This window comes from Chaetodon auriga, chromosome 9 (genome assembly GCF_051107435.1).
Source record: "Chaetodon auriga isolate fChaAug3 chromosome 9, fChaAug3.hap1, whole genome shotgun sequence".
NCBI classification, from domain to species: Eukaryota; Metazoa; Chordata; class Actinopteri; order Chaetodontiformes; family Chaetodontidae; genus Chaetodon; species Chaetodon auriga.
In genome coordinates, this window is record NC_135082.1 from 8,012,046 (window position 1) to 8,120,002 (window position 107,957).

Sequence of the window (107,957 nt, forward strand, 5' to 3'; positions counted from 1 at the left end):
AGGAGAATTTGATCCATTCAGTCCACCGACATTTGAATAGTCTCAGAAAGTAGGACTGTAATTTGTCTAATGCCATTCAAGTGTTCTCGGAACAACTCGGCAGCACAGAAGCTCCACCTGTACTTTCCTGCTATGGCAGGGTCTTTGGCTGTTAGTTTGCACCACTTCAGATGTATTAATTGACTTAGTTAACATTTTCAGAAGCGGATACAGTGACATTACACTCAAAATATGAATATTTTATTTGACGTGTTGAATTGAGGTCATCTTCGAGGCAGAACAACAGCTCCTCGGGGGACAGTCCTGTAAGTCAAATGAGCCTTTAGAATGAAGAATGATAAATGAGGGGGGGTGTAATGGTTGATGTTGGCGCTGCAGGGAGGGCTGCTGCGTGTCAGCTGGTTTAATATTTCCATGTAACTCAGAGAGTGCGCTGTGAATACAGTCGCTGCAATTTGACAAAGGCCTTTTGAGGGCGACCTATCACTTTAAGAGTGTCAGAGCCCCTCGATGGGCTCCTCATCTTTTTTCCCCTCACAACATCTTTCTTCTGCCATGCATGGCTTGTTGCCGAGGTAACAGGCCTGAGAATAGTTTAGCATTTCCAGCATTGCCTGGTGAATCAACTCATGCTGACATGCAACAGACAGCAACATGCTGCATGACTGGCTCAGGTATTTTCTCCCCCAAAATGTCAGCAGAATCAACAACCCACCTGGCGTTACTCTTATATCAGGATCATATCAGAGGTACCATAAATGAGGTGACCTGCGTGATGACAGACTGAGCAAACTGAGCCCTGTGTGATGACGCTGCTGTAAGTCATGAAGCAGAAAATCAAACCTGCTGCTGGAAAAGACCTTTTTGGCTGATACAGTCACTTTTTCACACCTGTTTCCAAATCGACATGGCGTGAGTTACTGTGTTTCTCCAGCAGAGGACACTGTTTATGTGCATGTGCGTGTGTCTCTGTGTGTAAATGTTTGCATGGATATTTGTGCATGCATATGAGTCAGGTCACCCCATATGGTTATTACGCATTTTATTCAAGCGTATTTAATTCTCTTCTGCAACAAGAAAGCATTTTTGCTCAGACAGCAGCTATGAGTTATTGACTATATTCAGATGCATTGTGATAGGGAAAATAATTAAATCTGCTTGTCTAACAGCAGCAGCAGCAGCAGCAGCAGCAGCAGCAGCAGCAGCAGCAGCAGCACACTTACCTTGTTATCCATTTTTTTGACTGACCAGGTCATTGCTGAGCTGCTCCCCCACTGACTCAAAGCACATCAATCAATTCCTGCCCGTCAGAATCTGCATTTGTATTGCTCCCTTGGTATTCTTGCTGTTTACAGATAACCCGTCTCTTGGAAGCTAGTGTAAAGACAAAGTGTTAACAGACAGGCCTGTGACCAACAAAAGGACAGATTGGAGTTACTCAGCCTTTCATTAATCATACTAATGATGAATTACTTTGCATATTTGGATTTATTCAGATTCGGTAGGTGACTTTAAACAAAAGTGACTTAAATCACTCTCTGGTCGATCATGTAAACTCAGATCTTTCCCTTCCGCATATCACCTTCCCACATGAACTACGCCACTGATCCTAAAACACATAAAATGGGGGGCGACAGTGACGTGAAAGGGCAAAATTTCTGTTTTAATCAAAAATTTACAGCTACCTTTCAACCTGGAATTATTTGCTTACCTTCATCTACATACACCTGATCAACGTACACTGTCACTCATTGTGCCCCACTGGGACACAACTGGGCCTGGCAGAAGGCTGAGTATGATGCAACATCTTGCAATAAACAATGTGCTGTAAGAGTATGCAACAGAGAGGCTAGCAGCACAAGTAGAAGCGGAGTTTAGAGACAAACCAAACATGCTCACACACGCAAACACAGAATGAAAGAGGAGATTTCGCTTCTTTTGTCCTCGATGCCCTTGCTTTTCCTCAGCTGGCTATTTCCTACCTGCCTGCTTTGTTGGGCTTGATGACGGGCCCGAGGGTCACCGTTATTGAGATGACCTGCCTCATCGATCACCTGTCTCAGCTATGGATTAGAGCAGAGATCAATGGGACAGCCTTCTAGTCTGAAGTACCGCAAAGGGAGGCAGAGGCTGCTTGATAGCGGTCCGACCCCTTAGGTCCTGTGGTCTGTTTTGATCTCTGCATGTGTGTGTGTGTGTGTGTGTGTATGTCTGAGAGAGAGAGAGAGAGAGAGTGTGAGTATTTATTTCCTTTGCTGCTCCTTAAATGGACGTATGCGCTGGGCTATCAGTCTGCACTCTCTTTCATGCTCTTTTATTCCTTTTCAACCTGTTTGAGTATCGGCCACTATTACCTCTTAAACACAGACTGTACATTGATGCAGCTCAAACATAAACTTTTCATTTCCATGTCCTTGATATGGTGCTTTCAAACACATTATAATCCATTCAAAGGATTCATGGCCATCATCAGGAGGCTTTAGGTAAAAAAAAAAAAAAACTTCTGTTGGCCCTGATCCTCCCTGACACAAATTATTTAGAAATACACACCACCTGAGCACAATGTCAACTAAAACACGACCCTTCGACAAATAACAACAAATTACCTCCCAAACAAGTGACATGTGTTGAATACCTGGGTTTTGGGGTCCCTGGGAGTCTGGGGAAGCAGTTGTCCTTTTTGCCCAGCTGGAAATCCAGCCATGGAGGGAGTCACCATCAATTTCCCTTCAACCTCATGACCTCAAATTCATGGATAAAAGATATTCTGATGACACACGACAAATAGACACACTTCTCTTCAAGAATCCATCTACATTTCTCCTGTTAAGCTGAGCTCTTCACTGCATTAATCCAGACAAATCAAGCACCACAGACTGACATCTGTCTTATAAGGAATACCTTATGGATGTTATAGGTAATAAAGCCTGGAACTATCTCATTTTTGTGTCTACTTTTTTCTTTCTCACTGGTTTGCTGTGTATTGGTCAATTTAACTGAAAATAACCCCAAAATACATACACATTGTTTCAGTCCTTTGTGTATCTTACACAGAAGAAGTAACTACATATTAGACAGAGTTACATTTGTACAATAAAAGGCCCACATGTCTTTCTCCAGTATGTGGTGCTGAAAGAACAGCTCCCAGACGTTGATATACAGTAGAAGATGTGGCACAATTCAGTAACCAAGCAGTACCGTGGAAACAATTTGAAATATTATGGTGGTTTCTCTTTTGATTGATTTTATGTGCCAGTTTGTGATTTGAGGCAATCCACAGAAATAAGCCTTCATGCTGTACACACTGTTGCTACAATACAGCAAATGTTTGGAAAGGTTGCAACGGCAACTAGCAACGGCACACACACACACACACACACACACACACACACACACACACACATGAATGCGCAGTCACGCACTCACAGTCATGTCTCCATCACTCATGAGGACATTACATAGACGTACGTTCATTTCCTGGAGATTTATCCTTACCCTAACCTTAACCCAAGTCTTCACCCTAAAATTGAATCATTTACATTATGGGGACCTGCATTTTATCCCCATAAGGAAGGCCAGTCCCCACAATGTGACTGTGTAAACTGTGTGACTGTGAGTTATGTCCACACAACATGAGGAACAGACGTCTACACAGTTGCACACACACAATTTATTTTCAAATTCAGATGTAGGAAAGGGTGTGTGCAGAGTGACCACTGATATATACAACAAGTTAACCAAGAATATGCATTTTTGTTTAATGACTCAGTCAATCAGTCCCTAATTTTAACCATGTGTGTCCCAGAGTTTGACTTAACATTAAAGATGTTGTTTTAAAGTGCTGCTCATACGCTTAACAAGGTCATTAATCAGTATTTCAGTGGACAGTGTTTGTGCTCCATGGTCTTACTGATGTGTTAAATGCTTTCCTGGAAACACACAGGTCCTTACTAAATGATAAATATTTCTTTTTTTAGTGTATAGCCTGAAAATTAATGAATTAATTAAAGAAAGTCAGTCCTCTGCTGAGTATTGACTCACACATCAAAGCACATCTGTCCCACCCAAAATGGTTGAAGCCATACACTCCATTTCCAATGTCCCATGTCACCTCCATCACAACAATGCAACGGAGCCTGGCTGTTTTGCATGATCAATGCTCCCTCCTATATTGACTGCGAGTGGAAACAGCATTCATTAACATCCTCACGTCTAAGTGTCGGCTGGAGGCTGCAGGAAGGAGGCTCAGTGCATACCAAACTATCTTTAGGACCCAGTGTGTCTCCTCCTCAGCCTTTGTAGTTTTTGTGTAGAGACCAGGGAGACTGAGATGTGCTTCTTGCTTATCACGATTCACATCGTGCTTTTTACAAGCTGAGGGGGGGTGCTGCACGGGGCAATTTGAAGCCAGGATCGGCACCCACAACTGCTTGTTTTTATTTTTATTTTTTAAAGCTTTTACTTCATTTCATTTCCCTCTCATTTCTAGAGACATATTTTAAATTTGGGACACTATGAAAGCCAATGCATTTCGGGTGCATTCCTGCTGCTGGCTGGGACTATGATTTATCAGCTTTGTTCTCATGACAGACTTGCACTCATTCAGTCTCATCAGAACAGGAGAGAGCGGTGATTCGTCTTTAACTTTCTTGCATCTTCGACGATTCCAGCTGCAGCAGGTACTTTCTGCACTTGAGGTGAGTCTGCTTTTTTGCCCCCTCAGACAAAGGGGACGTTTATTTTCTAACTGCATTTATTATGTGAGGAGCTGCTGGAACGCGTGGGAGAGCAGCTTGGTCTCATTTCTCCCATCTCTCCTCTCATATTCCTTTGCCTATTTTCTGCATTAAAGATTTTTTTCTCTTATCAATTTTCTTTTTTTGTTTTTTTGTTTTTTTTTTTTTGGATAAAGCTTCAAATCCAGAGTAGATGGTAACAGTAATGTTCACTGAGTGGAGGCGTGGGACGTGTCAGTGAATACTAATTGCTGTCAGTTGCTGCCTCTGCTGACGCTTCATCGTCATTTTTTATTATTATTTATTTATTTATTTATTTATTTGTAATCGTGTGTTAAAGGGAATCCCCAGAAATAGGTGATGGATGTCATGACAGTAGCTATAGGTCATATTTAAATCCACGAGCATGTCAAACCGGTTAATTGAGCCTCCATTCATTCCAGCGGCTGTCCTGCTGTGTGTAGGTGTTGAAGCAGCCATGTGGAGCAGAGAGAGCGCTTCTCCACTTGCCATCTGCCTGCTGGCGCTCACAGCTCTCTGGAAAACCAGGTGAGTCTTTTGAATGGGAGCCGCCTTAAAGCGGTGATACGAGCTGTAGGCCGAGGATCACTCACTGCGTCTCTGGGGACGGACTGAAGGTCTCTATTTATCAAGTTTTTATCACGCAGGACTCATTATCAGTGGGCCCTCAATGCGCAGGAGGGGAGGCAGTTTAGCGCCCTCAGTCTGACCATAAAAATGACCCTGGGGCCATGAAGGTAATTATCTGCCTGGGAAGAAGCCTTCCACTGCCTTGTTGAAAATGTAGCTTATTGCAGGTGAGGTGTAATTTCTAATGGAGGTCCAAATAGTTCATACTGGTGTCCAAGGCTATTTGATATTGACTACAAATTCCACAAATCAACTTGGGTTTAGTTGTTCCAGATGGAAAAAACGCGCGCGCACACACACACACACACACACACACAGACACGCACACACACACACACACAAAAAAAAAACCGAAATAGATACATGAATAAAAATGGACATTATAACAGTATATTAGCCTAATGGTTGCTTTAATGGCCTATTCTAATTTAGAGTAACAGCTATAGCCAGAATCAACCTGGAAATGCAATTTTGTGACCAAATGGCCTCAAGGAGAACACAATTAGCAATAAATCAGGTTTGTTTGCCATGTAGGATTTCACACGTAAGGAATTTGCCTTGGTGTTTCAGGGCATAACAATAACATGATAAGAGAAAAGAAGAAAGAAAAAGTCCTGCGTCGAGAACCATAAATGTAAAAAAATCCAAATTTGCAATGAAATATGAAAAAATACAAAAAACAGTCTTCCAAAAACATCTCTCAGGCTTAATGCTTTGAACTGATGTGTCTGAATGTGTCCTGCTCTGCACCTCTCAGCTTACATTATCACGTCAGGTGTAAAGGTGTCTTTTGGTATTGAGAGTAACGGTCGCACGGGAGAGCTCACACTAGAGGACAGTTGAGAGAGAAAGAAACAGCCAGTGTCAGAAGCATGAGAGGCGATTTAAATAAGGCCACTGAATCCCCTCCAGGATCCATTATGTCCCTGCTGACGTACGGACTCTGAAAACTTGTCTGGGATGGCCCAAGCATCCATGTCATGGTCTGATGCTAAGCTTTATGCCGTTTTCATGGCCGGACATTTCATCATGTCACAGCAGGAAAAACATAGGCATAAAAATAAAGATGCTTATGGCTCAATTTCATTTGGTGCCTTCACTAATTATTAATTAAAAAATCCTGGCCATGTTGGCAGAATGGGAAGAACAGGAAAACCATGGTGTTAATGTGTTATTCCTGGCCTCGTCACACCACACAATACTTGTAGCATACGCAAAACCAGATACAAACACAGTATGTTGTAATTATTGTCTTAAATAGTTTTTTGATTCAGAAAATCATAGCCGTGGAAACTGCTAATGTTATTAGCTTTCTAACAACCATGCAAGCCTATTAGCTTGCTGGTTAGACAGCTGATGTTAGCAGGCTAATGTTAACAAGAAACAGAAACTAGAGGAGTGCGCTCAGTAGAGTGCAGATCTCCAGCAGGTGTGTCTGGGGACGTGTGGGTGGGGACCAGGGAGTGCAGGGCAGGCTGTGTGACGTCAGTGGAACGAGAGGGAGAAAACATGCAGCTTCCAAAACACGAGCGACGTAAAATATCAATTTCAAAGTGAAAATGGTAGCAAAAGAATCCAACGTGACGGCCACATATGCTGTCAGTAGCCCCGAACGCAACAAGACTCCAAACTGAAGCAGTTGTTGATCCCTTCCGGCCCCGACCGGCCAGTTAAGAGGAGTGAGGAGGCAGCAGTCAATAAAACAGGTTTTTTGAAATATTGTGAATCACCACCACCACGAGAGGTGCTTGAGCATACAGTCATAACTTTGCACAGAAAATATTTGGCTGAAGGGTCCAGCAGTGTGCGAGATTAGCTGTGGACAGAGCCACACACACACACACACACACACACACACACACACACACACACAGTCCAACCTATTATCCCCTCCAGGCTTAATTAGCTGAACAGATGTGAATTAATCTAGGTTTATGGATAAATGCGAAAGTTTAAGTTATCATTTCCTCCATCTAAGATTTCTTATACTGTCCATGTGAACAGAGCTTTGATGAGGATTTAATTTATGCTCTTTCTATTGCAATGCTAACACAGCCTAAAAATATGTTGGCTGTTCTGATGTGGGTGTGATTTAAAATGTGGCAAAGTACCGTTGCTACACTGGAAACAATACTTGACAATAAGACTGAACATATTCCTAGTCTATTAGGATATAACGGCAGTAAGTAGGCTACATGAATCCAACACTTCCTCTGATGGTCGGCTTAATTAGAGGAATACGTTCCAAACTCTTGAAAAATGATTAATGTTGTATATATATTCCACTCCCTGCTTAAAGTAAAATATGCCCATACCCTGAGGCTGTTACACCAGAGCTGTTGACAGTGGTGATTTTGTTGAGCTTTAATGTCGGACCTTATCTGAATTTATTTACCATGAATCTCTAGCTCTGATTGCATTTGCATATTCAGTTGTGTTTTGGCTCCAAGATCAGATGGCTCACAAATGCTCTGCCTTGAAGTGGGTCATCCATGTGGATGAGAGACAATGTGTATGTGTGTGTCTGTGTGGGCATGTATGAAGTCTGCCAGATAATAACGACCCCCTTCTTTTTTTTTTTTTTTTTTTTCATAAATCAGGCCTCTGGAAAATAGAGTTATGAGTCTAAATACATTTCAAATGTGATCAGATTCCTGTTAGTTGAAGTGTCCCTTAGCTGGTTGGGTTGTTATTGTGTGTCCGGCGACTAGGTCAGTGAATGCTGATGCTACATCTGATGCCTTTAAAACCAACATCACCCTGTTCACACGGATCCTTGACAGCCTGCTGGATGGATATGACAACCGTCTGCGGCCTGGTCTTGGGGGTAAGGAAACAATCTACCATCACTGGATGTACAGAGCTTTATCATTCAAATCTGTACATTTTAGACGATGCTATCCTACTTCCTCTGAATGTTCTGTGTTCCCATTTATTATGAAACAGCACACGTCTGTTGTTTAAATGGTTGATGGCTCATTTGGAGTGAGAACACTTCATTTAACATCAGCTTTTGTAGCACAGATAACCTTTGGCAGCAGTCCCCTCAAGAATAAACTGACAAACACACTCTGTGCACAAAACATTTAGCTTATGTAACGCTCACTTCACTTCCTGGAAAGTAACAGCAGCCAAACTGGCCACGTTTCACCCCATAGAGGGCTACAATCTTGCTTGAGCTTCTCCGGAAAATGAAATAAACTGGGTGCACGACCACACTGCACTCACGACTTATGTTGTTTGAATTTCAGTTTCTTCCTGCTGTATGGTTGTAATGATAGTTTGACTGAACGGGTGTCTCAGACTCTCAGGCTATTTCTTCTTGGATTATATATATTATGAGGGAGCAGTTTGAGTAAAATGTCACATTGAAAGTTGTGTCATTGACCAGATATAACTAGGCCAGAAGGTCCTGGAAGGTTTTGCACTTTCAGGTGAAAACCTTTCTGTCATTATAGGCACAACGGGCACAAATGATGATTCAGTGGAAATCTGCCAAACCACCTAAATTGTAGGAGAATGTTCTGGCATATCACAAGCATGAAAAACTTAAATACTAATAAAGAAGTCAACTGGGAACATTTTTAAAGGCCACAAGCGTTTCCTCTCCCGCTTTGAATTAATGCTGGCACTAAAACATGAAGCACACGTTCTCTGAACCCCTCTCCCACCCCCAAACTGCACTGTATCTGATAGCTTTGTGTGTATATACAGTATATAGAAGAGTATATTGTGCATAATCCTTCATGTTGAAAACAGCAGAATTATTCCCAAATAAAATATTCATAATCATACAGGGTATAATATCAAATATAGTATAGTATAATTCATTTTACATCTAGGTTAAATTTAGCCATTAAAAAGTGAGTTTCCTGAAGGAGCTTCTGAGAGTTTTGATGCATTTCACTTCACTTCAGAAGACATTCTGTGTGTCGATGAAAATCTACTCCTGTAACCTCCATGTGCTACAGTGCTTCCCTCTCCACCCTCACGTCTCCCATCATCCTCTATGGTTGGCATCTCATTTCCAGCTGGCCCCTCACCCCAAAGCTGAGCTCCTCCCTCAGGATTTGGTGCCATTTGAAATTCAAATTCCTGGGGCCATCAGCCCAGCCGAGGAGCTGCCATATGGGGAACAGACTTCCCTTAGCTTGGCATCGTTCAGCCTGTACAACTGGACCTACAGAAATAGCGATGCTTGCTTATTTATAGTGTCAGAAACACAAAAACATTTGGCCTGTTCCGACACCGTAGTTCAGATACGTACCTTACTTTAAGGAGCTTAATGATCATATTTCATGGCCTGTTTCCACCAGATATGGTTTATGCACCAAAATGAATTCTTCATGCATCCCTTGGAAATATGAACATGTGTCTCAACATTTTTTTAAATTTGGCCCTGGCATTTTGGCAGTACTTGGAGATTTATAGGATTGACTCTATAAAACTAGATTGATTTTGATGGATGATTCTCCTCCAAGCTCTGATGAAGCGATTGTGTGACTTAGGGGAGATCAGCGATCTGAAATAAAACATTTAAATAAAACATTCAAACATAAATTAGACACTTTCATCTGAAGTGTCTGAGAGCACCGTGAGAACACACATTTTTATCAGAATGTGGCCCCAGTGGGAGCCAAACCCCCCACGCTCATGATGTAGAACCAAAGAATACCCATTCATGTACGCAGGGGCTACATCAGGGTGCAGACAAACTGAAAAGTGACATCAGATGGAATTTTCCACATTGTAGACACATTAGATCTGTATGTCTCATCTGTGGGGAAAAACATGTTAACGCCTCACTTCATCCTGGTTTATAACACATTTATAACGGCTAAAAAAGAGCCTCATCACAGCTGCGCAAGCGTGTTCACTCATACATACAGTATATTCAGGGACAGAGTCTGTCGCTTTGACAGTTTTGATGCTTCAAGGAGTGTGCCACCGAAAAGAGAGCCCGAATCCCACTGCATCTAATACTGTATGTAATCTCCCTCTGCATGAATCTTCAAATATTCAATCCTTTATTTACAGCATAAATAGATAGTATCTACATACGTACTGATTGCATTACAAATAAAGCTCCCTCATAGACTTAGTTTTCATTTCTCTCCATAGAAATCAGCAATTAAAGACAGTAATGACCATGGACAAAATCATAGTAACACCTGTGTAATTTCATGCAATAAATCCACTATAACAAGATCACAAACTACCAATCAAACTAAGCACAAAGCTTTCAGACACAGTTCCAGCACAGCTTCATACAGGTAGAATCAGTTGCAGGGGTTATTCCCATTTGGATTGTACACCAAAAGCTAAGAACCCATATGGAGGTTGAACACTGAGTCAGTGTTCAGATGTTGTGAGATCTAAATCTATCCCGATGAGCACTCTCCTGTGTGTTATTTCAGCGAACACAAGACGTGACTTGAAATGTTTCGCAGCTTGCACTGATAATCAAATGATAACGATGGAAAAGATGAATCTAGGGCAGAGGTTTTCAAGATGAACCCACGTGTCCCCTTGGGGCTACTGGAAGGTTTCAGGAGGGAAAAAAACAAAACAACTGTAATCATGTCAACAATGAATGAATTACTGTGTGTTTAGGCTGCACATTTCTCTTGAATTTATTTATAAAAAATACAATATAAGCACAGCTATTTGCTGGCTAAACAGGTCTATGGCTTTCAGAAGCAAAGGCGGCTATTTTTATCTAATATACAGCCCATAATGTAACGACCGTGGGCCAAATTATAAGTCGAACTGGTTGAATCCAGCCTTTGTTTTTCATACTTGTGGTCTCTTTCAAGCAAAATGCAGCAATTGGTTTCTGTCACTTTCCCTGAAATCAAGCTGGGCTGCAGAGAGTGGATGCAGAAAACACAGTTGCTCCCACATCATCATTTGTGTGACTGCAAGGCCGCTCACTTCTGTTCATATTCACACTTCTGCCATGAATTTGTTTTCCACCCAAAAAAATTTGTCATCTATCTACGACTTCACGCTTACAACTATACATTATGTTCCAGCTTTAAAAGCTACACCAAGCAAGATGCTTTTTTTGTCATAATCCAACTGATGCTGTCGATTCGTTGGTTCTCTCCTCACGTGTTTGGCAAACATCATCCTGAACTATTTGGTTACTAACTACTAACTGAACATCCATCCTCACTCAAATAAGAGGTCAAAATTGTATTCAACTCTAACAAGAAACGTTAAAGCTCTAATCAATATTTTCATATAAATATTGGTCAAACGTGACTATGTGTACTGTGAAAGCTGTTGCTTGTTCTAACATGCCCACAGATATTGTTAGTAATCACTTTACCATCTTTCGGCTCGTTGTTTTGGTTTCACAGCCCATAACGTGCTGTTCTGGTCCAGTCTCACAGCTCTCCATGTTTTCCATTAAAACAGAGCAGAGAGGAGACTGAATATTGGACTTACATTTGTCATGTTGCCAGAAATCCAAATGAGCACTTATGTTGATTCAGTTGCGGCGGCATCACAACACCAAAACTTAAAATCCAACTTTGCCATTGTATGAAGCTTGAAATGATTGTTACTCACCTCTAATATTCACTGTGGTTATATTTCCTTTATTTTAATGGATCCTGTTGAACCTTTTTGTCTTTGCGCTGTGGTGCTCTTTTGGTTGGATTCTGGTTTAGATTCTGTAAGTGATGATCTTGCTACCAAGGTGACTTTTGCTGCTCATGCAACGAGAAGAACAACAATGTCTGCTTAGTCATTTTTAACAGCTCTCAGTGCAGTGACATGAAACACGACGCTTCAGCTACAGTGCAAGTCATCCACTGTTGAGACATTTCATTGAAAAGCTGTAATGAACGTTCTTTAATCACTGCTGTGTTGGAGTAATCGTCGGCAGGGAGAAGAAGGCGGCAGTTTTGCAAATTGTTAGTTTAAGTGCTGCCATTAAATCTTATGACAGTTTGATGAACACAGTCGAATCGGGCTCAGCTTGTAAAGTTTCCCTCTCTCTGGACTGATGTCATTCGCTCCCACTGACTCATCCTGCAGTCCAGAACTGGGTTTTTGCTGATGCTCTTTATCTCTCTCCAAACTGGCAAGAGTTAAGTTGACATTTGGATAGCTTCACAGCAGGATGCTCTGTCCCCTAACACAGGCAGGTTTGGTCTGACCAATTAAACATGGTTCAGCAGGCCCATCTGTACCATATGATTCAGATTATATGAAACACATATTTATGACTGATCTTGCTGAATAAATGAACTTTAGGTATTGTCCTTGTTCCTATAAATAAGTGTCCTAATGTCCTCGGGCATTAAATGCACTCTGGATATTTTTAAATAGGAAACACGTTTTTTTCCTCAGGCCTGTGCTTTTCTAGGTTTGCTACTGCAAGGCTGCGTCAGTTGTGCAAATACAGTTAGTTTTGCTTGTGAATGTGCTCCACTCATGCAGAGCAAATGCACTGGTGCTATCATTTGTTGGTGGATTTGGTTTTCCACAAAGCTCAGTTTCTTGTTTATTCTTGTGGTTTTTTTTATGCTGTGATATAACAAAAATCATTTACTAATGGTAAATTGATAGAGGTATTCAAGTGAATCCCTTATCACAGTCCTTTAAAAATGTAAAGATAACTGTCTGAGTAAAGTCAACAAACCCCAAAGAAGCACAAATTATGATCAACAATATTAGTAAAATATCCAAAGACAGCAAATTTTGCTTAAAGAGATCAATTCTCATTTGAGTATATTCACTATATGCACATGGAATTCTATACAGAATACTAAATAGTATGTCAGGTGGCAAAATAAATCAAAAATCAGATAGTATCTATATCATTACTCTGATCTTGCAGTGATCTAAATGCACCTTTTATTCTGTCTTAACGGTGTGTGATGGTAGTTAGTTCTTGGACAGTGACTGTAGATTTTATTCTACTTTTTATGTTGCACTGTGGGATCATTATATAAGTTGTGACATTCAGACAACAAAACAAAACGGCTATCACACAATATAGGGGCAGTGATAGTGAAGGAGCTCAGATAGAGCCACTGAGAAGTTAACTGTAATTTTGCCTTAAATGCTCCGTATTGTGTCTTTTTACAAGAAAAAGCAGCGCAGCGTGACTGCAATTAGTGTCAAACATGGTTTTCACTGAGGTGCTGTTTCTCTTATAATAATAAACTAATGATAAACTAAAGGGGGCCTCTGTGAGCCACAGCACAAACCCGACCATTGTAAATCAGCCTGATTCACATACAAAGGTGCGGTTTGCATAAATAAATGCTCCTTGCTAAATGGATTGCACGTATTACCCAGCAACATGCCGCTTCCTCTCGATTTACATAACCTTATAAATAAGAAAGCATTTTCATAATATGTCTTGTTAGAGGGACGTGAATGGCGGCTCGCCTTGCCATGCATGAGAGCGCTTCACTGAGGAGCAATGATCTCTTTAGATTGCATGTGACATGCTGTTTGCTGTGTAGTACAGAGTGAAACGTGAAAGCTTTTTGAATTGACCGAGCATGAGAGATGGAGCTTCAGTAATTATTGAAAGGGACAGAGTGTAGAGAAAGCAAATGGACCTGACGCAGCAGCGCTGATGCAGTAGCGCATTACCACTTGAATAGGAAGCATGCAAGGCTTTGCTCTTCCTATCTGTCACATCAGTGTGGACATTTAGGACAAATTGTATACACTTAAAATCATAGCTTCCTTGCTGTCGTGGCACTTAATTTAATCTTACAAGAGGTGCCTATAAATTGGTTTGCGCAGGTCACATACAGGTGAAATGAGTTTGTAATTCATCTAGTTGGAAAACAAATGACATTGGAAACAAATAAGAGGGATTTGTGAAGATCAGTAACACTTAAATGTGGCATTCTTCGGCATTGTTGGAAGTTGAACAGCTTCAAGATGACATTACCTGACAGTGAACGCACTAAACTGTTCGTGCATATTCAGAATATGACGTACATTTGTACTCATGTATAAATTATATTAAATTTGGAGAAATTCCTTTCAATTTTTAATTTAATTTCTTTCAGTAGTTGATTTTGCTTACTGATGGTAGCAGTGTCAGGGACTTCAGTACCATAGCAATCACTTGTTGAGCTGCTGCTTTGTCAGAAATGCAAAAGAAGATCAACTGCTGTCTCTGTTAACAGTGCCGCCAAACAAACGTCTTATTTTGAAATTGAAGTCAGTTGATAGTTGGTTTTCCATCATGCCATGAGGCATGAGCAACTGCGATCTGCTAGCAAATAGTTTTCAACAGAGCACCATAAGAGGTTATCTTGTTGAGGAGTTGGAGGTGTGCAGCCTGTCTGCTGCAGCTCTTCGTCTTGTTCCGTTTCTCCCTGCAGTACTGAACTGATCTCGAAAGTGTCCACGTCCCGTTTCAGAGGTGCCTCTGTGACTTGCTTTTAATGTGAAGCAGCTGCAATAGGAAGTGTTGGGTTTTAATTACCAGCAACTTAATGCAGCTCTAATAATGCTGTAGGACAGTACAGTCCGTCATATGTACAGTAGATAGGTTATGTAAATGTACCAGTAACACTGAAAACAATGAAAATGACATTAAAGAATTGACGAACACATTGCAGCACCAGCGGGGGGTGATAATGGCGGAAGCAAAGGACAAATGTGTATAAAGAGTGACTTCCACATGGGGAGGAGGCAAACACAGACTTCTACCAGCCAACCTAACTAAGTAACTAACCTTGAAATATTTGTCAGCAACTTTATGTTGAAAGTCTTTGATGCATGTAATTGTTGTCTCTTATCCAGACAGGATAACTGAGGTGAAGACAAACATCTACGTCACCAGCTTTGGACCAGTTTCAGACACAGACATGGTGAGAGCAGATACTGGACATTTACTTATTTTGTTTAATTATTCACCCACATCTTGGCTGTTGTATTAACACTTAGAGAACAACACCACTCCAGATGACAGCCTGTCCTCCCTGTTCATACAAACTTAAAGGAAGAAAAGATGCTTTATTTTTAGCGTCATTGTGGCTTTCCCTCCTTTCATAATTGCATTATCTCCCTCTCTCCGCACACAGTACAATACTGAAGTGGGACGAGTTTTCCACACTACAGCACGATGTCTATTCATCTGGCTATTTTCATCTTATAAATTATTGAAAGTCCTCTTGTTATTCTAGTCACTCCTTTGTTTATCCTGGGCTTTCCTGTTTATCATTCTGAAGCATGCACCCACCTTCACATCATATCATCAGCATCCCTTCTATTGTTGAACACCCATTTTCCAAGTGATTGATCTATTGATTTAACAGTTATGATGTTGGAGTTCAATGCAGTGGCCTCTGAAAGATATGTAAAACAGGAGGCACTCGGCTGAACATAAACCAGCACTTACGTGGAACAGGTCTCGGACACAGAATAGTAAATCGTTGAGACGGAACAATAAAAGTGATCTCATGGCAGAAACCCAGATCCAAGTCAACACCCACATCTGATCTGTCTACTGAATTTCTGCCAAATTATTCCTTTTTCAAAGATTCTCTCAAGCAACCAGATGGACAAACAGATAAACAGCTGACAGGGCTGAAAACATCATCTCCTTCACTGGCAGAGGTCATCACTGAGTACTGTAGCTACAGCCATTAGAGCTTATAACCAAGGAAGTAAGCCACTAATTTGTGAGAATTTTTAACAATTCATCTGGTAAAACCATCTGAATTATGTGTATTCATAGGTAAAATGAACATTATGGTATAGCAAAATCAGGCACAAGGCTGAAAATATATGATTTATATCAGGTTTTAGGTTTTCACAGCCTGATATATTCTCCTGATTGATTTATTCAGATACTGTGGAGCAATTCAGCTGATTGCTGAAGAGGCCGCTTCACAGGATTTATAGGGTTTAAAAGAGGTCATCTGACAGTCAAGGCTGAAAAGTGAAATAAAAGAATTAGTAGGAAAAGAAAGAGAAAAAAACATACCATATTTAGGGGTATGTATTTCGGCCGTACCCCCTGAAACAATGACGCTGGACTGGCCGGTGGATCCCTCAGCTTGTGGATCGATGAAGCTAACTGCGAGAGCTAATGTGAATTGTAATTGAACTTAGTTTCATAGTCTCAGCCATCATTTCTAGGGCTGATAATAACATTATACTCACAGTCATTATACTCGAGATCTTGGGATGCTGCAGCATCACTAAAAACAACTCAGACAGGGCAAGGATCACAAGCAGTCAGACACCAGGCACGGGGATTTCACCAGCTGCGTTGCTTTCTAGCCACGATGTGGTTTTGTTCTCTCCTCCGCATGGTTTCATGCCCCAAGCAGAGCATTTTGCCTGCCTGATTACACTGACTTGCTCAGATGGTGTTTGTGCTTCTACCATCGGTAAGTAGGCGACATACTTAAATTATTTCTTCTTTGTTTGTTTCAATTATGTTTATTGTTCTTATACAATCAAGAGTCCACATATTTTTCGAATGGTCCAGATTCTCTATGCCGCTCCTGTATCTGACTTTGTGCCTGGATCAATCTGCACCCTGCAGCTTGACATGGCTTCCATTAAAAAATAGAAGAGCAGAGCGCAGAGCCACTTCTGGGATGCCTCTGAAACACGCTGCTCCTGGTGGATTAACAAGCATTGTCTGGAATGATCAGCTCCAGAAGCAACGTGGAGCCGATGGAATTTTTAGATTATAGGCTACAGGAAGTCTGGAGATCTAGTCTAGATCGAGTTGAGTCTACGTTTTTCTTACTGTCAGTGAACCTCATCACAAAAGCAGAAATGTGTGTCTATGGCACTTGTTGATACTAAAGACACAGACCTTTGACAACAGACCACAAATACATAAATAGTTTTCAGCTGGTCACTGTAGTGTTTAACAAACATTACTCATGCATAAGCATGAGGGACTATTTTCAGTCATGGATTAATGCACATTTGGTTCTCCAGTGAGTATTTATGGCAGCAGGATTTGTGGGATTGACTCAAAGTCAACAGCAGTGCCCATGTTCACAATAATGAAGGAACGTGTCAACAAGTGCAGCAGTTTGACTGATTGGTGTGTTTTTAATCATTTGTGGACAAAGGCACAGAGGAATAAGCTATATTAAGCTTCAGCTACACAGACAGTACTTGCAGGGATACATGCGTCGTTGGTGTTTTCTTTTCTGTAGACTGTATAAGACATGGACGTAATTACATGATGTCACCCACAGGTTTCTGAAGGGACTTTGTGAAGCTCAGTGAGTTATATAAAATTCACCTGTCGTACAGATGTCATAAATCAGGAAAATAGTTGCAGAGACCAGAATATTTTTTGTTCCAGGCTGTAAACATGTTTATTTCTGCTGTTAGGTTGAAATAAATATGTTTACAGCCTGGCCAATCCCCACAGAGCACCATATGGGGCACTATGGGGATTGACTCACTCTTGGAGCTGGCCTCAAGTGGCCACTCGAGGAACTGCAGTTTTTGGAACTCAGACTGTGGCTTCTTTTCATCCTCAGAGGCTGCTGCAGTAAGAAAAATCAGAAATATCAAATTGATCCTTCAAACAAACCCTCAAGTTAGCCAAAATTATTTGGAAAGATCACAAGATTAAAAGTAAAGAAATCTGAAACATTTTACTTAGATATAAAAATGAAAACTACACTTCAGCTTAAAATAAAAATGAATAATTAGCTCTACAAGTGACTTGTTTATAATCTGTGCCATCGTCTGACTGCTCACATGGTAGTGGTATTGCCTTGTTCTCATTTCTTACTTTAAAGGGTAAAATGTTCTCATAACCAATCTTAAAGATGGCCAAAACTAAACAAACGAAATGAAAAGAAGACCCAAACTAGAATGATCCTTTTACTTTAAGAGCCGCTGTCCTCAAAAAGAATGAGTTTTGGTTTCAGTGGACTCTGGACAGTTTCAGTGCCTCCAGATCTAAATGTCAGCGGCCTTTCAACTGTGGCAAGAAAAAACACTGCAGGAATGTATCGTTCTCTCCTTCTCACTCTCACATGCTGTGTGTGAATCACACTAACACACACACACTCTCTCTCACACACACACACATTTCACAGTGCAGTGCTTTTCGCCCTAAATCCTTCCTTGCGTGTGGTTTCTTTTGACAACAGAGGGTTGTGGGTCAAGGGGTTGTCTTGTCCTCGCAGGCAGCTTAGGAAATCACCGGCTCAGAGAGCTGAGAGGAACACGGACAGCGCCGGCCTCACCTTGATGGAGCTTTGACAAATAGAGAAAGCCATACAGTGCCCTGCTTTTAGAGTAGCAGGTGAAGTCAGTTGTGAAGAACTGCTGCCTATAGACAGGGCAGTGGAAAGTGTGCTTTATTGTGCATTTTGACTAATTTCGTCATTTATCCTCTGTGCCCACAGGAGTACACCATAGATGTTTTCTTCCGCCAAAGCTGGAAGGATGAGAGGTTGAAATTTCATGGACCAATGAATATTTTGCCCCTGAACAACCTGATGGCAAGTAAAATCTGGACTCCTGACACCTTCTTCCACAATGGGAAAAAGTCTGTGGCTCATAACATGACCATGCCTAATAAACTGTTGAGGATCAAGGACGATGGGACGCTGTTGTACACCATGAGGTAATTCAAGTCCAAGAGGCACGTCTGAAGAAACAGTATGTTTAATATGCAGAGATGGATTTTAAAGGAGAAGTTCGACATTGCAGATAACGCACTCATTTGCTTTCTTGCAGGGAGTTAGATGAGTCTGTAAGCTAAACATGAAGCTAGGGCCAGCAGCCCATTAGCTTAATGGAACAGATAAAAAACTTGCTGCTTTTACACTTTTGGTATGGATCAGACAAAGAAGATACAATATCTTGGTGCTAAGCTAAGCTAACAAGCTGCTGGCTTTAGCTTTATTTTTAGCATATAGACCTGAGAGTGGTATCGATCTTGTCTGCTACCTCTCTGTAAGATAGCCAATCACTTATATCCCAAAATGTTGAACTATTCCTTGAGGAGGAATGACTTGGACACAACACGGCATTGGTGGAGCCTGTTATAGTCTTTTATAAATACGTCCATTAGCCACACAGAATCCCATTTGTTCAAATGTATTCTTCGTGCATCCTATTTTATGCAAACGTAGCATTTCAAGAAAATCTATTTCTATTTTCATATTTCTATTTGCAAGTTATTTTCACAGTGGCTGAATAATGATTTAGCAGAGCTGCATACAATGCAGTTTCTTATCAAAGAGCTGACCTACAATCTCACCGCAGACGCACACTTCTGTTTTGATTTCTGCTGGTCTCTGCAGTACCTTGTTTACTTTGCTCTGCTGATTACAGTTAAGATGAATTATTTTTTGTTTCAAGACATTACAGATGGGAAGTGTCTTGAATAGTGCATGAGGCTTGAAGGGTTTTTTTGTTTGTTTTCTTTTTCATTTTGACACATGCCTAATCTGTGCTGTTTACTTTTCATGCATTTGCAAAGTCTCCTTCATTTTCTATGAATTGGATGCAGGTTAACTGTGCATGCAGAGTGCCCAATGCATCTGGAGGATTTCCCCATGGATTTTCATTCCTGTCCACTAAAATTTGGCAGCTGTGAGTAACTCTGATGATGATAGTGCCTGAGGGACCTTTAAGTAAAATGCTATTTTCTTTTTTTTTCTCTCCTCACTGGTTCTTTGGCAAGTGAGCAGCCTCCGAACTGAGTGACGCTGGAATGCATGGCTCAGTTTTCTGGCAGTCGCCCTACAAATTTTAAGAAGCTATGCAACAATCAGATGTAGAGTAACTGACAGATAAAGGACTGAGTGGAGATGTCACTGGGAAATATGGGGAAAGGGACCCTAAAGCCATCCAAATATTTTATTTTGTGAAGTTAAATCTGTTTTAAGCGCTACTTTACTGCCATGGCTTCTTTATATTTGGATGAGGAAATTTTACTTTAAGCTGCTTAGATATTGGTTTAAAAAACTAAGCGATCATGAAGTATCAGAGCATCAATACATGGTGGGTCATGTCTGAAATGCTTTGATTTCTCACATTAATTAATTGTCCCCTTTACTTTCAATGCATTTATGTGGTAAACAAAAGTATTAATCTTAATCTTATTTGTCACCGCCCTGCAACAATACAGTGTCTGTTGTATAATATGATTGGCAGAATATTTCAATATACTGAGGGAGGAAATCAGTTTTTCTGTTTCATCTTAGGTTAGCAGACAAGCTTTCAAATTTCGTATTCAGTGTATGCTGTGACTGATTGAAAAGGGCAAATGTCACCGTGCATCAGTTGCTTGTTGGCGTTTCACAAATTTCATCCTCAACCACTGAGAGATTTTTTGTCTCTTTACATTATTCTTTTTTCTAGAAAGACAGCATCAAACACAGTGCAGTGAGGGCTTTTCATTTGGGTCACCAAAAAAATTTCTCGACAAATCATTAGTAGCTATGGCTGCCCCAGATTTATCCCCTATGGGTTTATCCTCTTCTCTTTTTTTAGATGCCTACACAATCTCAGAAGTGACTTATGCTTGGACTCGAAATGCCTCCGACTCCGTGGTGGTGGAAGGAGAAAGCTCCCGCCTGAACCAGTATGACCTGCTTGGACAAACGGTCGGACAAGAAACCATCAAATCGAGTACAGGTAAGATGTTGTGCTGGTCTAGTAGAAGTCTAGAGGGAATTAAATCCACCTCATGACTCCTCCACCTCCTACTGACCTCCATCCTTTGCAGTAAATGTTCTTCAGGCTTAGAAAATGTCTCAGAAATAGAAAAGAAACCCTGGATTTGGGATTTTCATATACTTAAGAAATTATGAAGGCTTAGTACTAAAATAGCCCGCTTTTGTTAGACTGTTGCCAGCTGGCATGCAGCAAAATGTGCTTATTTAATAGCTGTTTCTAATACACCCTTCAGCACCTATACCTGTGCAAACACAGCGTTAAACTCAAAGCTGTGACCTGCTTAATTTTGCGGAATCAGGAACCTAAATTTCTTTATTATCTCAGATCCAAAATGTTTTAGTGTGAAAATCAAACCGTGAAGATTTTGTGCTTTTTTGGGTGGATGTTGAACTTGTCCACCTCCTACATATTACAGGAGGCGGCCACGGCTTGCTGTGAAACACTTGCTAAGTTTTCTCTTTTTGTTACTCACTTTATTTGGCTTGAAAAATGCAGAGAAACATTTGCTCTGGCTTCCTCTGCTTGACAAAGATTCGACGAAACAGGGATTTGACAGTCACGGATCTTGAATTGCCTACTTTGTTCTGTGTTTTGTTAATCTGCATTTAACATGGCTTGGAGACCCAAAAGCAGCATGACAGGTGAGCTACTGCTGCAACAAGCCTTTTCACTTCATAAACCCTGCATTTGAACAACAGAGATGGGCAGACGTCAAGATTCAGAGCAGTTCCTTTGGATTTAAATGGATGTCAATAAAGACAGATGCTGGTGCAGAGCTAGACATAAGGGAGCACATCTGTCTGCTGTAGCTGTCAGAGACACTAACAGAAGAGCTCCAGGAGAAAAGAGAAGCTGCTGTTTTCTTCAGTGATTTAAGTGTCTAATGTTGGTGCCCAAAGACACAGAAACGTCTCTCAAAAGTGCAGTGATGCATGAAATGACAAAGAAAATCTGTTCTGGTTCCAGAAAGTGAATAACTTGTTGTGCATTGGAAATGTGGCATTTCACTCAAATGGACCAGCATCAGACAGTGACAGTGACAGGCTCATTACTGGACACGATACTTAACTCTAGACTGGAGTTTTAAAATTGGACTTCAAGCAATGAGCACGGCATAAAAGTTCTACAATGCAAGGCTTGTAAAAAAGCTTTTAAATAAGCTGTCTTCTTATCAATTTGTTTTATTTTATCAATACTCGTGCAAGGGGGGCAGAAAAAGAGACACATGGCATTGAAAGAGATTGGAGGGTGGTGTATGTCTCTTACAAAAACACAACTGCAACCAAACGTATAGGAATGAATTGAACAGTGTGTTTCATTGCTCTGACATGAGTGCCAAATGTTAGCATGTCAGCTAAACAGGGTTATTACACTATCACACAGTATGTTAACAGGGTTGCCTTAGATTTTTCTTTTTCATAACTGCAGCTGACTTGCTCTACACTGCAAAAAAAACAGGTTTAATGATGTTTCTTTGCTTTCATTTCTTCTGGATCATCAATCAGGATTCTAGTGATGGGATACATAGCTTCAGCCTCAGTCTTTTAGCTCGATATCATTCATGTTGCCATCAAGAGCATGTTTAAGACTACTTAACAGGGTCCTAGTTTTAGAAACTGGAAATATTAAAAAGTCTGCCAGAGACATTGTTTTTAGCCAACTCATGAAGCTAATGGGCTGTAGTATACAAGAAAATGATAATGAGGATTAAACACATTTCAAACAACACAGATCAAGCTGAGTATACATGAGTGTGAAGATGAGAGGGATACACAGTAAGGAGAAAGGTTTTACATTAGATGTAAATTGTGGTAAATAAAAGGGCCTTGTGTCCGGATTTATGGTGACTATGTTTACATGCACACTGATGTTGCACTATTATTCCAAATGTATCAATATATCAGATTTGATATGGGTCATGTAAACAGCATATTCTGGTTATTCCAAATGGAGCATTTTCTAAGACATGTGGGACATCCCAACATTATTTGGCTTTTATAAGCATTCTTTGGACACGTATAATGCATATTCAGAAGATGCATCTCAATTTTGTAGAACAGTTTGCAACACTCTGCCTCTTACCTGTTCACGGTCATGTCTCTGTGTTGCCAGGCTAACAGTTTCCAAGGCTGGGGTAGAAATTCACAAAAGAAAAGCCCATATTTCTGGTCGTAAGGAGAAACACACCTTCTTTTAACCATTATGAAAGATGTGGATATCAGAAGGCTTTTCAATGCCAGTCTGAATGGAAGAGAAAGGCTGTTTTGTTACTCGCAGTATGCACAGCTGCATGTAAATGGGAATATTAGTGGAATATCCATTTTATTAGTCATGTAAACAGCCCCATGGGAATATTGTATTTTTTTGGAATATGGGCAAAAGATGGATTTTGTGCATTTTGTTGTCAGCATGAGAATAGCTGGTTTCTTGTTGAGACATGACAGAGAGGGATGGAGGTTGGCCGCTGTTTTGTGTGACAAGAAATCTGACAGCCAGTGACTTGATGTTACACAATGGCAATAAGCACTGATGAAGGCTTTGTAATACAGTTAGAAATAAGAATTTGTAACAAATGCATGCCTTTTGGGAGCCACTGGAGCGAGAATAAGGCCAGATTGCAGAGTCATGTGGTCTTGTTTTCTGGTTCTTTGTATGTAAATAAAAGAAAATGCGTCCACCTGGCGATAAAAACAAAAAGATATATGTTAACAGTGGTCTGGGTCCTTTGAAGTGACTCCACAGCATTTGAAATAAGACAGCTGCCGGAGCTGCTTTGGAGAAGCAATTTGTCATCTACCATGTGTTGTTTACCGTTTATTACCCTTCCTTTAAGTTTAATTCTTTCGGGAACTATCGTGTCACGTAGCAAATAAAAATGGAAAGACAAACCCACTCTGCAGTGTGCTTCTCCTCTCAGGCTCAGGCTTCCTGCTGTGGCAAGACGTCGTAGCAGAATGAAATACTTATCACAGTGAAAAATAAATGCAGGGACCATTGCAAATAATCCCTCCAATGGTTATTAACTTAGAAATAAATGCCCTCCAGGGTGCGCACCAACAGAGCAGAACCAAAGCGAGTGGAGGCTGGGTGGCGTGGAGCAGCGGTAACGGCAGCAAGCACACGTCAGCATACAGAGTGGATGTGATTGTCTTTAAATAGGCTGCCAGATCAGTGCAGTGAGAGCAGATCGCTGTGGTTGGTTTATTGTCAGTTGACACAGCAGAGGGTGACACCTGACAACATCATGTTATGAGGATTTAATCTGCTACAAAACTGAAGAAATGTTTTGTCATTATTATGAACATTACTAATAATGAGTGTAAGGAGTAAGAAGGACCTCAAAGCACACCTGACAAAAGAGCCAATTTCAACAGACGCACAGTTTATCACTGGGTATGTTACCATGGGAACAATGCATGTTCCCATGGTGACATAAGCATAAACTAATTATAAAGAACTTATATAGACAGCACTTTCCAAAACAGAAGTCACCGAGTGAGCTTTAAAAAGAAACACGAAGAATACAGGAGCTTCAGAAGTGAAAGCAGCTCCAGGATGATTAAAGGGTGGGAAAAAACTAATTGAATTCTGCATGTTTAGGAAACCTACGGAGCCCCTAAAGTGCCATGAAGAAAAAAAAACTATATTGTGCGCTCGAGATACTAAAATGTGCGCAAGAGATACAGTTATTTCCCACGCGTTGACTTGTCCGTGCATATGGCTTTCCATAGTGACCACTTCAGATGTTCACAGTCATACACTGAGCTACCATCATGCAGATAGGTTGTTTGCATACCTAGTTGTCCCTTTCCAGAATGATTTGCACTCACAATATAATCAAATTAATTTACCAATACTTGAAGTAGGTGTACTTGTAGGTGTAGAACTTCGACGCTTCAACGGAGCCCGGCTGTCTATTGTGTTGCTGCCTGTCTGTATAAATGAACGAGTTAATTAAATCTAGCGCACAATTTAGCTTGAATGTGTGCACGTTTTAGCATCGTGTGCACACGTTTTAGTATGTTGTGTGCATGACTTAGTATCTTGTTCGCACAATTTAGCATCTCGTGCACACGTTTTAGTGTCTTGTGCACTCGATTTAGTATCTTGTGCACACAATATAGTTTTTTGTTTGTTTTTTTTTCGTGGCACTTCAGGGGCTCCATAGGAATCTGTGCTTTTTTGTTGAGAAATACTGGATATTTGAAGAAGAAATCACTCTTTGGGTTGAACTGCTCACAGCTCTGCTTTAACACTGTATACACTCTGTTACAATGAGGTCACTAGAAGACACAGCCTCATTTTGGGAGGTTGTAAGCAAAAAAGTTTGGGAACCACCGACGCAAACAATTACACTAGTCTGTCAATCTAACCTCACAGGCTCCTCATATTGCAGAAAAAAACCCAGAGTTCAACAGAGTCCTGTTTGTCATGGCCTGGGTGGTAAGCGCTGGGTTGTAACATGGAGCAAGGCCTTGATGGTCTCCATTAAACTAATTGAACAGAGAAATCATTTCTAAAACAGATTGAGAGCCAGGCTAAGGATGCCTTGGTAATTGTGTCTCTAAAATCATAACATTAGTGGTGAAACCCTTACTGCAGCATTTTACACAGAATGGAACAATGCCACCATTTATGTCAAGTAAAAAGAAAAAGATGTTGTTGTACAGATGATCTGAAAGCTTTTACAATTCTCTGTTTCACTGAGTGACAGCGCTGATCTAAGTTTAGTAATACTGCTTAGTAGAGGAAAACATGATGGAAGAAGTCTTTCAAATACAGTTCTTGCAGGACGATGATAGCAGCGATCATAATAATGGTGAGAAATGTGTAGGTGTGCTGTAATTTCTGGGAGACTGGTGTTTTTTTTGGGCATTTTTAGTCCATTTTGTGGCGTACAATGTTACTGAAAACCATCTTTTTCACTTGATGAGTGTTTTTTTTTCTATTTGAATACAGCCAGTTTTGACAGTTTGTGTCAGTGTTGCATGAAATCAGTGTATAGAAACTTGATATTGCTTTGGAAAATGGTCGCAACAACGCAAAAGATGTACAATTTGTTGTAGATATGTTACAGCATGCAAAACCACAGGTATGGACCTTTAAAAAGAGCCGGTTCTGTGGTGGAAATGCGAATTATGAGTATCACGGTTTAGGAGAATATAAAGATTGAGTTCCATTTGATAATGGTGACATAGTTTGAGAAGTTTGTTCCTGGTGGAGGATATTGACCTCGGGGTTATCGCCTCCAGACTTTAACTGTAAAGCTGAGGCAGGAGTGGGTGGTTTGCAAAGCATCGCTGTGAAGCTAGACGTATTCTTTATGTGCGTGAGCATGAACAGTGAGTCCTCCTTTTCTCACATGCTGCTCCAATTTTCATTCTTGGAACTTTTTATGCTGAAGTTTCTAGGTATTTCAGAATTGTTTGGATTGAAAGCATAAAAAAAAGCTGCTTTTATTTCACAATCTAAAACAATGTTTATTGAAATGACTTGTGATATTGCTTGAGCATTAATAAATAGTGATAATAGAGTAATTAAAGAGGTGCAAAAGATTTTAACAGTAGAGGAGATAATAAAAAAAAATCATACATCAGTTTCAGACTGCATGCAGAAAATGCATCTACCACAGAAAAACTGATTTTCTAACTGTGTCCCAAGTGCTCCACCACTATTCCCAATAGGTATCATTTACCAGTACAGAGTGTTTCCCCAGTGACTGCATTCCACTATCAAGGGAATCCCTGCTTCAGTTTCACTGAGTAAGAATATCCTTTCATGCACTAAATGCTCCTATCTAGGTTAAGTGGTGTATGATGCCTCGGTCGAGGGCAGAATGCCTGCAAGTGACTGTTTCTTTTGTTTAACTAGTCACTCCACATTATCTGATTGGCTGACTTTAAATTAATCATTCATTACTAGTGTGTCAGTGTTTGGTGTAGCGTACTTGCAAACTAGGTCATTTGGCACGAATGAATGTGCTCTCGGGCTTCACAGGGACGGACATCTTGCATAAGCCTCTGAACATACCAACACGCTGCTACAGAAATCCCACTTTTCAGCCATACATTTATTTGTCACACAGTCATGTTCGGCTTGTTGCTAAAAACACAAATACTGCACCAGTTTCCATGAGTCTCACTTGTTTTGTTTGCTGTGTAAGTGCACGCATTACACATAAAACCCCACGACTGAACAGAACTGAATATAGCAGTGCTTTACTTCATGCACAGTGTATAATGTATGATGTACCAGCAATCATGTTATTGTAGTGTTTTATAACATTAATGAAATATTTATATATACTGAGCATTGGCCTACATTAGTTAAATTTGTTTTGAAATGACTTTTTTTTTTTTTCTTTCAGAAACAAGCTGTAAACACTGTCTTATTAGTATATGATTAGTAGCAAACAGCTGCATATTAACAATTCCAGCAGATACGGAGCAGCATTATCTCTCATTTGGAGTCAAGTTTCTGGTCACCTAATGGATGTAAATCCAGTATTTAGTCTCCTTTTAGCTCTGTTTTAGCTCCCCACTAACTCACGAGGGAAATCTTATTTTCCCCAGACCTGACACAGTATTCACTCTCACAACAGTGAGAGTGAATGCATTAAAGTTGTGGGTGTAAAACCAAAACAATGAGCTGAAAGATGCTAAAAAGCTGCGTAGAGCTGAGGGGAACTACAACTGGGTTGTTCGCTACAGTTAACCTCTTCCACACAGAAGTGACCATGTGATCCATTGTTAATATAAAAGTATTGATTGTAGCTGGTTTAAATTAATATTTTTTGTAGGAATTTCCCACCTTACCAATGAATCCAGCCTGCATTAGTCAATATGTCTGATATTCACACTGAATCAGATTGGCTGTGTAATGTTAAAAAGGTCACTCACAGTGCTGAAATGACACAAAATCATCACCTTGCGGCTCCTGTGAACTTGAGATGATAATGTCACTCTGTGTCTGCTGGCTGTCAGCTTGTTTTGACGATATTTTTCTCTCTAGTGGCCAAAAATTGACCAATGCAGCTTTAAATATTTGTCTGGTCTAAAGTGTTTGTCATACTTTAGACCAGTGAGGGTCTAAAGTATGATCCTATCAAATTGCATTATGGGAAGTGTAGGATCTATTTTAATTTTGTGGCTCAGGAGGTGGAGCGGGTTGTCCACTGATCACAGGGCTGCTGGTTCAGAGGGAAGGACACTGAATATGTAATTGGTGGGGATGGTCAGGCATGACCTGCACGGTCCCTCACTGTGATCGCTGTGTGAGTGTGTGCTTGAATGAGCGGCAAAATCCTTGTATTGCATTCTGGATACAAGCACTATATACATTAAATGCAGCAATTTAGCTTTACCAATGATTCATGACTTTCTGCTGCACAGATTTTGACCATTTTAAATAAATCAGACCCCAACTTTAAGGCAGTGCAACACTAAATCACTTGAGTGTCCCTTTAATCTAGCCTTTCAGAAAACAGCTGTATTTACAAGTCTATCCTTCGCATTTAGTTCACTTGGCGTTGCTCATATGATAAAAACATAAGGTCAGATCAAAAAAGCCTCTAAAATCTCAACAGGTATCTCTTATTGATGAATCCCCGTGACGTCTCCATTTGCAGAGCTTGTTATGTCTCGTATGAGAGTCTGTGCCCTCTGTCGGACAGCTGACGCTGTACAGTGTGTTCTGTGTGAGTGAGGCATTCCCGCGGCCTCAGCGGGAGCCTTGTTGCCTACATCTGTAGGAAACATGACGTGATTATCATCTTCATGTTATAATTACCGTCTTCCCTCTCAGTGAAGCGATCACAGGCTTCACTAGAGAAAGTTCAGCCACATCGTGTGGATTCCTCGCCTGTACATCCTCCTCCCCCGTCCGCAAAGCCAGGCAGGCATCGGGGCTGGCATGCAAATTAAATTACGGAAGAAATCGAGCTCCATAGGGTACTGAGAATGCACACAATTCCTCTAAATTCCAGTACCTGAGTGCGTGCGTGTGTGTTTGTGCAGGTGTGTGTTTGTGTGGTGACAGAGGGAGAATTAGTCCTCACATAACTGCTAGAAACACAGGCAATACAACCACAGTGCTATAAAAAAAAAGAGGGAATAAAAAAATCTTTTGGGATTAGTCCTTGGAATTGACACCCCCTCCCCCCTTCCCACTGCTGAAAAGGACTTTCCTCTTGCCAAGTGGCAGTGTGTATCAAGGCCTTCGTTTCAGGATCGCAGCAAATGAGCTGTGTTTCTCTGTTCTGTTGCCATGGGTAACACATCTTTTTCTTCTCATGTCTAATCTTGGCTTCTCTTTGAGATATCTTCCATTTGGAAGGCCTGCCTGCCTGCTGCTGCAGCACTGGCACTGTTTCACGGCCTTGTCAGCTGTTAGGCTTTGCTCAGTGGCTAGGAAATCATACCGCCTGCTCCTCTGTGTGTGGATGGATTATTTGATCAAGTATGAACTGTTAACTGGCTGTCTAATCTATGTCTAAGGCTGCTTTGGTATCTTAAAGCTGCAAGCTCAAACCTCACATAAAAATATAATGTTGGCCTGGTATGAATTCCATGAGTGTGAAGCACAAAGGAAGGCGTGCGGCTGCAACTGCATCGTTAAATTTGACTGTCGGAGAGAAATGATCTATGATAGTTTACATGTGTGAAACGTCACTTCCTGTGTGGTGTGAGTGGACAAAATGACACATCATCGTTTCCAACACTTAAGTCATTCACATGAACATTAACTTCACAGGAGAGAACGTCTTCACCTCCTGATTTAATGTGGTTGATTAGTTTTAAATGATCTGAATGATAAATCATGTGTTCATGGTGAAAGAGAAAACTGAGACAAAACAGCATTTCAGTATCTAAGTGTTTAGAGTGGAGCCTTTTTTAGTAACAATTTTGCTTTTAATTTTAACAAATCAGTGTTTTTCCACCTAATTTAACAACAGTCAGGTTGATAAGAGATTTGCAACATCTCATTAGGTTTATGAATACCAGGTCAACCAAGGAAATTTTTACTCCGCTTGTCATAAAATATTATTTGTGACAGCAGTAGAGCAGCAAATGTGTGTGTGTGTGTGTGTGTGTGTGTGTGTGTGTGTGTGTGTGTGTGTGGCTGCACAATCTTTCTAATTTATTAGTATAATTAGCAGTGACAAAGACCATAATACAGAGAATTTTGGATTAGAAGTGGAGGGAAATAAAATGCAGAACATCAAAAAAATAATAGTTAGTGGTATTTTTGTAATAATTTTACATTTTCAATCAAATTAAACTGTACAACATCATTAATTAAAAAGACAAAAGCAGATTTGCAGCAGTATGGTTTGATAATATCCTCTTCAGGTGGTTTGAATGGGTTGCAAACCAGATTTCAAGGTTAAAAAACAAAAGCAAAAAAAAAACCACTCCAATTACTAACATTGTTTTACTTCGTTAAAAACCTCAGTGAATGTCAGTACCCCTCATGCACCCATGAAGACAGCAAGCATGCAGCCTGTTATATTTACAAAGTGGAGATCACTGCTTATACGAGTGCATTCATTAGATTCATTATGTAGTTAAAAGCACTCAAATGACAAATTAGAAATGGTAGTAGAAGTAGCTGCGGTGGTGGTGCTTGAAAGTGACCCTGACTCTTGTCTCCACAGGTGAATACACAGTGATGACAGCTCATTTCCATCTGAAGAGGAAGATCGGCTACTTTGTCATCCAGACGTACCTCCCGTGCATCATGACAGTCATTCTTTCCCAAGTGTCTTTCTGGTTGAACAGAGAATCAGTGCCAGCGAGGACTGTGTTTGGTAGGTACCTCTTCTACTTCTTTTTCTTCTGAATCTTAATGAAACCCCAATTCTCAGTGGCATTAGTAGAAATTAGGTTCATGAATGGAGGCTCACACACACGATGATGTGAGGAATTCACTCTAGTTTTCTCAACATCGTCCCTGTCAGCATGGGGGATTGGACACAGTGACGGACTGAAAGTTGATGACAAATGGTGGCTTCAGGAGAAAACAGGATAAAGAGGAAAGACGGGACATTTCTTAGAGGCTTCAGTGTTTTTTTCAGTCCAGTCCAGGCTACTTTTATAAGCCAAGTGGAACTAATAACAGTGACCTACAGCCCGTTCACTCAAAGAGGAAAACAGGTGCAGAAGTCAACAGTAAACTGTGTCCTTTGGCTAAACGTATCAAACCTGCTGAGCAGTTAAAGCGTTACTGAAGGTCAGTGGTTATGATGGTGGACTGGGCTAACAGTAACCTTACACTGTACAGACACCAGGGACAGTAATGACTAACACTTATTCTGAAAAGGCTAAAACAGTAGATTTCAACCTTTGAGAAGAGAGAGGCAACATGCAGAAAGTAAATTCAGTGATTTGAATGATTCTTTTTCAAAATTTCATTTCATTTCACAACACCTGTGTATATATGTATATTTTCTTTTTGTGTATTCCAGGTGTAACTACCGTTCTCACTATGACAACACTGAGTATAAGTGCGAGGAACTCCCTCCCCAAGGTTGCCTACGCCACCGCCATGGACTGGTTCATCGCCGTCTGCTACGCCTTCGTCTTCTCCGCATTGATTGAGTTTGCCACCGTCAATTACTTCACAAAGCGCGGCTGGGCTTGGGATGGAAAGAGTGTTGTGACTGACAAGGTAATGAGGGGAAAAACAGGTCTTCTTGACAGGCTCCATTTTCAGAGAGAATTCATTTGCATTGTAAGTGTATGTTGAGGAAGGCGATGCTTGCTTTAGAAAACATTTGTGAAAGGTAGGGGGCAGCAGGTAGTGGCTTTTTTCAACCCTCCACAAGGTGGAGGCCGAAGTGTTTCAACCATTTTTGAGAGCTAGTTAGCTGACAGGTAAACCTAAATGACAAACTCTGGTCAGAATATCAATGTAGAATAGAAATGCAAGGCTGATTCATCCCATCATTGATGAAGCAGCAGATTGTCTCCAGAGAAATAAGCTAACGTGACTTATTGATATTTTTAACTGGACACGTGAGGATTTCTGGCTCCAGAACAGCAAGAAGTATTCTCCAGTCTGTCCATCACTGTTTCTGTATTATAAGCCATGAAAACATCGGTCCATGTATAATGTGCAATCCCAATACAGTAGACCAGAAGTTTAGTTTAGCTTCATTTATCATCATTATTTAATCATCTATTCCAAACTTCATTTCCATGTGTTTTAAGATCATGAATAGATGATGGAGAGTGACAGGTTTCAGGCTTCCCTCTGTTGTTTAAAGCTTTTTTGCATCTAATCCTTGTGGTCTTTCAACAGAAAAAAGAGAGGGTGTCTGTCGTCAAGAAGAACAATGCCTACGCTGTAGCAGTGGCCAACTACGCACCAAATATCACCAAGGACTCTGGCACACTTCCAACTATTGCCAAAGGTGGAGCTTCGGATCCCAACAAGGCCAAAGCAGACGGCAAAGCCCAAGACAGCAAGAAGACGTTCAATAGCGTCAGCAAAATTGACAGGATGTCAAGGATTTTGTTTCCGGTTCTCTTTGGCAGCTTCAACCTTGTCTACTGGGCCACTTACTTAAACAGAGAACCGGTTATAAAGGATATGGTCCCCTCTAATTAGAGGCTACTTTTAATGGGTTCTGGTCTGGGGACTAAGAGACGAACCAAATACCTCCAGCAACTGTGTACACATACCTTTGCAGAGTGAAGTCCTGGATTGCAGTGTGATCCTCTATCTCCGCCTGTTTTCTACACCGTCTGCAGCACTTTTGAAAAGCCTGGCTTTTGTAAATGTGTATATATATTTATATTCATGGTTTCATGGTGACATATCGTGTGATTACTTTGATTAGCGTGCATATTTCCTCCAAAGTACGTTTCCAGTTACAGTATGTGGCCACTGTACATACGAACCAAATGAAGAGTAAATACATAGACATTAAGACATACATTTTCTTTAAGATTACTTCTAAATGTGTTGAATTTTGCCGGTAATGCCCACTCTCTTGATATTACAGTATATATTTTTCTTTTGAGTGAAAGGGACTGATTATATCACATTTCTTACTTTCTTTGCCATCTAAGAGTGGTCTGACTCTGTTTCTGTCCAAGCCAATGCAAAAACACACTTGTATAATATTGTTACAGTGGAAAAGTTGTTTCATTATCTGTGACTGCAGGTATGGGGCTGCAATCAAGCGCTGACCTCCAGAATTATTGAAACACTCCAAGCCAAATAGGTTGTAACACATACAGAAGAGGCTGCCAAATTAGTGTGCTTGTGCATACAGTGCTGTGTAATGCTGCCAGCATCGGTTTGCAGCGGTATCATTTGGAATTAAAAGAAGATGAGAGCACATTATGCTGAAACAACTGTCAAATAGCTCAAATCAGTAAAATTAAAAAAGATGCACACAGTGTGTTATGAGGTGTTAAAAACTACAACTCAAGCAGATGAGTTCAGTTCATGAATGCCTCATATGTTGAAATGAAGTCACTATTGTTTTTCATTCATGACATGTGGAAAAGGCTGATCTTCAGTCAAAAAAGTGCCGTTACTCTATTAGAGAAAACTTTGAACAATATGTTTATACATTTATTCTATCAGGTTTGTCAGGACTGGCAGATTTTTAAAAAAAATATCTACTTGTAATAATGAAAAGAGATTTTTTTAACAAAAACATTTCTAAACAATAATCTTTAACTTAATACCTGAATACTATCAGTTGATTTTCGACCTTTAAAGAGCAGAAGGAGACAACACAAAGCTGACAGACACTCTGACACAGCGTTGTCTTGACGTCTTTGGCTAACGTGTTAGCAAACAGAATGTCCACAGTATTTATCCATCCAACAGACACAGAGAGATGTTATCATCACATCGGGGTTGTGCTTTTGCCAACTTTAGAGCAGTATTCCCTCTTCCTTTAGCTCTGTTTTAGCCTCCACCAACTCCTGAGGAAACTATGTGTGATTGTTTGACTTTCTTCACTCGGCAGCTAAGTTGCTCACTTGCTAACCTGAACGTACAAAGAGTTAATGAAATTGAAAGAACATGCTGTTTCACAAGCACACTAATAAGCTTTCACAATGTATTTTTAAAATTAGTCTGAGCACTTTCATTTGATTTATTGATTTATTTATTCTAGTAAGTTTAAAATCTAAGTGATTTCATGGCATGGTGTTAAACCATACTAACATTTGGTTTAAATGTGCACATAAACACAATATGAAAACTTGGTTTAATGTGTTTTTTTTTACAGCTTTTTATTGGTTTACGTATGGTGGTAGTAACTCTGGAGGACGGTGTGGATTTGTTGGTGTAGACTGGATCACTGTGGCAGAACTAATCAGCATGTCTGCCATTACAATTTGAGGTGATTATTCATATCCAATGTCTGGGTATTTGCACATACATTTCATGATACCACATGCTATTTTGAGATATCTACAGACATTAAAGGGACAGGACTGCAAACACAGGACCGCTTTGTGCCAATATGAACTTCAGTGAATCATGTGTGGATGGTCATCACGTTCCTCTGCCAGCAAACCTATTGTGTAACAGGCCTTAAGTGAGAGGATACAGTTGGGATTTGGGACAAAATGATCATGAAATTGTCATAGATTTGTCATTTCATCTCATTTTCTTCTGCAGGTTGATTGTTGTATACACTTTAATGTTGGACGAAGTCAAAAGCCATAGGCAGTGCTCATGTAATTCAGGTCCATCAGCAACAAGCCGTGATTGTACTTTATCAGCATACTGCATTAGGCAAAGTATCATATAAACCAATTCCACCATGGAAGCTGTATGAAGACAAATCATGTTCAGCCCCATATCAGTAGCCACATATGGTACTCTACTGTGTTATTATTTCATTCAGTGATATGATTTTGCTTCACATCAATATTTTAACTTAATTCAACTTAATTTGATTGTTGAATCGAACTTTGCATGAAAATGAAATCTAGAATTTTATTTTATTTTATTTTTTACAAGTTATGTTGTGGGATATATTTATTTTTCATTCAGATTCGCTCCAACATCCTGATAGAATCTTAAACATTCCAGATGAAGTGACTGTTCACGAGGTGGATGCTTTTCAGTGCACAGTTTCTAATAAAACACATGTTGTTTCAATTCTTTATATCTAGTTTGCGCCATGTTTTTGCAGTAAAACCTGACTGACTTTGAAGCTGATATCAATATTTGAGAGTTTTAAGAATCCAATAATGATATATTGGTTAATATCTATTGCTTATTACCTGACATATATGCTTATATCAATATATCTGTTAATATCAGCAATGCTGAGGTCAGTTCTAGCTTCTCCCTTGAAATACCAATAACCAGATACATTTACAGCAGTCCAGTCAGATCATGGGACCATGAGTGAGGCAGCTCAGCGCTTCCTCAGCAGGAGAGGATGCTGTCAAGCAATGCTTCTACGCTGCCAGTGACTATCATTACGAGCGTGTTGGTAAAGTCCACTAAAAGCCCTGTGGCACTGAGCTGTAACGCAAAGCTCACTGAAGTTTCATATCCTGGCCTGATCTTTCTACCACTCAAGCGTTTCTGTGCTCAGACCAGCTCCATCTCTGAGCTCCATCTCCTCCATCCACCACTGACCCGCTCAGAGGCTGTGGCCTGACAGAAATCAATACTGATGCATGCGAGGTGTCCAGTAGGGGGGTTGCTTACATGCATGTCTACAAATCTTCATAACTGAGCATCATTTACAATTGTCAGACTCAAAAACGAGTCATAGCCTGCATATACCTGCGTGCTGACTTTCCTATATTAGTGGTTTTTGCTTTATACTGAATTGGTCTCATGTAGCACACGTATTTTCCTGAGTGTCCAGTGTGGTAATAATGTTTGATATTGTTTTTTGAGTCACTGGGTCACAGTACGGATTGAAGATATTGACAAAGGTGGCATCATTTTCTATTGAAGTATTTTTGTATAATAAAGGAATTACCCATTAGTAATGAAAATATGTGTGCTACATGAGACAAAGCTAGTATAACTGTTTCTGGACAAGATAGCAGGAAGCCATTAAAAAACGCTGATATTGTGTCATTTAAACAAAATTAATATATTGATCAACCCCCAGCTGTTAAATGTGAGGGCTGGGAGGTGAATTAACGGTCCTGCCAACATAGGGTGAGACTAAGTAAGAAGACATTGCTGGTCACGGAGTGAACATCTGTCAAATGTTCAAGTTAACATCAATAATTTCTCTACAGAGCTACAGCTTAGTCCAACGCTTGAATGAAAATCTGATCTATGACTCAAGCCACAGCTTTTAATTGGACGGTGACTTAAAGATCAGACATCCAATTTAGATTTGATTTGGCTGTCTGTCTTAGGACCAAGCCTATAAGGACATATGTGGGATCAATATACAAGATTTGGACCATAGTGTCTTTCAAATCATAAATATAATCCTCTTTTAAGACACAGGAAGTCCAGAATGGTGTTCTTTGTTAAATGTTGGTGCATTGTGCAATGCATCTGAAGTTATAAAAACCTCATCAAATTTCAAAATGTAAGTAGGCCTCAATGTCAAGAGGTCATGTAAAAACAATGAAGGCAAAAGAAAGTAGGTTGACAAATTAATTTAGCAATCAAACCAACAGAAAAGCAGCAGCTTTACAACATCCGTGCAACAGTGAAATATGTGCAGCTTGTGCCTCTTGCTAATTATGAGCTTCACTCTTCACACTTTTACTTTAATCATTTGATTAGAGTCACTGAGATAAGGAAAAAAAACAAACCCTGCGGGTCGATTGACAACACTTTCTGCTGTTTTGTCACAAAGAAAATCACACAAAAAGGACCAAAATTGAAAGTTTTATTATTTTTTTAAATTATCTGCATAGTTTTTTATTTATTCATAATTTCTAAAAATATAAAAAAAAAACAAGCAGGTCAGTCTCTTCTGGCTGCCATCTTTGGTTTAAGAAACAGTGGTTAGGAAAAGAGCTAAAAATCTTCTTGCAGTTGAAGCTGGAGCTATCGAGGAATCTGGAAATGCGTTCAGAACAGGAGGCAACACCGGCTTCTGTTGTCTTTAGGAAACAGTGATGCTTAGTTCTGTGACTCAAACGCAGTCCTCAGAGTACAAGTCTCAAGTGTAAAAATATATGTGTGTGTGTGTATATACACACACACACACACACACACACACACACACATAGATATAGATAGATAGATAGATAGATCTATAGATATAGATATATATATATAGATATGACAACTGAAGCTAATAGAGGCTTATTATCTCTGGTTGCACAAAGAAGCAGCAATTTATTCTTGTACAAAACGAAGCTTCGTTGTCATAGCAACTGATATCCATTTTTATCCTCCGTTTGACAAGTTGAGTAGGCGGGACTTCCGACTTCCAAAGCGTTTCCAGAGATGGCGATATGTGAAGATAGTCATCCTCCTTTGACGTGTTCCAATTTCTGTATTTAACGATATTACTGCAGCTGCAGTGCCAAGGCGACTGACTCCTACGTGAATACTACTGCTATCTACTGTCTGTAGACACAGGCTGCTGTGGGCTGTAGCTGTTTTATCATTTTAAATAAATCACTGGAGAGATTGACATCAGTGCTGTAAGCTTTGCAAAGTTAGCATTTCAATGAACTGTAATACGTTAAAAAGCAGCCGTGTAATAGTTTTATATGGTGAAGGACAGAGTCGCTGTCTGCTTTGACCAGCAGAAAAGAAAACGGGAGTTCTTACCGAGTACTATCTTGTTTCATTAAATCATCTCTGCTTCCACCAAATCAACAACATGTCCCACAAGTCTTTGCGGGTGAACTGTCACCCAAAATGTCAGCACCCTAGGAAGTCATGCGCCGAGTGATTTCAGGACTATTTACTTTAAAGATTCGTATATTTCTGTCTTCGTGACAGTCCACCAATGGTCCGACAATGTGGCAACAGCCCAGATTTTAGTCATGACAACACAGAATGACTCAACAGCTAGCCCCGTTAGCTAACGCCAGCTAGCATGTATTTATCCTTCACCCTGTGAGGCGACTTGGCTTAACGAAAACATGTCGTTTTGTTTAGTGAAACGTTGGTGTGAAGCACCGCTTTTAAGACGTGTTTTACAGTTGAAAATGTGCGTAAGGAAAATACAAAACAATAACATGACCTTCACTCTGTTAAGACATCGCTGGATGAAAAGGCTGCCCGTGTTCTCCAGCAGCGTCAAGGCGATCAGCACACAGACAGACAAGGTAACACAAACATGACAATCACATCTTTCAGGTGGCGTGTTAAAAAAAAACATCAGGACGCTGCGAATTGATGGGTTTCTGGAACAATTCAGCAGTTGTTGAGTTACAGTAACGGGCTTCTTTCCTTTTGACTTTAAGGGAACTATTGACCTGTCTAAGTTCCCCGTGGACAGAATCAGGAATTTTTGCATCATTGCCCACATTGATCATGGAAAAAGCACATTGGCTGACAGGCTGTTGGAGATGACAGGTATGTTTTGCTTTCACTCTGCATTACAGCTCTTAGTTTTTATATGAATATTTTTTTTTTTTGGAGAATTTTCATGATCTCGAACATTTTTACCACCAGAGTCATGTGAACACAGTGGTTTAGGTGATGAAATGATGACATCTAACAGGATGTGTTACTAATGGATGCCCTTGACAAACAGGTGCCATAGCAAAGACTGAGAAGAACAAACAGGTGTTGGACAAGCTTCAGGTGGAGCGAGAGAGAGGGATAACCGTAAAGGCCCAGACAGCATCTCTGTTTTACAGCCACCAGGGTCAGCAGCACCTCCTGAACCTCATCGACACACCGGTAAGTGTGCAGAAATTAAGAAAGAGCACCGCTTCTGCCTGCTGTCATGGCAAATGCACTCAACGTTTTGATTCAAACCTGCAACTCTTCGTCTCCAAACAGTGAAGTGAATCGTCAGTCGTCCTCACTTCCAGCCCCAACACGTCCCTTAGATTCTAAATCCACCTAATTACCTCTTTTCCTTATTGTTTTTGTTCATAGGTGCTACTGCTGTGACCTCTCAGCACTGTGGCAGATTGATTTGGATTATCTCCTATTTATTTATTGTTGCATGCAGCAGATTTCAGCTGTACACCATCAGCTTCTCTCATTTTTGAATCTCCGCTGCTTTCCTTTTCCGTAGGGTCACGTCGACTTCAGTTATGAAGTGTCTCGATCGATTTCTGCATGCCAAGGCGTCCTGTTGATTGTCGATGCCAATCAGGTACAAAACCACATTTCTCGCTCCCAGTTTTCTGAGTTATTGTGGATGTGTATGCTGCATGTGATGCAGTCATTAATAGTTTGTTGTCTTCTGAAGGGGGTTCAAGCGCAGACGGTGGCAAACTTCTACCTTGCTTTTGAAGCTCAGCTGGCGATCATCCCTGTCATCAACAAGGTTCACTGAAACCTCCATGTTTTTGGTGTAATCACATATCGTTTTTCTCATTCTCAGATTTATTCTAATTTCTTGTGTCTCCTGTAGATTGATTTGAAGAATGCTGATCCAGAGAGAGTGGAGTCACAGATTGAAAAGGTGTTTGATATTCCAGGTGAAGAGTGCATCAGGGTGAGTTGGAGCAAACGTCAGCTGCTTTTTAGTTTTCAGTGTTGTCTGAGGAAGTTCCTTTCATCCGTGGCTTCATCTTTTTCAGATTTCAGCTAAACTTGGAACAAATGTTGAAAAGGTTCTCCAGGCGATCGTGGACAGGATTCCACCGTAAGAAGGTTAATTTGTTTACATTTTCCACATGAAAGTGTTTGACACATTAAGTGAAGCTTTCTTTCCTCTTGTATTCTCAGGCCTGTGGCAAGCATTGATGACCCCTTTAAAGCCCTCGTGTTTGACTCTAATTTCGACCACTATAGAGGAGTGGTGGCTAACATTGCTGTGTTTGGGGGTCGAGTCAGAAAAGGGGACAGGATCGTGTCAGCGCATCTCGGCAAAACCTACGAGGTCAACGAGCTGGGACTCCTCCGGCCAGATGAGCACCCAACACAGAAGCTGTACGTGTCGCCTCCCTCCTCTCCTGTCTTCTGTTTCATCTTAGCAGTCAGATGCCAGACGTGCTGGTTCCAGCTTTTCAGTTGTGAGGATTTGCTGCCTTGTTTAAATTCAGAAAACAACATTTGATTGGTGTTGTCACCATTTTCTGATCAGAAACAGTCTATTAATCAAGGAAGACATCAACAGAACAATCAATAATGTAAATAACCAGTAGCTGATGCCCTGATTGGAAGGTATCTTTATATATGCTCAACAAGTTTTATGGACGATTTGATTCAGTGGATCATCTTTTAGCATCAGTATAGATCAGCAGAACTGTTTTGATGCTTGTTTATGTGTCTGTTGAATGTCATTCGGATCAAATCATCATGAAATGGGCCTGCACTCATCGAGTCAGTGTTTTTCTGCTATGCTCTCTCTGCACATTTAATTGTCTGAGGATACAGTCTTTGAATATGTTCATGAACATTCATCAAACTCTCCACTGAGATGCTCGTGTACATAGCAGTTGTGTAACTCCCCTCAACTGTTGTGCAGGTTTGCAGGCCAGGTGGGCTACTTAATAGCAGGGATGAAGGATGTGAAGGAGGCCCAGATTGGTGACACACTCTACCTCCAGGAGCAGCCGGTGGAAGCTCTTCCGGGGTTTAAACCCGCCAAAGCCATGGTCTTTGCTGGTGAGACGTGCTCTTGAGTGCAGTTACTTTTTTCTGTCAGATAAATATCTTGATGTAAATGAAGAATAAGAACTAGTTATCACTTGTAATTGCTCAGAACATGGCTGACCACGTCACATTACAAGTCAATGGAAAGAGTCCCGTCTGAGTCCTGTCGTGCGCTCCGTCTTCTGCCCTTCTGTCCCTCAGGCATGTATCCGATGGACCAGTCAGAGTATCCAGGCCTTCGCAGCGCCGTTGAGAGACTGACCCTGAATGACTCAAGTGTCACAGTGCAGAGAGACAGCAGTCTGGCCCTGGGAGCAGGCTTTAGGTGAGGACGGCTGCTTTGAATTAGAATGAAGAATGGCTTTAAGACCCCAACAGGGGCGTGGGTCATTACATATGCCGTGACGGCAACTGAAAGCAGAAGTGTGGATGTTGAGCAGTGCAGCCACGGTAAGTTTAGAAGAGGTGGGTTTGGATGATTTTTCAACTAATTTGTTGTCGTAGAAAAGTGATGCACTTTTTGCTGAAAGGCACCAAATGTTGGGGAAGTGGCAAGATGTATCTTCTTTCTTATTGGTTTCAACACAAACTTGGACGTCATTTGAAATGATTGATTGGGCAATAAACATCTTTCCTTGGGACGTGCAGCCTGTTGCCAAAGTAGACCGCCAAGTTAGAGTTTATTCATCATCACGGGTCGTATCAGTCCAGATGGTGTAAATTTGATTCTTTTAGTGGCAGTGATTTAGATCATTTGGATTGGTACGAAACTGCACGGGAATAGCAATGAATCTTACTCTCTGTTGAACTCTTTCCAAAGCGGCTCTTTGTAATTAAAAGCATGAGTATCAATTATAAAACTTGAGTGAACCTGTGGACCTTCCTGTCCCCTGGCAGACTTGGCTTCCTGGGTCTTCTCCATATGGAGGTGTTCAATCAAAGGCTGGAGCAGGAATACAATGCCTCTGTCATAGTAACGGCGCCCACCGTGCCCTACAAGGCCATCCTCTCTTCAGCCAAACTCATCAAGGTAAGAGACGTTCTGCTCGTATATTTTCTTGTCTTACGGAAGAGCAGGGCTCGTATTGGGATTTTAGCAGAAAAAAAAGTTTGAAATGAATGATAAATGGAGATGTGTCTGGCATGCTTTCCAGTAAAATGACATATGGGAGATACTAGATGGGGAATATTTGAGAGGACAATCAAAATGTCCTGTCGCAAAGGCAAAATCACAGCCAGTTTGAATGCATAATGTACATGAGTCGAGTTTCCATCCCGGAGGCAGCAAGTTAGTACATGGAGAGACTTCAAATTGTTATTTTTATGACAGATTATTACAATTTACACTATTTCTCAGTCTTGGCAGACTTTTAATGGAATCAACATACTGTGACAGTGGCACTGCTTGACTGTAGAGGTCACCTTTCACAGCCAGCCTGCAGGTCCAGCCTGCAGGTGGTGAGTGCTTCAATCACAAAGCATATTTTTTAGATGAAAGTCACTTTACATCCCTGACTCCAAAAGAGTTGAAATGCAGTCATGTGTGTTTACCGACAGCAGCTGTGGGAAATGTTAGCAGATGATCACATTCTGTTTTATTTATGTTTACACAGCGTCCTTACTTGTTTTGAATTAGGGCTCTAGAAAGCTTTGGAAACACCTTCACCAGTTTTATTTGGAGATTCAATTCTGGTTGGTTCTCCTTACAGGAGCACGGCAGCGAGGAGATCACCATCGTGAACCCTGCTCAGTTCCCAGACAGATCAGTTGTGTCAGAGTACTTGGAGCCCATGGTGCTGGGAACCATTCTCACTCCAGACTCTTTCACTGGCAAGATTATGACTCTCTGCTTGGTAAGAGGAACATGGAAGATTCAATGAAATGAACGAAAACTGTTGTCTGAGCTGTTTAACCTGAATGTGTTCCTCGTGCCCAGTATGGGGTCAGAGAGGGATGATGGATCTGAATACTCAGAGGCGAGTCAGCCTGATTCTCAAGCTTGTTGGAAAATGCAGTTTGACAGGAGATACAAGAGTGCACCCTTAACTCTGTACTCCTTCCAAATTGGTCTGGAGCCAAAGAGAAAATAATACTTGAAAAAAGAAAGCCAAGAAAATGCATATTTTGTGGTTTATATTTCTGATCCTATTTTACATGTTTTGGGCTCCGAGGAGTCTCCCTCCTTTTCAAAAGTAATTGGTTAATTCGGTTACCAAAGCAGCCCTTCTTGGATTGTTGAGACTGGAAATGTGTGCAAGGCTGGTGGAGGCAAAAATGATGTCATATTGTCGTGCTCTTTAAGAATCGCAGAGCCGTCCAGAAGAACATGGTGTACATCGACAGCCAGCGTGTCATGATGAAGTATCTCTTCCCTTTAAATGAAATCGTTGTGGATTTCTATGACGTCCTTAAATCTCTGTCTTCTGGATATGCAAGGTAAAACTACGCAAGTACCACATCTATTGATTCATATAGTCACATACAGTTAATATGCAGCTTTGGGCTTGTCTTTAATGAAATCCTGTATCGCTGTATCACTCTGTGATTTCATCCTCCACAGCTTTGACTATGAGAATGCAGGTTACCAGGCTGCTGATTTGATAAAGATGGATTTTCTGCTGAATGGGCGACCTGTGGAGGAACTCACCACGATTGTCCACAGGTAAGTGTGTTTGAAATCAAAGCTGAATTCGGCTGAAGTGTCTGAGTTTGCTTCAGTTTGTCTCAGATGGTGTTGCTCTGATGCTTGAGTTGATCTTCTCATTTCCGTTGTCGCAGCAGTCTCCCGTAGCTTAATTATCATCGCTGCCGTCACAGAAAAGAATTGGCACATTTTTACGAGTTTACATAATTTCAAGGTTGTATGGTCCTTCATTACTGAGGTAATTCTTCTGAGCCTATGGAGCATGAAATGTATTCAACACCCAGGATAACATTAAAAATGGCCTCTTGGCAGCCAGTGTTAACATTATCTATTACCATGACTTTACACACTGGACAAGGTCTTCATTCCCTTTGTGACAAGGACAATAGAGTAACTTCACGGGCAAAAAATGATGATGCACAGCAGATCTGTATTTAATGTACTACCAAAGCCGCTCCAGACTTTGGTAATTGAAGGGCGCTACGCTTCAACACCGATGGCTACTCTCTGACCATTTGTACTGTAAGCCTTGGAGCCGAAACAAGCGTAGCTTAAGTCTGTTATTCTTTAAGGCCAGCGCGCCAATCACAGGGCAGAATATCTTTTACAGACGACACCTTACAGAGTGACTAAAATATATGGAATGTGGACCCAAGTGAGACAAGAATGTCCTGTCAAGCAGAGAAGCTGTTTACAGTACATGTGTTTCCTCTTATCTTATCTCTTGCCTCTTATCTTAAGTTCCTGATGGTATGATGAACAGTGAACTTCACATTCTGGTGTTCAGTGTGTTGCTTTACCTATTAAAGGAGTAGTTTTCATTTTCTTGTCGAGAGTGAGATGAGACATGCACTGTAGCTCGAGCTAAGAGGTGATTATCGTAGCTTAGCATAAAGACTGTGAGCAGTTTTTGATTAAACTTGGACAGATGATGCACCCCAAAGAGTCTCCTGCGTGTACACATGTATGTATGAAGTACATTGTATTTCTTCATTGCTGGTAGAGTACAGCTGTGGCTTGTTAGAGTTGTTTTTGGTTCTGATGGGTGCGTTTTCTTTACAGAGACCGTGCATATAGCACTGGGAAAGCCATGTGTGAGCGACTCAAAGACTCCATACCGAGGCAGATGTTTGAGATTGCTGTACAGGCAGCCATCGGAAGTAAGATCATTGCAAGGGAAACGTAAGTACAACATCAGCACTAAACTAAATGTCAGAATGGCATGAGATGCAAAACAGTGTACATCTAGAGAGCACTATGAATTGTATCTGTGTATAAGATGTGACGTAATATGTCTGCTTCTTTCAGGATTAAGGCGTACAGAAAAAATGTTCTCGCTAAATGTGTAAGTAAAGGTTTTTCTTAACTGTCAAATGCTGCTGAATCTACAAATGTACCACAATCTCAGATTGTGTATATATTTGCGTTGGTAGTACGGAGGCGACATAACACGGAAGATGAAGCTACTGAAGAAACAGGCAGAGGGTAAAAAGAAGATGCGGCTTATCGGCAGCGTGGAAGTTCCCAAAGATGCCTTCATTAATGTTTTGAAGAGGAAAGACAAATAGACTGAAATACTATTCGTACATTATATGTTATTGTCTCATTATCATATGCGACAGGTCCTGAATAAAGTGGTCATTGGTTTAACAAAGTGCTGTAATTGTGCTGATTTCAACAATATGCATCGTTGCTTCCACTCACATTTTACAGATAATTCACCAGGAGACGAATTATCCCCAATTATTCTAATGCCTTGTAAACACTTCTGTTGGTGATGGGGAGTTTCACCTTTTCATATTATGGCACGGTTGGCTTTGCAGATCTGAAGTTATTAAAGAGCAAAGCATTCATCCCCAAAATATGTTTAGAAAACTCTAATACATCCTTCTCGTGTTCAGTAAGCCTTTGTGAATGCCTGTGGAGACATTTTGCTTTTACAGCACTTAATATGAGTATTGATCATGGAAGTTCTCCACATTGTGAATGAAAAGAGAGCAGAATGTGTTGCATCCTGTGATATGAGGGACAAAGATACTGGGCTGAGGTTTGAGTGCAACAGTGAAGGCAAGGACAGGCATTGTGTTCAGCTGACTTTCACAAGGATGCTTTTTACACTATTACATGGTCCGATTTTAACCACTGTCCTACAGTTTGAGCGGGTTCTGGGGGACGTCCCTACCTTCCCTTGCTGCAACCAGTGGAATGTGTCCTTGAACAGAGCACTTAATCCCCCACCAGCTCTTGGCTGGTTGCTGACTCTGACATCAGACCTCTAAAGGCAGTGATAGAAAACAGCATTCTTATTATATTATTATGTGCCATCTGTGTCTGGAACATAAAAGCTTGAAGCCTGTTCTTTAAGCAGCGTTTCCAGTAGATGGCAGCAGCAGCTCAAGACACACAAAAGGACGGAAAGGACGTTAATTCCACTTCCAATCAGACCTCATTGGCCTCTGGCTCCATAAACATGTGGTTTAAAACTTTAGACAGTCCACGTACTTTCTACTCAGCAGGTATAGTGACTCACTGAAAATATCTCATTGTCCCTGTGGTCTGCCCTCTGTACTTGTAAATTAAAGCAAATCTGATTTAAAGGACTAGGTGATATTTAAGTAAAACACTTGAAATGTGACGACTGGGAGTTAAACCTTTAATTAGACCTTTTTCATTGCAGGCATTTTGACATGTTAGAGCAGGAAAAGCATGGGTGTGATTAATAACATGGATTGCTCCGTGGCAGCAGGCACTCTGAATCTCAGACATAGTCAAAGTTGTTAATTATGCTTGTGCTTTAGCCGTTATGCCAAGAATGAATCCTCAATATGAAAAAGCCTATATTGTATTCATGGTTCTATCAAATTCTGTTTCATAGCCGTTTGTGCTGTTAAACTCAAAGGAAACCAGCTAATTTTATAGTCACACTTTTTTTTTTGCAATGACTAATAAAAGTCCCCAAACTGCAAAAATCAACAGGCACTTGATATTTTGCTACCAGCTTCTTTCCAGCTATTTTGGATGTTTTGACATTTCAGTGTATTAACAAACATTCAGATGTGACTCAACTTGGATTCACTAGCCGGTATATAGCCTTGGGTTTAAGTAAAGTACTAAAAGTTTCGCTACGCTTCCAAAGATTTAAGTGACACTCCTGATTGAACTCACCTACAGTCTTACGTTCATTTGGTCCATTACAATTGGTATTAATGACAGTTTGGTTTCTTATGGATCCATAAAGGGATCCCTAGGGGGTCTTTTTTAGGAACACTTTTATTCTACCTACAACTACAACTGGTTCTTATAAACTTATTGGTCCTAAATGCAAAAAGAGAAGAACAAGATAAGTGTCTAACTCCTGTACAGGCTCATGTTCATATGCCTTGAGTGGCTCTCAAATTGTACAAGTGTCATCCCTGGACTGAGTGTGTCTTGTTGCACTGCAGGTGTTAAAGCACAAGGCTCTAAGATTTTAACAGGTGACAGGTTTATACAGGAATGTAGCCTAGCCTAGCCAGTTAAAACCTAACCTCCTCTCTTTACTGTATATTTATGAATCCCTCTTTGAAAACAGTCTCTTCACTATGTTTCAAGACTGATACCACTGTGAAACTAAATAATATTTGCTACACTCCACTGAAATAAACTGCAGCAAGATTTAAAGTCTCTCAGTGTATTTAACTGGTCTACACCTGTACCTTCATTGTTTAAGACTAAGTTAATCTGCAAGGCTTGAATGGCATTCTCTCTAAATTATAGGTATTTATTGCTGATTTCAATGCCTTATTATCCTGTTGCTATTTTTAATAATTAAATATTCCATTATTTTTGTCCATTAAATAGTTTACAGCATATAACAGCAACAACAACAATTTCATTATGTTGTGTACACACGGCTCCAAAACAAAGGACTTACCCACTCTCACCCTCCTAGAAATGAACACAAGACTGTCTTAAGTCCTGCCTTTAATTACAGACACTATATTTAGGTTTTTACTCATACCACATAGCCTATGGCAGTGGAAGTGATTGAGGAGCCCATTGATGCAGCCTGCTGAGCCAATCATACAATGCCATTGAGGGGAAGAAAAGCGTATCGATCTTGTTTGATTCTACGCGGTACCCGTAGTTCCATGTTATCAATGCGGAAGCAGCTGTGAATGGCTACAACACTAACTGGTATTTGTACTTTACGCTGTAGAGCTGTTACAAATATATAATTTAGAGGCCGTCTATTAGATACAGAGACACGTGGCTTTGTAATATGTTGTTTGACAGTGTATCCACCTGAAATGGGATGTTATGGCTTTCTATCTTCTCCTCTATTTGGGTAAACTGTAGGAAGCGTCATGTCGGTTGCTAGCTAGCAAGTTATTTTACTAACTTACTCGTCCCTGGAAGTGTTCGTCAACCAGCAAAATGAAAGTACGCTCGTCTGTTTTTGCCTCGTTTATTTTAATATGTGAGGTGATTGGCATTGCCCTCTTCCTTCGGGGATTTTTTCCTGTACCTGTCAAGTCTTCTCTCTCATCCAAGAGCAAGCTGTCAGATCTGCCGGCGGAGCCGCTGACAGGTGAGCTCAGCATCGTCTGGCTCTCAGACTTACCTGTGTTGATATGCGAGTATCTGCCTGCGCTGTTGACTGGAATACTCTAGAAATATTTGCTTTCATTACAGGAAGCTACATCAACTCCTCTCGCCTCCCCAAACCCCTTTTCAAAAGGGTGGTTATCATGTTAGTGGATGCCCTCCGGGAGGACTTTGTATTTGGACCCAGTGGTCGCATGTACATGCCCTACACCAGACATGTGGTAGAAAGAGGCTCCTCGAACAGCTTTGTGGCCAAGGCAAGACCACCGACTGTCACCATGCCCCGGATCAAGGTAAGATGTGACTGTGTCGGGCAGGTGTCATTATGTGGAGATTAAAGTGAGAACTCATCCATCAGGTCTGTTCACCGTGTCACCTTACTCAAGCCTTTACTCTGCTAGAATTTCTTGTTTTGATTGGCAGGTCACGGTTAGCTGGAAATAAAACTGCTGTGATGAGTCAACCATCCAGATCCAAATGATCACTTCTTCCCTCCTTTCACTGTGGCTCTTAGCCCAAAGCCCATCTGTTCCAATGAAGATGTAAATCTTAAAACATGGTCACATGTAGTTTGATTTTTTAAAAGGAAAAGCAGTTTATTGAAAAAGGCATGAAGCCTTTCAGAAATGTTAGCGGACAGGTACACTCAGTTTCCTGTGTGTCAGGTCCACCTAGCCCAAGCTAATGCAGTCTACCACAGCAGCCCTGCAATTATATTCAGGTGTTGTTGGAACTTTTTTAAGAGGTGTTGATTCTAGTGAGTGATCGTTTTAGAGGCCACTGTGATATACTGAGAGGTGTTTCTAACATTTTGCCCTCTCCACATGTATCAGTGTGGGTATATATCACCCTTAAAAGAACAATTTCAGACTTTCCTGTTTGCAAGAGGGGAACCTCAAGTCAATTACAGGTGGATGACAGACTCCAGAACTAATTTCTTCAATGAAATATGAACTACTTATTGGGCATTTTATGCCTTTATTTGGTCGAGACAGAGAGATAACAGTCAATGAGGAGGGAGAGAGATGGAGAATGACATGCAACCAAATGAAAAGGGAACATTGTGGTTCATGGTCGCTGCCTTAAACATTCAGCCACCAGTGTACGCCGACTTGATTATTATTTTTTCAGCCCTGCAATAAGTTTGTTATCCTGCAGTAAGTTTGTATGTGTGAGTTTAAAGTTTGACCCTAAACTATGTTATCTAATCACTAAATGGCAGCAATGTCAGATCCACAGCAATTTGTTAAATTCATAGAAAGAAAATGAATTAAGTGCTTTTTAGCAATTGTGAAAGTGGTGTTGAAGCGATTAGTCAATTAATCGCATGGCAAAATTAATCAAAAAACACGTTATGTGATCAGTCATTGAAGTAATTTGTCATGCATAAATGCCAAACATTTACTGCTTCCCTCTTCTCAAATGTGAGGATTTGCTGTTACTCTTCCTTGGGTAATGGGAAGAATTGTAATGAGTAAAACAAGTTTAAATTCCTGTATCACCAATATTTCATCTACCATATAAGCTGCAAGTGTTGGAGCCAAAATGCCCTCACAGTATTCCTGTGAGCCCAGAATAATCATGTAAAAGAAAAGTGTGAGGCACACTCTGAAAAAGGTGCTAAGTTTTCAGCCTTCAACTGCAAATGGGGTTAGATGGCAGAATTTGCAAAGGGTGACAACGTGGTGAGTTGTCACACTTGGGTGGTGTGTCATGCCGATGAGAGTATTTTGGGAGCAGAGCCAGGAGGGAATTACAGTCATGTTATATGTGCCTTGCATGACAGGTGGTTGTGCTGAAGCACTAAGTTTGTGGGCAGAAACAGTCGGTGTGTTGTTGTCAGTGGTGCTGGTGAGATTTGGCCAAGGGAATGATTTTCCAGGAAAAAGAGCAGCTCGGCCTTCTCCATGTGGATGCTGGGCAGTGCTGATGTGGTGGAAAGGCATCTAACTGAAGTTGTCAGGTGAAGCAGAATATTCAGCCGGACTGTCGGAGGGCAGAATAAAAGGCTGCATTCAGGCTTAAGCAGCAGGGGCAGGAATGGGGATGTGCTGACAGACTGGAGCCAAAACTCAACCCTCGAGAATCCTGCTGCTTAGGATCCACAGTGTGGACAGATTCCTTCTCAGCGTTGGCTCATAAATGTGCTCAGGAAGATAGAAGGAAAGGCCTGCAACTGGCAAACAGTGTGTGCTGGTTGACAGTGTCAGAGACAGGATGAGTTGTGAAAAGAAGGAGAAGCAGCACTTCAGTAACAACCTGGAGCGTCACAGTCCCACTAATAAAGCCCACCTGAAGCCTGATCCGACAGAGCATGGTGCACTGTGAGGGAACAGCTTATGTTTCTTTTTAATTCACATATTTATTTTTTTTAAATTAATGAATTATTCATTCAGCCTTTAAAAATTGTTTAATGAGAAATGCCTGTTAAAGGTTATCTGAGCACAAAGCAATGTATTAAAAAAGCTCATTTTAACTGATAATAAATGAATGAAAGCCTGCACATTTCCTTTTTTGTGACAGATATTTCATTTTCTGTCACAAAAAACAAGGAAAAGCAGCAAATGCTCACTGCTGAGAAGCATCCAAACACTCTAGAATCTGAAGATGTGTAACGTTTGGTCAGAAGAGACAGAAATTCAGAAAAATTATCACCATTAAAAAATTGCAATTAAGGAATGTTTGATGTTTTCGCTAAAGAAATGACTTAATTGATTGCTAAAATAATTGCTAATTATTTTTCTGTTTATCTGGTATCAAAAAAAGCTGTCTAATGCCCATTGCAGTGTCCCAGAGCCCAGTGGGATGTTTTTAATTTAGTTTTGTACGACACAATGCTTAAGAGGTATTCACTTTATTATCATATATGACAAAGAAAAGCATTAAGTCCTTGTGAGTGCTGTAACCAGTGAATGCCTGGAAAGTGACTGAAACGATGAATCCATTATTTTTGCTATTAACTTTCTGTTGATTCAATTAATTGATAGGGACTGATCAGTCGACTAGTTGGAAGGTCGCTATCCTCACTACTCGGCACCAGAAATACTAGTCGCTTAAACTTTTTAGATTATTATTATTACTTATTATTATAATTTTCATTAACGTACCCATTTAAATTACAGAATAATGTGCAATGTTCATAACACGTGGCTCAAAGTGCCACACATTTAAGATATCAGTTGATTATTGAAGAATGTGATTATCAATTCATGCTTTTTTACAGACATTGTTTAACCATATAGATTAAATTGTGCTTAATGTTGACTGTTTTTTGAGCGTTTTCTTACCTTTAGACTAATCGATGAGGGCTGTGCTTCCAGTTTTTGACAATGTGTACTGTGGCTCTTGTTGTTGTGGATTTTTAATGCATTTAGGACATAAACTGTCTCTGTAAACTCAATGCATGAGGATGGCTGTCTCGAACAGAGATCTGTCTTCATCTCTTGTTACAAGCTGAAGCTGAAGTTGGTTGTCATGAGATGGAGCAGGTCAATGATGATGTGGAGGAGGAATGATGGGATAAAGCTGAGCGTGATTGAGGTGGACTTGTAGGGAGACAGATGTGCCACCGTAATCCAAGGGTTTAGAGAAGGATGCAGTGATGATGGAGGGAGAGGGCCGCTTGGGAAAACAGCTCTGGATGTGAAGCGTCTCAAAAGATTTGTTGATGGTAAATGATCATGTGGAGGGAAATTGATTAGAGAGGAAATTCCAAATACCATCTTTCTGATTTAGAAGCATAGGCATGATGGGTTTATGGTGCAGCAGAGAGGTACAGTACAGCGTGTGGAGGAGAGGAGGAATTGAATGTGCCACCTCCTCAGCTGTCCAGAGACATCTAAGTTTGATTTGCAGGCTCGGTGAGAGCATACAGGTACATCTGTAAACCCTGCAGAAGGGCCAGTTAATCACATTTTAAGGGGCTGAGCAGCTATAATAGATTTGAGGCACAACACCTTACTTTTTCAGCCTCATGTAGTGGCTTCGTATTCTTCCTCATCTATTGACACACCTCTCCAAAAAACAATGGCAGATTGGCAGTTAGTTGAAATATAGATTTATTTTTGAGGCAATTCAAATGAGAGCCCACTCTAATAACATCTGCAGCTGGAGCATCACAAGAACATCATCATAGCTCTGAGGCAACACATTACTTTCCTGTATATAGAAATAGAGCTCAGCTTAATGCTGGTGTCGTGTTATTCACAGATCTTAACACCATCAGAGGAATTAAGGTGAAGCTGTTCCATCACAGCACTGGGATTTTGTAATGCACCAGTAGGTGGCAGTACACACCAACTGCCATTTACTGCCCACTATCACTGCATTGCACCCAATTAACTGGTATGACACAGCCAACTAACCTAAATCATAATCTCTCAGTGGCACAGCCATTAATTTAAACACACATTAGACCTACCACTGCCTCCACTGTATCTAAGAAAGTTACAAGCCTCCTGCACACACGGCTGATTTTGAAGATGTATTCACATGCGCATTTAGGTTTTAGTATCTAGTTTCTTGTCTGTTATTTTTTATGAAGCTGCCAGAAAGCAAGCAATTGTTAACCTGGAAACTCTACTCTGAGGCCGCCCCACTAAATTTAACGGTTCCAAGTTAGTTGCTCTTTCTAACAATATGACAGGAAGAGAAAAGAAGTTGCTGTTCCTCCCCTCTCCTGTATCCACATGTGGCCAGTTGAGCCTCACTCTCAGACTGGCACAGCAGTCAGTGCACATTACTGAGGTGCTGGATTTGGACAATGAAGTCAGTACATCATAACAGTTGCAGCAGCAGCGAGCTGATGGTGTTTGAAAGGCTGGCGGGGTAGTATACACACACTGAGGCATTATCTGGCAAGAAGACCTGAGAAGAATGAGGATATTTGGAAGTTACTGGTAGAAAGCCTTCCTTTCAGTCGTAAACCAAAAGTAAGTGAAAAGAAGAAGTCTTTTGCCAGCCTTGATGACTCGAAGTCGCAGCCCCCTTCCGTCTGTGTTTTGGCACCTTTACAAGTTTTCATCACTGTGCCAGAGAGTGTCTGTATACCCCACTGATATTGTATTTGACATTTAAGCAGTGGCACATCGTAAGCCGAGACACATACTGCGGGCCAGTAATTAGTATGTTGATGAGTCACTGATTCGTTTGGGCAGCTTCTCAATGTTTTTTTGGCATCTGGAGAGATTTTAAAATTTGTCCTTTTTAAGCAGTGAACTTTCTCTCGCCGAATCTCCAGCTGATCGTTTTCTTTACTGTAGGATTATCTCCATATGCCCCCGTGTTTGTTATCACCTAACAACAAAGCGTTTGATCTGGTTTCATTGGTCAGACAATCTCTATTAATAGACTGAGGACCACAGTGAAAATGAACAGGCAGAAAGAGAGGACTGCTTTTGAAGCGGAACCATCCATCTCTTCCTGAAACAAGCGTCTGCACTGGCAGGAGCAAAACAATCGCAAGGAAGGAAGCGGTGAATAATTGAGCTCAGGAACAAAGCTCACAAGATGAGGCTCTCGGCATCAGTTTCCTGTCAGAGCAATACCTGCGAATCAGCTCGCAACACTGAAAGGCATAAAGCATGTTTATTAGTTTGTCATTGTTAAGTAGCAGACGCAAACCTTTCAAAGTGACAGAGGAGAACTTTGCTCCCACATATCAAGACGCACATTGATAAACAATGAAGTTTGCAGCATGTGACAGCTCTTGAAGTTGATTGAGGGTTTTTGCGATATCTTTATTGCTATTTGTCTCCTGGGTCTGAAGTGGCCACAAAGTTGCTACAGGACAGGTACTCACGCTGTAACCGCTCACAAACGGCTGCAAAGTGTTTTGCAAGAAAAAAAAGAAAAACACTACTATATAAAAACTGATAACAGAATGCCCAGATGTGAAGTGAAAACAGGGTTTATGTAAGGACAAATGCATCAACACTGAAGCAGATAAAATAGTGATTTAAGAAGTGATTTCAAAGATGACTTTGAATTCGCCGGCCCCGCTCCCTCGACAGCTTCCTCTAACACCGGGGCCCTCACACAATAAAGGCTGGTCACCTCTGATTTCAGCCTGGATTTCTGAGCGTCCCGCAGGATCTCTAACACCGTTTCCTGCCAGCATCTGCAATCTCATGTCTCCTTCAGTGCATAAAGACAAGGCCTTTGTACTCCCCCCTCGACGATGCGCCAGGCTCTCTCCTGACTTCCCAAACAGGCTGTGTTTTCCTTGTCAGTCAAATGGAGGCCAGTCTTGTTTTATTTCACATTCCATGATGAAATCAGTAGAAACTATGCTTTATAAATATCGTCAATCTGCCTGATTCAGCTTTCAGCTTCCATTTGTGGCAGCAAGATTATTTTGGGGATGTGGGAATTAGTTTGGCTCCCAATGTCAGATCAGTCAGGTAAAAAAGGAAATTGATTAATTGAATGTATTTCTTTTGCAGCACAAATCTTCATTACCTTGATTAATATGATGCAAATGTGAGGTTGTATAACACCATTAAAAGACAATTATTGTTCAAAGGACAATGACAAAAACATATCCCTCCCCAGGCTCTCACCACTGGCAGTATCCCAGGCTTCATTGATGTGGTAATGAACCTGAATTCTCCCGCACTGCTGGAAGACAACCTCATTTGGCAGGCCAAAGCAGCAGGGAAGAGGATAGTGTTCTACGGAGATGACACCTGGGTGCGCCTCTTCCCCAAACACTTCATGGAGTACGACGGCACGACCTCCTTCTTCGTATCTGACTACACTGAGGTGTGTGCGAGTCAAACAGCCAGGGATTGACTTTTCGAGCGATATGAGTGATGTGTTTTTCTGGTCAACATCAATAAAGGATGAAAGCACTGGATAGATGAATTTTAAAAAAGATGCATAAAGAAATTCTGAAAGCTTATTTTATACGGTAGCCGTGACGTGGAAGTTTTTTAAACTAAACGTTTTGCAGCATGAATTCATGATTCATTTGAACCTCAGGTGTTTCATATTGTGAAAAAGTTTGGTTCAGTTGTTCCAGAAATCATGTTTTCTATGTCTATGAAAAGTCATGAAGTAGCATGGGATCATGGGAGTTGTTGTCTTGTTGAAGAACTGCCACTGCAGATGAAAATCCATCTGACATGACTCAGGCAGAAATGTTCATGGACAAAATCATGTTTTAAAGTTTTCTAAATGCACACAACACAACAAAACACAAAATACACATAAGCATAACAAAATATATAACATCACTCTGGTCGTTTTTAGTGCAGAAATGTTCCATATTATGCCTCTCAGAAACATAGACACAAGGAAGAGGAAGGAATACCTGTATAAATAAGACATTTTCCTAAGAATCCTCCCATCCTCACCTTGATCATTCATATGAATGCTATACATTTATGTATTTATACATACAGCAACGGTTGTACATAATGCATCAGTGATTAAATAAGCAGTGGTTTATGTATCTTTTCTGTGCAGTATGCTGTTCATGTATGTCTGGAAGTGATCCAGTCACTGCATTACCGAAGAAGGCAGCCGATCCACCAGGGAGGCACAGAGATGAGATCACACAGAAAACTGCTCATCAGTTAGCTCCATATGTCGTAGCTACAAATCTACTGTGGGACTGTACACAGTCTGGGCTGGTTTATTCTCGAATATTGGTGGTGCTGAATTTTGAGCCTTTTACCTGAAATGTGGGATGAAGGCAAATATCTGCCGGAAAATCTTTGCGCGATGATAATCACACAATCACCAGACTTTGTCACGGCTTTGGATAAAGCTCCTTTCAGCGCCAGTTTTATTTGCTCTAGGGGACAATTTTGAATTATACCAGCCTAAGTTGGTTATTAGTTGAAATCCTGTAGATCAGTAAATGTGTGTCTTTTATGCATCCTGTCTCCATGTAGGTTGACAACAATGTGACTCGTCATTTGGACAGCACCCTGAAGAGAGATGACTGGGACATTTTGATTCTCCACTATCTAGGCCTTGACCATATTGGTCACATCAGTGGACCCCACAGTTCTCTCATCCAGCCCAAGCTGCTGGAGATGGATGACATCCTGAAGAAGATCCACAGCGCCCTCATTTCAAAGGTAATCTCTTATCCTGATCTCTGCTCATAGGTCATGTTGCCTCTGCATGTTCTGCTGTTCTGCCGGTTCAGAATTCAGAATTTGTTTAATTAGATTTTCTGCAGTGGGAAACGTGTTGCAGAGTTTGTTTTGCGAACGTGTCAAGAGAGTTCTGGACACGTATGGGATGTTTTTAATGCTGCTCCAGTCAACACTTTCATGTGGAAAAATTGGTGTAATTGACTTGGTGTAATGTGAATAGTGTCACTCATAGTGATGAACTGTCAGACTCTGCACTTCAGTCCACCTCTACAGAATGTTGAAGCCTCTCTCACCTATTTATTTTGGTTTTATGCTCCAACACTTGACGGTTGTGATTCAGTCTCACTGCTGTCATTAGCCTTGTTTAAAGAAGCAGGCTCCTGTTTGCAGTAAAAACGCTCAGATCCACTGTACCTTACCCGTCCAACACCAAACAGCAGACAGACAAAGTTAGCCAGTAGCTGGTGTTTAGCAGCAAAAGAGCCTGACTGCTATTCTGAGGAGACCAAAACTGAGCCAAAAGGAAAGTGAATGTTGGTCCTACTTTTGTCAGGTGGTCAGAAACTGTTGCAGGTCTTGTGTAAAGAAGCAGCTGTTTACCATATAAATGAAGCTGAAAGGATAACTTGATTAGTTGCTGTCAAAAAGCATTGCATTAAGCAAAATGCAATACATTTCCTAATTCCAGCTTCCCAGGAGTATTTGCTGCTTTAATTTGTCTTTTGGGATAGTAAACTGAATGTCTTTGGTTGGTCAGACAAAACCAACAATTTGATGACATCACCCTGGAATTTAGGAAATTGTGATGGCCATTTACACTGTTGTGTTTGTTTTTTTTTTGTTTCACATTTAATAGATCATTAATGGATTGACTGCTAATCCATTAATCAAGAAAATAACGAGCAGTTTAATCTATGATGAAATGAATCATTACATGCAGCGCTTCGTATCGACTTAATAAGGCCATGTGTGTAATTACCAACCGTGACAGCATTGATGCTACTGTTTTCACCTTGAGAGTCCGTGTGTGTGCATGTGTGTGCATGTGTGTGTGTGCGTGTGTGTGCGTGTGTGTGCGTGTGTGTGCGTGTGTGTGCGTGTGTGTGTGTGTGTGTGTGTGTGTGTGTGTGTGTGTGTGTGTGTGTGTGTGTGCGTGTGTGTGTTAATTACTCATTTATTACTCATGTTGTGGGGACAGTAATCTGTGTACACAGCCACATTGTGACTTAAGCAACACGCACAAAAGAACATACAATATAGACTGTGGTCATTCCATCGGGCTGGACCTGGACCTGTACCTGGACCTGGACCCTGACCTGAACCCAGCTCCGGGCCGGGGCTGATGCCTGCCAATTGCAGCGCTGGCTGGTCCATCAGGCCGTTCGATGGACTCACACTCGGCATCTTCCCTGGTCTGCTCTCAAAACAAACCATGCCGTGCTGCAGCCAAAACCACGTAACGTCAGTCCAAGCTTGCCGTGTGTGGAGGGGCAGCCCGGTGGCAGACCGTCCTACAGGCCTCTGGCCTGTCTGCTCTGCCCAGCCCAGAACCAATCACAAGAACAACACAGACACAGAGTGCAGCCTCAATGCTTGACTCAAACTGTCAACCCATTGTGCTTAAGAGTTAACGTTCATCACTCAACAATGATGAACAGTAACATTCATTTCATCAAATTCAGTTCCCCATGCTTCCACTGGTGCAAGAATGACCTGCGTGAGCAGAGTTTCCATGGGAACACAGCCGTCGAGGCATTGGTCATACAGAATTGGGCGCGGTTTCATCTAAACTGGGTTGGAAAAATGATAGATGCCTATTGTTCAGCTTCTTATGGAGCTTTGCCCCGACAGGAGCAAAAAACAGTCAATGCAGCGTTAAAATCCCTCACTGTGTTTGCATTTGATGGACCGACTTAAGACAATACAAAATACAACCAGCAGATCCTTCTTGTGGTGGGGGGCAGTTTGAGTCTGCTGTGGGAATGGTGGACTCTGCCATTTACAATGATAAGGTTTAAAAAATGTCGGAAATTAGGTTTAATTTGATGAAAGTTGACTTGAACGTGTCTGTTGCTTACTCGCTGTATTTAAAGAGAATGCTGGTTTGGCTTAATTCGACTGATTTGCTGCTGCTTAGTTTAATTGTTGCTTGTCAACACCTGTTTCCTTCTATTAAGAGTCATTAAACTGTTGATGAGGAATTTTAACATTTTTGAAGGGTTTTGAGGGTCGTTATAATAGCAGTTAATGTCACTGTATGGTAAATAAATGAGATGCAAATATGATGAATTATATCGGCGATCAATGGTTAATGTATTAATGATGCAATAAGGGAATATTTAGCATTATCAGTTTTTGGATGGTCACTTAATTACACAGATAATTTCCAATGTTTCCAGCAGTTATTATGTTATCTGTCTCAGCAGCCCCAGAGATTTAATAAGCGTTATCTTTAATTTAGTCTTTGATCAGTGTGCAGGTCTTGCGGCCTTGTTTTCTCTGTGTGCTCTGACAGCAGTGCTTGCATATTGTCTTTGCGGTGTGTATGTGTGTGTGTTTTTAATGGGCATTGTCTCGCTGTCGTTCATCTGTTGTATTTAGGTTGTGAAGTCATGTCAACACGAGCCTTCAAACTCCCTCTGTCTCGTCCCTTTGTGTCTCTGAAATGGCAGCGAGAGAACAGAAGCCGAACGCAGATATCCTTGTAAACTTTTTCTCTTTGCTAAAGACGCACTGATGGGTATTTCTGGAAATGTTGAGGCAACATTTCACCTCTACCCCAAAGTTGTGAATTCTGCCTTGTTAAATCCTGCCTCTGCAGGCTCATGGTGACATCTGTGCATTGTGTGCACTGGCAGCCTCATACGTGCTCCCATTGAGCTCTTTGAATGAAAGTCTCGCTTCAGTTACATTAGTGAAAGCTGTGGCTGCTCTTCTACGGCAGCACTGTGACCTAAAAATAGACACAGCCCAGCGGGGTCCCGCACAATACCTTAGAGGCTTCTGCAAGAACAACTATGTTTTCTCTGATGAACACATGCTTGTAACATGCTGGGGGTGTGCGCTGAACATCTGACTGCACGTGTGAGCTGGCTTTTGTTTTCTGCTGCGTCCGTAAGATGCACGGCGGCTCCTGCTGCAGCACAGGGAAGGAGAAAAGCAGGGTAACATTCAAACGACGGCCCTCAGTATCTGTCGTAATGTGATGCCAGTAGCCTATTTCAGCGAGCTCATATTTGGGGCAGAGACACGCTCTACCTGCAGAGTGGACCGCTGCAACACTCTCCATTAAAGCATGATTGGAAAGCAGGACCTCCTGGTCATAAAGACCTCCATCACACTTCTGTGTTAATTGAGATCACATGGCCTCAATCTTCTCTTGTGGATATTTCAGGTTTTTGGGTTCGGTTGTTGCTTTGGCTGTTTGAAGTGCAGAACTTCTTCAACCTGACCTGCAGACCGGAGTGGAATCTGAGCCATGTGTTTCATAAGAGAGATTAATCAAAGTCTTTCGACTCTTATGTCTCTTTTCCATTTTTTTTCCCTTCTGTCTTATAATAGTGTGTCCTGATAGAAGACCTGAATGTTGTCCAGTTATTGAGTTGTAACTCCTCAGTGCCTTCTTTACTACACATGCTCACACGATTTACCACAGTGACTCCTTTTTATCATCTGATGTGCCTCCACAGCTCGACTGGATCAGACGAGCTCAGAAGTGAATTTCATTGGCCCCACCAGTCATGTTTCAAACATTTCATGCAACACGATTAGTCATATGAAGGTGTTTATTATTTCACAACAGTGTTTTCATACAATTGAATTTTCAATATTTAGGTCGCTTTGGTCAGATTTGCGTTTGTTTGAGAGGGAAAAGCTGAATGTTTCAACCATTCATCCATTACCTTTAGCTAATTCTACTGTTTATTCATTACTCTTACTTGATTTTTTTCAATTTTTTCCGTTACTTTTAGCAAACATTTTCAACTAGTCATTCAGCTTTAACTGTTTCAACAACACACTCGGTAGCAACACATATAAAAATAGCAACACATATATTTTTTTTACTCAAATTACAATTTCTAGATTTTGGTTGATTGGGGTTGAGTTAATGAGTTGAGCTTTCCACGTACCCCCTGGAACATAAATAACCCGTGAATTACATGATGGCTCTGTAAAAATAAAAACCATTCAGCTTGTGTTTTTTGTTTTTTGTTTTTTCTTTCGTCTCGCCCATGGAGAGCATGAGTTATCATCTGGTTCAGCGTGGTACATTGTGTGTTGGTTTAAAAAGGTTTCTTATAAAGTCTCCCCAAAGAGGCCAGGTGCTTTCATCCTCCAGAACGAGAGTAAACTCTGACTTATCCTGAAGAGAGAAGACGCTCGCTCGCTCAGTGTGGGGCTCAGCGGTGTTTAGCACCGGTCTTGGGGTGTTTTTGTGGATCCCTTGTGTCCAGTGCCATTTATAACAAGCATCCAAGAGGTAAAATCTAGGACAGGAGGTAGTCTTTGATCCGTCTTTGCTGAGTGAGGAGCAAACGTAATAGGTCAGCTGAGCACAATGGCACTGTTTGGCTCGGACTCCGTCGTGCAGCGTTTGCTCGATGTATTCATCATGTTTTTATGTCACCTTCTACCAGCATCCAAAAAGTATTCTCAATATGTTACTGTAGCTACTGCTAAAAAATCAACACTTATGCTGGCGCTGGCCTTTTCTATGTGTCTGCTGGGATAAGGTCACCCTAAATGAAACTCACATTTTATCTCGCTTGGCTTCCAAACACAAAAACATGATTTATCTCGGCCATCAGCAGCCATTGCCTCTTCTGTCTCTCAGGCTGTCTGTTCATCTGCGGATGATAGGACGCAATTTTCAATCTGTAATCATAAATGAAGTTTCTGGTGTTTGATTTGTCTTTTCTTTATGTGTGATTCAACACTGAGCTGAGGAGTCCTTTGAGAGTATTTTAATGTGTGGTAAGATTTGGCTTTTGTTTTGTTAACATCTGTAGTCGTGCTTTTAAATCATCCCCCACCACCATGACTCACAGGGCGCTCTTGTTGAATTCACCGTCAATGGAAGGTTCTTGTGAGACTAGTTGAAAGGGAATCACTTAGGGAAGAAACCAGGTTTGATCAAAGTCTGTCATCAAACCATTCATCCTGTGTTTGTTTGTTGCCTTTACTGTATTTTTTTTTTTTTAGTCTGGAGCTGCAGCGAAACTGTGCCGGGAAGTGATTTCCGTGACTTCCTTTTCAAAAGTTCTGATTTAATATCTTCCTTTTCTGCTGCTATTAAATGTCTCCATATGCAATATCTGGTGAAACAATCTATTACCCCAGCTGCCACTGTCTCATGCTGTTGCTCTGTTTTACAAACTGGATGTGTTTTTTTTTTGTTTTTTTTGTTTTTTTTTTCCATTTAGAGCCAAGTTTGAATTATTCACATCTCGGAGCTTTGAGGTTTGCCCTCCCAGATCAGCACATAGAGTGGGAGTCCATTAACCTCAGTGTTTGCTTCTCTCAGGAGGCAGAGGGATCCTTACCCTACCTGCTGGTGCTGTGTGGAGACCACGGCATGTCGGAGACCGGCAGCCACGGAGGCTCCTCGGAGCCAGAAGTCAATACGCCCCTGGTGCTCATAAGTCCGGCCTTCAAAAGAAAAGGTAAACTGTCTGGTTGTTTAAAGAGGCTGCGGGCAGCAGAGTTGTCATTAAATCAAAGAGTTTCTGCTTGGCGGGGGCTCATGATGCCATTACAGCTGCACCCTGTCAATATACAGACCCGTGAATAAGAAAGTGTGAAGACATGGCATGATATTGGATCATCTAGTCAAGGCAGTGTCTCTGTCCACTGGTCCGTCCTGCTGGAGAGAATGTGTTCAGTCAATCACTGAAAATTATGAATTAGTCGAACTAAACTTTGAAGTAGGATTTGAGGGGAAAGCATTTCTTTCTTTCACGCTCACACATCACTTCCCGTTAATTTTAGTGTGAGGAGCAGTGTCATCTCAAAGGAGAGCAAATAGAAACTCCTGAGCAGAACTTTATTTTGCAATGATAAATGTGGTTGAGTGTGTGAAAGTGTGATTGTGATAATTGCCTCTTTCTCAGCCAAGTCTATTTTTGAGATCTTTTCGGGCATAGATTTTTTATTTATAGACCATTCATGTGAATTAATCATTTACAGTTCATTTGAGTTGTTGCTACAGAACTCTTGGTTTTGCTAGCACTCTGTGCCTCCTGTGGTGCCAACAGCTTGAATGACTTGCCTACCAGTACAACTTTATGCTTTTTAATTCTACAATTTTACCAATCGCACAAGGGGTAGGAAGCAAATGCCAACTTCTGTTTGCTTCAGTGAAACACATCCAGTTGAATGAATTCTTGAAACCATTAATGAAATCATTTTCTGTTTTTCATTAACATTGAAATTAAAAGAGGCTACCACTGTTTCTTTGGGAAGTGAGAAAGTTCGTTTCGTGGCACCACTTCAGGGCTGTCTGCACAGTAACAAGACTGGGTCGAACCCTGGAGTATGGCTGGACTGAGTGTGCTCATCGTGGTATGTTGTGGCTGGATTATTACACGGAGAGTCAGTTGTCGTGTCTCTGATGTTAAATGTGCATCTGCAATTTTCTGTTCCGGGTTCTATTTGTTCTGAAAGTGTACTGAAGTAGCATATAATGTGACAAAATACAAAAAAATGCGGATGCAAGAACCACAACAAAGAGTTTTCCACTCCACTCGAAATTCTAACTATTCTCATGATCTGTTCAGTGCCCCTGCTCTTTCATTCATCTATCTATTACGTGTCCCTCATTTCTCAGTGACTCACACTGTCCCGGGTGTTTTGTCGGAGTGGTTGTTATTTGTGGTGCTTTAACTGTGTGCTCTCTCTCATGCCTCTCGGTGCACAGAGAGCTGTTTCCTCTTCCACTCTGCTCTATGCTGGACTGTTAAAATGTGGAACCATCTTCTCACAGCAGTAGGTTTTATGTTGTTTTCCAGTTTCTTTGCCCTCATGGTGAATATCCAGTACCGTTCTGTCTCTCTGCCATCTGTGCGTAAATGATGTTCTGTGATGCACCACCGCGCTGTGACGCGTTGGCGAGGTTGCTCATTTTCAAAGTGCAGAGGCCAGTGAGGAAACTCCAACACTCGGCCAACCAATGGTGTAACTTCAACACTCACTCACTCACTCGGGAACAGATTTTTGCATTTATAGCGCTGGACCGCCAGCCAAAAATAAAGGCAACAGACATCAAATGCAAACAGAGTTTTGCCCCTGAGGGGGGGCTGTGTGGTGTGGTTTGATCACATTGATTAACAACGACCAAACAACCCGCAGTCTGTCCTTAGATTCTGATTCAAATGCTGCTGAATCCTCGTGGTTCCTGTGTGTTCATGTAGGACCCCATGGCTCATAATATGGAGCTGGTTTTCAGGCTCTTAAAATCCCACACGAGGCGTTTTGTCCGCTCTTGTCGTCTTGGTGGTGTATATCCAGCCATGTGTCTGTGGAGATGCACTGTTGTGAGCACCTTCACCCCTCACCCTCATGCCACATGTTCTACCTATAGAGGAGACATTCTCATTCAGCTCTGAAGCACCTCATCTTATAATTACAAAGAAAAAAAATAAGTTTTGAATCTATTGTGCCTTGAGTCCTTTGTAACTTTAATGCCACGAGACACAGATTTTCTATTAATATCCCTTTAGATGTGCATATATTGGAAATCTGTTGTATTTAATGCAGCAGTTAGTGCAACAGCTGGTTATTTTTAACTTAGTGAGAATGATGGTTCATGAGGAGAAAGAGAAGGAGAACTGCTTGTTGTTCTTCATGAGAACATAGTGCAGTGGATCAGTGTTCATTACTGGCTCAGTACCTGAGCTTCACTTTTTAATCTGAATGCATCATTGAGAAAACAGCCCCCTTACCGCAGCTTGGCAGAACATTTAGTCGACATTGCTGGGAGGATCCTGAGAGGCAGCTCCACTTTAATCAGACAGTGTAGGTGTGAGAGGCCATACAGCCATTGTTTACCTCGATGTCTGTGTGTCCTTCCCATTTATTGCTTTCTTTAAGGAGCCACGATACACTGTATTGTCTCAACCAAAAAAAAGCCAGAGAATGGATAAAATGATAACTTCCCAGCCTCAAAACGGACTTCAACAATGGTGCAACCAGAGACTGATGCAACAGTGTTTTGATATATTGATGCACAAAATTCAGCCCGAGAGGTGACATGAGACAGATAATAATGAACTCAAGTGTAGTACCCACATACACATTTCATACATGTGCAAGCACCAGTTTAAACCCAATCACAACAAACATTGATGTAAATGTGCTATAATCTATGAAGAAAACATGGATATTACCCCATCTATCATACAAAGTAATCACGAAGCTAAATGACTACAACAGCGGTATATTAGAGATAATATTAGCAAGCCAGATAGTTGAATGCATATGGCGCGAGCATCAGCTGCAGTTTCCTCATCTATGAATCAGCATTCTGTGTGTGTGAGCTCTTGCTGAGTTATGACACATCTGTTCTGCCAGAATGTGAGTTGCTCTGTTCTGTGTAAATCAAACAGTACAGTACAAACAGACTGGATATTCTTCTGTAGAGGTTTGGTTGGATGTAACATAATGGCCATGTGGTCAGTTGTTAACTTCTTGGCTTGTTTTCAAAGAACAAATGGCATCATGAATATATAAAAGCATAGTGTGTGATTTTACACACAGTTAATGTTGGATTAATGTCAGCGTTAGACAAAATGTCCCCATTTCGTTTGAAAAGACTTCCCTTAAAAAAACCATCAACTTTGCTCATTAGTGTAATTGCTGTAACTAAAACCACAACTTAAGCAGTTTCAGTCATTCATTGCTGTGTAACAGATTCAAACAAGCCTCATATACTTGGTAGATTAATGGCATTATCCTGATTAGCTATGGGCTTAATACAGCAAAGTCCATGTCTTGTTGCAAATCCGTCTCCTTTTAATATAAAATGGATAATTCCCAGGCTTATTTCATTGTGTTCAATTACCAAATTAGCTCATAGCTCTGGGGTTTGTCCCAGTCTTTAGTCTGCAGCTGTCTCACTTCCCCACACATATGAGCCGTGTTGTTCATTTGCAGATATATTACACAGTGATGTAGTTCATTATTCCAACCTGAAAACTTCACTCAGACACAGACAATTTGGGAAATGACTCCCACTCCGTGTTTTTGAAAGCTCTCTACAGGAAGCCAACTGTCAACATAAAAATGCCTGTTCACTTTTGACAACGAGGTAAGCTTTGAAAAATGAAAGCCGTGTTTCACATGATAATGATTTTATTCATTCATTCATTTTTTTTTTTGCGTGTTTGTTTGTTTGGGTTGTGTTGCACGTTGTGACAGCCCTCCCTGTGGTTGTGCCCTCTGGCATGAATACAGGATTCATGATCTGGGCTGTTTGGGATGCTTTTTTTTTTTTTTCAGATTCAGGTTTTCTGTGTTAGAATTCAAATATTGTCCTGGTTCTGATCAACAAAGATGTTACTAATACACTTTGCCTTAATGAGTCAAGCCCTGTGGAGAAAGGTTGTAGATGTTTCTCCACACTCTCGTTTCCCCCTGATCGCAGCTCGACTGTCCTGAGGGCACAGAGATGCTGCAGCTGCTGTTATTAGAGTGACAGTAAAACATATTTTACATAATCGCTGACTTCCAAATAACAGAAAGGTGTGGGATTTCCCACTGGTAGTGTTTGTGTCAGACTATTGACTTTAGGAGATGGACCTGCTTTTACAAATTTGTCTTGAAGAGCGTTGTGAAATTCTTTCAGACAAGTTCTTATTGTGTGAGTGGTCGACTCTTCCACAGCAGACGGTATGAAGATTGAGCTGTTACCTTGTTTCCATGGTATAGATAGTTTTGTGAATTGCTTTAGAGTTTGAAATGATAAAATGAGACTGAGACTCTGTTCTGCTAAATAAATATCCTTTTTACTTCCCACTATCACTGATTGATGTTACACAGTTGTGATTTCATATTTGGCTTTTCTATTTCCTGCGTCTGACATTGCAGGTTTTTAAGAGGAAAATCCACAGCCGCATAAAAGGTGGTGCATTTTAATGGTCAAGTATTCCATAAATGAATAGGAGATGCACTGAATAATGAGATTGAACAGCTTCCTAGAAATCTATCAGCAAAAAAGACATCACAGTACAAGACACAGTGATTGACAAGTGAGGGTTAGAGAACCATGCAGCGAGCCTCAACACACCAAAATACGAAAACCGAATAATCCAAACAAACGCCCTTAATTAATTTGTTAATATTTCACCATCATGTATTGCAGCTACATCCTCACTGTTTTTTCCTGTGTGTTTGTATCCTGTGATGTCAGAGGGGATGGAGAAGCCTGGAGTTGTAGAGCAGGTTGACCTGACTCCGACCCTGGCCCTGGGACTGGGCCTGCCCATATCTCAAAACAGCGTGGGCCGCGTCATCCCGGGTGTCTTGGCGGAAACCTCACTCCGAGACCAGCTTCGCTACCTGCATCTCAATGGCCACCAGCTCAGCTGCCTGCTCAAAGACAGCATGCCCGACTACGAGAAAGGTGGGTTACAAATTCACTGCGTTCAACTTGTGGACTCGTTAAAAGCCTGAGAGGCCTGGACCTTGTCTGACAGGGAGCCTCATCATCATGCTGTATTGTTTCCAGGATGGTGAAAGTATCAGTGGGGACATTTTTTCATGCACGCAACAAAGTGACTGTTGCCAGTAGTAAGAAAGCAGTGCAATTAAGTTCATTCCAAAATGAAAATGCAGTCATTTTTTCTTCACCACTATGTCAGTCAAACATTATTGAAGTTGGTAAAACCACCAAACACACCGCGAGTCCGGTCCCATTACTCCATCTCAGCTTTCTATTCAAGGTAATGCAGCCATCGTATTGAAACTCCAAAATATACCCCTTCAGTGTCCAGCACATACATTATCATGATCTCAAAGACTTTCCTCAAGGTGCACTAATTTATATTTCTATATTAACAAGGTGTCAGATGTACACTGGGATCACTCATAATGACAAACCCACAGGGAATTATCACCTGACCCTTCACAGCTCCGTGGAGCTTTTTAACGTCTTTCAGCTCATTGTTTTGGTGTAATGGCCCACGATGTTACTCTTTTATTTCCCTCTCATCAACCCGTTTTCCAGCCTTTTTTCAATGAAGAGGGTCTGATAAACCCGCTGTACACAACACGTCCAGCACTAAACAGCCAACAAACAACATTAGCAATTAGCTGACATAGTGGACCATTTAGCAGCTTAAGAGCCAGATATTCTTCTCAGGAGTTGGTGGAGGCCAGAAACAGATGCCAAAAACAAAGTGGCCAGACTCACATCTTAAAATGAATGGCTACTGCATGTTGCTCTGCGTCTGCTGAGGTTCTATAGCGTAATTATTTGGCCCAAACAGAATTGAAAGAAAAGAAATGTAGGTTTCTACATGTTCTGACAGATCTCCGTTACAGTTAGTTAAAAACCAAAATACCCTGCATCAGTTCTAAGGTTAAATCAGACTATAAGAGGATCATTCTATTTAGATGATAGATTTTTTTGCATTCCACTCACACTTTTGTGCACGTAGAGTTTTCACTGAAGAAACACAGATGGCACAGATTTACGTTGACTCAGAAGCGGTTTGCTGTAAACAGACAGTCCATCTCCTCTTTATTCGCACCATGTTGACGACTGCATCAAAGCAGCTTCTCAGAGCGTTTAACCTGAAGCGGTCTGATTAAGACGAGGGTAGAATCATATTAGAAGTTCAAAAGATTCATCATACCACAGCTCGTCAGCACTGGAGTCCTTCATAAAAAAAAGAAGATTTTGGTAAACATCTTCAACTTCTTGTTCATCTTTATTCATCTTGTAGTTAGATAATCCCCCAAATGTTTGCATTTACAGACAGTAGGGTACTAAAAGCTACTGACCATTTGAGACAAGAAGAAGAAAGTGAGTGAAAGTGAAAGTGTGAGTGAGAAACAGGCAGACCTGCTCTGAACACGGTGCGTCATGTCATGTCAGGGTTACACCCTGTGTGGAAAATCCGTGTACTGATTTCTGTAAGTTTGATTAAACAACCTTGCAACTGTGAAAAATTCCACATGGGAGAGTCACAGTCTGTGGTCTGTTCTTGAACATTAATGCTGCCCGCTCTTTGTGCAAATGCATGCGCATATCCTCTCTGAATTTTGCTCCCTACTTACAGCTCGGGGTCGCACTGTTTGTCAGAGTTATCCATCTTGCAGCCTCTCCCCCACGCCTCTTCTCTGTCTCCCTCTTCGTCTGTCTCTCTGTTGCTGTCCTTCACTTTCACAAACATTTGATACACCCATGGCAGCAATTACCATTGCTAATGTTTGATCGGTCGGAAGTAATTTATCTTATCAGTTTAAGTGGGACAGAGGGAAGGAGGCAGAGAGAAAACTCTTTGGTAACTGGCTTGTTTGGAAAGGTATTGGACATTTAATTTAATATTTCATTAAAAAAAAAAAAAACCTGTTTTCCCTAAACTGAATCAGTAGATAATAGATGGTGCCATGGTTGCTGACAGGACAGCATACCTGATAGTGTCAAATAGATAACTTACATTTTCTGTACATTTGTTTTTTAAATGTGGTCAAGATCCCTGTAAGTGAATGACCGGGTTGGGATATGAATAGATGAGTAGCCACATGGAAGAAATACAATGAAGGAGTCTCTAAGTCGAATCCTAATGTATTTGTTTAGATTTGTGACTTGGTTTCACTGGGTGAAATGTCTCAACAGTTGGTTGGATGGTAATAACATCGGTCTCAGATGACCATAACACCCTCAGGATGCATTGAAACAGAGACTACAATTCTGTCTTTTCACCATCAAGTCAAAATGACTAAATACCTTCCCATCAGCCTCAGCTCTACTTTGTATTTCGTGCTAATTTGAAAATGTTAGCATGCTAACTAAGAAGGTGACCATGGTCGATAGTCGCTCTGTACAAAAAACAAGCAGCTCTCCAAAAAGTTTTTGTCTTTTTTAAACACATCTTTGTGTTGAATTTGGGCCCACACACACTTGCTTGTTGTCCCAGTTTTCAGTGCAGCATAATGACATGTCTTGCAGTGCATGTTGTCTTGTGTGTCATATGTTGAATTGTCTAAAAGGACACCGACACCAACTTTGTGTGTAGTGAGCAGCATATTGCATTTTCAAAAACTTTGAGTTGAAACAAACTACTTCCCTTCACATTAACAGTCTCAACGCTCTGGCAGCACATTTTCCACTCTATTTTGGTGCCTGGTTTCCATAGTGATGGGATGAAATGGAAATTATTTCAGCAGACCTACATTTGGATGTGTTGATTTTTTTTTTTTTTTTTTAATCTGTCCACTTGGGTAATCATGAAGCTGTTATGCAGTGGAACGTAATAGTTGTCACTGCTGGGATGATATTTTCAGGCGCATGCCTGTTGGACACCTGTCGGGGTAAATTCTTACTGGGCGTGAAAGAAAGAAGTTGCGTAAAAGAAAGCTTCTTCTGTCTGAAAGAAATGCTGCTGATTGGAGTGTTCAAGTATTTTTCATCAGAAGAACAAAAAGTACTTAAAAAATCATTTAAAAAAAGATTTCTAATTCCCAGCCACTCTCAGCTTGAGTGGATATTTTATGATTTTATCATCATTGTGCAATCTCTGTGAAGTTTTTGCAATCACCTGTCTTTGTTCCAGCGTAAGAATAACCTGAATAACCTGAAAAACATGAAACTAACATTTTCAAAGTTCAGCTCAAATGGTGCTCAAAAGGTTTAAGCAACCTTGTTCTGCCTCTCTGTCTGTCTGCCACATTCTCTGTCTGCCTCCTGTCTTTTTGTAATACTGTTTATCTGTTGCTTTTAATCCTTAACCCCTATATAATAGTAACAGTGCAATCAAGACAGGATTGCAATGATTATATCAACCCCCTCCCCACCGCTGCACCCCTACTTGTTGGACTGCTACTAGTAGTGAGTAGTTAGGTGAGTAGACGATGGACTGAGCTCCAAGTTAAGATGAAACTTTCTTTTCAACATTTTAAGTAAAATTTGTGTATTATTTTGTTTTGTACAATTTTAAAGTTAAAAAAAAGGAAAAGAGCACCAAGCAAAAGTGTGGGCGCTGCAAAAGATTTGGGCTCTGAGATAACTTTTACCAAACTCTCTGACCTTAATCAGCTCGTTAGTGTGATGGCTTGTTCACAGTCATTGTTAAGAAAAGGCCAAGTAATGCAAATGTAAGAGCTTTTAAAATACTGTGACTCCTCAAACCTTGTCCAAACAATCTGCAGCCAGGGGCTCCACTGAGCAGCTGCCTGGCACTGAAAATTAAAATAACTGATGATCACAAATCAGGAGAAGGATGTAAGAACATAGCTAAGTTGAGGTCTGGAAGACCAAGAAAACTTTCTGAGAGAACTGCTCGTTGGATTGTTATAAAGGCAATTCAGAACCCCTCGTTTGACTGTAAAAGTCCTTCACGAAGCTTTAGCTGACTCTGGAGTGGTGCTGCTCTGTTCTGCTGTGCAGCTGAACAAAAATGAGCTTCATGGAAGAGTCACCAGAAGAAAACTTTCCTCTGTCCTCACCACAAAACCAGAATCAGAAGATTGCTAACCCTAACCCAGAGAAGAACAGATTTAATGAAATGCTGCAAATTCTGTAAACAAGCATCACACTGTGTGTAAAAAAAAAAAGCTGAAAATTAAAAGATGATGCCTTCTACAAGAGGATAATGATCCGAAGCACGCCTCAAAATCCACAATGGACCACCTCAAGAAACACAAGCTGAAGGTTTTGCAGTGGCCCCCACAGTCCCCTGACATAAATATGATCACAAATCTGTGGATAGACCTTGAAAAAAGTAGTGCGGCCTTTTGGAGGAAGAATGGGTGAAAATCCCCCAGACAGGAACTGAAAGACTCTGAGCTGGTTACAAGCTGTGATACTTGCCGAAGGGGGTGTTACTGACCAGGCAAGGTACCCAGACTTTGGCTTCAGAAGTAATCTCGCATGAAATATTTAACAAATGTGTCAACTTTAGCTTCATGCTGTTTGGAAATTGGATCATCTTGCCGTTTACAGTAACAGACATTTTGTGTTGCCTTTCAATACAGTTCCAGTGCCCGAATCTGTAGAATATGCCACAGACATGAAAAAATCTAAATAGAATTAGTTTTTTGTACAGTTGACAATGTGCTTGTTATCCGGACTGATAATTTGCTAATCCTTTCTGACATATGCTCATTGAAAACAGCACCAAGACAATGTATTTAGAGTCTTACCTCATCAGCTTCATTGATTTTTGTAAATGTCTGCTTATTCTCAATTTGATGTCAGCAACACGTTTCAGACAAACTCAGACAGGAACAACAAACGACTCCAAAAACACCTGTTTGGAACATTCCACAGGTAAGCAGGTTCATTGGCAAGAGGTGATAGTATCATGACTGGGTATAAAAGGGGCATCCTCAAAAGGCTCAGTCATTGACAAGCACGGATAGATTGCCGAGTCCCATCTATCTGCATGTTGATCTAAAAATTAAAACTATCCAGTGAAAGTAGGAGTAAATTTCTCAATTCCTTCTGAAACTCATTTGTAAATCCACCACTGTCTCCCTTGTATCAATCTTCATATTATGTTTTCCTTTTACTTCTGACCTCAGGCATCTTGGAGGGCCATTAAGCAGTCCCTGTACTTTTGGACAGATGAAGCATGGCCAGGGCCATCGATATTGTATGATTCATGCCTGTGGCTTAAGGTTCTAATATTTCTACCAACCCCTCTGTCTGGCAAAGCCACAGTCACTATTTATCACCCACATGCCTATGCTGCCGAGATAGGTGTTATACTGCAAAATATTGTTTTTAGGAGTGTGCATGCGTGTGTGTGTGTGCGTGTGTGTGTGTTTCACTGATGTATACAGCAAATCAGATCTCCACATTGCTTTGTCCTTGAACAGGCTCCTAAAGCACAGAAGTGAAATGAAAACAGGCATCATTTCATCTGCTTTGAGTAAACATGTGAATGAGTCATAGCTTGTCATCGTTAGAATCCTGACAAAGTATACTTGTTTTTTTTGTTTTTTTCCGCCTCAGGCATGTTATTTTTCCGGGTTAAGGAACATTAAGGACACAGGAAACAGAAAAGGAAAAAAACTGGCATTTGATGTTTCCCATTTAAATCATCCGACATGCATCAAAATGATTGATGAACTCATGAATGGGATTAGTGAACTCTCATTCATAAGGAAACAAGTAGTTAGAGAATAGCTGTATTTTCTTAGGAGAGGCAGCTGTCTGAGGAGGCTTTTCTAGAATGAGACCAAGTACTCCAGACTGCCTTAACTTCACTTTTTTTCATGGCTGGCTTTGTTTTTAAATCAGCTCGTAGTCAAAAATGAGCCTTTCTGCCAGTGGCTCCAACCATGGCTGGAACGTCGTTAATATGTCACAATATGGTGACAGATTGTTGTTAAATGCAAAGAAATAATTCCATCAATTGACAGCAGTGTTCACTTGTAATACTGAAAATACTGCGTTCAGTTTGGAGGCAGTCTGCATGCAGACGTTGAAGCTCCATAATAGGAAAGCACAGATTGTTTGGCTTCATAAATAAGTTTAATTGTCCTGATGCATCAAATGGTATTGGGTGAGAAATAAACAGTGCAAAATGAATGTGACGCGGCATCAGAAAAACCAAAGAGGTTATTAATGAGTTGCTGCAAATGTCCTCCTCATTTTGACAAATCTATATAAATGACCTAGCTGCTGCAGTTCCAACAAGAACAACAAGTTTTACAACATTTTACAAGTGTTTGAGTACCTGACAACAAACATCAGTGCCAAGTAATCCCAGATTAATGGTCACTTGAAAGCCACACTTTAAACGTGCCAGTTGTTAATATCGGTGTCCCTTTATCCACTTCTGTTGAATCCAGATGCAGGCTTTGAACAGTTCCGTGTGGCAGAAAAGGCTCATGGGAACTGGATGAAGCTCTACCTGGAGGGCAACACCTCTGAGGTGCTGACCAACATGGGCAAAAAGGTCCTGAAGCAGTATCTGGAGGCCCTGGCTGCCATGAGTTCAGCCCTCAGCAGACAGCTGGGCAAGTACGATATGTACTCCATGATCGCAGGCATGGTGTTTGTGTTTCAGGTAAGCAGGAGAGTTTCATTCATCCTGAGCACTCTAAAGACTTATAGATTGGTGTTGCTGGTAGGTCATTGTTTTGTTAGTGTATTAAGGTTACATGTGTGAAGGAACACAAGAACCTACATTGAAAAGCTTTCTTTTGATGGAGGAAATACTTTGAACAGTGTAATTGTCACACATAAACTGAGAAGAAAAGCTTTGATGAGATGGATTATTAATACTGTGGGCTCTAAGCAGACATTTAAACATGCACTGCCATGCTGCCAACGTAACAGAGTGCGGTCTCCACGGGTCACATGTTCCGATCAAGCCATGCCGCTGAAGGTTTCTGTGGTTGTGTCCGTCAAACAAAAAGTCCTTCAAATTTTTTCTCCCCTTCTCTCTCCATTCTCTCCCTCCGGCCTGGCCCTCAAGCTCCTGTTGGTCTTACTGCTGGCCATGCCCGAAGCCCTCAGTGGTGAAGCAGCGGTGGACCTCCCAGTCCTCTCAGCCCTGCTCTCCCTGCCTTTCTACCTCTTGTGCCTGCTGCTCGCCTCAGTGCACGTCTTGGTGTGCACATCTGCTGAGAGCTCCTGTTACTTCTGCAGCCTCTCCTGGGGTCTCGTGTTTGCTGCTGTTGCCTTCTCCTCTGCAATGTTTTGTATTCTGGTGTCTATGGCAACACGGCGACTCCCCCTGAGATCCAAGATTCACGGGAAGGTGAGTTTGTGTACCTAAATATACCGCCCAAATAGGGATACAGACTGTAACAGATGTTTGGCTTCATAGGTGTTATTCACGTGTGCTTTACTCTCACACAGAAAGCTGCATGTAAAGCATTAATATGCAGCCTAACCTTTGAACCAGTACAGCTGATCTGTGATCGCTTTCCAAACAATAGTGAAGTGAGGAAGAGGATGTTTCTGAACATAGCAGTGTCTGAATGGAAAAGTAACTCAGTGCTGTTTAAAAGATAGATTTTTACTCTTATGTTTTAATAATTCACTTCCTGCGTTTAGAGAAACATTACCTATGAGACGATGAGAATTTATTTGAGAGAGAACTCTACTAAATCTACTGAGGCTCAGGGGGGATGGCATGGTCTTGTCTATTGTACCCCCACTTTGTGATTTAGCTAAGTTAGCTAAGTCTTTAGTAATGCAGCCTTAAATCACTTGAATGTTCTGTACTTTGAAACAAAGGCCTGAGAAAAAGTTTTAGTAGAATTAGCAGTGAGTGCCTCTTAGTCGATTTGAGACTTTGGGCACCATTTGTATTAATCAAAGAGTGCTTGGCTGCATGCGCACCTCGTCATGTGTTTTTCATGGGGGATTACAATGAGCCACCTTAATTGTTCTGTAGTATTGCACAGGGAAATGGGAAGGTCGTAAGTACAGTAGGGAGCAGCTCTAATGCTGACGTTTTAATGCAGTGACATAACTTTAAATATATTGACGCATAAAAAAGATATTGCTTAATGTAGACACATGTAATAAAGTGTGATACTCTTTATATCAGTCATTGCGGTGATTGTGAGTTATAGACAAGGAGCGCAGACAGTATTTCTGAAACTCCAGAGTTAAAGTGTTAATGCCCACAGCGCAGCAGAGAGAGGCTGCGACAGTCTCTTGTGCTGCAGGTTTCCGCTGCGTCCCAGAAGTCACAGGCTCCCATTGTTTACACGATATCCATTAAAATCAGGTCACATTTGTGAAACTCGCTGCCGCATTGATGATCATAATCCACCATTTAAATAGCATATGTAGTGGACTGTTTTTAAACACCGCTCTATAACTTCACAGTTACTGCACTCTAAACAAAAATGCTCCAGTGTACCAGAATGGAAGCTGTTAGAGATCATCGTGTGTCTCCAGCTCAATGGTACCTTCCACTCGGAGTTATAGAAAGTTTTCTTTTGCCAGTTTATTGCCAAAGGAGGTTTTGACCTAGTGTGGCATGATGGACAAAGTGAAAATACTCCTGTCAGGCTTGACTAATAGCTGCATTATAATGTCATGTTAGAATATGCAGTAGATGTGCTGTTGAGCAGCAGACCACGGATGTATTAAGAGAACTGAATACCATGTTTTAAGATTCATTCCATTCTGGGCACATACACCGAAGTAGTTTCAGACTTCTGTGGACCCCCTGGTGTAGTTGCCAGTTTATTAGGTACACGTAGCTCAAACTAATGCGGTGTGAAACAACAGCTTTTTTGATAATGATTGTCCATTGCAAAATGTCATTGTGAGCCAGCGGGTGTCAGCAGGTGATTTATTTAACATGTAAAGGGGAACAGTCACTGAGCCTGTATGACACCATTAAACCCAGAAGTTGATGGACAAAGAGGTTCAGCAGTCGAAAATTCAGGGAGATGACGGTATGCACGGGTGTAGAAAGAATTGTTTATGTTATTTTGTCTTCTCTCTGTCAACAAATAGAAGTGATTACCAGGAATGTGTAGATTGCTCATTTAAATGTGAGCAATCAATCAGAGATAGCGAGAGTCGTTGTTCGGGAGACGGAAGCTTTCAGTCTTAAGTGTTTGTTTAAATTGGCCTAAAAGATGAGTCCTCGTTACTGCTGCGCCTCTTTGCTCATTATAACTTATCAGTAAAGGTTACATCTCATTTCCCCTCTGGGAACTTTTAGAAAGTGCTGATACAGCAAAAAAAAAATTTCAGTAGAAATCTGCTCGGGCCATTAGGTTTGGGTGAAGAAATCACCTCCCAAATCTATACATTGGAGCATGTGGAGGAAATATGCTGTCGATTTCTCTGTGACACGGGCTTCCTTGAAAAGCCTCTGGAATATTTTCTTTGAGCTCGAGTGTGACACAAGTGTCAAAGAAAATGTGCATGTAGCTCAGTTGGCAGGTAATGATTGGACTCGTAAAGAGAAATGTGCTTCCTCATCCAGCAGCAGATTCTTGAGAAGTCACCAGACTTTGGCCAGAAAGGTGAAACTGTCAGGCAGAAAGTTGTGGCCAAGCAACAAATAAACTTAGCCAGTGAATGCATCAAACGTTTACAGTGTGTGCAATAAACTCGAAGTCTATAGAAAGATTTAGATGACACCCTTTTGTCTCTGTGAATGACTCAGATGATTATTGTTTAATTTGCAGTCTTTTTTTTTTTTGCTTTTGTAAATTTGGTTTAAAAAATACCAGAGAATTGTGAAAAATCCAGAAGTCCACACACCAAAACCCAAAAATATTCAATTTACAATTATATACAACAAAGAAAAGAAGCAAATCCTCATGATTTCAAAGCTGGAGCCAGATAATGTTTTGAAGAAGCACGTGATAAATGACTTCTATGAACAACCAGTTATCAAAATAGTGGTGTTTCAGCACTGCTGTCTGCACATTATATTAAATGCTTCATGTCAAGGAACTAAAGCAAACACATGGGACTATATTTTAAAAGAATATGAAAAAAAACATACAGAAGAACTGCAGAGCTGGATCCTGATTGGCAGACTGTTCCAGCCACACCATTTACATGATACAAGCAATAAAAGGTCTTAACAGTGTGTACTTATGGATAATAAACTGCAGCCGTAATCTCCTCTCAGCTATATAAGCTGTATATAACAGCTGAATCCTGCAGCAGTTATATTTTAACTAACACATTTAAGTAGTCTAAGAAGGATCATATACTGTAAAACTAAAGTAGCATTTCAGCTTCCTTACATTGACTTGAAGTCAATTTTAAAATCTTATTGATTACTCTTAAAGCAATATATGGAGTTGTTCCATATGTTGCATTTACATCTTGTTCCAAAAAGGTGATTAAACATTTACAATCTTCATGGCCAAAATCTTTATCGCTGTAATAACCTGTGTGAGGAAATGCAATTAGTCGAATCTGTGTCCTCTGAGTCATGACTGACAAGCTCATTTTGATATTGAGATTAGATAATTAAACTGTTTTATTGTTACATCATATTAGTATTGGTAATGAATTTGCAGGAAGTACTGTATGACTTTTCTAAGAGACTTGCCAATTTGGCAGCTGTCTGAACAGTTTTCAGCAGCTTTTCAATTTCCAAAAATACAGCTTCAGTTGCCATTAAGGAGAAGGGAGGAGGGAGGAAAACGTTGTACCACAAAGTCCCAAAATGAAAGGTGAAAAAGGTCAGAAATGATCCAAAGTCTGGTGAAGTCTTGTTATATTATGTAATCACTTGAATCAGTTTGGATCTCAGCGTGGAGCTGCGCCTGGTTTGGCTTGACAAATGACTGCATTATGGGCGGCATCCAAAACCTTTATTAGTGGTACCCTGATTAGTTTCTCCGCGAGACAGAGTTGAAAAACTGGAAGATTAAGCACACTTACTAACGCACCTCTCCAACAAAAATGTGATTAGAATTCCAGTTGAGTGAATATTAATAACCTAAAGGTGAATGTACTTTATTTAAAAAGGCTACTGTAATCACCAATCAATATCTGATAAAGTCCCTTTGGCTGCCTGTTTTTACCGGAAACATGTTAATATGCAGAAGCAAGTAGCGCTCCGTAGCCCTTTCATGGGAACTTCAGAATAACAGAAGAGCATATCCTGGCTCTCTTTCACACTTTGATTTGTAAAAAGGTCTTTTCTGATAAAGGAATAGTTCTACATTGAGTCACTTTCTGTTGGAGAGGTAGATGAGGAGAACAATTGTACTCATATCCCTCAGTGAAATAGAAGGCTACAGCCACAATCTGTTCATCTTAATTTAGCACAAAGACTAGAAACAAGGGGGGACAGCTAATCACCTGCCAGTGCCTATAAAGATCAGATATTACTACATTGTATCTGTTGGTTTAATCCATACAAAAACCAAAGTGTAAAAATGACACGAACATAAAAATGTCCCTGCAAAGACTTTAAATTGGGTGTACTGTGTTGCTTTGAACTCTGGCAGCTGCATTTTGGAAAAGTCAAAGTTGCTGGCTTGTGCAGCATGTGCAGATCGAAGAGAAGGGGGCCAAGTATTGATCCCTGTGGTAATCCACAGGTCACGCTGACCTGCTTTCAAGTAAGATAACCGATGGTGATTGAATATATCCTCTCTTGCAAGTTTGACATGAACCAATTCGGAACAGTACCTCACAGCCCAACCCAGTTTTCAGACCTGTCCAATAATAAGTGATCAGCTGTGTCAAAAGAGGCAATGAGATCTGAAAATACCAGAAGAGAAATTTTGCCAAAATGTGTCATTTTGTCTCTTGAATCTGCCCTTAAATTTAATGAATGTTAGTTTGAATCAGATATTTCTGATACGTTGCTATGGCACAGAAAAAATAGTGAAATTGTATGGATTGTTTATCAAGAGGGTAATTCTGTATAAATACTGATGCTTCAGTCATTTTCAGTAATACTTGTAATACTTATGTTTGCATTCAGTCTACTTTGAAGCAATGCCACGAGCACAGATGAGCATACAAACGACTTGCTCGTGAAGGAAAACATGAGGAATTGCTGATTTTGAGATTTCACAATTTGCCAGCCACTGGAGGAGAGACAGACTTGAACAGGGAGCACTGGAGCTGGAAAAAAACATTACAGCTCCCTTTGGGCCATGACAGCTTTAATCTCAAAAACAAAGAAGTTGTAGGCATACAGGACATTAATCCTCTGCTCAGTCAGGCAAAGGTAGCTCAGATTTCTGCGCAGAATGAATGGGCAGAGACCCCACTCAACCCCCAAATAAGTGTGGGATGGAAAACTACATTTTGGGAGAACATACAGGACATTTAATCTGAGAGACATTCATTAAGACTTATAAACAAAAATGATGATTTTCATGAAAATCAACCTAGATTTTGATAATATATGAAAATGCATGCAAACTAGAAACCGTAGATCTAAAGTTTACCACAGATGTCAACCACTAGAAGTGAATATTTAATACCACAGAATTTTGTAGAAGGTAAACAGGCATATGTATGAAAGCTGTCCACAATAATAGCCTGTAGTTTTATAAGGAAAAAACAAGTATGAAACAGCCTGCAGGTCGTGTGCTGTATGCACAGCCTCAGCCTGCCTTTGTCCAGGAGCACGGGCTGAGATGCATGTCTGTATTTGGTTGTTGTTTGTTGGGCTAAAATATTGGCTGAACTTCATTTGAACTTGCTTTGCACAGCAATATGCTGTCACCAAGGAACGAAATAATTTGCATACAAGTATGTGATTGGACAAACACCAGTTTTAACAATGTGATGGAAGCATCAATAAGTGACCGATTACAATTTATGGAAGAGAGCTCACAGTCGCTGTCTGCTGTGCCAAATGACCTCTGTGCATCCTGTAGAATATGATGACTGACTGACTCTGTGTATCAGCACAAACAGCAGTGTGTGTCATGTTTCTTTGATAACATGTGGATGTGGACATAATGTGCAGCAGACACTCTTTTCTCTCGGAGTTTGAATGATCAGCGTGAGATAATGGAGCAGGTATAAGTGGTTGCAAATTGAATGGTTTCATTATGAAGTGCAGGGGTCATTTAATGAGTGTCACTTGATGAGGTTTTTCAATATTGAAGTGGATGGGTAGGAATCACCCAAGCAGTGGTTTCATCCAAATAATTATCCCACTGAGTTTAACAATTATAAGTGCACATGGATCCACAGTGCAGAGGTGGGCGAGGGGAAAATAGATTGTCTGCTCAGGCTCGTGTGGTTGTGCATGTTGCAATCTCTTGCCCCATTTGTAAATAATGTCAAGTTAAAATGGTCTTAAGTTGGATAGATATGGTAAGATTTTGAATTTGGGCAGTGTTACTTGTGTACTTTATGCTGCAAACATGATAATCATCTCGTGGAGTTCCCAGATCTGGATCCCGACCAAAACCTTATCATCTGCTTCAAGGCTCCAGACCGATCTGTCTCCAGAATCTCATGGAAATCTGTTCTTTGATTTATGAGACTCCCGGCTGAGAAACAGATAAACTACAGGAGCGAAAGAATGATCGTAGAAATGTTGTTTGCACACGACTTGTGTAACCACACAAAGAGCACTTTGGACATTTTTTAGTCTTTGCCTTAAAGCTTCTTGCACTTCTGTTCTGTTTCGTAGTCTCCATTGAGGGGCAGTGGCAGTGAGTGGTTGCTGTCAGAGCTGGATGTTTTGCTGCTGGCTGGCACGGTCGGACACACTCTCAGCTTGGCGGCCAGCAGCTTCGTAGAGGAAGAGCACCAGACCTGGTACTTTCTGCTCAACACCCTATGCCTCGCCGTCTTCCAGGATGTTTGCCGCAAGTACTTCAGAGAGCAGAGACGCTCTGGAGATGAAGAAGAGCATATCCTCCCTTCCAAAGAGTGTCATCCCTCTGCTCACCCGAAGGCAGATATGTGCTCAGAGAAGTGGCTAGCGTTAGCCACGCCGCCCTTCACTCTGGTCTGCTGCCGACTGCTGCGCTCCCTCAACCAGACCGGGGTGCAGTGGGCTCATCTTCCTGACGTGGGACATTGGCTTAACAGGTTAGGTTTCTACAATGATGACTATTGCATGTGAGGTACTATACAAAGCAGAATCATGACACATACAATAAAAAAGTTCTTAACCTGTGGAGCTCCAAAATGTCCAATATTAAATTAATAATGCCATGAATAAATACAGAAAAAGGTAAGAATGAATAAATTCATTGTAATTATTCAAACTTATCATAACTATTTCATTTATTTATTTATGGAGATTTTTATTTTGAAATGCCGTTGCTCCTTTCATGCTGGCATTTTCACAGTGACTCATGTCACTTGTCATAACAGTGGTGTTGTCACCTCTCCACACTTCTTGCCTCTCACCAAATCACATGCCCTCAGCCATTTAGCAGGCTGCTGCTAGATTAGTTTATTTCATCCTTTTTTTAAACAGGCAGTCTCACTGAGATCAGTCTCCTTTTCAAGAAAACACGTACAGTATGAGCAGCAGGGACAAAATACACATACATTCACAGCAAACACAGAGTTTACATACACAGAACAGGGTTTACTCATTAAGAAAAAACAGTACAAATTGTGACCTGACTATGATTACTGGATTTAGATGTGACCAGACAGCAGAGATTAGCCAACTAGCAGCTAGACTTTGGTTAACGATTCTGCCTATTGAGCCAGCGAGCCAGCAAACTTGGATATTTTCACAAGGCAGCAAAGCAAAGTGTGAGTGTTAACAGCAACAGCCACCTGGTTTATTCAGAATTATTCTGCCGCCATTGTGATTCCTCAGAGGTTCCCCAAGGAAGAGCCGCAGCACTCTATGAATGGCAAAAAGAGAGACTGGTTTGTCTTTGTCCTTAGTTTTCTCTCTAGAGTTCCCTATTAAACAACACAAAACAGCTGAGTACATACAGTGATTACATGGAAGTTCAGAAGTTTATCTGAGAGAACATTCGATACAAAACCTGTTAAATGCATGCGTAAATCCCTTTAAGTGTACGCACTCCATGTCTTTTTCTCTTGTTACCAAAGGCAATCTTTACAGATTCCAGTTCAGAGAGCGGCAAAATCTTGTTTGTTCTGTCCAACACTTTTGTATTGTGGACTGTAATGAACAATGGTGCTGCTAGCAGACCTGAGGACTATTAGTCTTGGCATATAGTGGATAGTATATTTTTCTTATTTATGTGGATATGTGGGAACAATGTAGGTGACAGGACATTACAAGAGCTCATTTCCAGCACAGCTCCAGTTGAGGGTGAGAGGGTTTAATGTGAAAAGGCTTCTTTCACTGGTTAAACACTGATTTTTAGCAGTCACACAGGGATAAATGCATTATAAAAAGACGGAGATGCTAATTTGTCCAGATGCCAAAAGACAGTACCCTCAGCAGGCTGGAACGCAATGCAGGGACGATGTTCAACCTCCATTTGTCTCTCCACCGACACAGGAGAGTGGCGGATCTACGTAACTCGTGCTCTGAGGGTTATTGAAAGCTGTTTTGGGAAATGTAGGAAACCATCTACTGGAGTAGATATAGATGAAGCTGGTTGATCGTAATATACAGGAAAATTACACTTGATGACAAAATAAGTCCTGAATGATTTGGTCATCACAGACATTTAAGGTATAGGATCTTAACACGATCCAATGGATTTCTTCTAGCACTGAATCAATTTAAAATGTGTTTTTCTGGCTGAGAAGCTGACAGGACCTTCCGCCAACCATTCTTTAAAGAAGGGAAAATAGCCGTCAGTGATTGCTCGGACTGTAGAAAAACTGTCATTTCTCAGTAAAACTGTGACTGTTTCAGAGCCATTAATATTCTGCCAACAGCACGGGGCAAGGGATTATGGTTTGTTCTTTAACATGCATCACATTGTGGAATAGAGATGTGGATTCTGACCTTTTCCCTGTCCAGCGTTGCCCTTTCTTCCTACCTGCACTGCTTGTTGCTTGGATAATGAGATCTAGGCAGCGTTACGCCTCATCTTGTCTCCAAGCGCCCAACTTCCACTGCTGTCTGATCCAGCTAACAGCTAAATACACACCGTCTGTCCAACTTTGATATGTCCTTTGAGGTCTTATTTCCTGTCTGTGCTCAGTGCAGTGTAATTTCAAACTGTATAGCCTTAAATCCAGTGAACAATTGAAGATCCATGCCTCTTTAAAGTTTAAACTGCTACTGCTGGAGGATATGACTGACAGTGTTGGTCTCGCCGGAGTGTTCTCTTTTGCTCAGTAAATAGTCTACTTCAAGGTTTAAGCTTTCTTTTTCTGATTAATTAAATCACTGAATTAATTTTTTGACATTATACCATAAGGTTAAATAAGGAAAATATTGGAACACATACAGTATACACCGTAAATATGTTTTAGATGAATGTCAGTTTCAGAATTGAAAGACCACGCAAGTGTTTCCTCACTGTTACTCACTGTTGTTCTCCTTGTTTTGTCTTTCCAGCTCTGAACACAGGACGGTCCTCTCCCTGCTGGCTGCTTTCTGTTTGGTTCTTATCTACCTCTTGGTTCAAAGACGGTGCTCATGGGTGTCCAAGGTTGCCCTCGCCCTCGGACTTTTGGGTGTCTACAGCTACCGGGCAGCTGTTGGCAATGTCTTGTTTCCCTGGCAACACTCCGGTCGAGCTATGTCCAAGTAAGTTTTTTGCGAACCTGATGATCACCTGTTCGTTCAATATAACAGCTGGCAAATCGCTCTTCTCTGTTGATTTGTGCTGTAATGCAGCTGAGCGTACAGGCTGCAGTGCTGCATGTGTCATTTGGGAGAAGCAGTCAGACCCACATATCTGACTGTGATAATGAACTGCTGTTTTTTTTTTTTTAATGCTTTACATCTACCTACAGTAAATCTCCCCAACCCAGTGTACTGTCAAGTCCTAAAAAAGTCAGATAGTGTCAAATTGAATTAATTACACTGAAAGAGGAGTCGTGCAATCTATGGCTGTCGATCGCTGCACTCAGAAAGAACAGTTCTTTTCTCCTTCAATACAAGTCTCAACCCCACCCAGCCCTCCTGTCCTCTGTGACGGATGAAAACACAGTCACATTTTCACAGCACAGAGGAGTAAGCAAGCTAATTAGAGTGCAGATTGAATAGGGAAAGTGAAGAGGCAATATATCATCATGTGGAGTATTGGAATAATAGTTTTGTAAATTTGCTTTTCATCTGGCTTGAAAATGATTTTATTTTAGCTTCCATGATTGAAATACAAAATCGTGTACTGCTCTCCACTGTCGAGCGGTAGAAATGTCAGTAGTTGGAGGGTTAGTTTGTAGTCTCTGCAGCATACCGTAGAGACCAGAGAAAGAGTTTGGAAATCAGGAATCTTAAAACATGTCAGCAGTGAACAATAACCGTTTTACAACTTCACATATGATTGTTACAGGACTTTCACAAATTATGTGTATTACCAGTCATGTAGGTGGTGTGGCTTCAGGGTTCAGTCAGTCAGTCAGTCAGTCAGTCCACTACTTTGCTTCAGATCCAACACTTGTTGGATGGATTGCTTTAAAGTTTTGTACAGATATTCATGATCCCCAGAGGAGCTTCAACATGAAGACGTTTTTCGAGCTACTGTACTGCTTAATGATGAGGAGGTTTTTCCACCTTTTTTTATCTCAGTTTTTAAATTGCTCTTGAGTTCCTCTTGCCATCATTGAACGATAAATCTTCAGAAGAGTTTGGACTTCTTAAACCTGCAGATGCACTGAAACCCCTGCGGTATGTGCCTGAGGGTAAGAGTCTCCTCTCCTAAACCCTCAAACCTTAATCAAGCATATTAGCTTCTTAATCACATTCATTTTGCACAGTATATGATAAAATAGTTTGTGTGTTGTGCAACCCTTCGGTGCCCGGTGTGTTTAAGATAATTTGTGCGTCCTTGAACCTGAATAATGAAAAATCCTGATTAATGTGTGCCTCAAAACATACCTCAGTTCTCTTGAAGGTTGATGCCTCTTTACGCCTTAAGCACAATCTATATGTAATAGTTGTATTAGCATTGTCCAAAAGAGACAAAATGGACAATCTTGCTCTCCTAAATGTGGTCATTTTTCATTCTGTAGACTGTGGCTTGGCACAAAGTTATCTGCTACTAACCCCCGTCAGAAAATAATGAGTGTGCAGGGCTGCACACAGTTCTCCTGTCTAGTTTTCCCGACCTCCCTTCATCTAAAACCAGTACCTGGCCTTCCCTAACCTTTCCTGTTCTCCTTGGCAGCCTCTCCTACTCGCTCACCTAATTAAAAGCTCAGCCTCTCACCCTTACCCACACAAAGACACCTGACCAAAGCCATGCAGGGACCGCGGCTCCTTTTGACGAACTGTATGATTGACAAGGTTGACAGTTGACCCAGTCCTTCATCCTTTTCTTCAGACCTCAACAAGTTGATCATTATGGTGCTCTGCCTCAAGGATATGTTTCAGACCTCGTCCATACTGTGGATTCCTTGGCAGAGTTCCTTATAAAGCGAAGACAAATTTGAGTCTGGGGCCTTATAAAATGCAGTCCATCTCATGTGCTGTGTTTTGCTTGCTGGGCAAAGAGAAGCTGCATTTGTGTAATTACAGTGTAGTGTAGCTTCCAGCTGCTGAATTGTTGGACTCAAATGATGTTTCCCATGGGTCTGATCTTTTTTGGTTTGGTATTTCTAAACAACCATATAGTGGGATTTATGGTTATTTTAGATACAGTATCACAGCAGATTTCTCTCTCTCTGAAATGAGAAAGCCAGAAAATGTTGCATTTTTCATTGCTGTGTTTTTCCCCTCACATCTGAACATGACTGTAAGAAGAAATGACTTTGTATAATGACCCATTTTAAAGTCCGGTCTTCCTGGGTTGCTCTCTCTGTGTGTTTTATCAGAGTAAAGCCCCCTGACAACTGTCCGGCTCCCTCCTCGCTTTCCCTTTGTGCCAACTACCTAATTGCGCTGTTGCCTCTTTCAAAATGGCTAATGGGGTTGAGAACAGCCAGCACCGCTCACTTTAAACAGTTCAAAGAGTTACTTGAATTGATGTCACTGTGGATACAGTTTTTCTCTCTCTGTTTCTCTCTGTCTCTTTCTCATGGCATCATCGGAAATGAACCTAAAAATAGACAGAGATAGCAAGTCAGCTGACAGGGCAAACATGTACTTTGCATAATTTTTATTTAACTGGATACTGGGACATTACTGATTAGGATTTGAGCTATAAAAATGTATAACGGAAGATACATTGAAGGTAACACAAAAGGTTAACAAGTGTTCCAACAGGAAGTAGCTCGACATCAAAGCAGCCGGCTGAGGGCCGAGCCTGTCTCTGCCTGCCTGCATGCATCATCGCCGAAGTTTGTCTCCGTCCTCCTCCTTAGAATTTATGGCACATGATCTGCCAAACATGAAGCCACCAGAAGCTTTTACAATGTTTATGTTTTCGTCTGTGTGTGTACGTGCTTCACACCTGCACAAAACATGACCCATTTTATCATGTCGTGCTTTATCTAGAAAGAGACTGTTGTGCAGGTTCCCAATTTAAAAATATGCATGCATACCGATCCCGCTTAAAAATGGAAATATATTCAAACTCGTCTCAAAACACCTGTGAACCCCTGCCACACACACACACACACACACACTGACAGACACACATACACACACAGGCACACAGAATTCAGTTTTCAGTTTTATTACCCAAGAGGTAAACCATTTTATAACCCTGTTTCAAAGGCAATCTGTGTTGGTACAATATATCAGTGGTAACATTTAACAAATCATTATCCTCCACTGACTTCAAAGCGCACTTCATAAAAGTGCTTTTTGGTCCACCTTATCTTTCGTCACACCACTGTTTTTAAAGAATCTAACGTAAAGCTCAGAAAGCACGCATGCTGGCAGCAGAGCAGGTATTGATCTTGTGGTTTGCTGTGTAATTAAATGTTTTTTCTGTAACTATTGTTTTAAAGTCTGCCACTTTGTCCCAGTGGCATTTCAATAGTTGCAACTTGGACGCGCACAGATTTATCCCACAGCAGGCCCAGGGCACAGGCAGAGTGGGCAGGCCCTCCTCACGCGCATCCATTTACTCCGAGTGTTAGCCTGACGCAGGTGAGCGACGAATGGCCTGTAACAGACATGTTGAGACTGGACGTAGTCTTACCTTTTCTTATTCACTTGCTGGAACACCGGCACTTGTTTCCAAGGTAACATGAAATCCAGACAGCTCCTCTGTAACACAGCTTGACATGCGACTATTTTCTGTCCGCTGTTACTTCTATTAACATTACAAAATGCGGCAGATAAGATCCGAAATATGTATGTGTATATATGTTTTCTCACCATACAATTTGGAGGATTCCCTTAGGTTCTAGAGCCTCTAAAGTTTTTCCTCAATAACATTAAATATTCGTGCCTAAACAAGCAACAACCAAGTTCAATGCTTGAAAAAGCCTCCTATTGTATTATATATGAAGAGTTTAATACTGAAAAAAGTCACCGTCTGCGAGTCCTTTTTAATGCAGACGTACCTGACTAGATACTCCACTTTGATCCCTTGATTAATGAATATATTCGGATACAGTATTACTGTCTGTGCTTTAATGACTGCCTCGCTTTATTAATCGAGTGGCTCTCTCTGGAAAGAAGTAGATTTCAGGGCTGCAGTTCTCAAATCCACAGGTAATCTCAACAAATGGTGCCAAAAATCACAAAATGCACTCTTGGCATTGTTCTTCATGATAAATGTGCTCCGCTGGAAGACACAGCTGAGCACCATTATCACCACAGCTTTGGCCTTTTCTTTGTTATTGTTCTGGAGAAAGACTCAGCTTGCTGTTACCTTGGTGTTTGCTTGGTGGTCTTAACTACAGCGTGCCAAAAGACAAGTGGAGAACTTCCATGAACTCCTCAATACAAAACGGCAATAATATATCAGAGGAAGGTCGATAGGATTGTTGATCAATACTAATGACTTAATAATTACACTGGCTGTAGTTTTGATTTGAACAAAAAACTCCCTCCAGACTGGAGTTCAATGATGATTTGCATACTGCCACCAAGCACACACGCACACACTTCTGAGGCAAAAACAAATGCAGCATTTTTAACCCAGCATTTGCCATGTTTGCACACTGCTTCTTAAACTGGCTGTTAGCTTGCTGACATCTCTCTATTGGAGATCATGACTTTATGTGTATTACAAGCCACTGTACAACAAGTGGACATGAGGGGTTGCAGGAGTCTTGTTTAGTATAGTTGCAGATCCTCGCAGAGCTGCATGGAAATCATAAATTGAGTAGTACCCCCTTAGCGAAATCACCAGTCTAATTGAAGTAAAGGCTGGACAAGTTGAAGACATCTGAAAGCTGTGCTGTGTGATATACTATAATCAGGAGACACTTAAAATAACTGCAGCCACTTTTGGGATGCTGCAGTTTGGGAAATGACATAAACACAAATAGCCTTTACTGCTCAGACAAAGAAGGGCTCGTGCTTTCTGCCCTGGAAATGTCAAAGCAAACAAGATTGCTCTCAGCATTCAGAATTTTGCATGCGTCAGTGTTGGGGAAATGCTTATTGTCTCAGACTGATGCGGATTAGTGCTGCAGCCTTTCACTGTTAAATATACAGGTTTGAGAAGGGATGGCGTCTTTTAATACCCCACGTGTAGATCTCATGGGTTTCCCATCCTGCTTCCTTCGTGTAAAGCGTAGTTGTAGGATAACAGCCACATTTAGTGCGTGGCACAGTACTTTTTATGGAGCACAAACTCGTAGCCACAGAAAGATTAGTTTGGAATTCTCTCAATTTTTCTACCTTGCACACTAGTTAACAAGTAAGCCCGGCAGCTCAAAGCCATCACTGTCCTCCGATAAAATCAGATCCAGGCCAGGATTTTCCACTTTTCCTTTGCATAAAATAATGATGAATACAATCCTTGCCACATTGTTCGGGGAGTTGTGAATAATAAAGAATAGTGCTGTATGGAGCATACTACTCTACTCCTTTCCTCTGTTGGAACAGGTTTCCATAAAGCACATTGATTAATAATACATGTCCAATACTTGCTCAACTCCTTCAGGGTCTGCTATTATCCTGTAGTGCTTTTGCAGCTTTGACTGCACGCCGCTGCAAAATGAAATGTCCCTTTACTCTGGAGGAAGCGTGTTTCCGATGTCATGATTGTGAAAGGGCTACTTCGTAAAAGTGAAAATAGTTTTGAGCCGGCGCCGTCTGGAAAATATTAAGCAGAAGCTGCTGTGAATCAATGTTGGACGCAATTCTGAATATCTGGGGTACAGTGGTCAATAGGTGAATGTATTAAAAAAACATTGCATTGGTAATGACTCGACATGTTTGCAGAGAAAACAATTAAAAGCCTCATTTTCCTCAGGCTGTAACTTCTTGAAAATTCAGCGACTCCCTAAACTTCATTAGCTCTTAATGCTCTTTATTTTCCTTCCAATTCGTTCTGAAATAGAATAAAACAACTTATCACCGTCACAGCTCTTCCCACTCTTGTCGACACTTTTGTCGTCTGTGTTTTTGTTGCTTTTTTTAAGGCTGATTTACTCATTCCTCGTTTTTTTTGACAAACATTAAGGAATGTAAGTTCATTAAAGACCAGGCTTGAGGGGGAAAATCTTTTCATTTAAGTTTCTGTGGATAAGAGCATATGCTGGATGCCTGAAATGGAAATTAGACTAAATGTAATTGCCTTCATAATCGAAAGCACTTTTCCTTTAAAGCTTCAATTTGGGACTTTTTGAGCATATAAATTATTTATAGTTGGGAAGGATTTTTGTGGAGTAAGCCTTTTAGAAGGAGAAGAGCCTCATGGAAACTTTTTTTTTTTTTTTTTTACTATTATTTGCAGACTTTAGCCCCAGACTTACTGTTGTAGGGGCATACAGTGCACATGGGCCGTACCTCTCTCTAAATCTGTATTAAACCTTGCTGCCATGACATCAGCGCTTACATAGTTTACATCCTTCTAATCGTTAAAGGTGGAACCTCCTGTTCTCTAAATGTCTTACATTAATTGTCAGTAAAGTCCACTAGAAACAATCTTTGGCCCAACTAACCAGAGTTAAATGACCAGACAACAAACAATATGAATGACAAAAAACTGAAGGAGGATCAAAGTTGACTCAGTACTCGTCATGCTAAAACAAAAATAGGAGTGAGCCATGTTTCTAAATATGGTGTGTTATTGCTTTCTGAATCATTCTACTTGTAATTGAAAGAAAGCCAACATGCATCAGTTCGTTAAATTGTATGGATTCACGGGTCCAGTGTGGAGGGTTTAGGGGAGAATATGATATTCAATATCATGTTTTCATGAGTCTATAATCACCTGAAAACAAGGATTGTTGTGATTCATTACCTTAGAATGAACTCTTTACATCTACAGAGGGAGCCGGTCCTCTTCCACAGAGCCCGCCACGGTGCATCACTGTTTGTGTGCAGAGGCCCAGAATAGACGAACCAAACGCCGACTTTACAGAGCGTCTTTCACGAGTTTCGTGGCCACTGTAGGTCCTCCTACACATTGAAATGGGATGGTGAGGTGAGGGGGATTCATTTGGTTATGATGACTGCTAGCTGCCCCTAAATCCCACACACTGGACTTTTAACAAGTCTAGTAAACAATAATCCTGTTGTATGATTCTTATCAGACAGGCAGAAAGTGCCAGAAGTGGCTTTGAAAGTATGAGTTTGATTTAGTCTTAAAGCTTTAACACGCCCACAGTCGACTCACTCAGGTGTTTTCATGTGTATTTTCTGATTAGACCTCCTCTCAGCACTGTGTGTGTGTGTGTGTGTGTGTGTGTGTGTGTGTGTGTGTGTGTGTGTGTGTGTGTGTGTTTACAGACTGTGCTTGTTTGGCATCTGCCTCACTTTCATGATTAGCTTTGTTGCACCTGGTAGAGCAGGATAACTTACCTTGTTATCTTATTGGTCCATGGAGTTTTGTGACATCACATTACTCCTAGGATAGGTTTTCATGTTTTGTGAAACAGTCTTGTATAAATGTCGTAAAATGTTTTTTTTTTTTTACACTAAAGTTGCCAGTTTATTATCTAGTTACAGTCCAATACATCATCGCCGCTGTAAATCCTGCCATCCTGAAGTTATTGTGTTCAGGTTTTGTTAAACCTGTTTTAGAGAGCTGTGGATTCAACCGTATGGCCCTCTTGTTTTAGTTGTTTTCTGTCACACTGAGAGGTTTTTTAATGTTTTGTCCACCCCATTTATATTAATAACAAGAGATTAGATATTAGAAACCCTACAATATTAGACCAGTAGTTTTAACTAGGTGTACCTAACAAACTGGCAACTGAGTGCATAACTGCAGTTTTTCATGTAGTGTTCTATCAAAATTCAAAATACAGTCCCATCTTGCTCCAAATATTACTGATGTGAACAAACCTGTTGCAGCATTATGAAAACATTTCAGACTTAAAAATGAATTATAACATGTTGAGTTATCGATATTGAAAGGTGCAAATCCTGGGGCTTAAGTTTTGGCAGTAGGACTACCATTTTATGTACATTTGGATTATGTATTATGAGTAAAAGTACTAATGATAGGCTAAATTTGTCTCAAAATTGCCTTTTTTAATATTGACTATACATTTTTTGACTGAATAGTAAGCAAAATGTACACATAGTATCTCAAGTATTTGCTTCCTGTGAATAGAAGGGCAGATAAGACCCAGAAATATCCAGAACAGTGCAAAATGTTCAACATCTGTAGTCCTTCGTGACTTACTGTACAGTATTTTATTATATTAAAAATCAACACAGGTTGTGTGTTTTGGTCAGCAGACTGTATCACTGAGCTAGAACTGCAGCAGTATGTCTGTACAAATGAAAACAATGGGAGTCTATGGCTATAATCAGTAAAAAAATGAGGAAAGAAAATTACACCTGTGAAAGTTTTTAGCATTCTGAGTCAGTCCGTTGTTATAAAATCTGTCTGTGACCTTCAAGAGAAGTCTGGAGTCTGGGTTGTTTCACTGCCACTCTTGTTATCCTTACTGTTTACAACCTGTGGTGCTACATTCAAAAAAAAAAAAAAAAAAAAGATCATTTTGACATCAGCGGCCGATGAAAAAAGTCATATGAGCCTAAATGCCCTTAAAATATGATAATGCCGTGTTTCTCTAATTGTAGCGATGCAGAGAGCACAGTGGACGGAGTGATGGATGTGAGAAGGTCTGTTTTCCTCAGACGGGTTATTCTGTCTTCCAGTCTCACAGCTTTAATTATTAATGTTACATTGACACACTGCATACTCAATGAAAGAAGGGTGAAGAGTTACAGAAATATGAGAAATACTGTCTGACAGGAGATGAGGTTGAGAAATTAATTTCAGCAGTGAACTTTGAAAACCTGTTCTAACAAAGGAATCATGTCAGACTGTGAGTCGTGACAGAAAATATTTGTAGTTACATACTTTTTCTGTAAATTAAAGTCCATGAATGAAACATGGCGATGAGTCATTCAGCAGAATGCGTGGTATTGTTTTGAGCTTTTACACTTCATATTTCATATCTGCTGTTACTGATGCTGTCATATTTGCCCATTTAACTTTAGACAACCCATTTATCAAAATTTTCTTCATCCACCCGAAAAATGTCAGTATCACAGAGATGATATGAATCTGTTGAGGTGTAGACGTCCTGTCTCCTGTTCAAAGATTTATGCTCCGTTGCATTTTGTTCATTAAAATTGTTGTTTTGCTTCTGTTAAGTACTTTGCCTTTGTTCTTGTTCATTGTTACACTGCTTTTGTTGTCGCCTTTGATTTGATTTGATTAAAAGCGTTTTTCTTTCATCAGTCGGTGTATAAAGTCTGAATTAAATCATTTTCCTCATGTCTCAAAACCCTTTCTCTGGATATTTAATTGCTGAAATGCATGGACAGGTACAGCAAGACTGCCAGAATCCACATCCCAGAGTCACTTACTGCAATTACTTGAATATTGAACGAGGAGTTTTGTAGAGGGAAATCAATAGTGGCTTACTGCAAATGTCGAAATGACACTCCGTTATCTTTCTCTTTCAGGGGAACAGTGGAGGCGCGCTTTGTTTACGTCTTCGTCTTGGGCATCCTCTTCTCAGGCACCAAGGACCTGCTGCGGTCCCAGATCATCACAGCAGATGCCAAGTTGAAGAGCAGGGGATTATGGGAGATCTACAGTGGCTTGGTTTTGTTAGTTTCGCTGTTGTTTCGTGCTCACAACCTGCCCGTCCTGTGCTGCTGCCTGTTGATCCAGACGCTCATGGCTCAGTTTATCTGGAGGAAACTTCACTATGACGCAGCCCAAACCACCATCATGCATTACTGGTTCGGTCAGGCCTTCTTTTACTTCCAGGTGAGCAATGTGTATAATGTCAGTAATAGAAAGGTTTCACAGCCACTTTAATATTACAGTTTTACTTAATGTTTACTTAATGTTAATGTTGTGTTGTACTTAACTTTACTTAATGTTGCACAGCAGGAGGCGGACTCAGTGATGTGGATTCTGTATGTGATTGAAATGTGATAATGTCAGAAGATCATGCTCATTGTTTTGGAAATTCATATCTTTCTTGTCAATGTTGTTGATGTTTCAGTAGCAAGACACCGAAACCTCAAAGTAACATTGACAACAGTAACAATAGCAGATGGGGCAGTGGTGAGCCAAATGTGAGGTGTTAAAATGGCAAAATCGTTTAATTCCAATAGAATTACCACAATCATTGATCAAATTTTAATGTGTGGCACACAAATTTGTGCCAGGCACCAATAGCAAACTAGAGTGCTACAGAGTTGAAAATGGTTGCACCATCCACTTTTATTTATCCCTCCTCTGGTTAATGGTTTGAATGAATAGAGGAATGGTTTGCAGACAGTTATGAGATTAGAATCAGTGGTGCAAATACGTCGTTTGAACAAACTGTGAACATATTGTCCTGTTAGCGGCAAGGCTAACAAGCTTGCCGATCGACAGTTGGCAAGCTGTGTTCCAGTGACAGTTAACTAGTTTATTAGGTCAGAGAGAATAAAACGATTTACAATCTTGAGAGTAAAATACCAGCAGGGAGTAAATATCACAGTGCAGAGAAAATAGAAAGCATCTTTGAGAGCTACTGTGACCAGTAAGCACCGGCATGCTCCCAGCTCGGTGGTGTGTTTACGGTCAGCCTGCCCGTACAGCAGTTCACCAACTCGCTGTGAAAAAAACCACCACCAAAAATCACCAAGATTCGAGGAAACATATTTCATGAGAGCTGGTGTGTCAGTTTCTGTGGTGTTCTGGCGAAGAGCCTTTAACCCAGTGACAAAAGCTGAGGTGGTGCTGGACAGCCTCTGTGTGAAGGCCTTCCTGAGAAACAGCTCTGCTCTCAGTGAAATTTCCCTCAATAAATACAGCTTAAACAGTGGTACACACTGTATGCTGCGCTGGATAGTAGTGATTGGCATTTTCTGCTGAAAGTGATTTAACTTACTACAGCAGTCAGACAAGCTTGTTTGAACCCCCTACCGACCTTCCCAAATTAACTTTGATTGTAGACCAGACCAGCTCAATTCACCCTGCTGTTAATCTATAAGTCCTGCAGTTAAAAAACAATGATCAAACCATTACCAGTTGACAAATTACAACCATTTCACAAACTTCAGTACCTATCGGTATTGCTAACACAAAAAAGGAGGCGTGAAGATGCCTCCCATGTCAATAAAAGGAAGCAAAGTGAACAACACAACAGTAAGCAAGCTTTTCTCGTCTGATTGTAAGAGACACCTAATTTAACGCTCTGACACAGAGTGGAGCAACATTTAGGGAAGCTATCACCTCTGATAAAATGCTGGATACTGTAATAGGTGCAGTTCTGGGCAGAGGAAGCGTTTGTGTGTCAGTTATATTCCCTCCATCCAGCACTGGCATGAAGGTGAACTGGACTAGTGGTTTCCTGTGTTCTGAGCTAACAGTGCTCCTCTAAGGTGGACATGATCCTGTCCTTTTCCTTTCACCACCACCCAGGACACATTTGTGCGCTGCTGCCCATACAGAGCTTCCACATCGCTGACAATTCAATAACCGTCACCACCCTCGGGTCATTAATGCTGAATGGCTCGGGAATAGACCCCCTCAAGACAATTTTGAGTGAAGGTGCCCAGGCATGTAATTGCAGACCTTTGAGTAACAATAAATGAAGCTGGAGCCATAACGGATCTGTAGAGCAACAACACATGTGATTTAAATGTGCTGCTCTGAAACAAAAAAGTGGTGTCGTGCAACAATCAAAATTATATTGAATTTAAATCTGATCAGTGAGCTCAGTTGCCGCTGGACGGTGAGCTCTGGAGATTTTAAGATATCAATGTAGAGTCTAGAAACGCAGTTGTCTTCTCTGTTTTCAGAAGTTTTATCATTAATATTGTCTGAAAGCTGTTGTTTTCAAAGTGTCCTTGCTTTTTGGCAACCAAACACAGAAAAACACAAGAGGATTATGGGAAATATTCCAGGTAACCTCAGATGCAGACAATGCTAGTGTCACAAAGAAAAGTTAAATTGCATCACATGATGAATTAACTGTCTCACAGGAGACGTTTGGGCTGTCTCTATTTAGCCGTCCCGATCATTTGGCGTGATGGACGAGTCGGACTCTGCTGTGGACCTTCCGTGGATTCATCACTGTCCTGAAACCAGATGGTCAATAAAGCAGCAAGGAGGTGTTTATTCTTCAGAAATGGCTTGAGCCAGTTTCATGAAAAGGGACGAGTCACCCCACAGTGTGAATTCAGATGCAACTTAGCAACCTCCTGCAGAAAAAAATGAATCATCACGAGGATGTTTTTAGAGCTCAGAGCTGAGAGGTGGAGACACGTTGCATTAATGTGACAAAAGTGATGTACAGTAAACGTAAAAGTCCCAGAGATATTTCTGTTTGCTGATGCATTTTGGTGCACGTAACACTGTTCAGGTTGATTAACATCACTTTTAAGGCGTCGGTATTTCAGACGTCCCCCGCCAATTCACTCATAAAGCATTTCTTGCAGTTCTGTTTTTTCATTGGTGATGTGTTTGTTGATGGTGCAGAATGACACTCCTTACTTATGAAACATCACAGCAGGATTTCAGCACGAGAGCAAGCAGAGAATATCCATATGCAGTCTCCAACCTGCTCACTGATGTTCACTGTGTGTTTGTTTCAATTGGAGCCAGCTGTTAATGTTCTCTTCCTCTGCGATCAGAGATGTCTGCACAGACGGGGAATAAACCGTCACTTGATGTGTTGCTGCTTATGAGTCATGATTGCATCCAGATTTAACAAGAAAGGCATCGTCTCTTGTTAAATCTCTGCCAGTTCCCGTGGATTTTTTTTCTCCTCGTGTGCGTGCATGTTTAGGGTGGAGCGTACATGCTGCAGCCTAACAGTCACAATCAGTTTTGAATGTAATTATCACTCGTTATTCTCAAGGAAAATTGAATTAGCTAAGTGACACACTTACAGAATGACACGCTGTAAACGAGCCAATTTGAAGTTGGAAAGGATGTGGGCAGGCGCGATGACGTTACTCCGGGCTGCTGTTCAGCGGCTCAGGTGGATTCATCCGTCTGAAGGCTGAATCTCAGAGGCGTGAAGAGGGCGTATCTGACTTCAATAATCTGAATGGGTGAAGCAGAAATCAGATGGAGCGCCTCAGTAACACAAATCTGAACATGGATTACTTTTTTCAACACTTACACTTAATTTGAACTCAAAAGTGCCTTTTGATTGTAAAGGTTAGTCTAAGGATGAACACTGGGAACAGTGATGTCTTTAGATTTGCTGGAGTTAAGGAGCCTTTGTGGTCAGAAAGACTTTAACCTGCTTACTTTATGATCTGCATGGGCACCAAGACAGACCACTTTATTTATTTTCATATTCTGTCATTTAAAAGCTATGATGTGTATATTCCAGCCATAATGATCTCTCACAGGCTGGTTCAGCTTGTGATGAAACAACTACATAAAAAATCTTCAGCATATTTTAAGGTTGTAAAGTATTTCTTCATATCAGCACAGTTATTCTTTTTTGACTTGCATTATTTTACTACACTGGAACAAAGGTATATTTTCCCTGAGTGTATATATCTTACATTTACAGAACCAAATACCGTTTTCACTGCGGCTATAAATCCTGATTGTGCTGCAGTGATAGAATCTCTTAACGCTTGAGATGAAACTTCTGAACAAAGAACAAAGGAAATAGAACAAGGTTTGAAAAGTTTCATATTTTCAGAGTTCTCCTGCAGGCGTATTTGGCTTCTTTCAGAGGTACTGGAAATGGACTGTTTTTAAAAAAACAAAATGTGTGTGCTGGCTCATGCACATATGCACACTTACGCAGTGGCCTGAGAGTCCAGCTCCAGACAGAAAGCTGTGTGTGCTGCTCTGGTCAGGGACTGGAAAACACAAACAACTGTGCCGATGGGAAGTCGCCAGAAGCTCCGAGTAATGATGATAAAGCAAAGGGCCGGTTCTTTAGAGCTCTGAAATGCTTACAAAGCTTCACCCACAGATCTTTGTGTACTCATTTTGTCTGTATACAGGGTAAGTTATTCCTGTGCCCATGGTGATGCTAAAATAAGCTTTCTTTGTGCTCCTGCAGGGCAATTCCAACAACATTGCCACCGTCGACATTTCAGTCGGCTTCGTTGGGCTGGAAAGTTACGTAGAAGCACCTGCCATCTTCTTAACGGCCCTGAGCACTTACGCCGGGCCCCTGCTCTGGGCATGTCACCTCGTCTGCTACCTCAGCTCTGAGAGAGACAGGTAAGTGTCAGTTTAAAAGTCACTCTATGGCACTGAAATCCAACCAGGGGTGTTCGTGCTGAACTCATTACATAAACTAAACTGAATGAAGAATAGAAAGTATGATTTGATAAAAAAAATATATACATACATCGCCATGGTGGAAGTCAGTTTAAACAAGCTGTTCTTCTACTTTGATTTTAACCATCAGCTGCACAGCATCACTATTACAGTTACTTCTGAGTGATGTTCTTTTTTATACTTCTTCATTGTGAATACTGTCTGTGGGTGGGACAGCACAGGCACACCGGGATGTTCTGTTAATAGTTTTGCTCATGGCAACAAGGAGACTCGCGTGCAGGGTATCAAAGATGCTTGTAAACAGCTTAGCCCGCATAAGACCTTAACTGGAGAGAGGCCAGCAGCTAGGTTGCTATGTACATGTGAAAGCAGCCAATAAGTACAGCTTCCCCTCAGCATGGCGCCCTTGCACAGAGCAGAGTGATGAGGTCTGTGGCCGGGCAGCAGCTGCCCTGCTGACGGAGCCAAAACTAAAATGCTCTTTTAATGTAGACGGAGGATGGTGTTTGTAGAAAAAGAGTTTGTTTTAACCTGCCTGCGTTATTTAAATGTCAGTAACAGAAATGCAACAATTTATCTAAGACTGCAGCCTTCTGCTAAAAAGTCACTGCTTCATGTAAAAAAAAGAAAAAGAAAAAAAAAAAAGTCAGCACAAAGGTCCCGTCGAAATGAGACTGCAGAGGGTCTATGTACCCATGCATGATTTATATTCTTAATAATCTTTGATCCCACATATGATTGTGATATGTTTAACATTTCAGTAGTCCAGACAGTCTCTGATTAAAAAGTTCTGCTCATCTTATAATTTAAGTGCTGCTCGCAGCAGAGCACAGGGATGATGAAGTCGATCCTTTTGTCAATCAGACACTTTGGTCCAGGAGGGCTCCTGGCTGGCCTGCCATGAAATTTAATGTGGATATTAAAGGTCCTCAGAGAATGACTGCGATGTTGGTGACCTCTCCACCTTTCATTTAGCACAACCATGGGGTAAAAATGGCCCTGTGAAGACATTGCCAAGACCCCCATCCATGAAATTTTCACCATCGCTCCGAAGTTCTAACACAGAAATATTAAAATTTACACAGCTTGATTATAATGACCTCCATCAACTTCCTTGTAGCACCACACTCAGGGGAAACTAAATCTGTAATCCCACTAAGAGTAGAGGGGTTCTTCATGAAAAGTGAAGCCAGGTGGAGATGGAAGCTGCACCATGGCTAAGTAAGCTAGCAAATCAACTATGAGAAGCATGACAGAACGTCACACACAGTAGCAAAATAGCACTTTACAGTAGCCAGTAGCAACATGACATATGAGACATGTGCTTAATGTATATCTGCTACCTCTGAAAAAGCCTCATTCAGATGCAGCTCATGCATTCATCTGTTCCACTTGTGAACCAAAACTGCAACAACAACGCAGTCATGCAGTAAATCCCATTTAGACTGATGGCACGACTGATCAGCCCACGAGCAGGCCATTATGGGAGGTGATGATGGAGTCTGGCGGCCTCGCCACTTTCACTGTGGCTTTACCCTCTGAATAGTCAAACCGCCTGCATGTTGTTTGGTCTGCTCATCACTTTTCATACGGAGTGCAGCAGTGAACACTGCAGCCTCTAGAGGCCGCTGCAGAGACTCCGCTCTGTGATGCCCCTCAAGCTAACGTCACACTGAATCCAGCCTGTAAACTTTACATAGTGCATCACAGCGCTGGCTGTCTTTCTTTGTTGTTGTTATTGACAGCGGGGTGCTTTCCTCAGACACCTCACCTGTAATATGTTCTACTCAGACACTGTGACAAGGGAAACTTTTAAATAGCCTCATACAGTCGCTCATTAAGGATTCATTCTGCACAATCAGCAGCTCGATCACAAGACAGGGACTGAAAATGGACTTTGATCAATAGCTTTTCAACGGGGTTCCCTTGACACGCTCTAACTCTAATTAAAGCAGTTGCATAATTGCAACAGAATGTTTTATTGTTTTAGTGGGCATGATATCACTATAAACCTTCAAACTGACCAATCAGAGGAGACCCATCAACGCAGCTTTATTTTTGTCCCTAAAAAGTCGGATTCTGACATAAATACAAAAGACAAAAAGTATATTCAGGTCATCGTATTTTCACTGTGCACTTGATCTCCAAGAAGCTGCATTGCCTCTTAAAAATTACCCTTGTTGACAGCTGATCTTTGGTGCATCTGGCTGTTGTGGTTTTATATCTAGTGCATTGTTTTGGTGCTGGAATCCAGTGGTGGGATCTCCCATTTATGACTGCAGAAAAAGAATTAAGACCAAAAAATACGTCTTTCTCTGTGTGTTAGAAGTCTTCTCTCTTTAGCTTTGTCATTTGGTTTTAGGATTTTCACTTTTCTAACTACACACGGGATAAATGAACTGAAGTCAAGCTTATCTTCTCTATCACATCGGTCATTTAGAAAACTGTGAACTGGAGACGATGTCATAGATGTCTCACGTCTTCTTCACTGATAGAATGAAGTCTCTGGCAGGTACTGCTCACCTGGGTAACCCACCTTAGAGGTCGCACATGAATGTTTTAGTAGCTCTTGGAGGTAGGACACAGAAATAAACGTAAGCTGTTTAAAAAGTGTGGACTTTGCCATATAATGACGAGCTTAACCTTTACAGTATGCTGATTGCTGGTGCACAGTGGGATTCAGTTTTTTTATACAAACTGAGTGTTGACTCGTTATTTTCCTTCGAGTTCCCATGTCATCATACTCACCAACATCATTTGTCGTCATCTGAGGTCACTTCCACGTCGCTCGGCACAGATTTACCAATGGGTTCATCACAACAACACAAGCGATCAGACTCAGAGGCTCCAGTTTGAACTCTTGAGCTCTGCCTCGTGTTTGGAGGGAAAAGACGTGTTGAATATTAACAGTATCGCCAGTCATATGTGAACACACAGGACATATCTAGTGTTTCCACCTTTGTTTTCACTTCCAAATAAGTAACTGGATAACTGTGTTAAACCAGACCTTCGGTTCAGTTTGCTTGTCATGCAGAGGACAACTCAGCCTGTGAAAACTGTTCTTTAACGTCCTCTGTGGCTCTGAAAGGATCATCAGGGTTATCTCAGCTTGGGTTTGAAGACTACACATTCATAACAGAAAGCCTGCAATACAAACCTGGCAAGGCCTTGGCATTTGAAAGACCTGGGCACTCACCAGGCATGGAGGATTTAGCAAAATACCATAATCAGTGGCATTACGGGAGGCGTAGGATCCAGAGTTTCTGGAGCCGGACCCATACCAGCGACTAAAAGACAGGATATCTCAGCCTCTGCTGCGTCAATTTTGCCCGTTCTTTTTGGAATCTGTCCCTGATGAGTCCCCTACCCCCATATATAGACAACTGGACTGTTAGCACACAGGTAGAGTTTTGCAAGTTACTATTGTTTGAACGAATGTCATTGACTTTGAGGGCAGCACAGCAACAAAGGCAGAACTTTATCTTTTCCTGTGGGCCATAGTATTGAATTGTTGCATTCAAAAAAAGCTCATTATTCAAGTGCGTTTGACACATTTGTGCCGATGCAGATCCTCATAGAAATCAACTGTGTGTGTGACTGTGTGTGTGTGTGTTGGTCTTGTGATTTTTCCACCTCCAAACTGGATTCCTTCCCATGTCTCCTACTTCTCTTGTCTTGGGAAAGGCTTGAAGTTCCTCCCCCTCAGCTGGGACTCTGCCTGTTTGAATGAACAAGATCCCTGCGCTAATTCACGCAGGTGTTTCAATGCATCAGAGATGAAGTCGAGTGTGCACACGAGTCTTTGTGTGTCCGTGTGTGTTTGTGTTTACATCATCTGCATCCTTCCTCCAATCATGCAGGTTATAAGTCATTAACTTCTTTATCACGATTTGCCAGCAATCTGTATTATTGTGAGAAGATAATTGGATCAGACTCTTGTCCTTGTTACAAACGTTGGGTAAAAACAGTGAGAATGCAGCCTTCGTTACCAATCATCAAACAATCTGCAGCTTTACTAATGTGACATAGTCATATAGAAAACGGAATGCAGCTTAGGGTGACCTTGGTGCACAAAAGACCCTTCTCTGTGTGGCTCTACAGGGCATTTTTACCTATTATTCGCAGCAAAGAGTCGCCTGCCTTGCTCTCTGCAGTGCTTTCCTCCTCTCTGATGAATCCTTTTCCTCTCCGCAGGAGCCCGGTTGCACTCAGCCATGGCTGCTACTGTTTGGCCCTGCTGAGGTCTGTGCCAGCTGCAGCCTACATTGTGCTGGTAACTGCTCTGCGGTACCATCTCTTCATATGGAGCGTCTTTTCCCCCAAATTACTGTACGAGTCCATGCACCTGCTGCTGACCGCAGGAGTCTGTCTCTTCTTCAACACGATGGAGCAAAGCCACAGTTCCAGTAAGTCTTAGGGAGCCAGAGATGCACGTCTTCCCTTGAGGGATTGCTTTAAGTCGAAGGGTCGGACACAGTCTCTTAACAGTGTGTGTGAGACTTTCGGACTGATACACACTACAGTACACTTACCCTCACTCTGTACTATACTGATCCGTTCACAATAGGTGAGTAGGTGCTTCAGAAAGGGTCCCTCCTCTGGACTCTGTGTTTGGTTTGCAAAAAGAATACTTTGAGAATGCACTTATAATGTATTTTTGAGCAGTCTGTTTAAATATCCCTTTCTTTCCAAGGACGAAATACTTGCAGATGAATAAAGAGAAGTAACTGTTTTTTACATGCTGTATATTACCTCAGGGACGTGTGTACAGTGAGCTACTGAGACTTAAATGTGAGAGCAGCGTGTAGTTAGAGTGTGAATGTGATGTTTGGCTTCTTATGGAGCTGAACTCTTTTGATAGCAGCACAGCAAAGACCTGCACCCTCACAGGGGTTTTCACTCACTCTGGCTGATGAGGACTTGAAGGTTGCAGTTGGGCCGAGCAGTGCTGATGGGAGTTACATGAGCTCACCAGAGTCAACAAGCCTTTGTCACAGAGCACATCGTGATGTGTCACAGGAGGAAAAGCACAGGTGTTCATGATAAAACGAATGATTGTTAAATTCCAGTTCGCTGCTGCAGTTTCAGGGTCCTGGTGTTGTCCGTATCCTTTCACCGTCATGGCTCACCAGCACACTTGAATAAAACAGAGCCGTGGTTAATGCCATTTGTGGCATTTGTGCCCGTCCTGCTGTGACAGGTCAAACTGTGAGAAAAGATCTGCGGACTAATTATGAAGGTTCAAGTTGTCCTGGCCGAACAGGTACAACAAAGGGAGTCTGTGGCCGCCCACACAGTCCTGAGGAGACGTCTAATCAGGCAGCGTGAGTGAAAACACCTGTGTAGGTGTAACGAGGAGGTGCAGGGGGGTTGAATGTGGGAGTTTCGAAGACATTTGTTTCTCTTCAGAACATTTTCAATATGCCGGTGAAATGTTATGTAATCTGTTTTTTCCTGTTCTGTTTCACTCTCTGAAGTATTTAACCTTCCGTTTAGTGGGGACGCCGACACAAAGCCTCTCTAGATATCTGTCTGTGTATGTGAGCACACACTGATATGAAGGTGAGTGCGTTTATGGGTTCAGGTTTTTAAGCACAAACAAAAAGCTTTAGATATTTGAATGTCACATGAGACAGAACTGTGGGCCTTCATGTTCATCATCAAGCTGGTCAGATGCATGGCTGCACAATAAACTAATGTATCCACTTACTAACACTGTAAAACTGTAACTGACCTGAATTTTATCATCATTTTCAATACAGTAATTATCTGATTCCCATAAATTAAACTCAAAATGGCTACAACCCGTAACAACTAGCCAGGGTTTCGACCAGCCGGTCAGTTCACAGTTCATTAAAGTGGTCGCACTGAAGTGAGCCAAGAACAGACAGGAAATATCATGGTGTGTTATGGAGTGCAGATTATCATTTTTGGTTATTTCCTTCAGATCTAACTGAGACCTTATTAATTCAGTAGCAATTTTAGCATCTTGGCAAGCATTTCCACTGCATGTAATGTCAACTAGAGGTCTGCTGCGCATCAAGAACACCAGACACCCTGTTCTTTTTTTACATTCAACCTGTTTTATTTCAGTGCATCTCGATGAGGGTTTAGCTGGAGTTATGTTCGGCACAAAATCAGCATAAGGCTGCATGAGGGAAACGCTCGATGGAACCGGCACACAATACAAAAGTTAATCAGCTAGTTATCAGGTCTGTGTTGAATCGTGTCCCTAAATGCATTTTGTGGCGTATTATCCACTTAATCCTCACGATCAGAGAGGCGTTTGGAGGAGAAAAATGCAAATGCTGAGCTGAGTATAACAGCCATGCATCTGCTCCAGCTTCAAGAAGATGTGAACAAGTTCACTTTGTTTTCTTACTTTCCCACATTGTTTGTTCAACCGGAGATATAGTTTGGAATAAAATGCCAAAATCATTTTCGTTGGATGACCTTGACGCTCTGCTGCGAGAACATAATTCCCTTCTTTTTTTTTTTTTACTTGCTCTCTTTATCCCGCTGAAAGCTCCTCTATGTACATCAGGATTTGGATGTACAAGTCGTATGATTTCCAGGGTCCAGCAGTTCTTGAAAACTTCTTTGACTTGCTCTCAGCCTGAGAATCCCACCAAAGGAAAGCTGGCGTTCATCCAAACCAATAAGGGTATGGAGCCAAAGGAGTGTGTTGCTGTCGTGGTACTTATGGGGCACACTTTATTATTACAGCATCTCACTGATTGCTTGGACTCCATTTTAAACGTACAATCAAAGAAAAGGCTCATAATTGTGTCAGAAACTCACATATTTGTTTATGTATCATAAAAAAAAAGGTTCCTATCTCCAGCATGCAGGACTGCAGTGTTTGAATGCAGAGGTGCACCACTAAGTAAGAGCAGAGACTTCCATTTCAGCAGCTATTTTGTTGAGTTTCGGGCTCCTGTGATGTCACTGAACAGGTGTGACTACTTCAAAGCTCCTTCCTGATTATAACATGCAGTTCTTACATCATTATCCTGTGAGATTTGTCCAGAAAAAGACCACGTCTGAAAGATTTAGTGTTAAAGCTAGCAGTGTGCAGCTTTTCACCTTGGGGCAGAAAAGTGAATCGTAAGTTCCCGCCCCAACACTTGTCACTCACCTTGATGAGCTGTCTGCCCTGAAACAGCACCTCGCCCGGGGCTAAGATCGCTGACACCCCCCAAGCTGCCACAGGCGTCAGAGAAGCAGATGCCAAAGCGAGAAAAGGGGGAAAAGGGGGGAGGGGGGAGCAATGCTGATGTTCAGCGTGTTTCTGACTAGATTGTGTCTGATGCAAGACGAGCTTCACACTTTGTTTTGCTGCTGTTGTGGCGGTTGCCGTGACTCACCTTGACAGCGACCTCAGCGCCGACTGAACCCACAGAAAATAGAATTTAAATGTCCTGAGCATCATTTGAAAAGTCAGACAAACAAGAGGATTTCCATTTGAATACACAGGGTCGGTGGCACAGACGCGCACACGCGCTGCATGTGGATCACTGCTGGTTAGCTGGTTTGCATCTGAAGCAGGACACGTTCCGCCATGAGCAGCTGAGCTCCGAGCTGAATTGACAGCATACTTTTGTCAAGTGCCTTTTCCTCCCTTCAGTTGAATCAGGAATAACAATAACACAGACTTCAAAGTCTGATGGAAATAGTTTACGAGCGGGATCATAATCTACATCACTCATGTGGATTGCTCTGTCAGAGATGCTTCACATCGCTGTAACAGCCGTCACAACATGCTCGCAAACCAAACATGTCTTTAACCAGCAGCACGTCGTCGTGTCAGCCCGCTGTGTGGCTGTGATGACATCCAGTACGACTTTCCTTTGCTTTTTTTGGTCAACATTATGTAAGTTTCTCCTCTGATTGTAATGTTTTAAATGCACAGCCGTTCATTTTCTCTGTTGACATGGATTTTCTGTTCTGAGAGATTGTTGGTGTTGTGGACGGCTCTGTGGGATTTTACAGTGCTGAAGATCAGTTATGTTTGATGGAGCAGCGTCCCTCTGCATCTCCTCAGCCGGCTTGCACTAAAATGAAAACCTGTGACACCGCTTTAGTTCTGTGGAGTTTGAGAAACTCCTGAAGTACTTTAGGACACCGACTTTGATAATATCATTATGGTGGTCATTTTTCTTGGTGTTGGCAGCAGATTTGCCGCCAGCGGCCAACAGTGTGATTTGTTCTTTCCTGTGGTTTTCTGTTGATGAAGTTTGGGATTCTGTAATTTTTTTTTCCCCTTTTGTCGATTTTATTCATTCCTGGTCTTTTCATTCTCAGCAAACTTGAAACAGAAGTGGCTATGAGCTGTAGTCCGGTGTGTGTAAGCTTTATTTAACACAAAAGTCAGTTTTGTTGGAGTTTTTTAAGCTGGTCTCTCTTTTTTTCCTTCTTCTTTAAAACCTCATGGAGCTTCATGTAAAACCTGACTGCACTGGTGCTAGAAGAAGCCTCAAAGCAGCTTCTCACACCAATGGGCCCATGAAACGGATCAGAATAACCGTAGCGTCCACATGGTTGAAAGCTTTTAATCACGTGTTAGAAATACAGTTGTACATCTCATGAAAGTGGAGTTTTTTGCATTTTCTGTGCAACTGTGTCTTGTATGATCCTTCAGTGGACACGTCAGCTGAATTCAGTTTTTTATTTCAGATCTGAGGGACAAAGAATGAATGTAGTTTGGATCACAATCAAATCGAGATATATGGCAAATATAGGTTTACATCAGCCTTCATTCGTTTGTCTATTTCACAAGATTCTTTTCCAGCTCTTTGTGCTTCCTGTTAATACATGAAATATGTGCTTATTCTGGTAACATCCCACTTGTTTTTATGTGGTTTACGGTAACTGCAGTTCATCCTGTTTCTATGTGTGTGTGTGTGTGTGTGTGTGTGCATTTTCTCCACTCCTTGTGTCAAGTGATGTCCTTTTTTACTTGTGATTTCTGTGTCTTTTATTTTAGATTTTAGAGTGCAGCAAATGTGAAATGATGAAAAGTGACAGATAACATATTTCCCCAAATCGTTTTCTAGCAAGACTTGTGCTTGCATTATTTATGTTCTTAATGATGAAATAAATCATTTACTACACTACAATCTTTTTCTTCAGTTTCTGGGTGACTTTCTCAGCTGCGACAACTACTTTCAGAGCCTGGTTGGTTTTGGTTTAACATTCCCATATTTTAAGCAGACGTTTTAATAAGAATTCATCCACGGTCTTCCTGTAATGTTAGTGGTTATTAGCTGCCTATTAAACTGTCTGTCAGCCATCTGTCAGCAGGCCCAGCCTGCTGGAAGATGGACGACACATGAAGTATTTTTCACTGGAGTTTCTCCTGTCAAAGTTTCCTACTGACTTAGTAATACTGGAGAAGGAACCATCTGTGAAAGCGCACCTAGCGTATCTCCACGTACAGTGTAGTAGGAGGAGAATGGTAATTTAGTAATCATTCCGCTATCTGCTATCCACCCACTAAATAATTATTTTATGCCTTCAGGAGCTGGACTTCAATGGCATCATTAAAGGAACCACAAATTTCATGCTGTGTTCACTTCTGAGTGGGAGTCTCTCCTAAAGCCTGCAACGTGATGATGCACTTAAGATGTATTATTGCCCTGAAATCAGAAGAGTTGCAGACAAAAAGCTGCTTAGTTTTTTATGCAAACTGCTCAAAAATGTCTGTATGTAGATCTCTGCCAGCATCCACAAATTACTCCAATTTTTCTTTTTTTACCGTTTCCTTTTTGTTTTCAGAATGTTCCGTCCTTGTGGATCTTAAACTGTCCAATTGTATTACCTTTTTGATGTTTTAATTAAAAAGTGTCTTAAGTCACTGCGCCGATAGTGGGTTCTGTTATTTGAATCTCTTTGCTCGCTTCATAGCTGACATGACATGTATCCTGACAGCGTTACTGCGTGAGCTGTTTGTCTTCCATCCATCCACTTATTTTTCACCACTTATTCAGGTCTGTTTCACGATGGCGGCCTTCTTCCAAGTCATGTCCTCCAGCTCTTCTGGGTGATCCTGAGGCGTTCATGGGCTAAAAGGGTTATGTAGTTCCTCATGCGTGTCCTGGATCTGGTCCCTGGGCCCCCTCCCAGCTTGACGTGTCCATGAGGCCTCCTGATCAGATGCCCACACCACCTCTACTTGTTCCTTTCGCTGCGAAGCTGCAGCCATGTGTCACCAAACATGACACACTTCACTCTCCTCTGACAAGCCTGGGCGAAACCCTGCTTCCTGTGGCATCTGACAGTTTCCCAGAGTGGAATTAACCAAAACTGATTCTGACTGGATTCACGAAGCTCATCCCAAACAAGTGT

General features: G+C 41.2%; 3 protein-coding genes across 6 annotated transcripts; all 3 read left to right on the forward strand.

The window, feature by feature from the left end:
- The first annotated feature begins 4,318 nt into the window (after nucleotides 1-4,318).
- gabra2b (gamma-aminobutyric acid type A receptor subunit alpha2b) lies at nucleotides 4,319-35,196 on the forward strand. Of its 2 annotated transcripts, none has more exons than XM_076738653.1 (10): nucleotides 4,319-4,697; nucleotides 5,201-5,285; nucleotides 8,099-8,214; nucleotides 15,177-15,244; nucleotides 18,773-18,993; nucleotides 19,885-19,967; nucleotides 20,871-21,014; nucleotides 30,712-30,864; nucleotides 31,522-31,724; nucleotides 32,358-35,196. In XM_076738653.1, exons 2-10 carry the CDS (start codon nucleotides 5,215-5,217, stop codon nucleotides 32,664-32,666), a joined length of 1,368 nt encoding a protein of 455 aa, XP_076594768.1. In that variant the 5' UTR covers nucleotides 4,319-4,697; nucleotides 5,201-5,214; the 3' UTR covers nucleotides 32,667-35,196. The 2 variants fall into 2 exon arrangements, with proteins under 2 accessions (XP_076594768.1, XP_076594767.1); XM_076738652.1 differs by having other exon boundaries at nucleotides 4,328-4,697; nucleotides 5,180-5,285.
- A 2,682-nt stretch (nucleotides 35,197-37,878) lies between these two features.
- On the forward strand, nucleotides 37,879-45,052 carry guf1 (GTP binding elongation factor GUF1). Its single transcript, XM_076738345.1, has 17 exons — nucleotides 37,879-38,305; nucleotides 38,444-38,555; nucleotides 38,737-38,885; nucleotides 39,229-39,309; nucleotides 39,406-39,483; nucleotides 39,571-39,654; nucleotides 39,740-39,804; nucleotides 39,888-40,091; nucleotides 40,630-40,769; nucleotides 40,959-41,082; nucleotides 41,655-41,787; nucleotides 42,467-42,610; nucleotides 43,060-43,193; nucleotides 43,318-43,419; nucleotides 44,464-44,583; nucleotides 44,710-44,746; nucleotides 44,835-45,052. The coding sequence occupies exons 1-17, from the start codon at nucleotides 38,120-38,122 to the stop codon at nucleotides 44,967-44,969; spliced, it is 2,028 nt and encodes a 675-aa protein (XP_076594460.1). The 5' UTR covers nucleotides 37,879-38,119; the 3' UTR covers nucleotides 44,970-45,052.
- A 2,484-nt stretch (nucleotides 45,053-47,536) lies between these two features.
- Nucleotides 47,537-107,413, forward strand: pigg (phosphatidylinositol glycan anchor biosynthesis class G (EMM blood group)). 3 transcript variants are annotated; one of them, XM_076739445.1, is made up of 13 exons: nucleotides 47,537-47,971; nucleotides 48,076-48,281; nucleotides 54,541-54,750; nucleotides 55,887-56,075; nucleotides 61,621-61,759; nucleotides 66,502-66,714; nucleotides 73,116-73,333; nucleotides 73,745-74,029; nucleotides 80,378-80,781; nucleotides 83,204-83,395; nucleotides 92,813-93,122; nucleotides 97,387-97,550; nucleotides 101,805-107,413. In XM_076739445.1, the coding sequence occupies exons 1-13, from the start codon at nucleotides 47,818-47,820 to the stop codon at nucleotides 102,025-102,027; spliced, it is 2,907 nt and encodes a 968-aa protein (XP_076595560.1). In that variant the 5' UTR covers nucleotides 47,537-47,817; the 3' UTR covers nucleotides 102,028-107,413. The 3 variants fall into 3 exon arrangements, with proteins under 3 accessions (XP_076595560.1, XP_076595562.1, XP_076595561.1); XM_076739447.1 differs by lacking the exons at nucleotides 73,116-73,333; nucleotides 73,745-74,029; nucleotides 83,204-83,395; ... (1 more) ...; nucleotides 97,387-97,550; nucleotides 101,805-107,413 and having other exon boundaries at nucleotides 80,378-80,530; XM_076739446.1 differs by lacking the exons at nucleotides 47,537-47,971; nucleotides 48,076-48,281; nucleotides 54,541-54,750; ... (2 more) ...; nucleotides 73,116-73,333; nucleotides 73,745-74,029 and having other exon boundaries at nucleotides 66,523-66,714.
- The last annotated feature ends 544 nt before the right edge of the window (nucleotides 107,414-107,957 follow it).

Bases quoted from the DNA above. Each gene is read 5' to 3' on its own strand.
- gabra2b (XM_076738653.1), top strand. From the start codon at position 5,215: ATGTGGAGCAGAGAGAGCGCTTCTCCACTTGCCATCTGCCTGCTGGCG. The intron at 21,015-30,711 runs GTAAGATGTTGT...TTGTCTCCACAG, and splicing joins AACCATCAAATCGAGTACAG to GTGAATACACAGTGATGACA. The intron at 30,865-31,521 runs GTAGGTACCTCT...TGTGTATTCCAG, and splicing joins GCCAGCGAGGACTGTGTTTG to GTGTAACTACCGTTCTCACT.
- guf1 (XM_076738345.1), top strand. From the start codon at position 38,120: ATGTCGTTTTGTTTAGTGAAACGTTGGTGTGAAGCACCGCTTTTAAGA. The intron at 38,556-38,736 runs GTATGTTTTGCT...CTTGACAAACAG, and splicing joins CAGGCTGTTGGAGATGACAG to GTGCCATAGCAAAGACTGAG. The intron at 44,584-44,709 runs GTAAGTACAACA...TGCTTCTTTCAG, and splicing joins AAGATCATTGCAAGGGAAAC to GATTAAGGCGTACAGAAAAA.
- pigg (XM_076739445.1), top strand. From the start codon at position 47,818: ATGAAAGTACGCTCGTCTGTTTTTGCCTCGTTTATTTTAATATGTGAG. The intron at 73,334-73,744 runs GTAAGCAGGAGA...CTGGCCCTCAAG, and splicing joins GCATGGTGTTTGTGTTTCAG to CTCCTGTTGGTCTTACTGCT. The intron at 83,396-92,812 runs GTAAGTTTTTTG...TTTCTCTTTCAG, and splicing joins TCCGGTCGAGCTATGTCCAA to GGGAACAGTGGAGGCGCGCT.